Source organism: Manihot esculenta, chromosome 9 (assembly GCF_001659605.2).
Source record: "Manihot esculenta cultivar AM560-2 chromosome 9, M.esculenta_v8, whole genome shotgun sequence".
Lineage (NCBI taxonomy): Eukaryota > Viridiplantae > Streptophyta > Magnoliopsida > Malpighiales > Euphorbiaceae > Manihot > Manihot esculenta.
This window is the reverse complement of record NC_035169.2, coordinates 2,032,006-2,154,009: the sequence shown is the minus strand read 5'-3', so window position 1 is coordinate 2,154,009 and position 122,004 is coordinate 2,032,006. Positions and strand designations below refer to the sequence as shown.

The following is a 122,004-nucleotide window of genomic DNA, read 5'->3' as shown; positions in this document are numbered from 1 at the left end:
AGGGCCCTATCCACCAACTAGTAGATGATGTGCACTCATGAAACTGAGCATTCTTGTGATTTGCTCTTTTATACGCATGCAATGGTTGATGGAATTATCCCTTTTCAACATCATGATTTTTTTAAATAATATCACAATTCATATTCTAATTATGATTAAAAATTTTATGAGAGCATCAATATTCGTAACATTTTCTTTTTTAATAAAAAAATTATTATATAGTTCAAACCGATAATCTCAAGTCATAACATAGTATAATTTTACTTAAATTCTATTTTATTTTAATTAACATATTTTTAAGTTTAGTTAATGATTTTTGAACTAACATATTTAGCTTCCATTTTTCTGAAATAGGTTATTTTGCCAAATATGCTTTTACGTTTTTTGTATGGTGGTGAGAGAGCTTTCCTTTTCAAACTATGCTATATATGGCTGTCATTTTAGCAAACACTATGCATTTAAGTTCTTAGCTCAGATCTCTCTATCAAAGGCCACTCAATTTTGCCTTGGGTAAAACTTTCCCTTTTTTTTTAAAGAGAAATTATATTTCTCCTCTCTTAGAAAAAAAAACCAAACAATAAAAAAAGACAACAAATTTCAATTCTTTTTCTTTTCTCTTCATTTCAAAATTTGAGTTTTGATACATGTGATAAGCTTGATTTTATATATCTTTTTATATTTGAAATTAATTAATTAATACTATAATTTACATGTTTTTAATAATAATAATATACATTATTTTAATTTATTATAAATTAAAAACTATTTTATAAATCCCAATGTTAAAATATTTATTTACGAAAGCCTTTATACATCCAATTTATAATTTAATTGAATGTTATTCAAATATATGAAATATATAAATAATATTCTCATATTGAATAAATTTAATTATTTTAAGTTAATAGGTAAAATTAGAAAAATTGAAAATTTTGGATAACACTATGTTCAACGAGATCAAATAAAAAGAAATATCACCTTATCAAAAGTGAGAAATTTCAACCTTTATTTTATTTGGAAAAGTTGCAAGATCCCTTACGAGGTAGTAGGTTGAGAAAAGAATAAATATTCCTAAGTCCCCTTTTGCTAATGACTGTTCCATGACATGATCCATATCATCAGGCTCACATGTGAAGGCCTAAAAAGGAGTTATACCATGTCTTACAGAAATTCTAAGTTCAATTACTTAATGAAGCTTGCTTTTTTAGTGCATTTCCAAGCTAGAATCATTAAATTATCACAAAGCCTTATAGACTAGTGAAATTATTTTACCATTTCAATTAGCGCTGTGGGATCCTTGAGAAATATGCTTCTTTTTTTTTTTATCAAACTGCATAAGGGACAAATAACTAGTTTTTCAACTTCCATTATAAATCACAATATAGCTTTGTAATTGTTAGGAATAGGAATTTACAGAAGAAATCTAGAGTATATAAGTACAGTAGAATCAGATCCAAATTGTGTTAAGGATATTTTGGAAAAGGCTACTACATCAAATTCAATTAAGTTTCATTATAGGCTCAATACTATCGTCACATCCAGATTTGGATAGGACCCATGACCAATGACCAAATTCGAAGAATGGTGTTAAAGCTAAATGATCTAAAGGTCATGAAGACCCAAGATTCAAGAATTTTCTAACGGGTTGGATTGGTTCAAGATGAGTAAAAAAAAAAGACCTGAAGCCTTGAAAACTCAAAAAAAAAACACGATATTCAAAAAAGAACACAAATCCAGTATACAAAACGAAAGCAAATCACAATTGGGTCAGGCCAGTTGAATTTTAGGAGGAGAGTGTTGAAGGAGTAATAATCTCACAAAATAAATGTAAAGTATATAAGTCAATTGCAGTCCAATTCAAATTGTATAAGGACATTTTTTTAAGAAGGATATCACTGTAGGACTCAACATTCTCACTACATATAGACTCGGACTAAGGCCATCATCAAATTCCAACAGTAATATGAAAAGTTGGATCAGTTATCCGATAAAACAGGAGCAAAACAATTTCAAGTCAAGCCAAGTAATTTAGAAAAAAAAAAAAATAGTAAAACAACTAGTTTGTGGACAGGCTCCTTAATAGAACAGCACAAATAATTACAATCAAAAGTATTTAAAAAAAAGGAAGATTTATAATTTAGTCCCTGAATATTGCCATTATTAACAAGTCAGTCCCTGTATTTTTAGAAATCTATTAAAACATCTTTATGTTTTCTTTCCGTCAACGAAATAGTCCTTTCGTCCTCTTTTCCGTTAAAATTAGATAAAGAAGGAGAGAGAAATTTTTTAAAATCCAATTTTACCCTCAAATAAAATCCTTTATTTAGTCTTTGGATATTATTATTATTAACAAGTTAGTCCTTACATTTTTAAAAATCTATTAAAAAGTTTTTATCTTTTTCCATATCTATTAAAACGTCCTTATCATTTCTTTTTGTCAGTAAAATAGTCCCTATCTTTTCTCATATTTATTAAAATGTCCTTATCGTTTCTTTTCATCAACGAAATAATCATTCCTCATCGTTTCTTTCCGTCAACGAAATCATCCCTCCCTATATTTTTAGAAATCTATTAAAACGTTCTTATCGTTTCTGTTTGTCAACAAAATAGTCCCTATCTTTTCTCACATCTATTAAAATGTCCTTATCGTTTCTTTTTGTCAACGAAATAGTCCCTATCTTTTTTTTCCTCCTCCTCCTCCTCTGACTTCGACTCCGAAAAAGAAGAAAAAGAAGAAGAAGAAGAAGAAGAAGAAGAAGAAGGAGAAGGATAAGGAGGAGAAGAAGAAGAAGAGAAAGAAGGAAAAAAAGAAGAAAAAGAAGAAAAAGAAGAAGAAGGAGAAGAAGAAGAAGAGAAAGAAGAAAAAGAAGAAAAAAAAGAAGAAAAAGAAGAAGAAGAAGAAGAAGAAGAAGGAGAAGAAGGAGAAAAAGAAGAAGAGAAAGAAGAAAAAGAAGAAAAAGAAGAAAAAGAAGAAGAAGGAGGAGAAGAAGAAGAAGAAGAAGAAGAAGAAGCAGAAGAAGAAGCAGAAGCAGAAGGAGAAGCAGAAGCAGAAGAAGAAGCAGAAGAAGGAGGAAGAATTGATGAAGAAGAAAATGAAGGAGGAGGAGGAGAAAAATAATGGGGGGTAATTTAGTCTTTTACTATATTTTTAACGGCAAAAATAGATGGAATGACTATTTTGTTAACGGAGAGAAAAGATAAAGACGTTTTAATAGGTTTCTAAAAATACAGGAACTGACTTGTTAATAATGGCAATACTCAGGAACTAAATTGTAAATCTCCCTAAAAAAATGAAGCTTTATCTTGCTTCTCTATGTTAAATTACACATGCAAGGCATGACAAAACCGATTAATCAAATGTACATGATGTATATGTAAAGATACATCATATGTTATATTAAAATATATATATATCACTTGGAATATTCAATGCCTGTGTTTGTGGAACTTAAAACTGAGATTGCTGGCATTTGTAAGCATAAGAAGCAGGTCCATTTCACATACATTTATCAAATCTGATGGAAGTTATGATTTTATGTTTTCTGGCACTGCCAAACAACTTATGGCAGAACTAAGCATAGCTGATAAGAAGTTGAGCAGCTAGGCATCAAATGGATAAGGATTGTATAGCTACTATGGAAAATCAAAAGCAGTTAGCACACATGTTAAGCTGTTGTTTGATTATTTTAGCATGTGGTTTTCATCAATCACATGGATACTATGTTCAACTCCAATCTAAGAAGAGAATTAAGATATCCAAGTTGTCTTCCTATATTCAGTTTTTTCCATTCCTCTCTCTCTATCCAGTTTTACTTATCCTCTTATTTCTTTTACAGCAAGAAGCTTGTTTCACAGAAACTTAAAACTAAAACAGCACAAGGACATCAAGAACAAATTCCAACGCTTCATTCAGAATTTCAGAGCATCCTTCCTGGAGTGATGGCAGAAGGAACTCATTCCTGGTATCTAAAGAAGTGCTGGATGGAAGGATTAGATTACTACAAAGCAATAATGTCTACAACCAGAAAACTACAAATCTTGGAACTGAAGAACTTGAAGAAAGAGATTACTTCAGTCGGTGATTCTGGAATTGACATACTGCCACTTCTTAATCATGCTCCCTGATCCAACCAAATTTTCAAGAGATGCAGAAAATCTAAAGAAACTGCTACAAATTTGAGCAATTTCTTTAAATGGACAATCTCCTCCTAAAGTGAAGGTCAAACAGGCCAGGACTTCTTTAGAGGTCAAGGCCTCACAGCGACACTAAATGCTCATTTAGGGATGACTTAGGACAGAGCTCCCACATGGGATGAAAACACTAGGAAGCTTACAAGGCTAACTTGATTAATTATTAGTCGAATTTCCTTGCCTAAAAACTATGCAATAATTTTTTTTTAAGTGGCCAAAAGATTTGATATTCAATTTGGCTTCAAGCAGCATACTAGAACATATAAAATGCGGCGACAAGATACACATCCAAACAGTTAAAAGGATAATTAAGATATTCAGTATATGTGCACCCAAATCATAGGCACTTAAAACAAATGAATTACAAAAGCAAGCCTATTACCTTAGCTACATATTTTCAATGTGAAAGCACATGTCAAGAGAATTGTAAATTCCCTACATTTATTGTCCCAGTTCCTTTCATAATATACTTCAGGAGTTCTATTCCATTGTTTGAGTGCCAATCAGAAGTAACTGTAACATGACTTCAAGCAGACTCAATAGACCACTAACTGTGACATTATTGCTGTCAAAATCATTCCCGAGGGAGGAAAAACAAAAAACAGATACTGCACCCTAAAGCAAACTTCACTAGGAAAAAAAAAACCAACTTTGGGTGAACTCATACAGCTTTGAACTAAGTAAACAGGTGCAGCCTCATTCTCCTCAAGTTCAAAATATTCCATCATTAAATTTGTAATCCGGCCTTTTTGAGTTTTCATCATGATGTAACAGTTGAAGAACGCAACTTCTTTGGCGGCGGGTTTCCTCCAGAGATTATCACATACGAATAGAAGCACAACATTGCAGCACTGCAATAAACAAAAGACAAAAAACAAAATAAATTCCAAGTGAACATTAACAATTCTGAAGAATAGGGAATGTCAAAAAACACAAGAAAATACCTGATGACAGCATTTAACCCTGTGGGAATCAGCTTCTTTGTCTGTATATTCACACAGCACTATAATATTAGACATTAAAGATAAATGAAAATAAAATAAAATAAAGAAATAGCAAGCCCATGAAAGTCATCTTGATGAGATCACTAACCAATGAATATGCCTGGAAGTTCTTCCACAAAAGGGCTGCCGAGAGTACTGGAAGAACAGAAAAAGACAGTATGATTAACTCAAAAGTATTGAGATGATTATCTTCCATGCATAACTATAAGATGGTATCATATGTTATAATGTGTCGATCATTTGAAAGTCTCAGAACAAGTATAATGGCAGGACAACCCTGGTGTTAATCCTAATTTGCTCAATCCACAGGATGATATGGACTACAAATAATTCACCAATTCAACATTTAAGTAATTTTTATATGCACTCGAATGTATACACCCAGCAAATAAATAAATGAGATTTGAGCTAAAACCAAGGTAGATCCTACATTTAAATTTAAATTAAGAAAATAAATCCTATAGGATGGGTGTACAAAGTACCCCAAAAAAAACAATCTTATCCCTGTATTGGCAAAAAAGAACCGAGAAATTTCACCCCAACCCCTAACATCTCCCAATTGAATTGAGGAAAAAGAGATAGTGTAACAGTTTCCATCAATTCCAAAGCAATTCATGATTGCCTTCATACCACATCTTGGTATAAGATGCACTATCCTCTCCAGATCAACTAAAAATGTAATGATTACTGTCTTCAGTTTAAGTGAATGATATATTAACATTAATTGTGAAGTTACTTAGAGCACAATGAAAATCTACAACCTTAGTTATGTTTGCCAATTTACTCGGCATGAAAAAAAAAAATTTAATTGTGTATTTTCACTCCCCTTCCCTTTTTATCCAAGAACCTTCCTTGCAAAATCTTGGATTTCACAAAATATGCATGACATGCCATTCATGTAGTTTAATGTAATACAGAAAGCTGACATCTCGAACATTTATGCTACAGTAACGATAAGGATAAAATTCAGTCAAGAAATTAGAGAGAAAATTTATAAGGACTGTCACGCAAACCATAAAAATCACAAATATAGGCCTCTCAATCTCAATCTTCAAATTCTCTGCATTTTTTTTATTTTTGGTGCTAAATTATTGCTTTGGAAAGAAAAAAAAAAAAACAGACACACATATAAATGGCATTTAAGGGAAAAAAAGATATTTATGTTGTTTTTGCAAGGTCAAAAGATCAATTACCAGCTTGCCCTAGCACAAATGGCACACTAGACTTTCCTTGCCTCCATATCTTCAAGCTGAAGACGCTAAGGGCTAGCAAAGCACCGCCAAACAAAACACCTGTGCTTAGGGTTGTAGGATTTCTAGAAAATACAAACCCAAGAAGGCCACCACTTAGAACAAGACCACCTAAGCCAAAGGCCATTCAAAAATTTGCATCAGTAACTTCTATTGTGTTATTAATAAAGAAGGAAATCAATTAAATAAACAAGTGCATCAATTAATAACATATATACACATCAGTATCACATCAAACTAAGGAAAAAAAAAGTAATCAATATCGTTCACAAGTGGCAAAATTAGTTGGATTGTATGCAAAGCTAAAAGCAAATTGGACATTTATATACCTACAAGGCTACAACAGTATTTTTTTCGCATTTTTGTTATTCTATAAAAGATAGCATATTGGTTGGTAACTTCCACAAAGAGAATAGGTCTAATAAAAATCAAGCTTTTACTCGCTTAGGGAAATCAACCTCAGGTCTAATGCAACACACTAATGATAACAATTCAGATATCAAAGGAATCAACTTCATTATCTTGCACTGTATTGGAGTTATGTATCACTTTCCTTCCTTCACATATTGAATCCCTGCCTACTTGTACATTGAAGTTTTCTTGATCTTCCACCAGCATTCTAGGCTGGCTTACATATTTGTAAAATATGCTCAAGGAAAGAGGGCTGAACGGATTGAGGTGGAAGGCATTTATAAAAGGGAGAATTACAATTAGATCCCTGAGTTTTTAGGAAATTCATTAGTTGGTGCCTATAATTCTTATGTTCAACTAAAATGTCCCCATTATTTGTAAATACCACCATAAAATCCTTTTGTTACATTTTCGGCCAGTCAAAAGAATTTACTAACAGTCAACTGAGAGAGACGAAATTTTGATGCCCAAAATACCCCTAGTCCTTTCTTGCTTATCCCTCCCTTTCCTTATCTTTCTTCCCCACATGTATCCTTCCTTACCTTCCTCTGCTCAATCCCCATAATTACCTTTGATATATGGCTTGCTTCTTTCGTTGGTATGTTGTTCCACTTGGATATTGGAATTCTCCTCCAATAAAACCTTGACCCTTTCAGGCGTGGCAATAATGACATGTGGTCTGCCTATTAAGGTCTTGGCCTCAGTCAACACATCCATACACCCAACAACCACAGCGCATTGTAAATGCAAGCAAGACCCCAGCATGAAAATCCCATATGGATCCTATGCCAGCCCGTTTGAGCCAACCCCAACACATCTGACCTGCTTAAAACTTCGAGATGTAGTGGGCTTGGGCAGGAGTTTGTTGAATTTTGGTAACATCTTGCCACCAGAATGTAGAATGTGGATCAAATTTTTTTGTTGGATTTTGGATAATATCTCTTTTGCCCTCAAATGAATCTTTTCAAAGATTGGTAAATGAATTATCTTTTCTTCAAAAAGAAAGTTTAACGCTTTTCTATGTTTTTATTCTTTGCTTAAACCATCAGTTTTGATGTTCATTAACTGTTAGCCAATTCTCTTCCCCTGATTGAAAATCAGCGTATTTTAGAGTATTGTAAGGTTATTATAATATTTAAATGGGGGAAAATATTTTAAAGGGCATTATTGACTTTTTCACCTTGACATGGAATCTGCTAAGGTAATATAACAAAAGGGCTTTATAGTAGCATTTATAAATAATGGTGGACATTTTAATTGGCCTTAAGAATTATACGGACCAACTAATAGATTTCTTAAGAACTCAGAGGCCTAATAGTAATTCTCCCTTTATCAAAAAGCCTACACGTCCTCTAATTCCTGTAAAAGTTTAGATACCTAAAGAAGCCTACAATAGTATTTGGTAAATGCAAAACTAGAGATATATTGCTTACTTACGTCCTACTTCCATTATACAGTGGAGTAAATTAACATGGACTCAAAAACCATTGGTACATGAAACTATATCAAAAGAAAAATTACTCAACTATCCAACATTAATTAGGACAGGATATGGGAAATAATCCTCTGTTTCACTCAGGTTAGGATTATGTACTTGTTAAAAATCTGCTAAAATCCTTTATCACTACTTTCCCATGTCATCCTAAGTCTGCCCCTCATATTCTTTTCTCCTTTCACTTCACAGTAATCAACCTCCCAATCAAATCAAATTATCTCTATCATCCATGCATTTTCATCAAAGTGTCATTTCTATGGTGCATTTATTTCTTATGTCATCCATCCTTAATAATAATACCTTATCCATATTAAGATTCTCATTTTTACTATGCTAATCTCATAAACCTGTCCCATCTCCACAAACACTAATGGTCAAATCATTGCCTAGACTGCCTAGTAAAACTTTTCCTTTTCACCTTAGTTGGTATTTTGCAAGAATTGCACCCATCCACATCATCTATTCTAATTTATTCTCCTTAGTTCCCCATTGCTTTGGATAATAGAACATGAACATATGCTGTACAGAGTGTGTGGGTATTGTTGGACCTCTATCACGCCTAAGCATGTCCCACTTAGATCACTTTCCCTTCCCTATTTTATTTAAACTTACATAAATACTTAGGACTTGTTTGTTTCATGGAATAGAATAAAGTAGGAATAAAATAGCTATTCATGGTAATTGAATTGCTTTTCTTCACTTATAGTTTGAATTTATATCTACTTATTTAGAAAATATTTACTCTACACAATAATTAAATTTAAGGTTGTTATTCCATAGACTGATATTCCGCATTTAAATTTGACTCCAAATATATGAATAACTGTTCAATATGGAATAACTCTTATATTCCCAATTCCATACCATTCCACAAATCAAACAAAGCCTTAGTTTCTTTGGCACTCCTCCATAGATCCAACTTTTGTTACTATGAAGTTAGGTTTTGTTAGAATTGAAGAGACTCTCCTTAAATTAAGAAGAAGATTACTCCTTACTTTGAGCATCACATATCTCCTTAATTCAAGGGATATGTCTTCCTAAATCTAAGGATCTATATCTTTGTCATTTTTATCATAAATATGCACAACGTATTATGTACGAGAAGGTAGAAATTGAGTAAAGATGTGGCCCTTTTAATTATTTTCCTTCTCTTCCATTCCTTCCCTCCCCTTCCTTCTTTTCTTAAAATAAAAACTTAACAATTTCCATCTCTTAAAACTAAGTAATTTGAAATCACACAATAAAGTATATCCTTAGGCAATGTTCAAACAACATAAATACCAAATACAAAAATGGAATTATTCAGGTTGTTCCTAAACGATCAACTCGAGAAAAAATTCTGGCTACCTCTTAAAGTGTCTAAATTTAGATATTTGAGTGCTTTTCAACCATATTCTACAATTCATTATCCTACATCTATTGACTGACCATAATAAGCATTACAAATGTCAAATCTATAGATGAAATCTAATACTTTTTAGATAATTGTGCGTGAACTCCAAAAACGAGGCCCTATAACATCTTTAGCCGGTCCATGATGACAACTTAACAATATATAATTGTCAACTACTTAAGGATGATTATAATTTCTCATTCTCAAATATTTTCCAATGTTTATTATGGTTTATACAATCCAGAAACAAAAAGCATTAAAAAATAAAAGAATATAGGTGCATTTTACTTTGATGTAGGATTATTAGTTACCACAAATCTCCACTGCAAACTATGAAAAGTTAAGCATTCAGGTGCAATAGAGAAAGAGATAGACAGAGAGTGCATAAATCTTTCATTGATATTAATTTCGCATAATCTTACAAGATCAACAATATTCTAAAATTAGACGGTGAATGGAGGAACAAGATTTTTAAAAAAAATTCAAAAATTTTAAACATGGAATCAGTTCTATAGTTCAATAGAAAAAAAATCAAACATTCCATGAACATATAAAAGACTAAATCAAAATTTTAAACAATCTTCTTTAAGAAAAGTATATCACATCAAGGAAAAGATATCCACATATCGAAACTAAAGTTTTAAATCATTTATACTAAAATAAAAGGCTGAACAATTTTACCACCACACCTCTATACATTTTCCATAAAACTTGCTGTTGTCAAATCAGCAGACTTCATTTCTCTAATTGCTATGCATTTCCACAGGAACAAAAACAATCCATGCACTAAAGTGAAATGGCAGCAAAATGCAATTTAATATTCCCGATACATAAATGTCAGAAGTAACAAAAAAAGTAACCCAAGGAACCATCACCTACACAGTTTTTGAATACCAAAATTTTTAAACGTCAAAAATTTTATTTCAGAATGGAATCACTCTCACTCACCATAAGGGATCCCAAAACAGAAGTCATGGATCTTTGCTGCTCCATATGCCTTTCCTGGATCAGTAATTCCTTTTTCTTCTAAATCATGAGGTTTTGCTGGCCCTTCCACGTATGGTTTTGATTCATCAGCTGCATAACTAAGCCTAGTTTTGATCTCTGAATGGGAACTTTCTGTTCCTCGATCTCCTTCAAGACTCCTAGCAATTGATAACTGGAAAACACAAGGCATTACTCGGTCTAGCATCTGAAGTTGATCTATTTAAAGTGATTTTGAAATATAAAATTGAGTAGGGAGTTTCAATTTTAACAATTTACCTTGATGCGGGTAGAAAGGAGAGATGATTGACGATAGAGATGTAAGTTGCAGTTGAATGAAGAGAAGTATGAGAGCTGAGAAACAGCGGGTGCTAATGCTGCCATGATTGAGATTGGTTACACAAGAGCTAGGCCAGTAGGGAATGAGGCCTTGTGTTGACTCTGCAAAAATTGGGATTAATTGAATGCATGTGATAAACAAGGATGGTACCAAGTAGGGTGCCCGGTACCTCCCGACATTAGAAGTACACACACCCCGACTTGTTTTAAAATTGTCTACCCAAACCCGTTTAGAAATTGGATTTCATTAAAGCATCCATCCCAAACCTGTTTACCATTACCTTTACTACCTGAAACTACCCAAACCCGATTAACTCATAATCCCAACAGAAAAAGAAAAAACAGAATTTCATACAAAATCTCACATTAGCATTTAAATAAAATTCAGAAACTCATTTCAATAATCTCACAAAAACAACTCTCGATTCATTCACAATGGTCTTTATTTCAACAAATTCTCTGTAATCTCACAATTATAACCCTCGGAGCAATTAAAAAAGTCTTAGCATTTCCAAAAATTTCAGAAATATCACTACATTTTAATAAAATTCAGAACCCCATTTCAATAATGTCACAAAAACAACTCTCAATCCTTTCACAATAATCTTTATCTCAACAAATTTTCAATACACCTCACAATTACAACCCTAAGCACATTCACATAAATCTTAGCATTTCCACAAATTTTAGAAACCCAATATCAATAGATCTCACAAATCTTAGAAAGGACACATCTGAAACCACATCTCAAAACCCATCCAAACCTGCGGTGACCGAGGACGTAGACTAGAGTGACGAGGACAGCAGCGGCGTAACTTAGGACTAGGAGAAGCAGTGGATGGCTGAAGGACTGGACCAGCAGACGCAGCGACGAGGACTAGAGAGAGCGTCGGAGAAGAGCGAAGAAGCGACCAGTACCAGAGGACGCATCAACAAAGTTGACAGCGTGAAGAGAATAGAGGCGATCGGCGCGAGGCGGGAGGGGTACGGCTGTACCAGAGGAAGCGGCGGAGAGGCGGAAGGGGGGAGGGAATGGGACGGAAGGCTGCGTCTAGAGTTGAGAGAAATGTTCAAGAGTATTTAGTTTTAATTAACAATATGTACTAATTTATGCCATATTTTATGGAAGACTAAGGGTGAGAGGAATCAGCAAAAACTCTATTCTGTTGTGGTTGTTTGAAATCAACAGAAATATGTTGCAACATAGTAATAGGATCATATTGTACCATATAGACAACACTTTATTTCTTTCCTCTCATATATGCCAAAGAGTGAGTATGAGGAGGGTAAATAATAAAGGGCCATCTAATTCCAACTTGAACCTATCCATAGAGTTTCCACAACATAAAACTAGAAAAATCTATTAAGTTAAAATTATAACTACATGATACTAAGTAGCCAGATTGTTGCAGCACGTGGACACCAAAATAAAAGATGCTTTAAGGTTTTAGGTTGTGACCAACAATAGAGATTGTTCGAGCATGTGGACACCAAAATAAAAGATGCTCTAAGGTTTTAGGTTGTGACCAACAATAGGGTACAAAGAGTTGTTCAACACACCATGGCTTACCAAACTAATAGAAATCGGTAGAGCATTATGAAAAAGTCACAAAAGAAAAAATTTCAATTTAGGAGAGATTTGAAAATACTATATTCTCTACTAAATAGCCGGTTATATGCTAGAAAAAGAGGATGGATGAGATACATCATGAGGAAATAAGCAGTGCACAACAACAGATATCCAGAACGGACATTATATAAGACATTATGTGCATAATGCCAACTAGAGTGTTTGGTGTAGGAAGAAAAGTGGTTGAGACTAAAAGAATTATCTTTGTGGCGGGGACAAAAAGAATTATCATTACTCACTAATGATTCTAATAAAAAAACATTATAATTAATTAAATATGTCATCTTGGTGATACGAGTTGAAAATACATCAAGCAAGATAATTTAAAATCATCCAATTGAGGCATCCATGGAACATCAGCAATCATACCATCCCCAATATTTATTTCAGCTAAGAGACTTTGCTAAAGTTATGAACTATAACACCTATAAGAAACTTATCAAAATGAAGATCGTGAGAAGTAAACACCTTTCAAAACTCAAATCCACAAGCGATAGGGATTGTGAAGAAACCTCTAACATTGTTTGTAAACAAGTTAGGTTGAAATTTTCAAAATCTTTAAAACTTAAATTGCCCCAATACTTAGATCGATAATAATGATAATTTGCCAAGAATTAGAAAAATAAAAGAGAGAAGAGATGCTCAATGTACTGGTCCAATTAAGCAAGATGACAGCCTTTATATAGGCTTACAAAGAGCAAAAATATAATCTTAACAGGAAAAAAAAATAGCTGCAACATGACCATGTTCTACAGAACACTATCAACCAAATCCCCATAAAATAGGACTATAACTTTGACTAAGAAACAAAATACTGGAACTAAATAATTTAGTAAAATAATTAACTTATCTAACAATCCCTCCCTTAAACTGAAAACTCAAAAACTCAACAAGTTTCAGTTTAAAGCTTTGCATCTTCTTTGCTGCAAACACCCATCAGATTTCTCAAATTCAAGAAAGAATGTAGCTTGAGAGACTTTGTAAATATGTCAGTAAGCTACTCCTTACTTAGACAGTACTTCAATTCAATTTTTCTTTCATTACACAAATCTCTCAAAAAATAATACTTCACATCAATATGCTTGCTCCTTCCATGAAGTACTGGATTTTTGAACAATTTTATTACTGAACTATTGTCACAGAAAATTGTGGTAGCTCCTTCTTGTTTAAGCTGCAATTCTTCAAGAATTCTCCTTAGCCACATGGCTTGACAAGCACAAGACGTAGCAGCGACAAATTCCGCTTCTGTACTAGACAAAGTGATAATTGGCTGCTTCTTAGAAGACCATGAAACAGGTCCTATTCTAAGCATAAAGATATATCCTGAAGTGCTCCTTCTGCTGTCTTGGTCTCCTGCATAATCACTATCTGTAAAGCCAATTAATTCTGACTTTTCATTGGCTTTAAAAAACAAACCGAAATCCTTCGTCTCTTGCAAGTAACGAAGAATTCTCTTGGCGGCAAGCAAGTGCATTTCAGTTGGACTCTCCATAAATCTGCTAATAAGGCTTACAGCATACATTATATCCGGCCTTGTTCCGGTTAAGTACATGAGGTTGCCAACAATTTGCCTATAAAGAGTGCTATCCACCTTTTTCCCTTCAAAATCTTTGTGAAGCTTTAAACCAAATTCAGTTGGTGTGGATGCAGGATTATAATCCTTCATCTGAAATTTATCCAAAATTTCTCCCACATATTTCTTTTGACAAACAAAAAATCCCATCTTTGATTGCACTACCTCTAAGCCTAGAAAGTAATGCATCTTTCCAAGGTTTGATATCTCAAATTCAGCCATCATAGATTTTTTGAATTTTTTAAACATCCCATTGTCATTTTCGGTAAATATAAGATCGTCTGCTCTTCCAATGTACCGTGCAAAAAAGCTGATTTGACATCCAATTGGAGAATAGGCCAATAATTTTGTGCTGCCACTGCTACCACCAAACGAATTGTATCATGTCGTGCAACTGGAGCAAAACTTTTAGTGTAATCAACCCCATACTCTTGCTTGTATCCCTTCGCCACCAACCGTGCTTTATACTTGTCAACTTCACCATTTTCCTTCAATTTTGTCTTGAAAACCCACTTTACACCAATGGTTTTATTCCCTTTCGGAATGTCACAAAGTTGCCAAGTATCATTTCTTTCAATGGCTTCAATTTCAGCATCCATTGCCTCCCTCCATTTTGATTCTTTGACAGCACTTTCAAATGTTGTATGATCACAATTTGTATACAAGGCAAAGTGAGTGATAGATTCTTCATTGTAATTCACTCCCGTTACCTCATAATCTTTCATCCAAGCATGCCTTTTTCATGTACGGAGAGAAGATTGAGCAGAAACTGCTGTTGTTGCCTCGCTTGTTGGTGACTGAATTTCAGAAGTTATTGAACTCTCTTCATCTCTAGGAACATTATTTTCTGAAATTTCAGTTGGTTTCTCCTCTTTTTCAACTTCATCATCAAGAATAATTGGAGTTGGCTGCTACCCATTCCAATCCCAAATGCTTTCCTCATCAAAAACTACATCTCTGCTAGTCACAATCTAATTTGTCAATGGATTCAACAATTTAAAAGCTTTGGGTGTCTCACTCTGACGCGGAATCCTATGGCACAAGCTTCAAACCTACACGCACAAGTAGATATGGAATCCAAAGATTTGATAAACCCATCTCCTATGGCACCCCAAACTTAGAGAAGCTGAAACACCAATGATCGAAGGATTTAGATAAGAATCTGACAAACGCCACAACGAATAGTTGATAAGTAAGCCAAGATTCCTGGTGCAATTGATGAAAGCAAATCTTCACTCTCACTCAAAGCAATACACGCCAAAGGCATAAGAAGAATTCTGAAATTTTGATTAAAAGCTGCCTCTTACAATTGTTTCTTATCCTTATATAGTAAGGAGAAAAAACAAATAAAACCCTAAGACACTCTTCTTGGACCTGACTTAAACACATAAGGCCCAAGCCCAATCACACACTAAAATAACACATAAGTATTAAAACATAAGCCCAAAACATGGCCCAACACTCTAAAACTTAAAAGATAAAGTATGGCCAGAATACAAGCCCAAACAAAGCTAAAATAAAACAAGTGTTAAATAATAAAAATATAGCAAGCCCATCATAACAAAGCTGAATCTTCACAAAAGCCTTACTTGATCTTCACTTTAGGCTTCCCTTTGTGTAGTTTTAGCCCATAGGTTTGATTAGGCTCCCTAAGCCTATGATTGCAAGTGTTGCACCAAATATGTCCCATATGAGTTGAAGTACGCTCCAAATATATATGGATCATATGAATATGATTTTGAACTCCTTTTAGATCTATTTGAATGACATAAGTTTGCTCCACACCATTGTTAGAAATTTACCCTATTGGATCTGTATCATTACACAAAAAAAAAAGCACTTCTTACTCTTGTCATCAAGTTTTTTTCTTTTTTCATTTGGGATATGTGCATATGCTATGCAACCAAAAATTTTAAAATAATCCACACCCGATTTTCTGCCGCTCCATGCTTCTTCCGGCGTCATATTTTGGACAGCAAAAGTGGGACTTCTGTTCAGTAAATGAACACTCCAAAGTACAGCTTCAGGCCAAAAAGTCTTTGGGATTCCTCCCCTAGCAAGCAAGCATCTCACCATGTTAAGGATGGTTCTGTTATTTCTTTCGGAAACACCGTTTTGCTGCGGTGTATAAGCAGTGGTAAGCTCTTTACGAATCCCTTGACCTGCACAAAAAATTCTCAAATTCTTTTGAGCAGTACTCACCACCACGATCCATGCGAAGAGATTTAATTGCTTTTCCACTTTCTTTCTCAACACGTGCCTTGAAAGAAACTTTTAAAAATTCAAAAAGCTTCAGACTTTGCCTGTAAAAAATAAACTCATGTTTTCCGACTATAATCATCGATGAAGGTAATTAGATATCTTTTACCTCCATTCGAAAATGGTTTTATTGGTCCGCAAATGTCGGAATGAATCAGCTCCAAAACATCTTTTGCTCTCCATGACTTTCCTTGAGGAAATTGAGAACGAGGTTGTTTACCAACAATACATTCTTCACAAATTTTTTGATGGAGCATCGATTCGAGGAAGTCCATTTACCATATTTTTCTGATGAAGAGTTCTTAATCCATTAAAACTCAAATGGCCATAACGAAAATGCCACAACCAGCAAGTATCTTTCACTTCAGCAATAAAACAAGATTGAACACTTTCAACTTTCAAAGGGAACAATCTTTTTGAGTTCATTAGAATAATAGCAATGGCTCCTCTAAAAGGATCATATATCTCACAAGTTCCATTTTGAATAGTGATTATGTAACCCTTTTCTTGTAACTGCCTAGCACTTAACAAATTGCTTTTCAAACTAGGAACATAAAGCACATTAGCAATTTTTTCTACAAAACCATTCTTGGTTCTAATTTTAATGTCATCATTTCCCTTCACATCTACAGAAGATAAATCACCAAAACTTATTGTAGATTGAAAATTTTCATTTAGAGAAGCAAAAGAAGACTTACTTCCACACATGTGATTACTGCAACCGGTATCAACATACCAAATATCGAAGTTGGGTGTATCATTTGTTTGAACAGCCATCAAAAGAGTTTCTCCTTCATCATTTTATGCATAATTTGATTTCTCCCCCTTTTCAGTATCCTTGGGCTGTTTGGTACGACATTCGGAACGATAGTGACCATAATTATGATACTTATAACACTCAATTTTGGATTTGTCATAATGTTGATCATTACCTTTGTTTTGCTCATCACCTTTAGAATTCCTTCTATTGCCTCGACCTCCTCTCCCTCTTCCTCTTCCTCTTCCTCTACCCCTACCTCTTGAATTTGAGGAAGGAATAGAGATAGAAGCTTTCAAAGCTTACTGTTTAATGTTTGAACTTTGGCTAATCTTTTGCTCATGCACCAATAAAGAGCTTTGCAATTTGTCGAGGGACATTGCATCTATATCTTTTGACTCTTCAATAAAGCACACAACATAGTCATACTTCGGTGTTAAAGAGCATAAAATCTTCTCCACAATGGTTACATCATCCATCTTCTCACCGTGGAATCGCATCTTGTTACATATCTCAATGGTTCTAGAGCAATAGCTAGTCATAGATTCACCATCATTCATTTGCAACGTTTCAAAGTCTCTCCTCAAAGCTTGAAGCTAGGCACATTTCACTCTAGTTGTGCCTTGATACTTCTTCTTCATCGAATCCCATATATCTTTGGAAGTTTCTTTATAAAGAATAGTTTCCAATATGGAACGTTCAATAGCTTGAAAGAGATCATTTTTCGCCTTTAAATCTTTCAGCTTTTTCGCTTCAATCTCTGTTTTATGGGCATCCGTCAAAGTTTCACCTGCTGCTGGTGCTCCGATTCCATTTTCGACGATTGTCCAGTATTCTTTTGAACGCAGGAAATTCTCCATCAACATGCTCCAATGATCATAGTGACCATCAAAGCATGGAATTGCTGCCTGCACAAAATTTGTTTCTGTAGCCATGAAACAAATACAGCTACTGCTCTTTTTTTCTTTCTAACCTCACGTGTTTCACTCTTAAGCTCTCTTTTCTCTCTTTTAACCGGGCTCTGATACCACCGATAATTTGCCAAGAATTAGAAAAATAAAAAAGAGAATAGATGCTCAATGTACTGATCCAATTAAGCAAGATGACAGCCTTTATATAGGCTTACAAAGAGCAAAAATATAATCTTAACAGAAAAAAAACAGCTGCAACGTGACCATGTTCTACAGAACATTATCAACCAAATCCCTATAAAATAGGACTATAACTTTGACTAAGAAACAAAATACTGAAACTAAATAATTGCAGTAAAATAATTAACTTATCTAACAAATAATAGTGTCAAGTGATGCAACTAATATTTATAGAATCATCAAACCTACTCCACTAGAAATTTGATAATAGACTATTCAGTTTAGCTAAAAACTATTTAAGTGAACTGAAAATTTACCATAAAGTATGTAGGAATAAAAGATAACTCTAATTGAATTATTGTAGCACTACCAACTTAAGATAATAACTTATATTTTCAAGTCTAAATTTTCAAATAGATTCTATCTTCCATCACTGCCCATGCTTGTTGTCAAGATCGTCCTAATAACAAAGGTAGTCCTAGATATTTATCAAAAGGAAGCAAACTCCATCTTCAAAATGACTACACATAAAAAATCTCAATAAAATTGATCATAGGCTTTATACATGTCCAACTTGGGAGCCATAATATGAAGATGACTATTAGTAGTCTTCAAAAAATGAAAAACCACATGAGGGCTCACAATGTTGTCCAATATTCCGATTAGGATAAAAGCATTTTGATCATCTAGGATGAGTGAATGCATCCATGGTTTGAGTTTGTCGACCATTGTTTTAAAAATGACTTTACAAATAAAATTGCACAAACTAATAGAGTTAAATTAATGAATACCAATAGAATTATGATATTTAAGAATAAGAACAATATTGTTAAAATTGAGCTCTTTCAACAAATACCTAGAAACATAAAAACTACGAAGAAAAGGATATAAAGACAGATCCATTATATCCCAGTTATACTAATAGAACAAATGTGAGAAAACGTCAAATTTGTAAGGGGCATCAATGTAAGAACTTGATCACAACCATATAAGGGTCTTGCTATGTATTAAAAAAAAAACTCTCAAACAGAGAAGTAATATCAGAAATACTTTCTACCCATCTACCCAAAGTCATGTGAGGGTCTAGCTATATAAAAGTCTTGAAAAAAACACTATCACTAAGAGAAGTAATATCAGAAATACTTTCTATCCATCTATCTAAAGTCAATTGCAAATAATATGATTTTATTATCATCGCTTAATAGCAAATAGATGAAAAAATCGTATATTTCTATCCCCTCTATAACCATTAGTTATATGCTCTTAATTATTCAATGATTATGAAATTTTTCATTCCAATTTACTTTATTTCTTATATAATAAATGTAATAGCCCGGAAACCGGTACCCCTCTTGTAACGGCCCCAAACTGCTCGGCACTAGGATCCAGATCGGCTTAAGGCCGCCGGGACCCGTAGTAGGCCTCTATACATCCTGAACTTTAGGTATAATCCCGTGCATGATCAAACTTTACTTGAAAACTTAAGCTTTTATTTCAGAAAACCTTTAAACTTGTCTTCCTTGCCTCTGCTTGACCTATGCATGAAAACATAGAACCTCATACTAGATGGGTCATCAAGCTTGCTTTAAAACCATGCCTGCTTTGGGTCAAGGGATTGAAACCCTTTCTTCCCCCACGGGCCATTCAAAACTCATAACATTTAAAACATTTTCTCAAGATCATGCATAACAAAAAGGGATTTACCAACACTCTAGGCGAAGCACAATTCTATACATCTCATGCTACAACACATGGCATATCTATACTTTTCTTAACTTGGCTCTATCTCTTTATAACATTACTCTTTCTATTCTTTCATATCCCTTATATACATAAGGACCATACATCAAGTCCATCTATCATGTCCATATATCATTATGTCCATAACTATACAAGCCTACAAACATACATAGCATTACACAACATATCTTCTCTTTAGCAACTTCCTTACATAACTATCACTAACTCCATAAACATATACATACAAGCATCTCTTATACATAAACAAAACACAACTAAGCTATTACAACCAAACATGGCAACCCATGCTTGAACCTCTTCTTTCCCCATAGCTTACTCTGATTGAACTCTGGCTTACTTACTCTGGCCCTGCAAAACTGGGGTTAAGGGAAAGGGGTGAGCTACAAGAGCCCAGTGAGTAGAAACAGAGAAAACATGTAATTTTATTATTTCATTTTATCATTATTATTATTATTATTATTATTTCTCTATATTATTTATATTTTATTTTATTCTTTCTTTTTCTTTTTCTTTTTCTTTTTCTTTTTCTTTTTCATGCTTTCATGAAGTGCAACACATCACAACTATAGCACAACAAACATATCATTCCCGCTTGAGTTCACGCTAGCAATCTCTTCCTCTCGCGGGTGATTTTAGAGGGTTCACGAAACGTCCTTCCCCTCAGGGTTAGACATGACCCCAACATTTCCTCTGTCAAAACTTGGCCCCGAAGGAGCTCTCATGGGGCTTTCCTACATGTACTCGCCCGACTGACAAAGACTCAATGACAGACTTGCGGGCTATTGAGGTCGCCTTGGTCCACCCATCTCATCATATACACAGCAAAATTATGCAATGCGTCACCTTCGTGAAACTAATGTAATCATCCTATCACATATAAACATGGTGCATGGGCATGGTGAAACTAGTGCAATCATCCTATTACATAACATGATGTATGAGTATGCTTTAGGCATTTGATTTTCTTAAAATAAAAGATTGGGTTTAGTTCTACTCACCTGAAGCCACTGCTCAACAAACTCAGGGTCAACTAGCATTGAAGCTAGACACCTCTCCTCAGGTCCAATCCTACACAGATGGACTCACATGAGGTACTAAACACATTCTGACAACTCATAAGCAACTACCCAAAAACCCCTCTAAACATCATAGAAACATGCATAGAAAACAGCCATGAAAAGGCTGGACAGGCACTTTCGGCGGCACCTTCGGCGGTCGAACCCTCTCTCCAGAGACGAAACTCGGGTACCTTCGGCGGCACCTTCGGCGGCACCTTCGGCGGCCGAACCCTCTCTCCAGAGACGAAAGTCAGGCACTTTCGGCGGCCGAACATTGCCTTCGGCGGCCGAAAGTCTGCTTTCAAGCCAAAACTCAACTTTCGGGGGTAAGGTTAGGCGGCCAAACCATGCATCCATAGGCATGTTCGGCGGCCGAACCTGAGTTCATCCAGAACTCAGCCTTCGTGCATACCAGCCTCCCAAACCTCACAAAACAACCCCAACCCTCACATACTCTCTCCCAAGCATGCATACACACTCCCACAAGCAAAGAGAGCAAAGAAACTAACTTAAACTCCTCAACACAATATCACATAACATACATTGGGCATAAAACCCACAAAAGCCTAAACATGCATATCTACCCATACTCAAACATTAAAACCTTCATAAAACTTCATAAAAACACTAGGGAAGCAAAGATCTACACTTACCTCTTGAAGATTGAGGGTGGTGTGATCTCTAACTCGGAGGTGTGGAGAATCCAAGCTCCAAAAGCTCCAAGCTCCCAAAACTTCGATCCAAGCTTAAAACTCTTCAAAATAGCCATGGAACTCATGAAAACATGAAGGAGATGAAGAAAGAACATGAAAACGGCCAAGGAAGGACAAAAACTCACCTGAGCTCGGGAATGGGGAGAAAACTCTCCCATTTCCGATCTGAGGGCCCTTTATAGGTGGCCTGGTCAAAGACCTTCGGCAGCCTAACGTGCCCCCTAAACTCATGCATGTTCGGCGGCCGAACTTGACTTTCGGCGGCCGAACCTTGGCTCGTTCAAACAAGACTTTCGGAGGCCAAAGGTGCTCCCGAAGCCTTTCCATGTTCGGCGGCCGAACTTCACTTTCGGCGGCCGAACCTGGCAATTGCCTCCTTGGTCTTTTCTTTTCAAAACTCAATTCATTTTCATTTAAAACCATGAAATCAGTAAAAACATTTTAGAAACACATTTTTCCCTCTAGAAGCCTTTGGCATCTTCAGAACTCCAGATTCCAACGGAGATTCTGCCGGAAGATAGAGATTCCGATGCCGGAATCTAGCCGGGTATTACATTCTTCCCCCCTTACAGAACATTCGTCCCCGAATGTTCCACAAACATACATACATAAAAACATGGCATAAATCATACATGAACAAGCAAGCAAAACAGCAAGCAAAACCTAAAAATCTCTCTCCTGAAAGAGAGACACAGGCACTACTGAAGTAAAACTCCTGGGTCTCCAAAAGAAACACTTTAGCAGTACCCAACCTACTCCTGAACTCCACTGGCTTCCGCTGCGCTACTCTGATCCTTACTCTTCTCTTCTCTTCTCATCTTTACTAACTGGCTCCTTCTCACTGTTAACCCAAAACTAATTCTAACTCTCACAGGTAGTACCCGGATTTCAGATCTATCTTGGAAAACAAACAGCCTCTGCTATCTGTCCCAATAGATCATCCATCCTGCATGGGAATACCTGCTCTTGGTAGTGACCTTGTTTAACTGCTGACAGTCGCTACAAGGGTTCAAGGATCCATCCTTCCTTTCCCTCACAACTCTGGAGCGTTCCAGGGTGAGGTACTGAGTCAGATAAAACCCCTGTCTACCAAGCACTCTACTACTCCTACACTCCTCCTACAACTCTGCAGGTGCCATCCTGTGAGGAAAGAGAGAAACGGTTCTGGTACCAAGTACCACCTCTAAACCAAACTCTACCTCCCTGATCGATGGTAAACCTGATACTAGCCTGGAACCTCTGAACACTCGCTCTATCTATGGCACTAGGGCTGGTTCCTAGACCTGCCTGCTCAGCTCACAAACCCGAGCGAGAACTCTCTACTAACCACTCCTATACACCCTACGAGCTTGACAGCTGACATCAAACTTCTAGGCATCCTACACGGTCCTCTCTGAAGCCTACCTCAGACCCACTCTGCATTTCGATCCCGACCACCTTGCGCTGCAGACGCAAGTCTCACCAGCTCCACAAGTAGAGAACCAATCCATCCCCCGGCTGACATCCAGACACTCAAGTCTAGGACCTCATGCTCGGGTGGAAGGCATCTACCCTCATCGGTCACTGGCCTGAATCTCAGCCACAGATGGATCCTACCCGGGTCTACTATCCAAAGAGAACACTCTACACCCAGAAGCTATCAATTCAACCGTCTGAGGACTCCTAGAGCAACTAACAAGAACACACCAGAGGTACAAAACACACACATCAGAACATGAACAAGTGAGTGTACCTGGCACCACTGTGTCCGATGTGTCTGCTCCTCTCCCTTGATCACTGGTCTGAGCCACATCACCTGCAGCTCGCTGCTGGGACCACACTCTCCTGGGCGTAGTAGGACAATCACGTGCGAAGTGCCCTTCCTGTCCGCACCTGAAGCATGCCGTTGTCCCAACTCGACAAGGCCCTCTGTGCAACCTTCTGCACCTCAAACATCTTGTAGGACCTCGGCCAGAACTCGAACCATCTCCAGCATCTAGCCTAAACCTCTTCCACAACCTACCCTTCCTAGTTCTGCCCCATTGCTTAGGGGTTCCGGCTCTTCCCCACTTCCTGGTGGTGTTCCCCCACCTTTTCTCTCTCTTGGTAGTTGTACTCAGCATGGAGAGATCAACTTCCCCTGAACTTGAACTCTCAGAATCCTTAGACTCTCCCATGCAGTCCTCATCCATATTCACTTGTAGACTAACATCCCTCCTCTGCACCATAACTTCTCTGCTGACTTCTACAGACCTTTCAGGGTCTCTTGCTCTGTCATCTCCACCTGACCTTGCAAGGGGAAAGGGCTCACTTTCCCACTCAGATGGATCTGACTCCATAGAGCTCCTAGCACCTTGCATCTCAGCTTGTCTGAAACACAACAGGCACACAAGCACAAAGGCAAACATAAGAATTACATCACATAGCATGTCATCATATCATATGGTCCATGTGATAAACACATGACCCCTCATGCAACATGTATCATGGATGAACCTGTCACCTACAGCCTACAACATAGCAGAACATGCCATGACCAACTATGCCAAGGGCCACTCTTGGTCGCTCAGCTCATCTCATATCAGTACATATCATGCCATCTCGCGGCTAAGGGACTATCAACATCCTTAATACAACATAAATGCACATGCATCACACATGGCATTATACATCATCAAGCAAGACAGGACTCCTCATCCTATCCTAGTGGACATGATCTTACTCTTAATCTCTCTTAATGTGCTTGCCCTCCTAACATCTAGCACAACCTCTTTCCGATGTCTGAGCATCTTCGCATCAAAACACCGTACTCTTGAGGCAACCTATGCTCTGATACCATCTGTAACAGCCCGGAAACTGGTACCCCTCTTGTAACGGCCCCAAACTGCTCGGCACTAGGATCCAGATCGGCTTAAGGCCGCCGGGACCCGTAGTAAGCCTCTATACATCCTGAACTTTAGGTATAATCCCGTGCATGATCAAACTTTACTTGAAAACTTAAGCTTTTATTTCAGAAAACCTTTAAACTTGTCTTCCTTGCCTCTGCTTGACCTATGCATGAAAACATAGAACCTCATACTAGATGGGTCATCAAGCTTGCTTTAAAACCATGCCTGCTTTGGGTCAAGGGATTGAAACCCTTTCTTCCCCCACGGGCCATTCAAAACTCATAACATTTAAAACATTTTCTCAAGATCATGCATAACAAAAAGGGATTTACCAACACTCTAGGCGAAGCACAATTCTATACATCTCATGCTACAACACATGGCATATCTATACTTTTCTTAACTTGGCTCTATCTCTTTATAACATTACTCTTTCTATTCTTTCATATCCCTTATATACATAAGGACCATACATCAAGTCCATCTATCATGTCCATATATCATTATGTCCATAACTATACAAGCCTACAAACATACATAGCATTACACAACATATCTTCTCTTTAGCAACTTCCTTACATAACTATCACTAACTCCATAAACATATACATACAAGCATCTCTTATACATAAACAAAACACAACTAAGCTATTACAACCAAACATGGCAACCCATGCTTGAACCTCTTCTTTCCCCATAGCTTACTTTGATTGAACTCTGGCTTACTTACTCTGGCCCTGCAAAACTGGGGTTAAGGGAAAGGGGTGAGCTACAAGAGCCCAGTGAGTAGAAACAGAGAAAACATGTAATTTTATTATTTCATTTTATCATTATTATTATTATTATTATTATTATTTCTCTATATTATTTATATTTTATTTTATTCTTTCTTTTTCTTTTTCTTTTTCTTTTTCTTTTTCTTTTTCATGCTTTCATGAAGTGCAACACATCACAACTATAGCACAACAAACAAATCATTCCCGCTTGAGTTCACGCTAGCAATCTCTTCCTCTCGCGGGTGATTTTAGAGGGTTCACGAAACGTCCTTCCCCTCAGGGTTAGACATGACCCCAACATTCCCTCTGTCAAAACTTGGCTCCAAAGGAGCTCTCATGGGGCTTTCCTACATGTACTCGCCCGACTGACAAAGACTCAATGACAGACTTGCGGGCTATTGAGGTCGCCTTGGTCCACCCATCTCATCATATACACAGCAAAATTATGCAATGCGTCACCTTCGTGAAACTAATGTAATCATCCTATCACATATAAACATGGTGCATGGGCATGGTGAAACTAGTGCAATCATCCTATTACATAACATGATGTATGAGTATGCTTTAGGCATTTGATTTTCTTAAAATAAAAGATTGGGTTTAGTTCTACTCACCTGAAGCCACTGCTCAACAAACTCAGGGTCAACTAGCATTGAAGCTAGACACCTCTCCTCAGGTCCAATCCTACACAGATGGACTCACATGAGGTACTAAACACATTCTGACAACTCATAAGCAACTACCCAAAAACCCCTCTAAACATCATAGAAACATGCATAGAAAACAGCCATGAAAAGGCTGGACAGGCACTTTCGGCGGCACCTTCGGCGGTCGAACCCTCTCTCCAGAGACGAAACTCGGGTACCTTCGGCGGCACCTTCGGCGGCACCTTCGGCGGCCGAACCCTCTCTCCAGAGACGAAAGTCAGGCACTTTCGGCGGCCGAACATTGCCTTCGGCGGCCGAAAGTCTGCTTTCAAGCCAAAACTCAACTTTCGGGGGTAAGGTTAGGCGGCCAAACCATGCATCCATAGGCATGTTCGGCGGCCGAACCTGAGTTCATCCAGAACTCAGCCTTCGTGCATACCAGCCTCCCAAACCTCACAAAACAACCCCAACCCTCACATACTCTCTCCCAAGCATGCATACACACTCCCACAAGCAAAGAGAGCAAAGAAACTAACTTAAACTCCTCAACACAACATCACATAACATACATTGGGCATAAAACCCACAAAAGCCTAAACATGCATATCTACCCATACTCAAACATTAAAACCTTCATAAAACTTCATAAAAACACTAGGGAAGCAAAGATCTACACTTACCTCTTGAAGATTGAGGGTGGTGTGATCTCTAACTCGGAGGTGTGGAGAATCCAAGCTCCAAAAGCTCCAAGCTCCCAAAACTTCGATCCAAGCTTAAAACTCTTCAAAATAGCCATGGAACTCATGAAAACATGAAGGAGATGAAGAAAGAACATGAAAACGGCCAAGGAAGGACAAAAACTCACCTGAGCTCGGGAATGGGGAGAAAACTCTCCCATTTCCGATCTGAGGGCCCTTTATAGGTGGCCTGGTCAAAGACCTTCGGCAGCCTAACGTGCCCCCTAAACTCATGCATGTTCGGCGGCCGAACTTGACTTTCGGCGGCCGAACCTTGGCTCGTTCAAACAAGACTTTCGGAGGCCAAAGGCGCTCCCGAAGCCTTTCCATGTTCGGCGGCCAAACTTCACTTTCGGCGGCCGAACCTGGCAATTGCCTCCTTGGTCTTTTCTTTTCAAAACTCAATTCATTTTCATTTAAAACCATGAAATCAGTAAAAACATTTTAGAAACACATTTTTCCCTCTAGAAGCCTTTGGCATCTTCAGAACTCCAGATTCCAACGGAGATTCCGCCGGAAGATAGAGATTCCGATGCCGGAATCTAGCCGGGTATTACATATTTCATAATTCACTCAAGATCCCGGAGTTATGGAGATGATAATTCCAAGAATTAGAGTGGACTGTTAAATATTGTAAGTTGTAAAATTACTTAAATATACATATATAGAAAATATATCCTCACTTGCAATTAATTAAAAATATTTATTTATTAATTTAATTTTTGCATCAAATTGAAGGTGTCACATATTGAAGAAAGGATTGAAACTTATTTAGCTGAAATTGATTTCTTGTGAAAAATATTTCCACAAAACTTATAAAATATTTAATATAGAGTTTTCTTTAGTTTTTTTGTATTTGTTGAATGTATGGATAACGAAGACTTTGTGTTTTGTTTATTTACTTTATATTACTATATATTTTATAGGGAAAATTACTTTTTAGTCCCTGAGGTTTAACGTAATTAACACTTCTGTCCCTCTATTTTGGCGATCCAACACTTAAGTCCCTCACTTTCTCTTCCGTCCAAATTCGTAGTCCTTCCGTCCATTTAAACCGTTTGGTCAAAGAGTCAAAAGTGAGATGTGATGATTTTTTCCAAAAATACCCTTCTTTCAATGTGAAATTCCAGAAGAAGAAGAAGAAGAAGAAGAAGAAGAAGAAGAAGTTGTTGGGTAGGAAGAAGAAGAAGAAGAAGAAAAAGTTGCTGGGTAGGAAGAAGAAGAAGAAGAAGAAGAAGAAGAAGAAGAAGTTATTGGGTAGGAAGAAGAAGAAGAAGAAGAAAAAGTTGCTGGGTAGGAAGAAGAAGAAGAAGAAGAAGAAGAAGAAGAAGAAAAATTTGCTGGGTAGGAAGAAGAAGAAGAAGAAGAAAAAGTTGTTGGGTAGGAAGAAGAAGAAGAAGAAGAAGAAGAAGAAGAAGAAGAAGAAGAAGAAGAAGAAGAAGAAGAAAAATTTGCTGGGTAGGAAGAAGAAGAAGAAGAAGAAAAAGTTGCTGGGTTGTAAAGTTTAGCTAAGATTGAGATGAAAAAAGTAGAGTCTGTTATTTAGATCTGATAAAAGTCATGTATATATACACATCTGGAAAACTAATTCCTAACAAACTGATCTTTCTAGAGTTTTCTTGAATTTCCTGGACTTTCTGGAATAAATTACAACAGGTTATGAAACGGCGCCGTTTTGGCTTTGTCTATACTGTGCCGTTTTGCTTCTGAATTAATTTTGTCTTTGGCTGTGCTTGGTTCTCCTCTGCGACGTCATTTGGGGCAGTACATAATATCTCTTCACGCCCCCCTCAAGATAGAGTTGCCCTAATTTTTAGGGAAACTCATCTTGGAGAGAAGAGTCTGGAACTGCGCCGCTCCCAAGGGTTTTGTGAAGAGATCGGCGATCTGTTGCCGTGAGGGTACGTGCACCGTGGAAATGAGGCCTCTGGTGATCTGCTCGCGGATGATATGGCAGTCGATGTCCAGGTGTGTAATACCCGGCTAGACTCCGGTATCGGAATTCCTACCGTCCGGTGGGATCTCGGATGTCGGAGACCTCTAGAAGGGTAGAATCATGTTTTATAAAAATGTTTTAATGTGTTTTATGATTTTGAGTATGAAATTGAATGAGTTTTTGCATGAAAAGTCCTTGGAGGAAAACCCAGGTTCGGCCGCCGAAAGTCAAGTTCGGCCGCCGAACATGCATGCGTTTTGGAGGCACGTTAGGCCCCCGAAAGCATGAGTGAGGGAAGTCCAGGTTCGGCCGCCGAACCTCATGTTCGGCCGCCGAACATGGCATGCATGCGGAGGCACATTCGGCCCCCGAACGTGGTCTGGCCAGCCACTATAAAAGGGTCCCTTAGCCGAAAACGGGCGAGCTTTTCCCCATTTTCGGCCAAGGTGAGCTCTCCGCCGTCACTCACCCATTTTTGATGTTCTTCCTCTAAATCTTTCAAGATTTTCACTTGTTTTCACTTGGTTTTGAAGATTTAAGCTTTTGAAACAAGTTTTGGAGCTTTGGGAACTCAGGAGCTCATTTTCGTGGATCTCCAAGTTTAGGTCGTCTCCCTCTCGATCTTCAAGAGGTAAGAGCCGATCTTAAGCTCCTTATGTGTTTTAAATAAGTTTTATGCAAGATCTATGAGTAGAAATGCATGTTAGGGTATATGTTGAGTTATGGGTTAATGTTGATGTTTTGAACAATGTGGCTTGCTTGTGTGTGTTTGAAGTGTTGTAGTTGGGGTATATGACTGCTTGAGACCCCTAGGATCTTGTATGCATGTTTTAGTTGAGATTTATGCATGATTTGAGGTTTTGGGAGGCAAGAGGTTCATGTGAACCAAGTTTCTGCCCTTCTAGCAGAAACCAGGTTCGGCCGCCGAAGGGAGTTTCGGCCGCCGAACCCCCTTGTGGAGGCAGCATTCGGCTGCCGAAGCTTGCCCCCGAAAGAAGACTTTCGGATCTGTCTGGGAGGTTCGGCCGCCGAAGGTGCCGCCGAACCTGCCTGACTTTTGGATCTGTCCAGGACTTTCGGCCGCCGAAGGTGCCGCCGAAAGTGCCCTGTTCAGCCATTTCATGCATATCTCTATGTGATTTTTTCAGGATGTTTTAGGGGGTTTTTGGGGAGTAGTTTATAGTTATGTTCAGGTATGTTTGGTCCCTCATTTGAGTCCACCTGTGTAGGTTCGGACCCGAGGAACCGAGGACCCCAGCAGTGAGTTCAGCTGCTTCGGTGTTGTCAGAGTCAGCCAGAGGTGAGTGGAACTAAAACTTAATCTTTTAAATTAAATGCTTTACCATGTTTCATGCATCATGATTATGCAATAGGATGATTGCATTAGTTTTCACGAATATGCCGCATTGCATAAATTATTGTTGATGTGGGTGAATGTCGGATGACCTAGTTAGTCCATGACAGGAAGACCAGGCCCCATGCTACAGGCCTGGCACAGAGTAAGAAAGACCAGGCCCCAGTCTACAGGCCTGGCACAGAGTAAGGAAAGACCAGGATTCCATCCTATGGTCTAGTACGGTTATGGGACTTGAAGACCAGGAGCCAGAGGAGGCCCTGGGAAAATGGTAAGTAATGTATGTTCTGACAGGAAAGACCAGGACCCCATTCTACAGGCCTGGCACAGAGTTAACTTGGACTAATTGGTGACAAGTTCACCCAACCCTTATGTGAATTGTTTGTGTTATGATGCATTTCATAGAGCATAGTATTAAAGTGTTTTAATAGTTCAGCTCACTGGGCTTTTAGCTCACCCCTCTCCCTTTACCCCCAGGCTTGCAGGTACAGGATATAGCAGGAGTCCGGATAGTGTTAAGAAGTCATGTTTATGTAATAGCTAGCAATGGACATGATCAAATTGTAATGTAAAAGTACAGTTTAGTTATGTAATGAGTTTTATGGATGTTAGTGTGTGCTTGACCATAGAATGTTGTATCCCTTTTTATACATGATCTTAGAGATTTTGGTGATGTTTATGTAAACCAGCTCAACACAGGTTATGTTACCCTTTGAGGGCACAGATGAGATCCCACAGAGGGATCAAAGTTATGTTTATATTTATGCACAGGTTGAGTTTGGTTGATGTTTATGAAAAGAAAAGTTTTAAATTTTTATGTATGTTGTTGATCATGTATGGGATTATACAGGTTTACAGGTTGTATGTTTGGCTTGCTACGGGTCCCGGCGGCCTTAAGTCGACCCGGATCCTAGCGCCGGTAGCGGTCCGATTTTCGGGTCGTTACAAGGTGCTTTGTTCGTTCATGAAAAACCGGGTTGGCCGCGATATGCTGAGCCGCTTGGTTGTCGCAGTGAAGCGGTATAGGAAGTTGTGGATCGGCGTGAAACTCTTTCATCAGGTAAGTGATCCATTTGAGCTCGCACACTGTGAGAGCCATGCTTCTGTACTCAGCTTCTGCTGAGGACTTGCTAACCGTGTTCTATTTTTTTGTTTTCCAGGATATTAAGGATGGTCCGAGGAATATGCAGAACCCGGTGAGAGATTTCCGGGTCATCGGACAAGAAGCCCAGTCAGCATCGGAGAAAGCTCGGAGCTTGAGATCGTTCTGAGCTGGGAAAAATAACCCTCTTGTTGGACAACTCTTCAGATAGCGAAGCACGTGAAGTGCGGCGTTCCAGTGCGGTTGACGCGACTGTTGCATGAACTGGCTGAGGTGCTGCGTCGCGTAGGAGATGTCTGGCCTGGTAACTCCGAGGTAGAGTAACCTTCCTATTAACCTCCTGTATTTATCCGGTTCAGTCAAAAGAGGTCCTGTTGTGTTGTCAAGTTTGAGTCCTTGTGGTAGTGGGTTGTCAGAAAATTTGGCTTGCATACAACCTGTGTCTTGTATAATGTCTAATAGATATTTCTTTTGGTGAAGAAATAATCCAGTCTCAGAACGTGCGATCTGTAATCCCAGAAAGTATTTAACATGTCCCAGATCTTTGATTGTGAAAGCTTTATCAAGGTGAGATTTCATTTCTGTTATATCTTTTTCTGATTGACCTGCTATAAGAATATCATCAACGTAAACTAACAATGTTAAAAATCTGCCTTCCTTTGTTCTTGTGAACAGGCAGTGATCAAAGGGTGATTGTTTGAAACCAAATTGGTTTAAGCACTGGGTAAGCTCCTTATTCCACATTCTTCCTGCTTGTTTTAGCCCGTAAATGCTTTTTATGAGTTTGCACACTTGTCCTGGCTGAGTTTTGTCATAGCCTTCCGGGGGGATCATGTATAAATCTTCTTCTATATGACCATGTAGGTATGCATTATTTACGTCAAGTTGATGTATAGGCCAGTTCTTAGCAGTAGCAATTGCCATGAACATTCTTACAGTAACCAATTTGGCTACTGGAGAAAAATTGTCAGTATAATCAATTCCAAGTAATTGATTAAATCCCTTGGCCACTAGCCTGGCTTTGAATCTGTCAACTGAGCCGTCTGGCTTGTATTTTATTCTGAAAACCCATTTGGAAGCAATGGCTCTTTTTCCTTTGGGCAGAGTTGTTAAATACCAAGTATTATTGGTATCTAAGGCTGTTAGTTCATCTTGCATGGCTTGCACCCAATTGCTATCCTCCTTGGCTTGTGAATAGGACTTAGGTTCACAGTTTATAGACACATTTGCCACAAAACTCAAATAATGGGGGGTAAAAATAGGTTCAGAGGTAAAACAGGGGTAGTTATAGGGAGAATTACCTGTGGTGTTGTTGGGGAATGCACCAGGATTGATAGGACATATAGAGGTTGCCACAAAGTCATTTAGCCATCTTGGTCTTGTAGGTAGCCTTGTGCTTCTCCTTGTGTGTGTAGAAGCTCCTTCTTCTGAAATTTCTGGGGCTGGTTCAAGATTGTCAGGAATTTCTCCTTCATCTTCAGTAGATGTTTCTCTTCTGTCTTCAGTTGCAGAATCCTCAGTGTACTGTTCAGTCTCTTCTGTTATTCTTAAAGATTCATGGGGGGGGGTTAATATCTGTATGAGGTGACATTGGCATGGTTGGACTTGAGTCAGGTTCGGATATTGTATTTGGTAATACTGTTTTATGTGGGTCATGGGTGTCAGGTTGTGATCTGAATGGGAATATGTCTTCATGGAAGATCACATCTCTGGAAACAATGATTTTGTTTAGGTCTAGGGCATATATTTTGTAGGCCTTCATTCCTGGAACATATCCAAGGAATACTCCTTTAAAGGCTCTTTCTTCAAATTTTGTCGTGTGGGGTAAAGTATTGGTTGCAAAGCATAGGCATCCAAAGGTTTTGAGAAAGTTTAGATTGGGGTTTTCCTTGTGCAAACTAGCATAAGGTGTTTCCCAATTAAGTACAGGGCTTGGTAATCTGTTGATGATATAGGTGGCAGTGAGTATGGATTCTCCCCAGAATCTTTTTGGTAGTTTTGACTGAAACATTAGAGCTCTTGCAACTTGTAATAGGTGTTTGTGCTTTCTTTCAACTACCCCATTCTGTTGTGGGGTGTATGGGCATGATTTCTGATGAATAATGCCCTTTTCCTTCAGCCACTTGCTACAATCTTGGTTCACAAACTCTGTCCCATTGTCTGATCTTAAGTTCTTGACTGACTTATGAAATTGATTGTTCACCATAGCTATGAATTCTTTTAACACAACAGATACTGATTGTTTTTGCTGTAGTAAATATGTCCATGTAGCTCTAGTGTAATCATCAACTATGGTCAATACATATCTTGCATTTGATACTGAAACTACTGAATATAGGCTCCAGAGATCCACATGAATTAGCTCAAATTGTGATGTAGATGTAATCTTGCTCTTATTAAAACTCAATCTTTGTTGTTTTGCAATAGGGCAAATGGTGCATACATGAGAATCACATTCATTGGCTTTTATTACATTTAGATGCAACAATTTGCTTTTTGATGCATGACCTAATCTTCTGTGCCATACTTCGTAGTTGCTTTGAAGTTGTTGAGATGCCAATGCTGTGCCAATTGTCTTTATTCTGCTGTCTTGATGGCTAAATGATTCTTTATTTAGTCTATACAATCCTTGGTGCATTCTCCCAACAGCCAATGGGTGTTTAGTCACTAGGTCCTGCAAGATGCATTGATTATGGTAGAATTGTACAGATATTTTGTTAGTTTGGGTGATTTGGCTAACAGACAGTAAATTGTATTTAAATGTGGGCATATATAGTACATCTAGCAATTGCATATTCTGGTTTAAAGGCACTGTACCAATTTTGGTGATATTTTTCATACTACCATCGGGTAGGGTCACTACACTAGGTTTATTTAGAGTTCTGTGTTTTGAAAAAAGAGATAGGTCATTGCACATGTGAGCTGTGGCACCTGTATCTATAATCCATTCTCCTATAGTTCTATTTTCATAAACCTTAGAGTAGCAAGAAGATGTCATACCTGCAAACCCAGTATAGTTCACACAATTTGCATCATTGCTGCCGGCTGTGCTCTGGCCATGATTCTTCATGTATTTGATCATCTCCTGCATCAGTGACTCTATGTTCCAATCAACTTTGCCTTGAGTGTAATCATCATTGCTTTCTAGAGGTGTTTCAAACACATGAGCTGCAACATTTTCTTTTCCTTTGTTTTTCTTCAATTTGAGTTCATTGAACCAATCTGGATATCCATTGAGCTTGAAGCATGTTTCCCTCACATGGCCTGTAGTTTTGCAGTAAGAACAGGTTCTGTCATCCTTTTTTTTGAATTGGTTTTTCCATGTTTTGCCTTTGTTGATCCCTGAAGTGTTTGCTGTCATTGCACTGTTCCCAGCTTCATCATTTTGTGTCTCCCTCTGTTTTTCAATTCTCAAAATCATAGAATATGCTTTGTTTACACTAGGCAGTGGCTCCATTATGAGAATTTGATTTCTCACATGGTCATAAGACTCATTTAAGCCCATCAAGAATTGCATTAATTTGTGTTTGCCTTCTATCTCAGCAAATAACTTTGCTACACCACATTCACATACTGGAATTGGCTCTAAACATGCATATTCATCCCATAATTTTTTTAATTTTGTGTAATACATCATAATGTTGTTGTTTGCTTGACTGGCATTGCTGATTTCTTTCATTAATTGGTACATCAGGGGGCCATTACTGTCTCCAAATCTTTCTTTTAATTCTTCCCATAATTCATAAGCATTTGTGGCATATAAAAAAGTCTCAGCCAATTCTTTTGAAAGAGCATTCAAGATCCAGGACATTACCATATTATCTGCTTTCTGCCATTCCTCATAGTTTCTGTCATCTTGATCTGGCATCTTGCATTTGCCATTTATGAATCCTAGTTTGTCCTTTGCTTTCAAAGCAATGACCATTGATCTGCTCCATGTCAGGTAGTTGTTGCCGTTTAATGGAGAGCTGACGAGGATCATGCTGGGAGAATCAGAGTTCAGCAACTTCATCATCTTGTCGTCTTTCTCTTCTTTTCCTGGTGTGTTTCCCTCAGTGATTTCTGCCATTATGCTTGTTGAACAGGCTGTGTGGCTTGAGAAAGTAAGAGTAAATTTTCTCAGATCTAGATCTGAGTTTGTTGAGGTGGTTTACACAGGGCAGTAGCTTGCTCTGATACCATGTAAAGTTTAGCTAAGATTGAGATGAAAAAAGTAGAGTCTGTTATTTAGATCTGATAAAAGTCATGTATATATACACATCTGGAAAACTAATTCCTAACAAATTGATCTTTCTAGAGTTTTCTTGAATTTCCTGGACTTTCTGGAATAAATTACAACAGGTTATGAAACGGCGCCGTTTTGGCTTTGTCTATACTGCGCCGTTTTGCTTCTGAATTAATTTTGTCTTTGGCTGTGCTTGGTTCTCCTCTGCGACGTCGTTTGGGGCAGTACATAATATCTCTTCATGGGTAGGAAGAAGAAGAAGAAGAAGAAGAAAAAGTTGCTGGGTAGGAAGAAGAAGAAAGAAGAAGAAGAAGAAGAAGAAGAAGAAGAAGAAGAAGAAGAAGAAGAAGAAGAAGAAGAAGAAGAAGAAGAAAGAAGAAGAAAAAGAAGAAGAAGAAGAAGAAAAAGTTGCTGGGTAGGAAGAAGAAGAAGAAGAGGATTAATTTTGTCAATTCACGTGTCCCAAACGGCTATTTTGGACGGAAGGACTACGAATTTGGATAGAAAAAAAAGTGAGGGACTTAAGTGTTGGGTCGCCAAAATAGAGGGACAGAAGTGTTAATTACGTTAAACCTCAGGGACTATAAAGTAATTTTCCCTATTTTATATATAACTATTATATGGGATTATGGATTTTTAATATTATTTTATATTTAATATGAGATAATTTAATATAATTAATATTATATAACATTATAAATATGTAGTATTATTTATATTTTAATGTGAGATTTATTAGTTTGATATAATCAATATTAATATTATATATTAATGTTGAAAATATTTAATTGTTTTAATAAAATAAAATAATTATATTATTGAAAATCGAAATCGAATGAAAATTAAAATTGAAAATAGCACGGTACAGAAACTGAAAACATAATGAACCGAACCAGAATCAAATTGAATTTCAATTCTGATTTCGGTTTAAAGTAGGTGCGGAAACCCACCACTTTACATCATTGTTTCCGCGCCTCTGCAAACATTAAATAATAAAATTAATGTTTTGATTTAAACTAAATAGTAGACAATACCATTAAAGACGGTTGTCTAACAGAGCCAACTAAGCACATTGCGGACCGCAAAGAATTTGTAATTTACGTTTTCACCCAAAAAAGTTGTAATTTGGTCTGAGAAACACTAACGTCAACGTCTCTTTCTCTCTTTTTAATTTAATTTTATTGTATTATTATTATTATTATTATTTATTTTATAAATGTTTTCAGATTCCACTGGACAAACACGGAAGAAAAACGGTATAAAAGTCTTCCTTTCGAAGCTTCACACTCTAGTCCTCTCTCTCTGTGTGGCTTTGGTTTCCTTCGAAACCAGCCGAAACCCAGAACAAACCAACACCTCAAGCGGACAAATACTTTGCGTACACGTAAACCAAACCTCACAATCCAAGAAACAGGAGAAGAAAACTTTTAATCCGTTGTAATCCGATCCCCGGCACAATATCGCCATTCATGTCGCCGGCGGCGGTGGATCTTCGGTCTTCGGTTACCTCCAATCCGTCCTCTTTTCAAAACCCTAGTTTTGATTCCTCTTTTCTGAACAGTTGCGTAGATGATCATCAACAAAGCATAAAGTCCCCAATTTTTGTTACTGCTAATGAATCCCGTGATCATGGGGGCCTCGCTCGTAGGAATGGTTTGCGAACAGGGTCCGTGGCGTCTGGCCGAACCCGCCCGAGGATGGTGAAGGTGAGGAAGCAGTTGCATGGGAAGTCGCGAGAGGCATCGGGTGAGTACGGGTTGGGTTTTAACCCTTTTCATTCTATTGGTGAGAGTTCGAGTCGTAGTAATAACGATTGTACCAGTAGTTCCAATGAGGTTTTAGAGAAATGTAAGTCTAACGGGGTTGATTTTTCAAATGTGAGTTTTGTTTTTGGTGCTAGTAGTAGTTCTACATCGAATTTCAGTCCCACCATGAACTTGGATTCTGGGGAGAGAGTATTTAATGCTAATGGAGAAGAAATGAGTTCTAACGTACAGCATGCGAAATCTGAGAATATGGGTTTTGTCTTTAAGGATAAGCAGTGGGACTTCAATGAGAACGAGGGAAACTCAGTTTTAAAAGCAGCTAATGGGAAGGCTGACAGTGAATCTTGTGTGTTTGGAAGTAAGCAGAAGCAATTAAGTGAAAATGAGGGAAAACCAATTTCAAACGGTGATATGGGGAAGCTTCATAATGTTGGTTTTGTGTTTGGTGCAAGTGAGAATAATGTGGAGTTGGAAAAGGAAGAATCAAGAGGGTGCAATTTGGGTTCAGGTTCCTATGAGGTAGGGAAGGTGAGTTCAGGGACTGAAGTTGAGGGTGGGAGGGATAGTTCTGCAAGTTTTAATTTTGGTGCTCAGAGGAGCAATTTAGGGCAAAATTTGAGTTTCGATAAAGGAGAGTCTAGTGGAAGCGCAACAAATCCAGATCCTAACAATGCTGGGTTCATATTTGGTGCTACTGATAGTAATTCCAATAGAAAGATGGGGATTTCTGGTACCGGTTTTGTTTTTAGTGCCAGTTGGTTTAGTTCAAGTGACAAGAACGAATTTGGTGGAAGTCTTCAGGATTTGGTCTCTGATCATGTAGGCAAGAAGAAAGTGGGTGAAACAGCTGATGAGGTTGAAGGTACTGAAGTTAAAATTGCTATTAACAGAACTGGTATTTTGAAGGAGGATTGTGATAAGGTTCCATACGTATTTGGTAGCAGCAGTAAGAAAAGCTCCAATTCCAGTGAATGCATGGCTACTAAGTGCAGTGATGACGTGAAGTCAAGCAGTGGAAATTTTGAAAGCTGTAATGGCCTTGCACAGGCTCAATGTGGTACTTCAGATTCTAGAATTGATGGTAAGAGTAAGCGTGCATCATTTGAAAGTAGTAGTAGCGTAGCAAATGTTTCTATGACAAACCCTGTATTTACTAATATCTCTGATGAGATGAAAAAATTGAATATTGATAGTTTTAAAAATGTTGATGGAGTGGACAGTAAGAAGTTTATGTGCAGAAGCAACAAAATGACTTCGGCCTCTTCTAATGGAATTTCAGTCACTACTCCTGATGAATGGAATTCAGAAGGTCTGACTAATACAGCAGAGTGCACGGATGGTTATCCATTTGAATCAACTGCTAGTAAGGACTGTTTTAATGTAGCTAGTGCTTCCTGTGGAATTTCCAGTTCTGAAACAACTAGATCTCAGATAGGACTAGCAAAGAGTTCTGCTGAAAGCCAGTCACCTTGTAGTTCTCATGGTCAAGTGATCGACAATACACAGTTAAATGGAGCTGCTGCATTGTCTTCATTCTCATCGAATGGTCTTGACGCCCAAGGCAATGCTGAGGCTTCTGAAAAACCTTCTGGGGCTGTTGGAAAGGAAAATGATGAAAGTAGTTATACAAGCACTGCAGATAGATTAGGAGTGTTGTTTACAGAATTCATTACGCCACAATGGGATCCTTCTAGTTTAAAAGAAAGTCTATTTCCTGAATTAAATAGAAAACTTGAATTCAGCGTGAAGGCTAGATCAAAAAAGGACAAAAAGTTGAAGACACTGAGGGGAAAATTGAGGCAGCAATGTCAAAATAAGCAACAACAAGAGCAATATCAAATGGAAAATAGTGCCCAAGAGGCTATAAACTCCCAAGAATGTTACTCACCGATGGATTTTTCTCCTTATGAGGAGATTACGGCTGCTGAGAAATTTTCAAGAGAAAATTCCAGGACATCAAATGATCCCATCCTCCATGACAATAATAGCATGTCTTCTGTCTTGTATTCGACAGTGTCTAACAGTCCCAAAGATAGAGAAGGATTATATTTTGAAAAAGGTGGTGAGCAAAATCTGGAGAGTTCTGCATATAATTCAGAAAGATGTTTTATTGGTGATTCTCCTGCAAAAGCGTTTGTTTTTGAAACGGGAAGCTCTAATTGCTACAGTGAGCCAGTCTGCACTAGCAGTGGTGCTGGTGTTGCTTCCATTAAAGCCTTATCTGGCATAAACACTGAAAGCAACCATCAAATACAATTTGGTTTTGCTTCAGGTTTGGAAGATATAGATGGGAGCAAATTTTCCTTTTCTGCTGCAGACTCTGCACCAAATAGTTCGTCTGCAGCCAAACGGCTACACAGAAAGAAAAACAGGAGAAAAATTCCTTGTGAAACATTTGTAATTGCTGCGAATTCAAACAATAAGGTAGGTTCTTCTTCTGTCCTTTTTCTCTCCATGTTGGCTCCTCTTCAACTATTTTCACTTTTCGTCACTGTGCAGGATCAAGAAGGGGATTTATCTGCTTCCCAGAGAAAATTGAAGAATAATTCTGAAGGAAATGAACAGTTGAAACCACGTTCTATGTCATCAGCTATTGCTGCAATTCAGGAAGCTTGTGAAACATGGCGACTAAGGTGCTTTTTCAACATGAAAGCTGATGGTGTTTGAATTGTTTGTTTCTGTTTGGTCTCCTGCGTTTTATTGATGTATTGAGATACTTTACATTAATAATCAGGCATTGTGAAGGCATCACTTCTTACTACAAGCTGTTGCTTTGATTTGTGTCAGGGGAAATCATGCTTATAGAAGTGGAGATTTGACCAAAGCTGAAGATTTCTATACACGTGGAATAGATTCTGTCCCTTCTAGTGAGAAATCAGGATGCTGTCTCAAGCCTCTTATTATTTGCTACAGCAACCGGGCAGCAACTCGAATGTCTCTTGGAAACTTGAGGGAAGCTTTGAGGGATTGTAAAGCAGCTGCTACCCTAGATCCTGGTTTTCTCAAAGTTCAAGTGAGAGCTGCCAAGTAAGGCCTTTGTTTGAGCTATTTTATCTTATGACTAACACTAGCTCCAGATGTGGCAAAAAAGTTGTGTGTTTTCTTATTTGGTGGATTATTTTAATACCTTTTGACTAGCAAACTAAAGATTTTCTTCTTGTTAAGCAGCTTAAACAAACAAAAATTTGCTTAATTATGTGTCTTTTATTTGTTGGCTTATGTTAAAACCTTTGACAAGTAAACTAAAGATTACTTTTGTTAAGCAGTTAAATGAATCAGAACTTGCTAATTCATTAAGCTTATGCTACTTTTTCTACTTTGCAATTTCTATCCTTTCTTCCCTTATTTAAAAGGGGATTTTGATAAATTTTCTCAGATTTTTATTTGTGTATTCTGGGTTGGGAGAGGGCAGTCAGTAGTATTTTTAGGTGCAAAAGTCAAGGTTGATGTGCTTTCAGAATTAGACTTCTTGGCAAGACATGTTCACCTTGGTGCACTGCACCAAAGATTTACAAAGCGTCTCCTGAAGTGTACACGAAGTAACATGCCTAATGTTTAAAAATTTTGTGTATTAATCCTAATTGTTTCCTCTTACTACTGTATTAGCTGAACAATCTAAAAATTAGTATGAAGAATAAATAAAATAAAATAAAAGAGAAGCCTTGAAGCATAGAAGCAGTAAATGCAATTGTTAAAGACCATCTTCTTAAAATTTCTCACATAATTGTTATATATTGTATGCAGAACAAAATAATGTAAAATGATATGGTTCATTTGTAAATAATTTCTTATTTCTCTGTTTAATTGCTTCGCAAATTATATAGGTATTGGGAAATTTAAATAATCTATGTGTGTGATTTGGACCTACAATTTGTGTGCCATAGCACAAAACTCCCTTCTTTGAACTAATAGCTGAAATACTATAATGGATTTTCTGTAGCTTTCTAACCTCTATGTATCTTATGTAATGGATGCATTGTACTTGAGAAGTTTTGACCTGACTTTGGTCAGATATGCACTTCTGCTTGTGCTCAGACAATCTTAGGTTTGTTCACTTCTAGAAAACTGGAGCAGTTTATTGGAAAAGTTTTCTAAGAAAACTATAAAATGAAGTTTCGTGTTTACAAATGCCTGTTTTTCAAATTGAGAATTGAAAAACTAGTTTCTAGTTTTCCAAAATTAAGATAAGATTTGAGAAAACAACTTAAGTTTTCCTTTATAATAATTGTTCCGTTTTCTAAATGTTTTCCAAATGGAAAACAATTGGTTTATATATAAAAAACATGTTTATAACATTTTAAAAACTGCAGTTACATAATTATTTAGAAATATTTATTTATAATATAAAATTAATCATATATTATAAATAAAAATGAATAATACAAGTTAAAAAATTTTAAGATTAAAACAATAGTTTTTGAATATATCTTTAAATAATTTATTTTTTAATTATGAAAGTTATAAATAAATTTTTTATTTTTTGAATTATAAATTGATTTTTTATTCTTGCAGGTGAATGCCCAAGTTTTCCCTAATTCTATATAGAAAATAAAAACTAGAGTTTTCTTAGAAAATGTACCATGGAAAACAGAAACAGTTTTCTGTTTTCCATGAGTAAACACACCCTTAATGTTCTTCTTTATGAATGAGCAAATCAAGTTGAAGCAAAATAGGAATGACTTTTAAGGTGATATAGGAAATTTGTTTTACTTTTATAATGATATGAGAATCTTTAGGATAAATATCTTTTAGGATGGCTTTAGGAGATGAGTATTGTCCTTTAAATGTAGATGTGCGATGACTCCTATATTGACATTCAGACGGCCTTTTCTCTAGTAATTTCATTTTTTTTACTTGGCAATAACTCCATGAGATGGATGGATACTCATACTACCTAAAGGAAAACAATTAAAAAGTAGGGAGAATTAATATTAGGTCCCTCTTGGGTTTTTAGGAAATTCACTAGCTGGCCCTATTTCAAAATTGCAGAATTTAATGCACCCTGTATTTTAATCTTAGTTAGAGGGACTAAATGGTGTGAATTTTTAAAATTATAGGACTAAATAATATGTATAATTAACATTATAGGGCCTAGGAATATACATATTTAAGGCGGCTAACGAGTTGTTTGATAGGAGGACTGAATATAGTGGCGAAGCCAGGATTTTAATCTAAGGGGTGCAAGCTTTAAACCTCTCTTCGTCCCATAAATATAAAGTTTTTTGTCCATTTTAATTTGTAAATCAGTTATGTTTAAAAATTATAGTTTATTTATTAATTTACTAGTATACTTGTATTTAACATGCATTGAAAAAATAAAAATTCATTTATTTTAAGAATAATTTAGTAATATGAATTATTTATTTTTAATGTAGTAATATAAACAGAGAATATATTATGAAAGACCAAACAGTAATTATTACTTTTAACCATTTTAACTATTTTTTTAATCAATCTAAAAATAGAAGTAGACATATTTTTGTGGGAAAAAAAGTATTTTTTATAAAAAAAAAACTTGTAGCATAACAAGTAATAAAACTATAAGTCAATATAAAATTTTTTAAATATCTTTTAATGTTACTGAAATTTAAAAATATATATTCCCTATGAATTTCTATGCCTTAATAACTCAACATAATAATTTAATTTTTGATCTTATTAATGACATTGTTTTTAATATTTGCGACAAACAATTTTTGACAAACCATTCATATTCAATTTTATTACATAATTAATTATTCACCATTTTCATGGTGGAAAATATTTTTTCAATGGGTACAGGTGTGGTAGATAAGATATATGAGCTTATAAATTAAGAGACATAAAATATGTTTATTTGCCCTTTTCTTTTTTTTTTTTTTTGACCTTTTTTAGGAAAATAGATAACCAGTGAATTTTCTAAAAATCCAGGACTTAATAGTAATTCTCCCTAAAAATTATCATTAAACTTAATAGAAGGGTTGGAATTGTTGACAACATTTGAATCTGGAATATGTAGGTTATGTATGCCTATGTTTTCTCTATATTAAATGATGCAGTATATTTTTTACATGTGATTTTATTTGTCCTAGTTGCTATCTTGCACTGGGGGAAATTGAAAAGGCACAGGTCTACTTTGCTAATTGCTTGGAGTCAGGGGCTGGTGTGTGTTTGGACCGGAAAATCACAATAGAAGCTGCTGATGGCCTACAAAAAGCTCGGGTATGAATTTGTTTCCTGCTATGTTGGTGGATGTACATTCCTTGTTTGTTTTAACTGATGCATGGTTGTCCAAGTACACAGTTCTATTAGTAGTGGATGATGGTTGGTTTGTTGCTTTGTATTAATGCATTCCTGTATATCAAAATTCACACACGTTGTAGACCTATTTGTTTCTCAAAATTAACGAGTCCTTATGCAAACTTATCAAGCATTAAAACCATGATGTGCTTTTTTAGAGATATGAAAACTATTATTGTACCTCACTTAAAGTTTGAATCTGGGCACTCTCATCATATAATTTTAGCACTAGTATATCTGTGTTTGTCCATGCTCTGAGCTCAAGATGTTTTACATGGAGAGTGTGTGTATGAATTAAGATTATTGGAACCATGTAAAAGCTTGAGCTTTTAGGTTGAGTGGTTTCTTGATATACTCTAAAAAATGATTTGTTATTTGTTTTAGCTTGTACAGTTGTTATGTCATGCTTCTCTTGCAGATGGAATCACATTAGGTTTTCACAAATCTTGCTATTCCTCTTGCCTTTTCTTTCTTCCATTTGCATGTGAGAGTAACAACTGAAAAGTTCTGTAACTTATTACTGGTTGCATTTCTTTGCTTGCAGAAAGTAGCGGAGTGTATGAATCGTTCTGCTAAACTTTTTGAACAACAGACATCTGATGCAGCACTTAGTGCTTTAGATGTAATTGCAGAAGCCTTGTCAATTAGCCCATATTCAGAACAATTGCTGGAAATGAAAGCAGAATCTATGTTTATGGTCTGTGCTGTTTTAATACGGGAAATTTTCCCTTTCTTTTTTCTTCTTTTCTTCTTTTGTTCTCTCTTTAAATTAGCAAATCAATTTGAAGACTTAGACTTGATAAACCGGTGTGTTTCATTTGTTTGCTTCTAAGTGTAGGTCTCAGCATAGATGTTTTTTTTTGGGGTCTATCTTGCAGTTACAGAAGTATGAAGAAGTGATTCAGCTGTGTGAGCAGACTCTTTGTGCTGCTGAAAAGAATTTCATTTCGTCAGGTACCGATGACCAGTTTGTAGATAAAGGTGATTCTCAAACCAATAGTCACTCATTTGTGAGGCTGTGGAGGTGGCACTTAATATCAAAATCCTACTTCTATTTGGGAAGGCTTGAAGCTGCTCTTGATTTACTCGAGAAATTGGAGCAAATGGGATCTATAAGTGACAAGTAAATACCTAATTTTGTTGATGTAAAGTGAATTCCCATACATTTCCAGTGAAACTTTGTTTGGGTTCATTTCTTAAAATAGGTTTAGGTTATTGACAGTTTTTTGAATTATTGTAGGTATGCAAGCAAGATACTAGAACCATCACTTTCATTAGCGGTCACTATACGTACTCTCTTTCATCACAAGGTACTGCTTTCAAGTTCAGTTTCTTCCTTAGGTTAGGGCTGTGAAAAATGATTTTTATGATGCATTGCAAGTTCTTGCCTTGGTCATGCATGTTAATACATTAATCAGGAACTGAATAAGTTTGATGGATCAGGCGGTGGTTTCTGTTTTATGTTCATAAATTTTCAGCTATCCAAATTTGCACTCTAACTTGTATATTAAAATCTGAAGGTTTGAGTTTGAAAGTTTTTTCTTCAGCTGACTGGGTGTGCCTTTGATGTCTAACAGTTTAAAACATGCTAAAAAACAGATTAGAGGTTTTACCTGGCTAGTCTTGTAAGTTCAGTAGTGTAAACTATTAGGATTGCAACCAAAATGTTGTAGGAAGATGCATAATGGCAGCCGCTTTGTGGAAAAACACTGTCTCAAGAGTTTCTTTTCTAGACCCTGTTTGGGTGATGCATTACTTGATAAATCTTCTTAACTTCTATTTTTTTTTTATATGAACATTTTGGAGGTTGCATATAGATTATTTGTTTTAACTTTGCTTTGGTAATGGGTTGTTAATGGCTGAGCTTCCCTTCATAGCAATACTGAATGGTTTGTTCAATTGGATTTATTTTCTAGGAATAATGTCATAGTAAGTGATGTACTTTGGATTTTATATTATCATCTACTGTATTTCAAATCCTTATTCTTTTTTTCAGGGGAAAAAAACACTTATTCAAGTACAATATAATCAGAAACTTCAATTGTTATGCATATGGAGAGGATGATATAGCTTGTTGAACATAAAGATCAATGTAATTGGAGCAAAGAGATTTTGCAGAGTAAAAAAAAAAGTTAATATTGGCAATTGAAACTACTGAGCAATGTTTAATTAGAGTCAAAAAGTTTTCTGGCCAAACTAGAACAATTTTTTTACTGCCATTTTTATGTAATGAACCTTAAGAGGATAATAAGATGCTATAATTTTATAATTTCGAAATTTTTTTTTTCTTGAGTTTGTAGACGACAACATCAACAGTGTCTTGAAGCCAAATGGTTTGCATTGGCTATATGGATTATTTTTTGCTATTCTACTAGACACTACACTTGTGTCAATGTTTAAAACTTGAAATCCTTCGATATTATTTCTCTCCACGTCAACTTAGTGCTCCTCCTTCACCTTCTCTAGGCGTTTGATGCTTTGTGTTGGAGATGACTAAACCATCTTAATTGACCCCCTTTTATTTTATCTTTAATATGTTCTACTTGTATTTTCTGACGGATGTGGTTATTTTAATCCTATCTATTACTGTGTTATCAATTATCTAGCATAACATTTGCATTTCAGCATGGTCATGTGGGTATATTGTATCTTTGATGCACAATATTTACTCTCATACAAACGAATCTGGATTCATTTTGATTATTAGTGAACATCATTTGATATTCTTATGAGGGAAAGTACAAATACTCAATCCTAATGTTAGCATATATAATGATTATTGTTTTGGCGTTTGATTCTGTTCTTGGTTTCCTTCGTCAGTTCTCTTTTTTGGAGTAATATATTGTACCTTGGTGAATGCATCATGAAATATTGATAATCTACTTGTTGAATATGTTGATTTTACTTTGAAATTCTTCTCACTTGCAGAATGCTGGGAATGAAGCATTTCGATCAGGAAGGTACTCAGAAGCATTAGAGCATTATGCTGCTGCTATATCCAGCAATGTTGAATCACGTCCTTTTGCAGCTATCTGCTTTTGTAACAGTGCTGCTGCACACCAAGCCTTGGGCCAAATTGCTGATGCCATTGCTGATTGCAGTCTAGCCATAGCCCTTGATGGAAATTACTCAAAGGTTTAAATTCAAAATACATGATTTGTTCTGTGCTAATGTATATGGATTTCAATGAGGAAGAACTAAATGTTTCTTTAGAACGGAAAACAATTTTTTATTAGTAATGTAAATGGATTGCAATACTTTGCCAAAAACAGAAAACAATAATCTTAATTTACTGCAAGGAACATGAGCTGTAGACATCAGTTCATTAAATATCTGGTACATAAACTCAGTTTAAACTCAGTTTACCCTATAATTTCATCAAATTACTAAATTTATGCCTTGGCTGAGATTTTGATTTAGCTGTTGATATTCTTACAAAATAGTATTACTAACTGCTAAGCATGAAGTTTAACCTAATTACAAAATGGTCAGATCCTTGGAGGATGATCCGTTTATTACTTTTTGCCCCCATCCCCTACCCTCTTCTTTCAAAAGTAACAACCATTTGATGCTTGCTTGATTTTTACACCACTGATTTATTGAGCTTCTGGTAAGTATGTAATTTAAAGTAATAATTAGAAAAGAAGAGCTTCATGCTGAGGAAGTATTGTTTGATTATGATCAAATAAGCAAGTGTGGTGTTTCTGCTCAATCCTTTGGATCAGTGGTGATTGGTTCAGAATTAGCCCTTTCTCTGTATCCCTTTCTTTTTGTTTTTAATTTTTCAAAGCTTACCTATCAAGTGTAATGTGCAGAATCAGACATTTGTCTCTTTTTCTTTCTTCTTCTTCTTCTTCAAATGAGGTCACCTTAATGTTCCATCCTCATAAAAGAGTCTTGCCTCTCATCTATGTGGACCTATGCTATTCTATATCCCCTCTTGGGAAGGATTAATTTCTTCAATCCTATCAAGTTTTTTCCTTAATGACATCTACTATCCGGCCTTAGAATTTGGGGTGTGAACTGTACAAGTGTTTTCTACTTTCTACAGTTTGCTTCAGCATTTTTTTTCTGCCATTTATTATTTCTTTTTGGTCATGAACAAGTTTTGAAATTTTTTATATATTTTTTTTTGTGCCTGATTGCTAATTCCTTGCTCAGGCAGTTTCCAGGAGAGCTTCCTTGCATGAGACTATCAGAGATTATGGACAAGCAGCCAGTGATCTTGAAAGACTCATAATTTTACTTGAAAATCCTTCTGATGGAAAAGCTAGACAGACTGGCACACCTGGTAGGTCCACCAGCAGCACAAAAGAATTAAGGCAAGCTAAACGGCGTTTTTCCTTGATGGAGGAAGAAGCTAAGAAAGGAATACCATTGGATTTATACCTTATTTTGTAAGTAATTCACTCTATGGAGCTTTTGACACCTGATATTTTCAATGGACATACCTTTTTTATTTAAGCCTTACCTGCTAGAGGTCCCATCAACTTTATTCTTAGCTTTGCAACCTAATTTTCTTAGTGGATCAGTGGTATCAGTCCATTTATGGGGCTCTTGTTATAATGCTTCCTACTAAATTTAAATCATTAATTCCTTCATGTGTTCTAAACAAAATCCTTTTTCAGCATGATGAATAATCAATATTTTCTGGATTTAATAGAATCCTTATTAATATTACCTATTTGTTTTCAACTTGCCTTTAATGATGATTGACTCAGCATGCGGATCTTCCCACTTACAAATTGCCTTATTTTTTCATCTTCTTGTGAATTTATTAATTTTTCTTTATTTTGTATACAAATAAAAATGTATGAAACAAGCAACATTTTTACTAGGTGAACAATCTTAAATGAGGGGGCTTCTACTTGAAAATAAATGTTACTTTTTTTTTTTCTCTTTTCTATTTATTATGTAATTGTTTGTGTTTTTACTTTCCTGGGTCTAGAATTTGACGATATTTGTGCTTTGTATTATATACATTTTGTTGTTTAGGTGAGATGATGAATATCAGAAGAAAAGTGTGACATTGTTCAGACTAGTACCTTTATTTATTGTTCCTACTTGTTTTGAGCCTGATTGTTAACTATATCTAATTATATCGACAGGGGAGTAAAACAAACTGATACAGCAGCCGAAATAAAAAAGGCATACCGTAAAGCAGCTCTTAGACATCATCCAGACAAGGTTTTAGCTCTATATAGCTGCAGACTTGTATACATCATAACTATTATACTTGTATCTTATCTTATAATTATGTTTTTGTTTTGTAGGCTGGTCAGTTCTTGGCACGAAGTGAAATTGGAGATGAGGGGCGACTTTGGAAGGATATTGTGCAGGAGGTGCACAAGGATGCTGATAGGTTATTTAAAATGATAGGAGAAGCATATGCTGTGCTCTCAGACCCTGCTAAGGTATGTTATCCAAGTGATTTGTACTTGCACTATTTTGCTCTATATCTTGAGCAGTAGTTTTCTTTAATGTGCTATTAACCATGTTTTCTCATCTCCCCTTCTAAGTTTTGAATTTTGCGCACACGTCTTCAGTCCACCACAATTACTGTTGGAATGGTCTGTTCTTTGGTATATGGGTATGCCTAAATCTTCAGGCCTCTATGCTTGTTCAAAATATGCAGTTGAGACTGAGTTTTATTTTGTTCAATTGGCACTAAAATAATTTAAAATAATGCTGACTGGGATAAAAATTTTTTATTCTTAATTTTTTAATCACTGTAAAAAATAATAAAAGGAAGATTTACAATTTAGTCCTTGTGTATTATCATTATTTACTAGTCAGTTCCTGCATTTTTAAAAGACTCACTAAAATGTCCCTGGGTTTTGCCTCAGTTAACAATTTAGTCCAGTCATCCTTTTTTTTTTTTCTATTTCTATTGTTAAAAGAACATAAAAGGACCAGAAAACCCTTATTAATTTATTCTATCTTCTTCCTCAAGTTCACAAACCTCTCCCGATCACACAACTTTTTTCTTAACAGCAGCAACAGCACTGATAGAGTGAGAAGCAATAAACTTAAAAATAAGAGGGAAAAACAGAGTCTGTTGATTCAAATTCAAGCTTGTATTTACACAGCAAAAGCAAGTATAATTTCAGGAGTAAATTCTCCGGTATAGCTCAAGCTATGCTAGTACACTTGCCAGATAACAGAACAATTCTCTCATACCCTACTACAATAGCAAATGTCAAATTTATGCATGAGAATGAAAGATGCGGCTGCCATGATTCTGTAATGGTTGCAAAACGTGAATTCCTTTAACTGCATAACTTCCTCTTTTGTCATTTTCTCCAGATTCTTCTATTCCATTTGGTAGCCCCCTTTCTCTCTTCACCTTCTTTATGTAATAGACCCTTAGGGGTTTTGGGTCCTGGCCTCCTGGTCTGATGGCTTAGCTGGTCTGTTTCTATCATTGCTTCTCTTTGGAAAACAGCCTTGTCCACAAGGCTAAAAAATAAGGAAATTGGTTAACAAAGTCGATATAATCCAACCATGCAGCCTCTTCCTCCAATTTTCCCTTCCATTGAACCAATGTTTTGCAGTGCTGGAACTGAATGTTTGGTGGTCCTTTCGTTTGTAAGATGGCCTTGGGTTCTATCTTATCTTCTTCAACTTCTAATCCATTTGGCAATTCATTTGCTATTGGATGTTGTCCTACCACTTTCTTTAGCGGAGAAACATGGAACACTAGGTGAATTTGTGCATTTTCATGCAGCTTCAGTGATATGCGACCTATCCAACCCGTTGAACAATTATGAAGGGACCAAAATATCAAGCTGCTAGTTTTGGGTGTATGGGCTGATCGGGAGAATGCTGGCGATGCAGACCGATTTTGGGAAACACAGAATTGCCTGCACTATATTCCACTTCCTGCCGCTGTTTATTAGCAGCTCTTGTCATTTGTTGTTGAGCCCTTACTAAATTGTAAGATAACTGTCTAAGTAATTCATCATGAGCGAGCAGTTTTTGAGCAACTGATTCAACCTTAGTTTAGCCTGGTAAGAATTGCTGCAAGGTTGGAGGTCTCCCATATAGACATACCAGCGGCTGTATGGTAGCTGGAATTGTAACAAACTTCCACCCAACACAACCATTTATGCCATTGTTTGGGTTATTTAGATGCAAAACATCTCAAATAAGTCTCAACCCCTTGCTTTACAACTCTTGTCCATCTATTTTAGGCTGATATGCTATGCTCATCTTCAATTGTGTCCCTTGACGGCAAAATAATTCAGTCCAGAATGACTCATAAAAATTGGGTCCCGATCACTTACAGTGGTGCATGGTGACCCATGTAATATGACTTCCCTGATGAACAATTCAGCTATTGATTTTGCCGAGTAAAGATGCCGCTAGCTAAAACAATGAGCATATTTTGTGAAAGAATCAACAACCACCAAGATGGCATCTGTTCCACTAAATCATGGCAATCTAGTAATAAAATCAAGAGATATATCCTCCCAAACTCTAGTTGGAATTGGTAGAGGCCGAATCAAACCCGCCGGGGAGGCTGCCTTGTATTTATGTTTTTGGCATTTCAAGCATTCTGCTACACATTTTTGAACTATTTTCATCAAACCCGACTGATAAAAATTGGAGGTGGGATACTTATAAGTCTGGAAAGCCCCTGAGTGGCCCCTTGGTGGAGAAGAGTGAAATTCAGCCAATATCTTTGGAATGTAAGAAGAGGTTGCAGGAAGGACTAACCTTTTTTTATAAAATAAACAATTTTGGATCAAGGAATAATTGCCATAGGAGTTTGGTTGATCCATTAGATTCTTGATGATTTGTTGGAGATGCTCATATGTTTTCATCTCCTATTCAATAGCACTCTAGTCCATCCATTGAGAATAACCGAAAGCATGTAGCTCTATATTTCCTCTTATGAGAAAGGGCATTCACATTTGATTTACCAATCTTGTACAATATTTTAAAGTTATCACCCATCAGCTTGTCACCCCATGCTTGTGCTGGTGTATGCATCTATTGTTCCAGCAGGCAGCGGAGGCTGCTTTGATCAGTATGCATGATGGACTTCCTGGCCAATAGGTATAGTCTCCCGTCACTCATGTCGAATAGCAAGGACCAAGGCGATCATCTCTTCCTCATAAGTAGATTTGCTTATATTTTTGCTGGATAAAGCTTTGTTGAAAAATGCTATGGGACAACATTCTTGCATCACAATGCCTGCAATCCGGTCCAAAAGCATTACATTCCAGCGCAAAGGGTTTTGAGAAGTTTGGAGTTGCCAACGTAGGTGAGGAAACCAAAGTCTGTTTCAAATGGCAAAAGCCTGCTGAGCCTCTGCGGTCCATTGAAGAGAGGCATGATTCTCCTTTTGCAACAACTGATTCAATGGATTGTCTATGGCATCATGCCCTTTAATAAAGTGCTTGTAGTAGCATGTGAGCCCAAGAAATCCTCTTATTGATCTCAAACTTTTTGGAATAGGGCAATTCACAACAATGGAAACTTTATTAGGATCTGTTGCTACCCCACCATGAGAAATAACATGGCGTAAATATTCAACCATTGTTTTTTTCGAATGTGTTCTTCTGATTCACTCTAAATTGTTCAATCATATGAAGCTGAAGATTAGTCTACAAGTGAGGCAAATGATCAGTCATAGGCTTACTAAAAAATAAGATATCATAAAAAAATACCAAAACAAAATTCCCCATATATGGTCAAAAGAGATTATTCAAGGTACCCTGGAATGTAGTTTTGGGGCATTGGTGTGCCCAAATAGCATGACATGACTACAAATTCATACTGGCTGGAGTGAGTGCAGAAGGAGGTCTTGGGAATCTTTGATTTTGACTCAAATTTGATGATAACCTGATTTTAAATCCAATTTGGAGACTTATATTGTCCCTATGTAATTTGTTCAACATTTTAGAGATAATAAGAATCAGGAATCTGCGAGGGATTGTCACCTTATTCGATGCCCTATAATCAACAAACAACATCTAGCTACCATCTATTTTTTTTTTTTTTTTTTTGGTTTTCACACTAGTAAGATAGGACATGAGAAAGTATTGGAACTTGGACATGTGATTCCGACTGCAAGCATCTCGACCACTATTTCTCTGTTTCATGGTGTCCATACTAATAGGCTTAACATGTATAGCTATTGTTCCAAGAACCAATAGAATCACATGGTATGTAGGTTTGAATGGAGGCAGGGTTATAATATCTCCAAATAAGTCAAAATGTCCATAGAATAAATGGATACATTGTAAATAAATTCTATAAATATATCATATAGTCCTACAAGGACTATTAAAAACACTCTTTCGTCAAAATTGTCATTATTTTACCTTTTTCTATGAACTAGTATAGAGATATATTTTGGTATCAATAACAAACTAATGACAATAGCAAACTAGTTAGCATACTTATCATTGCAATTCTTTTTCTTTTCTTTGAAAAAGTTTGACTTAACTAGATTATAAAGAAAATATATTTGATTTTAAACTCTTATGTCCAAAATAAGCTACCAGTAAAATGACTTGGAATGTGTGGGGTTAAATATGTGGTGCATTGGCAATACTCCCTCGTACATTTTCTACACAAGTCTTGTAACTTGAGGAACTTAGCTTTAAGCCTTGAATGTTGCTTGTAGAACAACTTCTTATCTTCCTTCAACTTTGATTCATCTTTTGTTAGCCTTGAGTGGCTTTTCTGTAACTCCCTTATGGCATTGCCTTTTTTTCTTAATTTTTTTTCTCTCTTATCTATATCACTCTATAACTCTCTTATGGCAATTATATATGTTCTGTGTTTTTTCTTTTAAATGTCAAAATCAAAATTACGAAATAGAGAGGTTAAAGACACAACATGGAATAACTTTTTCTTAATACCTGACTTGATCATTATTGTCAACATTAAGGCATGTAAGTTCACCATAGTGTTTGTCGTGAGATGATTATACGTAGATCCATAAAGCTCAAGTAGTTTAAACTACTAGTCCTATAAGCCAACAATTATATGATAAAACTATCCAAAATCTTGATATATTGTTGAGCATGAGTAGGAATACTATTTAAAAAATTTCATTTTCTAAACCAACTTTATTGAAAACATTAATGGAAGCAATATTCTTGTGATTTGCTGTTTTATTCTCTTTATTAGGTGAATCAAAAGACACTGCAAAATAATTCAGTAACAACTTATATTTGAGACCTATTAGCTTGAACTTAGTTTTTACTGTGAATATTTTGTTTCAAAGTATTATAAAGTTCCTAATATTAACTCTTCTATAAAGTTCACTTCAGTTTTGGTGATTAAACAAACTTTTAACATGAAATTTAGCATATTTGAGACAATTCTAGTCTATGAATCTGCACTCAAAAAATGGACATTCAATCAAATTTGACTAATATTTTGTCATTTTTAGATGGAGGAGATTTAGATTCATCACCCACTTTTATTTTTTTCCGTAACCTTTTCTTTCTTATATTCAGTAAGATTCTCATCTGAAGAGTTAGGGCTAGAAACTAATTGAGACTATGAAGAGTTTGTGTCATTAAAGAGCTCTATAGACCATCTTCCATGATTTCATCTCCTTTTTCTACTCATAAAACATGTAACCTTGTTTTTGTCGACGATTTCATCTCCTTATACTCACAAAATTTGTAACCTTTTCACTCAATGACACCATCGCCTTCTTCCCACTTTCCTTTCTCGTTTGCGTGTATGTCTCTCATTGAAGCTGTTCTTCTCTTTCAACTCTTCATTCTTCACTCAAAATCAATATTTTCATTTGCTTTGCTCTTTCTAACCATCTCTCTCTCTCTCTCTTAGTGCTAGTTTGGCAATGGGTGCTTGATTAATCAAACCCTAGTTTGTTGTTTGGGGCTTTCTCTCACTTACATGGCTAGAGCAAAAACCCTATCCAAGAAATAAAAATGGCTCAAGACTCGCCTGTAACAAGTGGCTCTGACTCTTGTAAAGCTCTTCAGAGGCGCAATAAGTTTTTAAATCTTAGCTCTTCAAAGGAGAGTCTTACTGAATATCAGAAGATTTTGGAGCTCAAGTGAAATCATCTCACTGAATATACATGGAAGATCAGAATGATGATGTTGATGATAGAAATGGTGATGATGTTGGTCGTCCAACTTTGAGGATTTGGAGCAATATGATAATTCGAGGGAATCTGAAGAGAGGGAACGAGCTGAAATTGAGTTGAAGAAAAAAAAAGCCCACAGAAAATGTGTTGATGTCTGCTACTTTGTCAGGTTGAACATTCACTTGCTGCATCCATTGCAGATGAGCATTTAGCTGCTCTGCTTTCTCTCAACTTCAAACCATGGCAGCAGTACTAAAGGGAGAAATCAAAGTGACTGCAAACTGGCCTCTTCATGCCAAAATTCCTCGTCCCTCATCTGATTCTGAGTCTAATGAAAATGTTCCTGCTCCTGTCCAATCCTCAGAGGTTCCTGTACAACCCTCTTCACCTGCTGCACCTGTCGAGTAGCAGAAACGCAAGAAATTGAACAAATAGTTTTTTTTTTTTTTAAATTTTGTCTGTATTACTTTGCTAATTATTTCAGGTTTCTATTACTGTGATTGCATCTTGCTGGACACCTTGCTCCTGTTGCTACTCTCTCTCTCTCTCTCTCTCTATATATATATATATATACATATACACACATGGTTGTCCAAACCAGACCGGTTTAACAGGAAACCGAACTCTGGTCCGGTTTGGTTCAAGTATAAAACCCTCTATTTAACAGAACCGGTATAAACCAGTATGAACCGGCCTAATATTTAGCAAACCAAAACCTGAACGGTTTGGGGTTTTCGAAATCAAACTGTTCTGCAATAATGGTAAAATAAATGGCTTTCATTGGTACCGGGATTCAATCTTGGCACCTCATGATGTATGAGTTGGCATTTGCTGTCTAAACTACCTCAATCTATTGTCATTTTAGAACACCATATATATATATTTCGATAGATCGATAGATAGATAGAAAATTGTCTTTTTTTTTTTAAATTATTAATTATTTATTTTATCAATTAAATTAAACTATACATTATTTTATTTTATTATCTTTTTTTAATAAGGGAATGGGGGACTAGTTTGTTGAATCTAAGATCTTCCAAAGTTCAACTAAATGCCCTTACCAGTTAAACTTGTGAGTGTTTATTTTATTATCTATTGCAGAGTAGAAAAAATATATAAATTTTTGTGTTATATTCATTTATATAATCTCAAAAATTGAAATCTTTTACTCTACTTTATTTTAAATTTCAATATAGTAATATTTTATTTATAATATGAAAAAATTTATTTTCATTACTATATAATTGAATAAAAATTCTAAATGAAATTATTTTTTTGTTATTATAAAATTTTAATTTAAATAGTTCCCATTACATATAGTTGAACATTATTATTTTCATTGAGAAAAGATTATTATTATTTAAAATTTGGAATTATTTTCTAGAAATGTTTGAAAAAATATTTTAATAATTATTTATAAAAATAAAAGTGTTAATTATAATAAAATATTATTATTAATTTTATAGTATTTATTTAATAATATATTGGTTAGACTCTGGATCGATCATGGTTGAACCTCAAACTCGTGATCCTCTGGCCTTACCAGTTTACAGGCTGGATTTAAAAACATGTCCTCTAGCCTTACCAGTTCATTGAAACTCATAACCCTTTGCTCTTACCAGTTCATTGATCGGACTGGATTTAAAGACATACCTGCGTGTGTTCTCCTATTTCCTTTTTGCTGCTGAGAAAAAGGGGAAAAAGTTATTATATTTTGTTTTGACATTTTGATAGCTTGGTATTTTGCAGTTTGATTGATGTTTGACAGTTTTCTTTGGTATTTGATTGATACGCAAGATGCTTCTATGTTTATTCATATTCTTTGCCCATGTATGATCTGTTGTGCCTATGTGTTTTGTGGATTTGACTTTGTTGCTATGGACTATTGAATTTAGGGAGAGTTGTAGAAATTATATTTTGTGAAGCCTATGTAAATAAATTTGTGCATGTTTTGTATACGTGTGCATGCATTCAGGGGGAGTTGATCTTCATTATACATACATTCATATATACTTGTACTCGCACACACTTTTGATTTATTTTTGGAGATTCAATTGAATTTTGTCATCATAAAAAGGTGTAGAATATTGACCCCGTAGCTCAAATGAGCATTGATTTTGAATAGTAGTTAGATTCTAGTTGATTTTTTTATCATCAAAATTAATTTTCATTTTGAGCTATAGACAAGAAGGGAAGGGATGAAAAATAACTAAAAGGGATACAAGTGAAACCAAAGGCAAAGGAAGGTAGTTGGATGCTAGAGACCCTAAATAGTCTTATTGGGTTCTGTCAGTGTGAAAAAAGTTATAGAAAATTTTTGGTTTCTCTATTCTCTCTCTCTCTCTTCCTCTTCCTTTCTCCCTTTTCTTCCATTTGCCAATGCTCCTTTCTTCTATAAAAGAGAGTGGCAATGGGAGCGAGATTGGTTTTGGCTCGAGAAACCAGATGATGTTGAGGCCTGAGGAGTATATGAGTAAACCAAGTGACTTGAGAGCGAGGGTTGTGTAGGTGAAGGTGTGAGGTGCAATTGATGAGGAGTCGATGCTAGGTGCAGGCATGAGGACCAAGGCTGTGAGAAGAGATGAGAGACCGAAGCCATAGAACAGAGATTGAGACTTGAGACTGAGAGTCAAACCAAGAACCTTGAGAGAGGAGTAGAGGGTTAGGGGTTAGGGAGACAGTGAGGTCAGGAATATGCTGTGATCATGAGAACAAGAAAAGAGAGAGGGAATTTAGGGTTGAAAGAGGATCATGGCTTTGTTTGGTTCTGGAATGGGCAACCTCTAAATTGGCAGTTTTCTAAAAGTCTAAAGGACAGCAACATAATATGCACTTAAATTTGGACTAGTTCTGTTGTGTGTTTTTTTCTTTTTTAACAGAAGCGAACACTAATTCAACTGGAAAATTGTAACCAAAAGGTGGAACTATAACAGTTTGGTCCTGTTCAATTGGGATTCAAACTTGAGACCTAATAGTCCTGAGGACAACTTCAGTACTACTGAGCTAAAGTTCATTGGGTTGGTTTATTCTTTTGGTTATAACCACATACTGTTAATCCCTAGTTTGATTTCTGACGATTGTACCACAAAAATAATCTTTGAAATTATAATGACTTTATTCAACTCTTCCCAACTATCAGAATTGCCTATGAATGTCTAGGTCCCAATTATCTGCATCAGTTATATGGGGAACTTGATGGTGGGTAAATTCTTAGGGCTCTTTCTCCATAATAGCTGGCTTTTACCCTCTCTTTGGGTGGAGGGAAAAAAGAAGGGGTGGGTGGGTGTTTGAGAGAAAATGGCATGTGGGGCCCACTTTGTTAGGACAAGAATGTGACGCGTGTCCATTTTCCTCCCTCTCACAAACATTGCATTAGGAGCAAGTTTTTCTGAAGCAATTTTCAGTTGGTATCAAAACTTGCTCCATGCCTGCAGCTCTATCCTGAAATAATTGTTCATAGTGCTGAATAAAAACTTCTTGTAGACACATGGGAGGGCAATATGGTATCTGGGCTAGTATTGATGGAGAAGGCCAACTTAGAAAATCAGTTGTGAGAGCGTGGTGGATTTTTTTGGTTCAATATCCCATATCAGTTGCATGGGCAATTTGATGTGGGTATACAAGAACTTGGACTTGATTATCCTGAGGAACTTATTGGAATCTCTTATATATCCTTACCTTCTTTTTAATCACAAAATTGCATTTCATGTACGAGGTTCAACTCAAAATTACATCTAGTGACAACAGTTCTTTGAATGAGATTTTGTTATCATCTGCAACCTCTAGTTCAGTTCTGAACTGTCAGAGAAGGCAATTCTGTTGTTCTGTGTTTGTCCCTTTTATCGTTAACTCTTTGGGCTTTTTTCTGTTGGTATTTTCACCTTTTTAAATTTGGAATGCTAATTGATTTTTATTTACTGTTTTTCTTTAACACAGCGGGCAAATTATGATCTAGAGGAGGAAATTAGAAAAGCATCAAAGGAAAACAAAGGAAGCCACCCTCCCAGAAGAACTTCAGATGGTTACAGCTATTCATATGGGAGGAGTGGTAACCGTCAGCGAAATTGGCAGGACAACTGGAATACATATGGCCATTCACGTTCTCGATGGTAAGAAGCTCATGGCAGTCCTGGGATTTTGTGCAAATAAACATTATTTGGCATTCAAGTCGCCTTATTTGGATCGATTTGGTCGGATCAACTTTTAGTGGCACAAGTTTTGCAGTGGGTCTAAGTAATTAGTACTGGTAGCAGTCGCCTTGGTCTGTTAACCAACTTTAGCTCCGGAATGGATCAAATAGAAGGGACTGCCATATCTCCAAGAATCATTACTCCTATACATATCTAAAGCATTTTGGGTCTTATACGATATGCAAAGTTGACAACTATATGACTTGCAAAGTTAATGAGGAGATTGTTTGTAAAGTTAGGAGTTGGATGTGGAAGGAGAATGGCCTGTTATCCACTGGACTCAAATTCTTGCATTTCGACATCGTCAGGAACACAGAATATAAAAGAAAATGATTGGAAAGTCCATACATTTGTTATTGATACAATTCGAATGTTTAATTGTCATTAACTGGTAGACTTGCAGCAGCCTGGTTGCTGTGGCACGAAGTGAGAGCATATGATAAAGGAAATAAAGAGTACATACTTTTTTTTTTTTAAATTGAGCCTGTGTTATAATTCATATACTATGATATAAAATTGGTTAACCATGAACAGTACAATCACATTTGTTTTTTAATATTGTTGGTTTACATATTTTCCCCTTTTTCTTCCATCCAGCTCTCTTTTTTGGGTTTTTCTTTTCAGTCTTTTTAGAACATTAAGGTGGCGAAGAACCAAGAACAATGCTGTACTGAACCAGTTCTTATCCCATATGGCTTTAGAAGCTATGCTATGAGCTGCTGAGTTACAGGATCTATAAACATAAATATTGCTGAATTTCTAGAGGAATTGATCCCTCATTTATGGCTTGAATGACTCCCAAAGCATCTCCTGCCACAATTAAATCATCCAAGCCTCTGTTTATTGCAAATATCACTACGTCCCTGCATGCCATTGCCATGCATTCCAAAACTAGCCATGAATAATCCTGCAATTTCAATCTAAACCACATCGTCTCTACCTGCCACTGCACTTGCTCCTCTTCCTTTCTCTCTTCTTATTGACAGCATCATCAAAATTTACTTAGAGATAATGGCTCTAATATCTTGCAATTCATTCTTGAAGACCCGGGCATTTCTACTCTTCCACAAATGCTACGACTGGAAAATCAATAACTGAGTCAAGAATTTGCCATCAGGTAGAATTTCCGCCAAGGATTCTTGGAGCAAGATAATAGCCTGATTTAACTGAATATCTGCCTTGTCTGTTATAATGTCATATCAATTTGTCTTCCCTCTGAAAAAAATGTGAGGAATAGAATGGCAAAAAAAAAAAAAAAAAAAAAAGAATGTCCAGAATGTTTGAACCTCCTCTGCTGCAAAATATCCTCCTCCTAGGAATTGTTCCCACCCAATGAGCGCCATTGTCATGGCCCCGAAACTTTGGAATCCAACCATCATTTTTATGATCAATGACTTCTCTTCATCCTACCTACCAAAGGATGCTCTCTATCCCCATCATAGTCTATTGCTAGAATTAACTACAAGGATGAGCGAAAGAAAATATTTTCTTTGACTACTCGAGAGAGAAGATTGGATACTAAAGGTTTCTCCCTCTTTACTTAGCCAGTAGCCAGTAGAGCCATATTAAAGCCCTCCACCTTCTTTAGCTTTGGGTTCATACATGTTAGATCATGATGTCCAACGAACCTGTTTGCTTATTAAATTGTTGGTCCTACCAAAAGTTAGATAGCATACTAATAATTCTTCTATAAACAGTGGAAAGAAGTTTAGAACATAAACCAACAAAGCTAAGGTTACAGATTTATTTTTTCCATCCTTTGGTAATTATAGACTTACTATTGATCACCATTTTTAAAATTTTAAGACATCGAAAATCAGTTTAGAATGTGATCCAATCTAGCAAAGTCATAAATCCCACATAATACAACACTGTAAAGTATCACCAGGTGAGAAAAAAAACACAGGACTGGTACTGCAAGGTAGAGGCAACAAAAGATCAAACGCATCTTCCAGACGTCTTAAACAGCACCCTGTGTAGTGTGCGTGATCAAGATCAATAAACAATATGTGTGATACTTTTAAACTGTACCAAAAAAATAAAATTAAAAAAAAAATTAAAAACCTGTATTAGGTAACAAATTAGATTTATAAAAAATAGTTATCGATTTTTTTATTGAATAAGAGTGTTTATATATAAATTATAAAGTTACGTTAAAACAACAAATTATTTTTTTTTAAATTTTTATCTATTAATTAGTATTAATTAATTTTATAATTTTATAATTTATTTTAATTATGTACAGAGAGTTCGCACTATAAGATATTGTATTTAATTTTGAAATCTAGAGGTGCTCTGTTGCTCTCTTAGTTGAATAGGTAGAAGCCACGTGATATTTTGCCTTTGTTTCTCTATGAAAATCATTTCACTATTTTGTTTCTCTTTTCTTCTGCTTGCCTTTGTTTTCAACTTGTTATAAGTTTGTTTTCAGCTTGTTATCATATGGCGATGAAACATTATTATAAGCTTGATTTTAGCATCTTGTCACCCTATATACCATTCGATATATACATCTCCTTTTCATTCCGAAAGTGTTTTGGGGAAGTTGGGCTCTCTTGCTCTTTAAGAATTTTTCTTTGGCATGGGGACTTGAAAGTGAGCTTCAAAAGATTAAAGAGAATTTGGAAGTCATCAAACCCGTGCTTTTGGATGCAGAGCAGCAGCTGTCGCAAAATCCTTGGGTAGAGATTTGGCTGGAGAATCTCAAACAAGTCCTATACGATGCAGAAGATGTAGTGGATGATTTTGAATATGAAGCCTTGAGAAGGAAAGTGACTCGGAAGGTACGCCGATTCTTTTCTAGCCCTAATCCACTCGCATTCCACTTTAAAACGGGACACAAAGTAAAGAAAATTAGGGAGAGGATAGATAAAATCGCAGCTCTTAAGTCTAAGTTTGGTCTGACTGAGCGGATTTTTCATAGACATGTGATTCATAAGAAGAGGGAGATGACCCACTCCTTCATAGATGCTTCTAATGTCATTGGGAGGGAAGAAGCTAAATTTACCATCATTGAAATGTTGTTGCAATTTGTTGATGGTGAAAATGTTATTTCCATTATTCCAATTGTTGGAGTTGGAGGTCTTGGGAAGACAACACTTGCTAAATTGGTGTACAATGATCAAAGGGTAGCCACTCATTTTTGAATTGGATCTATGGGTTTGTGTTTCAGATGTCCTTGAATTAGATAAGGTGATTATTGAAATTCTCAAATATGCATGTCTTGGTCAGAAATATGTAGATATGGATATAGACCAACCACAGAGAACTTTGCGAGAGACTTTAAATGGAAGGAAATATTTGATGATCCTAGATAATGTATGGAGCGAGGACCCCAAAAATGGCTTGATCTGAAAAGTCTGCTAATGGGAGGTTCTAATGGTAGTAGAATAGTAGTCACCACTCGTAGCAATCGTGTTGCTGAAATTATGGGCAAAGTATCTCCACACAATTTGAGTCTTCTTCATCACCAATATTGTTTATGTTTGTTTTTTAAATGTGCATTTTAAGTACAAGAAGGAAAACAAAATCCAAATTTTACAAGAATTAGGGGAGAAATAGTGAGAAAATGCAAAGGAGTTCCTCTAGCTCTGTAACTGATGAACGTGAGTGGGAATTTATAAGAGACAATGAGATATGGAAATTAGAGCAGAAGGAAAATGATATATCGCCTGCTAAAATGATATATTGCATGCTTAAGATTAAGCTATGAACATTTACCATCTTACTTGAAAAGATGCTTTGCATATTGTTCCATTTTCTAAGGATTATGAGTTAATAGACATTGATTTGGTATATTTATGGATGGCAAATGGACTTGTTCAATCTTCCAATGAGAATCAAGAGTTTGAAGATGTTGGCTTGCGCTATTTTGAAGTGTTGTGTTCTAGGTGTTTCTTCCTGGATTTTTCTGAATATGGTGGTAACGTTAGATGCAAAATGCATGAACTAATACATGATCTAGCATTATCCATCACACAGAATGAATACTCAATGTTTATCGGCAGCACTCAACAATTTGCCAAGAGTCTTCGACATGTATCTTTTCCTTATCCTGAATCACTTTCCAAAGTTGTTCCTAAATCCTTACAAAACTTGGATTGCATGCGAACCATTTGTTGTATAAATGAAAGAGGAGATGGAATAAGTAGTGAAGTGTTCAGTAGGACATGTTTCTCAAGATTTCAGTACTTGAGAGTCTACCATCAAAAGACTACCTAATTCAATATGTAAGGTACAAAGCTTGCAAGTTCTACTACTATTTGGATGTTGGAACCTTAAAGAGCTGCCCAAAGATATAAAGTGCATGATTAACCTTAGATTGCTCTGGGTAACTACGCATCAAAAGTGTTTCTCAATGGGCGGAATAGGTTGCTTGAAGGCTCTTCGATCTCTTTTCATTACTGAATGTCCGAATCTGGAATATTTGTTTGAATACATGCTAGGTCTCCAAAAGCTCCGAAGATTGGCCGTCTCTAGTTGTAGAAGTTTGATCTCTTTGCCACGAAGTATAAAATGCCTAACAGCATTAGATAGTCTTTGTATTGAAGATTGTAAAAACCTTGATTTGAGAATGAAGGAGAAGACACTCAATTCAGGCTACACAAATTAGAGTTAAGAGAGTTGCCAAAATTAGTGGACTTTCCACAATGGCTTATTCAAGGATTTATTAATTCTTTAAAAGTGTTAGAAGTTGCTTACTGTGACAACCTCAGAGAATTGCCAAATTGCCTACAGAACATGGCGTGCCTTCAAGAGCTCCAATTCATAGATTGTACGAAGCTAAACAATAATCCTTTATGAAAAGTAGGTGAGAGTTAATGTATAATACTATGATCCAAAAATACTTAACAATTTGTGTGTTATTTTTAATATTAAGAGTTACTCTATTTTTAAACCAAGTAGATATATATTCTTTATAACAAATTGAACGTATTAGAACTGATATTATAAGAATAACTAAATTGTATCAAACTGAATTTATTTAATTATTTGTATTCTAATTCAATTTAATTATTTGTATTCTGATCAACATAGTGCTGAAACTGATCGAACTGAAATAATATAAAAAAATAATATTATATATATATTTTTAAATAATTTGTCATATTATAATAAAATTATATAATTTCAATAATATATTTTATATCTTACATATTTTCAAGATGATCTCATCATTTATATTATTAATTATATAAAGAGTACAACTTGTTAGCACTAAAACACCAGTCCAAAGCATTTGTGGTATTTTCGTTAATCTAGACAACAAAACAAAATAATGTTGTAAAAATGCTTTCAGTTTTAAACACATCTAACACTAACAAAATGAATTCCCTCAAAGCAGTAGCTCTCTCAATGCAAAATCAACTTTAACCTTCACATATGCTAAAAAAGATGCTTTTGAATTTAAAAATAAACCATGTTTCTCATAATCAATAATTTCTCAACCTCTGCTCTACTAGATTAACCCACCAAAAAGGATTATCACTACAATTATCTGCGGCAGCAAACAGATTCCAAATAACAAAAAATAACAACAACAAATCCTGCAAACTTTAGGAATAACTTCATCGCGCAGCTTGTGCCTGTGCATGTTCTAAAAGTTGACCGACTAACTTGTAAGTACGCCCCGATATTGCCTTGGTGTGATCTATCAACTGTTCATACCTGAATTGAGGGAAATTTCCTAATTGCATTTTAGTCGTTAAGAAAAATAAAGAAAAGAAATCAACAAACATAGATAGAGTGCAAAAGAATTATAACAAGAGAAGATAAGAGCAAGATAGAAGGCACTGAAAAAGACTAGAAGAACACAAGTGCTATTATTTACAAATCTATCTGTAATCTTACACATTGGGCTGATTAGGCTCCATGATAACAGTTCCTGATTGCGAATCAATCTTAGCATCAAGCTTTGAGTTTCTAATAAGATTTGCAATCCATCTCTCAGCCTCCTCATAATTCAGGTTCAATTTCTCAGCAAGGACTCTGCGATGAACAGTTAATTAATTTCATTTACCAAAATAAAGGAAAGGAACCATAAAATTATTCCAATTCCCTAACCCTTTGTTTGGCATAATTTATTTTACAAGAAAAGAATTCAAATAAATTCTTACAAAATTATGCATGATTTCAACATCTTTTAAATGAAAAGTTTCAAGTTAAAAAGAACTGAATTTCTTTCTTTTCAATCAAGAAAATTAAAATCAAATAAATTACATTTTTATAAAATTCTTCATTCCAAATGGAGAATTGTCAAATGTTTTCATTTGTGAAGTAACACTTCACTAAAAGCATCCAGTATGTACTTACCCCATGTTAATACGTTGATGTATACGGCAATAAGTCTCAAAGATAAATAGGCGAGCATTTTCAAGGAACTCATCTCTCATAGGCACAGTAGAAAAGTTGCTGTCTTCAACTCGTTTTCCAAGGAATGGATCATTTAAAATCACCTATAATGTAGCAACAAGATATATAACATACAAAAATGACTCAGCTCAGAAGAACTAATGATTAAATCTACCAGTAAGACAAGCTACAACCTCGCACACTCCCTCACTCTCAAAGCCCCCCCCCCTGCCGTGCCCCCAATCCACATTAAAAGAATTTGGGAAAAAAATGAGAAGTGAAAAAAAGAAAAGGACCAAACAGGAAAAAAAACTCTTTGCTAAGAAAGCATGCTATGGTAATGTCACCGTGATGCCAACCATGTCGTCTCATTTCCCAGTCCAATTCACATACCCCAACCTTTTTTTATAAAAAAAAGGTAAAATGAGAGAGAGAGGGGGGGGGGGGCGGAGAGAGAGAGAGAGAGAGAGAGAGAGAGAGAGAGAGTACAGGTCATCTGGGAAAAGTGGCCTTTCAGTGAGGACAATAACTTGAATTTTGTTGTTAGCCAAACAATCACATTAGGCAATAGAAAGCTTACCTCCTCACACTCTCTCATCTTCTTTTGTGCCCCATCAAAATCATAATTAACGTACACACATGCTAAAAACTCTGTGATGGGATCTTTATATGATTGCTGCTCTTGCTGAAGCACTTTTATAAAGTCTTTGAATTGTGGTCGTCTCCTTTTGTTGACAATGAATGCAGTCGATAGGTACCTCAAAAGATGGGGAGCATTGGTTTGAATGGCATTGAGATACCTGAAAAAGATTATAGAAAATATATAAGAAATTAAGTATAATAAAAAGCAAAAGATTTAAACAATACATAAAAATAAATATTATGTGGTCTTGCTCAACAACACACTGCTGCATGGTTTGAAGCATAGGACAGCTTAAATTATCTCCACTAATATCTCTTCCACCATAGATGAGGCCAAAAAAAAAAGCTAAGATCCAGTGGAAAAAAAAAATTATCAATTATCATACAACATATCAGAGCAGTAAATTTAGACATGCACGGAATCCATAATTGCATTTTCGGAATATCCATTAAGTACAATGCATGCTGCCGGTCAGATCATATATAGTACAAGCTTGACAATTTATAAAACTACTCTTAAAATGTCAATTGGCCAAGTGGTCAAAAAACCAGAAGACCAGTCAATAAAAAGCTAAAGACACTCAAGAAATTATTTAAGAGATGAATCAAGTCAGAGAAATTCAACAAATGCTAAAACACAGAGAAAAGAAAAAGATAAATCATACTTGTCCTGATTAAACAAATCAATAATCTGTGTTCTTCCATTGTCATGATTGAAAAAGATGAAAAGACTCCAATGCATCAACCATATTCGACTTTGCATCTGATTCAATGGTGACGAGAAACTCTGAAACGTAAAATCACAGCCAGTGAGCATATCAATTCCAAAACAACAAAAATAGTAAATCATGATACGGGGAAAAGTAGATCCAATAAAACCACCTTTGAATCAATTATTTCTTTCAACCTATTAAGTTCTTCAAGAGCAATATCCCAGTTTTGCATCAATATCTCAGCTGCCAACTTCCCCCACAGTGCACTCAGACTCCTTTCACTGTTAGTGCACAAGGCCCTGTACTGATACAGGTAGTCAGCTGCACCAGAGTAGTTTCCACATTCAAACTGAAATTTGGCATACTGATATAGTGCCTCAATCTGCTTTGGACCAATCTGATAATGAAGCATTACCACCATTTCATGAGTGCATTGGAGAGTATGAATAACTATATCTCTTAACCAACAAACCCTTATGCCATTTCATGAGTGCATTCTCAAGAGTAAGATAACTAAATCTCTTAACCAACAAAACCCTCCCAAAAAAAGTAGCAGTAGGAGGGGGTTAGGAAGAAAAGAATTACTTGAAGGTAACGTCCAAGAACTTCTATGATGAAATTATGCAAGAGACTTATCAATAGCAACACCAATGTGCAATCATTGGATGATTTGGATCTAATAATGACTTTGGAATGCATAGAAGCTATATCACTATGACACAAGTTGAAGAAAAAGTGGAATTCAGGTAAAATTAAAAGCTTTCACAATCCACTTGTATTGAAAAATTGAGTCTTTCAATACAGACGCAAGGGAGCTTTTGGATTCAGCAATTTCTTTTGAACTCAACAATAACACCACATCATTTCATCCCAATAAATATGACGCCTGAATTAGCATAACACTTCAATTACAATAATGCCAGTTGCATAACACACTTCAAAAACTCAAACAAGATTAAACCAAAGTAGGTTTAGGAGCAAGAAACAACACTCATACCAATTCTAAATTACATTACAATCACCCATTACTAAAGCATAAATTGAAATTGAAAACCTGGAAGCGGTCATTAAGCATCTGAAGATTGTACTGTTTGTCCGCTCGCAACTCCTGCACAGCGTTCGCATTCTGCAAAAACGCCACAAGAGGGGCCGCCCCCTCCTCTAGGGCCTTCAATCTCGCTACCACTTCCGCTCTCCTCTCAATCATATCTAACAAAAACCCACCCAGACACATCACATAAGCATCATATATAGAGCGCCCAAGGTCAGAAAAGATGAAATTTGTAGTTACCTTGAGGGACGTCTTCAGTGTGGTAGAGGCTCTTGTGGATATCCATGGCGTAATCGACCATGTTAGTTTTGCTCAAGAGCTCGATTTTGGACTTGAAGATCTGATCCTCTGGGTATAGCTGTCGTTCTTGGAGAAACTCCAAGAGAGGGAATACCAGGTGCCTGTCCAGATTCGGTGCAATTCTCGGAGTTAGATCGTAAGTAGCCATTGTTGCTCTGGGGTGGTGCTGATGTTCGTATTTCCTGTGTATTGAAGGTGCGGAAAGGAGAGAGACAGAATTAGGGTTTTTTAGGTAGTCATGGAGTTCGTTGGAGCCAATATAAAAGCCATCCCTTCTAAATTTTAGATAAATTACACGGGAATTTACATATTACAAAACTAACGTCACTCATTAAATTTTTTAATAAAATAGTTCTTAATTAACCACTAAAATTTTTATTTTTTTTAATAAAAAAATATCTTTTTAAGTAGTTAAATTTTTTTAAAAAATTAAAAAAATGGCAACTATGAAAGCATTAGGAAAATTTTTTCTATGTTTTAAGTTTTAAGGTTTTGGGATTTATTTGTATTATTATTTTTTTCTAATTAAATGAGGGTAATTAAGTTTTTTTTTTCATAATAACTAATGGAAGAATAGTGGCTAAATAGAAGACATCCTTGCTAATTAATGGAATTAAATTATAAGAATTTTTTTAATATAATTTTAAAAATACAGTAATATTTTAATTAATTAAATTAAATTTCATGATAATTTACCTAATATAATATATTAATATATGTACCCTTAGATGCGATAGGGATATAATTTGAGAAAATTATAAATTTACAAAGAAAATTATTATTTACTTTTTACACTAAAAAACTCATTAATTTTAATTAATTTTAATCCTTGATAACTAAAATTTTCAAACATCAATTTATATCAAAATTTTATAATAATTTTATATTAAATAATTTCTCTTACTATATAAAATCTTAATTCCTAAATTTCTTAAACGTGAATTTATATTATATATTTTATAATAGTCTCAGATTAAATATTTTTTTAACTATATTAAAATAAGAAATTTTGATACAATTAACAAATTATTTTTTTAAAATTTATATAATTTTTTTAAAATATATTATAATTAATAAATGATAGAGAAAATATTTAATACGATGTTACCATAAAATGTGAAATAATTGTATTTTTAAAGTATTATCCGGTTAATAAAATAGTTATTCTGTTAAAATTTATTATTCGATTATAATAATATAATTTTTTGAATTAAAAGTTAAAATTTGAGAAACTGCATTATTATAATCCACCGTGAATTTTAATAGAATAATTATTTTATTAACAAAATAAAATTTTATGAGCTAATAATTATTTCACATTTTACAGCAATATTGTATTATATAATTTTTTCTGTTATGTTAATATTAGTATAAGTATTTGTGTTTTTTCCATACACCAACCAATTGTAATATATTCAATAAAAATATATAAAAATTTTGGAAGATAATTTATTAATTTGTATCAAAATTACTTATTTTAGTATAATTGAGAAAAAAATTTAATATAAGACTTATAAAATATTTTGATATAAATTAGTTTTTAAGAAATTTAGGAATTAAAGTTTCCAAATTTATATAGTAGAGAAATTATTTAATACAAAATTATTATAAATATCTTGATATAAATTGGTATTTAAGGAATACATTAATTTAAAATTTAAAATTAATTGAATTTGAGAAATCAACTAATAAGTTTTTTTTATACTACATGGACTAGATAGTAATTTTATGAATAAAATTATTGTCGGATTATATACCTTACCATAAATTATATCACATTCTAAAACTCTGAGATAGGAATGGACACCTTTCAGGAATGGGGCACCATTAGTCTTTTTCAGAGTTAGGATAAGTAGTTTCAGGGGAGGTGTTAAATTGATTTCAACGAGTCAATTTAATTCCGAACTATATTTTATAAAATCCACTTGTAGAAGAGCATTTTAAATTATGTTTACACGTTTTACTTTATATTGTATATAAAGTTAAATATATTGAGAACGAGATAAAATAAAATAATAATATTCTAATAATTCAAATTTTAATAAGCAATCCATAAAAAAACTCGAAATAGAGAGTGAGTTGGAGCATGTTACGTTATGAAGGTATTTTGAGGTTTCCCAATGTGCTATCTTGAGTTGCTTACCAAATTCGACGTGCTTATCTAAATGATAAACTCTTAAAATTAAATTGAAATATAGTTAAGACTTTAGCAGGTTAAATAATAGTTTTGGAAAGTTAATAAGTTAAATTAAATCCTAATATTTAAAATAAAGTAAGAATATATCCTAGCCACCATTTGTCTTTCAAATGCACTTAAAAATATGAATAAGCTAAAAACAAAAGTTGTCTTCAAAGTTCCTCCGTAGAAAAACGATGTGAGCTTTCTTCATTTTCCATCAAATTTATGTCAATTTCTCCATGAAATCTAAAACTTTATTCGATCAAATTTGACGAATGTCGAATTCATCAAATTTATGTCAATTTCTTCATGAAATTCAAAACTTTATCCATCAAATTTGATGAGTGGCGAATCCGTTAATTTAAAATTCCGAACTTGTAGATAGGATAAATGAGTATTAATCTCGCATAAACCTTAATCATATTTAATTTAGATGACCAATTTAAAAAATAAGAGTAGTTTAATACAAAAAATGAGAAGAAGAATTTTTTTTTTATAAAAGTAGTTTTGTAACTTAAAAGAAAAATAATAAATAATGCGAAATTTGATAAACAAATAATTAATTAAAACTTTCAGCTGAAGGTAATCGGTATTTTACAGTTAAAAGAAATCCATGTTATTATCTATTATTTGGTTATAGGAGTAAAACACGCCAATCCCACCAATTCTTTCTTATGAATTCGCAAATTAATTCTTAATTAACTAATAAACCCAACACGCATGTAAATTTAATTGGTCAACAGCATGAGAAGAATTTAAACTTGATTAATAAAAACACACAGTTTTATTTAAATCAAATCTACTCATTCTTTGATAGATTAATTGCTACTTGTTATTAACCCAATTAAATAATTACAAATTTAATTAGATTAATTAGCAATATGTAGTTTTCCGAAGAAATTCAATGGATCTCTTGAATTCTCAAGAAAACAACAATGGAGGTGGTGTTTCTCGAATTCAGAAATTAACAGAAAACAGAAATAAAATGAAAATAATTGAAGCACATAACCCCACAACTTGAATAAAACCTCAATTCAAATTAAATTTCAACTGAAAATAATTGTTTAGCCTCGCCATAATAAAATTACAAAAAGAAAAAGAAAAGAAGAAGATGGAGGGCGGCAACAAGAGAGGAGAGGAGAGGAGAGGAGGGAGAAAGGGAAAAAAAAATATGATCCTACATTTAATTCTAGGAGTCTTGTATAGGTACAAAAAGATAAAATTTAAAAATTTAAAATAAATTCTACTATTTTTATCTTATCCCTGTCCTAATCTGATTATATTTGATCCAATTTGAAACTTATGTTATCATTGTTTAGGTGGCAAAATTTGCTGAGGTGGCGCTTTTTGAAACTTCCGCCTTGGGCCACAGGTTCCGGTATAAAAATATTTTAATTCAGTCTTTTTTCATTTATTTTCTCAATTTCTGCTCAAAAATATGTCTCAACTTAAATTCTAAGTAAAATTAAATATTTATATTAAAATTATAGCAAAAATATGAAATTAAATAAAAAAAATTGAGTTTTACAACTTATCAACACCCCTTTCCTAAGACAAACAACTAAAGAAGAGTCATACATCGGAAGATTTCAAGTTCTAAAAGTTAGGATTCCAAGTTGTCTTAATTTGGAAGTCAAAGGAAATTGAAAAAAGTATATATAGGAAACTCCATCTTTTCATGTATTAATTTGACTAGTTTTAATGTTCTTCAATCGGTTGCTAAAATCGAAATTAACATAGATGAAAGAACTTCAAAGGAAAAGGAAGTGGCAAACGAGTAAAAATGGTGAACTAAATAACTTTGTTGAAAAGATTTGGTCTAATGGTGTTTTCAATTTTTCATTGATTTTTCTTTGATTATATTTAGAGTTTGATTTTAGAGGCTGGAAATATTATTCTGAATGTTTAAATGAGTTAAATGAATGATGGAATGAATTATGGAAGGTTTAAAAAAAATAGGTAAGCATAGAGATTTTGATTTAAACTTAGGTAAATTGAAACTCTAATTTGACAATCTATATTTAGAAGGTTGTAATTTATTATGTATTTGTTCAAATGAAGTACAACATGAACCAAAAAAAAGTTACGATAAAAGAATAAAACCTTGATGAGGAAATCGATATATGATTTTAGATTTAAAATAATGAAAAATATAAATCCTAAAGTTTAGCAGGATTAGTACATCTGAAACAATCTGTATTACTTGTGTTATAACTAAAGTTTTACTTACTGAAATTAAACAAATTAGTGCCAAATAAACCCTAAAAAATGACATAACATTTTGTAGAAGAAAAAAAAATCCAATTCTTGTATGCGTTTTTATGAAAATCAAATTCTTTTAACGAGTTAAATACCAACATTAAATTTGGAGTAGTAAGTACTTGTTTGAGTAGCTTGTAAAGAAAATTTCATATTTTAGTCTAGAGTGATTAAAATTAGGTTTACTATGTCTTGTTGGAAAATTAAGATAAAAATATAAAATTTTTATAAGGAAAAATAAGTCTTCTTATATTTATAAGATACTTGAAAATTTAAGACAAAATCAAGCAGAATGCAGCCTAATTGACAACAAATTGCAAAGAGTTAACATGCTCGCTTTTTTGGTAAAGATTACACACATGCTAGCTTTATACCCGTGCTGACTTATTAATCCAAATTTCTGTACACTAGGAGGTAAATATAAATGACCTTTATATGTCTTCTTGGAACTCAAAATTTTTATTCTGAATTTATTTGATGTACCATTGAAAATGCCAAGGCATTAGAACGGTGTATTAAATTTTTATGTTACTAATAGAATACCTTATACATGAAGTTGCAAAGGTTCTAATATAGATATTTTGATACGTTTGCTTAATTGACATGAAATGACACAGAATCATACATATACATATTCAGTTAATCTGACACATGATATTAAATATTATTAGCACTAGTAAACTCAGTAAGAACCGAAGTTGGTATAAGAATATAACATGTTATATATAAAATTTCACAATACTAAAAGCTATGGGTTCAATTGGTAAACTTTGAAAAAAAATAGAGGTAAATTTAAAATTTATTTGTATTTTTATGATAAATTACTTAAATGCCCTTAGAAATATATATATATATATATATATATATATAACAATATTTCCTTTTTTTCTGAAGAAATATATTTCTCTTCAAAAGATTTCCTGTTCTTTCCTTTCTCATCATTTCCCCTGTACAATTTCTCTTTATTTCCCTTGCATTATCTAAGTGCCCAAACAAAGAGTACAACTTGTTAGCACTAAAACACCAGTCCAAAGCATTTGTGGTATTTTCGTTAATCTAGACAACAAAACAAAACAATGTTGTAACAATGCTTTCAGTTTTAAACACATCTAACCAATAATTTACACTAACAAAATGAATTCCCTCAAAGCAGTAGCTCTCTCAACGCAAAATCAACTTTAACCTTCACATATGCTAAAAAAGATGCTTTGGAATTTAAAAATAAACCATGTTTCTCATAATCAATAATTTCTCAACCTCTGTTCTACTAGATTAACCCACCAAAAAAGGATTATCACTACAATTATCTGCAGCAGCAAACAGATTCCAAATAACAAAAAATGACAACAATAAATCCTGCGAACTTCAGGAATAACTTCATCGTGCAGCTTGTGCCTGTGCATGTTCTAAAAGTTGACCGACTAACTTGTAAGTACGCCCCGATATTGCCTTGGTGTGATCTATCAACTGTTCATACCTGAATTGAGGGAAATTTCCAAAACATAGATAGAGTACAAAAGAATTATAACAGGAGAAAATAAGAGCAAGATAGAAGGCACTGAAAAAGACTAGAAGAAAACAAGTGCTATTATTTACAAATCTATCTGTAATCTTACACATTGGGCTGATTAGGCTCCATGATAACAGTTCCTGATTGCGAATCAATCTTTGCGTCAAGCTTTGAGTTTCTAATAAGATTTACAATCCATCTCTCAGCCTCCTCATAATTCAGGTTCAATTTCTCAGCAAGGACTCTGCGATGAACAGTTAATTAATTCATTTAGCAAAATAAAGGAAAGGAACCATAAAATTGTCCCAATTCCCTAACCCTTTGTTTGGCATGATTTGCAAGAAAAAATTCAAATAAATCTTTACAAAATCATGCATGATTTCAACTTCTTTTGAATGAAAATTTTCAAGTTAAAAAGAACTGAATTTCTTTCTTTTCAATCAAGACAATTAAAATCAATTAAATTGAATAAAATTCTTCATTCCAAATGGAGAATTGTCAAATGTTTTCATTTGTGAAGCAACAATTCACTAAAAGCATCCAGTATGCACTTACCCCATGTTAATACGTTGATGTATACGGCAATAAGTCTCAAAGATAAATAGGCGAGCATTTTCAAGGAACTCATCTCTCATAGGCACAGTAGAAAAGTTGCTGTCTTCAACTCGTTTTCCAAGGAATGGATCATTTAAAATCACCTATAACGTAGCAACAAGATATATAACATACAAAAATGACTCAGCTCAGAAGAACTACCGATTACATCTACCAGTAACACAAGCTACAACCTTGCACACACCCTCACCCTCAAAGCCCCCCCTGCCCTGCCCCCAATCCACATTAAAAGAATTTGGGAAAAAAATGAGAAGTGAAAAAAAGAAGACCAAACAGGAAAAAAAAACAAAAAAAGCTCTTTGCTAAGAAAGCATGCTATTGCAATGTCACCGTGATGCCAACCATGTCGTCTCATTTCCCAGTCCCATTCACATCCCCCAACCTTTTTTTAGGAAAAAAAAAAAAGGAAAACGAGAGAGAGAGAGAGAGAGAGAGAGAGAGAGAGAGTAAAGGTCATCTGGGAAAATTTGCAGCCTTTCAGAGAGGATAATAACTTAAATGTTTTTGTTAGCCAAACAATCACATTAGGGTATAGAAAGCTTACCTCTTCACACTCTCTCATCTTCTTTTGTGCCCCATCAAAATCATAATTAACGTACACACATGCTAAAAACTCTGTGATGGGATCTTTATATGATTGCTGCTCTTGCTGTAGCACTTTTATAAAGTCTTTGAATTGGGGTCGTCTCCTTTTGTTGACAATAAATGCAGTTGATAGGTACCTCAAAAGATGGGGAGCATTGGTTTGAATGGCATTGAGATACCTGAAAAAGATTATAGAAAAAATATAAGAAATTAAGTATAATAAACAGCAAAAGGTTTAAATGATACATAAAATTAAATATTATGTGGTCTTGCTCAACATCACACTGCTGCATGGTTTGAAGCATAGGACAGCTTAAATAATCTCCACTAATATCTCTTCCACCATAGATAAGGCAAAAAAAATAAAAAACAGCTAAGATCCAGCAAAAAATATTTGAAAAATTTATCAATTATCATACAACATACCAGAGCAGTAAAGTTAGACATGCACAGAATTTATAATTGCATTTTTTCCTCTCTTATAAGGGGAATATCCATTAAGTACACTGTGTGGTGCCAGTCAGATCATATTCAAGAAATGGACTATTGCCCACTAGCAAAAAGACACTCAAGAAATGGTTTAAGAGATGAATCAAGTCAGAGAAATTCAACACATACTAAAACACAGAGAAAAGAAAAGGATAACTCATACTTGTCCAGATTAAACAAATCAATAATCTGTGTTCTTCCATTGTCATGATTGAAAAAGATGAAAAGACTCCAATGCATCAACCATATTCGACTTTGCATCTGATTCAATGGTGACGAGAAACTCTGAAACGTAAAATCACAGCCAGTAAGCATATCTATTCTAAAACAACAAAAATATTACATCATGAAACGGGGAAAAGTAGATACAATAAAACCACCTTTGAATCAATTATTTCTTTCAACCTATTAAGTTCTTCAAGAGCAATATCCCAGTTTTGCATCAATATCTCAGCTGCCAACTTCCCCCACAGTGCACTCAGACTCCTTTCACTGTTAGTGCACAAGGCCCTGTATTGATACAGGTAGTCAGCTGCACCAGAGTAGTTTCCACATTCAAACTGAAATTTGGCATACTGATATAGTGCCTCAATCTGCTTTGGACCAATCTGATAATGAAGCATTACCACCATTTCATGAGTGCATTCTGGAGAGTAAGAATAACTATATATCTTAACCAACAAACCCTAACGCCATTTCATGAGTGCATTCTCAAGAGTAAGATAACCAAATCTCTTAACCAACAAACCCCTCCCAAAAAAAGTAGCAGTAGGAGGGGGGATTTAGGAAGAAAAGAATTACTTGAAGGTAACATCCAATAACTTCTGTGATGAAATTATGCAAGAGACTTATCAATAGCAGCACCAATGTGCAATCATTGGATGATTTGGATCCGATAATGACTTTGGACTGCATAGAAGCTATATCACTATGACACAAGTTGAAGAAAAAGTGGAATTCAGCTAAAATTAAAAGCCTTCACAATCCAGTTATATTGAAAAATTGTGTCTTTCAATACAGAAGCAAGGGAGCTTTTGGATTCAGCAATTTCTTTTGAACTCAACAATAACACCACATCATTTCATCCCAATAAATATGACGCCTGAATTAGCATAACACTTCAATTAAAATAATGCCAGTTGCATAGCACACTTCAAAAACTCAAACAAGATTAAACCAAAGTAGGTTTAGGAGCAAGAAACGACACCCATACCAATTCTACATTACATTACAATCACCCATTACTAAAGCATAAATTGCAATTGCAAACCTGGAAGCGGTCATTAAGCATCTGAAGATTGTACTGTTTGTCCGCTCGCAACTCCTGCACGGCGTTCGCATTCTGCAAAAACGCCACAAGAGGGGCCGCCCCCTCCTCTAGGGCCTTCAATCTCGCTACGACTTCCGCTCTCCTCTCAATCATATCTAACAAAAACCCACCCAAACACATCACATAAGCATCACATATAGAGCGCCCAAGGTCAGAAAAGATAAATTTGTAGTTACCTTGAGGGACGTCTTCAGTGTGGTAGAGGCTCTTGTGGATATCCATGGCGTAATCGACCATGTTAGTTTTGCTCAAGAGCTCGATTTTGGACTTGAAGATCTGATCCTCTGGGTATAGCTGTCGTTCTTGGAGAAACTCCAAGAGAGGGAACACCAGGTGCCTGTCCAGATTCGGTGCAATTCTCGGAGTTAGATCGTAAGTAGCCATTGTTGCTCTGGGGTGGTGCTGATGTTCGTATTTCCTGCGAATTGAAGGTGGGGAAAGGAGACAGATAGAATTAGGGTTTTTTAGGCAGTCATGGAGTTGGTTGGAGCCAATATAAAAGCCATCCCTTCTAAATTAATTAGTCTCTAATGTTAATTTTTATCTAATAAAATATTTCTCATTGACAAGAAAGTTTTATATTTTTTAATGATTGAAATACCATGTTAAGCTACTAATATTTTTTTAATTAAAAGTTATTTTTATTTATTATTTTAATAATAAAAAATTGATAAATTATTATTTTAATTTTTAAAATGAGTGAATTAATGATTTTGATCTATTACTATTATTTATTTATTATCATTATAAATAAATTTAATTTTTAAAATATAAAAATTGATAACTGTGAGAATAAAATTTTTTATACAATATCAATTTAATCAGACTTTAATTATAATATGTAAGTATAACATTAATTTTTAATTTTAATTAAATATAAAAAATTTTATATATAAAAATTAATTTAGACGAACTCCTAAACATTAAAAATTAATTTTTAAGTTTTAATTAAAAATAAAAATTAATATTTAATTTTTAAATCTGTGTCATTTTTATACTTACGTAATCTAAAATTAATTTTTTAGATAAATTAAAATTATTCATTATTAATTTTTATATAAAATTTTTATATTTTAAAAATTAAAATTATTCACTATAATAACAAGTAAAAAAAATAATGGATAAAACTCATAAATTCATTAATTTTTAAAAATTAAAATAATAATTTCTTAATTTTTATTATTAAAATAATAAATAAAAATAATATTTTATTAAAAAATATTGACCACCTAAAAAATTAATTTAGCCATTAAAAAATATAAAACATCTAAAGTCAATGATTAACTAACAGCAATTTGTACATTTTATTAATGAAAAAATTATTTTTGATTAATTTATTATTAAAAAATTAATAAGAGATTACTCTATAAATTTTAACAAATTTAGAGAAATTCATATAAATTACTCATTTATTAATTCATGTCTCAAGTTTAGCAAAATGAATTTAATTTATTTCTCACTAATTCAATCTCATAAATTTTTAAAATTAAATAATTATTATTTTAAAATTATATAACTAAATAATTTTTTCTTTTGAAACCGTAAAGGCAGATATAATATCTCATTTATTCTATATATTAATAATAGTTTAAATATATTAAAAAAAACTATTTTTTTTATTTGCAATCTCGTAGATTGTATTTTGTGGCCCTAACAGATAATAGTATGTGGTGAGTATTCGGTCAGTTCGATTTAAAATCAAATCGAATTGAATAAACTAAAAACTGAAATTTTAGTATTTATAAAAATCGAACCGACCGATTTTGATCAGAAACCGAATCGAATCGGTCTGATCCGATTCAATTCAGTTCGGTTTGATCAATTTCAATTTTTAATAATTTTTTTATTTTTTATATTTTATTTTTAATATTTTAAAATTTAATTAAAATATTTTAATTTTAATATAATTTAATTTCTCTACATTATTGAAAAAATATATTATTACCACTAATCGATTCGATTCGATTTTTTCGATTTTGTTCTAATCAAAATCGAACCGAATCGAAATAAACGAAATTTTTGAAATTAAAAACTAAACTAAAATATATAAAAAATCAAATTAAATTTTTAATTCAATTCAATCGATTTTTTTTATTTGAACCGAATACTACTCGTCCATACATAGTACTAAGATAAAACTTAAGGAAACGTCCGGAAGATACTAGCAACCAAGCCTATCAAAAAAACCCATACAGTAACCAAACTACTTGGCCCAAAAAAAACCATAATACAACCAAACTACCCAGCCCACCACCGGAAGGTCAGCAAGATTTTAACTGTTCCAGCGGCAAACACCCTGACGAACCAAACATGCCACTACCATGGAGAAAGAAATCACAGCCCAAGTAGCACACTGCATCACTCATAAAGATCACCATCAATAATCCAAACCATGTTGCAAGAACTCCAAACTGGAGAATTCAATCCACCCTAGCAAAGACAGTTGAATCCTCTTAATATTTAGTAACCACATACCTGGAAACACTTTTCTCTGTAGCAGTCGGAATTTATCACTCAAATATCCATGAAATTCTTTTTTATGGGCGAACAAATTTTCCATGACAGATTAGGATTTTATTTTTTCTCTAACTTTATCACGGAACCTATATATTTTATTGCTTGATAAAGAGCAAAGGAATGAGTTACCATCCTAATAATCGTAGATAACAAAAAAAATGATATAGTAAGAAATTAAATTAATTATGTAAAGAAATATTTTTTAATTAAATAAAGAAATTAATAAAAAGTCAAGAGATATTTTCTTTAATTTAGTAAGAAATTAACTCTAATATGGAACAAATAATCACAAACATGGCAAATAATAAAACTAAATGAGTAAGAAATTAACTCTAATACAGAAGAAATAATTACAAACATGTTGAGGGAAAAAATTATACAAATATGATATGAAAAAAAGAAAGTAAAATAAAATATGGTAAAAGATAAATTTAAATGTAAAAAAAATAAATTAAATAAGATAAGAATAATTAAGAGAGCTATAGCAGTTAAATAATCCATTCAAATTAAAATTAAATAATGGTAAATAAATTTTATTTTTATTTTTTATTTTTGTAAATACAAATTATTCTCTGGAAGCTTGGTTAATAAATGAAGGGATTGTTAAGGTCCAGAGATCGGATGGTTATATTTGTTTTCTCTATGTTTAAGTAAAAGAAAGTATTAGCTTCTTTGCTTTCTTGATTGCACTAAATTGATTCCGCTCATATGTTTCCCTTTTATTCTCTCTTTGTGTGTCTTCAATCTTGTACTTCCATTTATTATATGAGAAATATTTTTTTTTTCTAAGAAATAGTAAATCAAATATTTTATTTAATTTTTGAAATAAACAAGCAAAACTTAGAGGAGATATAATAATTAATAAATTTATTTTATATAATATAGATTAAATAATAAAATTTTTAACGATTAAAATTAATTAATAAATTTTTTAAAATTTTAAAAATATTTTAATATATTTTTTAAAATTAAAAAATTAATTAATGATGGATTACGTAATAAAATTTTCTCATAATAATAAAAAAATATATAGAAATATAGATGGGTTAAGAGAACAGCATTGCTTTGGAAGCTATAAAAGGTGGATCTCACTCTAGCAATGCCCAACTCCATACATAAAATGAAGAAGAGCTCCAGCCTCAACCTTCTCCTTCTTGCTTTTCTCACTGTCTTCTTTAGTTCTCTCTTCCCCATTTCCATTGCTTTTGATTCCGAAACTGGTATGCCACTCTCTTTCCTTTTTTCTTTTTTAAATTTATTCTCTTGTATTTTTATTTTTGCAATTTATTATTATTAATTCTGATCCATTAATTTTTACAAAGATGTTGACAGCGCATATATATATATTTCTCCTCAGACTCGTATTTAGATTGAGGGGGGAGCACTTATTACTCCCTCACAGACTAAAATTTGATAAATTGAAAGAGATTAATCGGGATGGCTGGCAAGTTTTGGTTGAGATTTTCCAAGTCATCACCAAAATCGAACTAAATAAAATAAATTAAAAATTAAAATTTTAGTATTTATAAAAATTAAATTAAATTTATTTTAAATAAAAATTGATTTGAATCGAATCAATCTGATTCGTTTTAATTTGATCGGTTAAACTTTTTAATGAATTTTTATTTTTTTACACCTTATTTTTATTTTTAGTATTTTAAAATTTAATTGAAATATTTCAGTTTTATTTCAATCTCTCTATATTATAAAAAAATAATATATTATTATCATTAATTGGTACGATTTAATTTTTTTTATTAAAATTAAATCGAACCGAGATAACCAAAATTTTTAAAATTAAAAATCGAATCAAAATTTTAAATTAATTCGATTCGATTAGATTTTTAATTTAAATCGAATACCGATCACTTCGACTCATTCATAATATTTATTTATTTTTATTTAATAAAATTTTAATAATAATTAATGAGTTATATAATAAAAAAATAATTTTTTTATTCTTTTATAGATATTTAGGAACACAGTAATATCACATTAAACTTAAAGCTTGACTAAAATTTTTTTTTTGAAATGGAAATTGGAGACCGGAGGAGTAGAACATGATACCTCTTACTATTAGGCTAAACTTCCGAGTGCGTATGACTAAAACTTCCTCATATGCATTTATTATTAGGTTAAGTCTGTGAGTGCGCGTCACTAAAATTTTTATTTTTTTTTTTAATTTATAAATTAAATTTGTGAAAAAGTTTTAATGTAAACAGTAGAAATCATTATTAATTAAAAAAGATAATTATTTTCTTTGCAATTCTATAATTTTTATTAAGATATTATTATTTTATTAAATATTTTAACTTCATATTTTAAAATTTTTCTTATTACATATTTCCATAGACTTTCTCATAATATATTGCAAATCTTACAAATAAAAGTATAATAAGCCTTTTTTCTATATAGCATTATGGGGAGATTTAGGTCTTTATTTACTTTAAGAAAGTAAAGTAGTCGTGAAAAAGGAAGATGGTCTCTTTTGCTTTATCTTTTTGCTCCCTCTATGTATTTCCAAAAGTCATATTTTATTAATGGGATGTAATTATTTCTATTTAAAATTTAATAAAAATCATAACTTAATTTTTATTTTTTAAATAATAAATAATTTTAATGTTGTTCAATAGAAATTACTTTTATGATACTGTTCGATGATAACAGCTTGTTATTTGAAAAATTTATTAAAATATTTTTGATATTTTAAAAAATTTATTAGTTAGTCTTTTCGTTAATTTTAGTCGTTAAGTATTATAAAAAAATCTAAAATACTCCGATATGGAGAGATTAATTAGTAAATTTTTTAATAATTTGAGTGATCAATTAATAATTTTTTTAAATTATAGAAAGTAAATAGTAAAATATTTAGTAATAAAATCAATAGAGAAACTAATTAGTAGACTTTTTAAAAATATTATGAATATTTTAATATATTTTTTAAAATTAAATCACTAAATAGCGAATTTTTCCATATTATAGGGACTACATAGTATTTTTTTATTTTATTATTGGTAATGATATTTTTAGGATTATATTTATTCCTCTTTTCTTTAATCAAGTGGAAATCATTGATTTAACATAAATTTTTTATGAAATTAAATCTCAGGGTGTTAGATTCTAAAAATAAATAAACGAATCCATTAATTACATTATATCTCATAAATTAAAAAATAATTTTACAATAAATTATTATATTATAATAGTAAATTTTAATATAATGACTACTTTATTAATAAAATAAAATTTTTAAAATTAAATTATTTCACAATAAAATAAAATAACATACTATTTTCACTAAGGTTCAATTTTTGCTAATTTTTTTGATTAAAATCGAATCGAACTGAAAAAATAAAAATTAAACTAAAATTTTAAATTAATTTGATTCGATCAATTTTTTCGATTTAAATCAAATGTTGCTCACCCATGCTAACAAACCTTCAAAATTAATGTGGATGAAACAGATAATGAATTAGCATTCACATACAATGAAGGAACAGGCAAAGGACCAAAGAAATGGGGTCTTATAAACAAGAAATGGGAAGCATGTAATAATGGAAAAATGCAATCACCCATCAATATTCTTAAGGATGAAGTTGAAGTTTTGCCAAGTTTAGGAAAATTAAAAAGGGACTATAAAGCAGCTCCTGCTACTGTGCAAAATAGGGGACATGATATCACTGTAAGTACCTTTAATTACTTTCAATATTTTGTAAAATTAAAAAAAAAACTTTTTTTAATATTAATTTGATGAACATGTTTGGCAGGTGAGATGGAAAGAAGATGCAGGGAAAATTAAGATCAATGGGACTGTTTTCAAACTAGTCCAGTGTCATTGGCACTCACCATCTGAACACATCATTAATGGTTCAAGGTTAATTTTGTTAATTTTCTAGATTTTCAATTTAACTAAGATTGGAAAATAAATTTTCCTTTGTAATAAAATTTTTTTCTTGAACTTTTTTTCAAATAAAAACTATTTTTCGATGATTTAGTTCGATTCAATTTGATTGATTTAATTTTAATAGATCTCATTTTTAATATTTTAAAATTTAATTAAAATATTTAATTTTGATTATGGTCTAATATTTATATTATAAAAAATAATATATTATTATCGTTAATTGGTTTAATTCAATTTTTTTAATTTTTTTTAATTAAAATTAAATTAAATTAAATTAATTAAAAATTTTAAAATTAAAAATTAAATTGAATTTAAATAAATAAAATATTGAATTAAAATTTTAAATTAATTTAATTTATCCAAATTTTTTAATTTAAATAGAATATTGCTGACGTTGACCACTGTTATAAAAGCTGTCTAGTAACGAGTATAAGTGTTTTTGTAGATATGAGGTAGAGCTTCACATGGTTCATTTAAGCTCTGAAGGAGGGAAAGCTGTGGTGGGAATACTTTACAAATATGGGACGCCTGATTCCTTCCTTTCAAAGGTAATATTGGAATTTATCTATACTCGTAAGATATTTTTTTTTAATTGAAAAAAAATGGAAAAAACCAACTTCACAAAATAAATAAAAAGATTGGAATTTAAAATTTTATTCGCTTGCTATGTGATAACTTATGAAATATCAACCCACTAAAATTAAAACAGGTGTTTACGGTCTGATCATATTTAAAATTAATAAACTAATATGATTTAGAGAATAAATGTGAGTTGACAGTACGATGAGTCAGTAGCACAATGGTCGATTTCTCTAATTCCCTTTAAAATTTTTAATATGCGTGATGTATATCAAGTTGATACGAAGTAAATGAATCGATAGGATATGAACTAACTAGTTGTTTATTTATTAGTTGACTTTCAACTATTAATGAGTTTACAGACATATATTTCATAGGATATCCTCATTCAACCTAACTGGATATAAATCAAAGAACACGAGTACGATTGAGATATAAATATCCTTAAACTAACTATATAAGTTACACTTAATTTCTTCTGAGGATTTTTAGCTGAAACTCTTTATTGAACCTTAACTTTTCCGAACCGACAATCAGCTTTATTAATTTTCAACTATTCATTTCGATTTATTGATTTTCTCGTAACATTGAACTTTTATTCACGCGTTTATATCCTATTGAATTCATTAAATCTCTAACTATTGTGCTTTATAAGTAAAGAAAAAAGTTAAATTATCTTGTTCCGCGTTTGTAAGATTCTTTAATATATACATGCAAATGCAAAATTGCAACTCTAATTCCATAATTAATTATTAATTTAAATAATTGCTTGCAGATACTTCATCACATAAAATCAGTGGGGAAGGAAGAGAGAGATTTGGGGATGGTTAATCCAGGAGAAATTAAATTTGGGAGCAGAAAATATTTTAGGTATATTGGTTCTCTTACAGTACCTCCTTGCACGGAAGGAGTGATTTGGACAATTGGCAAGAAGGTATTTTTATTTATATTATTTGTTTTTTTTAGTGTAATTGGTTTTAAATAATTTTTCAATACCATTAATGCTGAAGTTTTACCAACAAAAATATTAAATGAACATCTTTGCTTTCATATGCATAAATAGGTAAGAACTGCTTCAAGGGAGCAAGTTAAAGCACTAAGAGATGCTGTTCATGATGTAAGTGATTTTAAATTATTATTTGCAGTTTTTTTTTTTAAATCATGAATAATTTATAAAAAATTGATTTTTTATTATTATTTAAAATAAAAAATTAATTTTTTATTTCAAATAAAGGATAAATGTGATAAAATAAATCAAATCCAACGAATAATTTGATTTTATGTTAGTTTATGTTCTTTAATTATGTGAATTTGTGTTTCTTTCGCAGGGCTTTAAGGCAAATGCAAGGCCAATTCAGCCATTAGATGGTAGATCAATTTACTTGTACTCTCACCACAAGATCTGATCTTCTGCTTCAAGTTCTTTACATTACAACTGCAAGAGAGCGTTCTTGGCCTCAGAGAGTTTGAAAAATTTTACAATACAATTATTTTATATTTAATAATTTTATTATAATTATTAATTATATTGAGTTTTATTTAAATTTCACTATAATCCATAATTATTAAGACCGTCAATCTTACTCCTTACTTTCTATAAAGATAGATTTATTTTTTTTTATTCATTCCAAATTATAGATCATTTTCCTTTTTTAAATTAGTTATTTATTAATTAATTTTATAATATACTTCTATATAATATGAATTGAAAATAAACTTTCTTAATTTTAAGAATAATTTAATGATGTAATAATATATAAGTGGAGGATATATTAAGAAAGATAATCAAAAATTTATTGCTTTTAACTATATTAATTATATGTTTTTAATCTATATAAAAAAAAGTAAATAGCATATTTTTTTTTTAGACGGAAGAGTAAATGCTTCATTAAAGGTTAATTAATTCAAACAATTTAAATATTTTGATCGATTTATATTTATATTCTAAAATTTTAATTTTAAATAATTAAATTTATGAGTCTAAATTAATTTTATCAAAATTTAAAATTACTATCTTGTCATCTTATTTGTCTTTTTTATTATTTTTTAATTTATTAATTAAAATAATTTAAATATTTTTATGAATCTATATTTAAAATTTTAACTTTTTAATTTATTGAACAAAATAATTCAAATCTTTTAAAAATTTATAATCCAATTAAAATTTAAGAATGATATCATAATTATTTAAACGATTAAAATATAATAATTAATTAAATTTATTATGTTAAGTCTAAAGATTTTAATTAATCCATTTTCATAATTGATATTATTCTCGTTTTGCTTTAATTAGATGTATAATCATAATTGATACTATTCTCATCCTGCTTTAATTAAACATATAATTGTTTAATTTAATGATATTTGCATACAATCCTACTCATTTGGTTCGGTCTCTCCGAGTCCAGCGAGTGGATGCATGTTCTTGGACTTCCCCGCTTGAAAGAGACTTTTCATTATCTCCCATTTTCGGTCTAACTTGCCAAATAGGCCTAATAACTAGTCAACAAGAAGGTTGACTTCTTAAAAATATGGATTGATTAACCTGTAGTCAGTGACGAACTAACAGGGATTTTTGCCCTCATAATTTTCTCTTTTTTCTTTTTTCAAATGAGAATAAATTAAATGTGAATTCATTTTTAGTACACGGTTATATGTAGCTTCCTTATTCTTAAAAAAAAATAATAATGAATTTTTTTATGATCTAGTTAAATAAAATTTAATAAATTTAAATTATAAATTAAAATTATATTTTTACTAAATCAATTTAATATAATTATAATAAATTTAAATTTATTAAATATATACCCCTCCATCCCATAAGAATATTTCACGCCTACCTCACATTTTGATCCATTGGTGGGTTAAATCCTTGGATCAGGAAACATCAATAATATATGGTAATTAGTAAATTCAAAGCAAAAGAAATAACATATATACTTTTCCTCACTTGCTAAAATTTTAAATTTCCTTTTTTCTTTAATACATTTTCTGGAAGGTTACATTGGTTAACTGAAACAAAGAAGACGTGAGAATGAACAAGGAGTGGCAGGGTGCAAACCTTGCTCCATACAGAACTTACAGAAAGCAGAAACTACACAAGTCTGTCTACTCAGATGCAGGAATAAACTGCTCCTTTCAGAAGGCTGTCGACCCATCAATTTGGATTAACATTTATGGCTGCTGGAACTGTTTCCTCCAAAGTTTTCAACAAGCTTACGTCCCTTTTGGGTGCTTCGGCTTCCATCTGAAATCCTATAATACCCAAAACAAACATCAAGTCCATTTTCATCGAGAGTGACTGACGTATTGGACCAGTAGACTGCAAATTCTCAATATGATATCACAATTACTCCTGCTACGAGGTAGTATAATAGTAACAGAACCCCTTAGCATTTTGTTACAGTTTCGAGATTTTTATACAACAGACTGAACCATACCATTTTGTAGCATCCCATTGGAAGGAGGTGATTTGTTTTCTACTTCAGTGTCATAAGATTCCACAAACTCCTGAAATTGAACTTCGAAACTAGAGAAATCTTCACCAGCATCAAATTCAAATGCATCTGGCAGTAAATTAGCTACATCAGTACTGCCATCAAAGCCGGCATCATCCTCTGCATTGTCATAGAAGCCTTCCTCATCCTGATGTTGGCTCAGCCAGTAATCCCTGTACCACGTAGAAGTTGTGACCAGTTGCCACCATTCCGGGGAGAAATCCTCCACTTGGCGATAGGCAGCAGGGACAAAGAGAGGGGCATCAGGGTTTAATGTCGACCTTCCACCGGAAACTAGTGCCATCTGTCTCGACCGATTCTTGTTTTACCTTTTTAATCTGCACACAGAAATGATTACATCAGAAACCATTCACTATGTATTTCTTTTTCCATAATTAGGATTCACCACAAAATCTGTAAGGACCTTTTCTCTAACATTACAATAAAGATATATGTTCTTTTTTTCCTCAACTAATAAATCATCTATAATTCCGTTCGAACACTGAAGGATAGATAGCTATAATTTACCCATAACACTACAACGGCTAAACACATTATAGGCTCAGATAATCTTTATCAATCACAGACCCAAATCAAAATATGAAAGGAAGACTGAGATGCATTGATTTTACACAGTTTTCTTAATCCATCACAGAACCAAATAAAACACCATGTAAATATCTTTTCCAATATTACAAAAGATCAATTCATACGATACCAAATATACAAAACAAAAATAGTTTAGAAGTTAAACAAAACACCATGTCAATAATCTTTTCAAATATTACAAAAGATCAAGTCATACGATACCAAATATACAAAACAAGAATAGTTTAGAAGTTAACAAAACAGATCTTGATAATTTTGAATCCATTATAAGAATTCTTTCCAATTGTTTCTACATGATAAGGTTACATCAAAGCAAAATGGTCCTATCATCGAAAAATAGCACTCAATCAAATTAGTAATAGTGATCTCCATAGCCATGTCAATAATCAAACAGAGTTTCATCAAATAGCGTAAAGCTGTTATAACAGTAATTGCCGGAACAGGAGAAAAAGAAACATAATCGCACAATGAAATCTCATACAGACACCAGATCATAAACATAAACCAATCAAGACGAGCAAGCTCAGTTGCATAGCTAAGAAAATCAAAGAAACAAAACTAAACAAAAGAAAATTAAGAAAGGAGAGAATTCAATCACGTCTTATTTAACCTCCATAACATTATCAGAGACAAAATTTCACTTCATTTTCCTCCATCTTCTCAAACTTTCTCAGCAACCAAACAACAACAAGAACTATTTTCCAAGAACTCGATTCAAATCAAACAGTCAAACGGATGCCAAACAACAACCAAAAAAAAAGTGAGAGAAACCAGAAAAGCAAAACGGCATCGTTGCATAACGAAGAAGGTTCGGATTTGAACTTTGATACCTTTAATACGTAAGCGTATTGCGGTGATTACGGAGCGTTGATTGGGACCAGTGAGCGAGCGATACGTACGCGAAATGAGACAGGAGCATATTTATAGGGAGGAGGTTCGGAGGCAAGGCGGTTCGGGACTTACGAGGCTGAGGTTCGAAAAGAGCCAAAGCAGCCCCTTGATTTGAAGGAAATTCAACTGTACGGCCTGCGGGTTCGTGCAGCCGGTGTCCGGTCAGATACGCGTTCTTATCTTAAAGCTAGAGACTAGAACTTTTATTTTTTAACATTATATTATTAAATTAAATTTAAAGCCTGTGAAGTGATAAGGATATGATCTGCTGTGATGTGATGTATTGTCTTGGTGAGTCAAGGCCTAATGATGAGATATTTATGCACGACAATATCGTGAGGAATATAATACTATTTCAGGTGAATGGTGTAAAAAAAATGTTAAATATAAATATATTAAAAGGTTAAATTAAAAAATTATATTAATTAAATTTCAATTAAATTTATTTTTCAAAAGAGTATGAAATTATATTTATTTACTGATAAATTAAAAAAAAACGTTTTATTTGAAAATTTTGAAAATAAAAATGAACTATTTAATTTTATAAAATTTTTACACGTTATATTTTATAATTAAATAAACTATAGTTAATTTATTCAATAATAATTATCTATTGTTACCCTTATGATAGTACTCTTTAAAGTAAGGGCTGGAATATAAACGGATCCGTTGGTTAATCAAGTGGGGTCCATCCATGTGAGATAGAATTGACTTTTCCATTAAATTTTGGATTAATCACCGCAAATACGAGGGACCTATAATTTTATAGTAAACGGCCAGGATGGTAGAATCCAGATGATGACACACCCAAATAATGTGGTCCCGCATTAGGTGAGCCGACCCCGATTGTCTGCGTTAGGCACATGCTTTGTTGGTCGGTAAGGCAAAAAATATATGATGACGGTGACACGTTGCATTTGCTTATCCAGTAAAGCAAAAGCCTTAATCATACATTTAATAGTAATAACACAGGATGCAAAATATTTATTATATTAATTATTTTTTTATTAATTATTAATTTTTATATTTTTCATTAAAACAAATGGAAAATGTTAAAAAAACAAAAGGAATGTCGCTGGCATTTCTTGTTAATACATCTAATTACTACCCTTTTATCTATAGTGAATAAAAATAATTTTTTATTAATTAGATATTTAATATTAAAAGTTTAGTTTGTTGATTTTTTGGACTCAATTAAATTTAATTAAAATTTTTAATGAATTTAGAAAAAAATATTAAAAAAATAAATATCTCTAACAAACGTATGGGTGAAATAAGTGTATATAAATATATTATTTTCATTTATAAGCTTTTAAATAGTCATCCTATAAAGTTAATTTTAATATTCTATTTATTATAAAATTATATTTCCCCCATTTTATTATCTCATGGATTTTATTGACCAGATTATCCCATAGAAATAAAAGTAAATAAAAACAAATGGGAGTATCTCATAGAAATAAAAACTTTATTGACCCAGTACTAAGTAAAATTCTAACGATTATTCTCTTAAATTAAATGCTCTAGACTATCAATTTATCGTTAATTTGGAACACGCTTCTAAAACTTCTTACAATTTCAAGAAAAACATCCATTTTGAATGGTTTAGTCATGATACAACCAATTGCTCGTGTAGTACAATGCACCAGCTCCACGGCACCTATTTTAGTAAGCTTTTTTAAGAAATGAAAACGCACATCTATATACTTAATCTATTCATGCATTATTGGATTTTTTGAAAGCTTGATGGCAAAACTACTATCACAACAAATAATAGTTGTTTTGTCTTGTTTTGGATTCAGCTTTCCCAAAACCCGTTTCAACCAGATAGCTTAGCATGTACATGAAACGGCTGTAATAAATTCAGTCTTATAGTAGATAGACTTACCACTGGTTGTTTCACTACTCCTGAGCTCAAAAGAAACAAATAGCCTGAAGTACTTTTTCTGTCTTTCAAATCTTCTGCATAATCACTGTTTGTATAAGCAATCGGTTCATAATCTCCTTGCTTCTTGTAAAAAATCCCAAATTCAATTATTTCTTTCAAATATCTCAATACCTTTTTGTAGTTTGTAAATGAACTTGAGTAGGATTTTCCATTACCACAAACATTATATCTGGTTGAGTTGTTATGAAATACATGAGACTACCCACAATTTGCTTATAGTAAGTCTTGTCCACCTTAAATCCACCTTCATCTTTCACAAGCTTCAAACCAGGGTCAATGGGATTATGAATAGAATTACTTTTATCCATCCCAAACTTTCGCAAAATCTCCAAAGGCATATTTTCATTTTAGCTTTGTAAAATTTCTAGACCAAGAAAATATCTCATTTTTTTAAGGTCTGTCATATTAAACTCATGTTTCATATAATCTTTAAAATATGCAATTATTAATTTATCATTTCTGATAAAAATAAGATCATCAACAAACAAATTGACAATCAATACTTTACCATCCTTCTTTATTTTAACGAATAAGTATATTCATAATCACACTTATTAAAACCTTCTTTTAGAAAGTACGCTTTTATACGACTGTACTAGGCTCGCAATGCTTGTTTAAGCTCATAAAGTGCCTTTTGTGGTATATAACCTTCTACTCTTCTCCTTTCTACATATAACCACAAAGTTGTTCCATGAATACATTTTCATTCAACTCACCATGTAAAAATGCAGATTTTACATCTAACTACTACATAGACACCCCTTTTTGAGCTGCAATGGCTATTACAAGTCGAATCGTCTCCATGCGTGCCACATGAGCAAATACTTCATTGTAATCCATCCTATGTTGTTGGGCATATCCTTTCATTTCCAACCTAGCTTTATGTTTATTTGCTTTACCATTTTCATCAAATTTAGTCTTATGAACCTACTTAACTCCAATTATTTTTTCCCCTTTTGACAAATCCATCAATTCCCATGTACCATTTTCTTTATAAAGCACTTCCATCTTCACATCCATAGCCTGTCTCCATTTTTCATTTTTTTTTTATGGTATCTTCAAAATGAATAGGATTAGAATCAATATTTGCAAACATGATGATATTAGTCTTTTTGTCAAAAAGCCTTTCACCTATTTCGTAATCTCTCATCCAAAGTGGTGGGACCCTAGTCCTTCCTTGATTGGAATCACAAAATTGATTGAAAGGTAAAGAATCAGAAGAAAACGAATTAGGAGACATATTTACCTCTGCATCATTAAGATCAGGTTCAATTTCTTTGCTAATATTGACCATAAGATCTAGTTCCTCTTCAATATCTTCCTCCTCTTCATTGTCTCCCTATTCTAAATCACACACAATGGCTTCTTCATGCTTTAAATCCCACTTGTCTTCTTCAAATACGACATCCCTACTTATAATGATCCATTGTGAAATTGGATCATAAAGGCGATAAGCCTTTGATTCTTCGCTAACTCCTAGCCAAACACAACACAAGCTCTTGCTATCCAACTTGGTTCTTCTATTATTAGGAACATGAACATGAGAAACACAACAAAAAAAAATCTAAAGTACTCAATTAAGGGTTTAACTCCATTCCATAGCAGGACTTTGATTCAAGACATGTGCTGTCTAATTAACAGTTTCTGATTAAAAAGTTTTGGAATTTTATTCTCTAAAAGCATACTGCAAACCATATTCATAATAGTTCTACTCTTTCGCTCTGCAAGTCCGTTATGTTGTAGCGTATATGCAACTATCAATTACCTTTTTATACCATTTTCTTCACAAAAATTAATGAATTTTTGTAATGCAAATTTCCCTCCTCTATCTGTGCGAAGGACTTTAATAAAAGAATTTGTTTCTTTTTCAACATTTGCCTTAAATCTTTTAAAAATAATAAAATCTTTTGACTTTTCTATTGAAAAATAAACCCATAATTTTCTGTTGAAGTCATCAATGGAAATGAGTAAATACCTCTTATTGCTATTAGAAATAGGCTTGATTGGTCCACAAATATCAGCGTGGATTAATTATAAAATTTGTAAAGCTCTCCAAGTGCTTTTCTTTAGAAATGGGCCATGTTGCTATTTACCCACCAGACAGTCTTTACATAGTTTAAACGGAGACTTGATCTGAGTTAAACCATGCACCATGTCTTTTTGCTAAAGAAGTTGTAAGCCTTTAAAGCTTAGGTGTCCACAACAACAATGCTAGAGTTGCATTATATGTCTGTAATTGTGCTAAAACAAGCAAATGTTATAGATTGAGATAGAGTGTTTAAAATAAACATTTGATTAGAAGACATTGTTATATCCATAATTAAGCCTTTGTCGGGATGGTACACCTAGCTTGCATTTATTATGCTGAAATAAAATGGCAAGACCTTTTTCTTGTAGCTACCCAATACTTAGCAAATTGTTCTTCTGCTCCGTACATAAAATACATCTATGATTATTTGTAATATTTCATGCATTAGCAGCCTTAGATTGCCTTGCCTTTAACAATCAAAGCTAGAATTGTCTTCCAGCTTCACAGAATCTCTAAAACTTTCATCAAAGTTGAAGAAATATGCCATCTTTTCACACATATGATTATTGCAACCTTAGTCAAGAAACCATGTATCTTCATTTTTTGCAATACTTATCTTTGCATATGCCATTAACAACATCTCTTCTTGGGTTCTTAGCAAAATTTTCCTCCTTTTCCTTTTGTGAACACTCCCATTCAAAATGCTCAAGTTTATGACAATGATAGCATTCTACTGTTGATTTATCAAAATTTAGTCTACCTCTACCTCTTCCATGACCTTGTCCATTACCTCAAGCTCTTCCTCCGGATTGATCTTCATGAGAAATCTTTAAGGTTTGCTCTTCTTCAATCTGAGAGATCATGTGTTGTTTATGTACAAGCAAATTGCTTTGCAACTTATCAATAGTCAATGTTCTTGTATCCTTGGAATCTTCAATTAAACAAACAACATAATTAAACTTGAGAGTCATAGGTTTCATAAATTTTTTCGACAACCACATCTCCTTTGTCTTCATCATTTGCTTTCATCTTATTAGCAATGGCAAGAGTCCAGGCAATATATTCATTCGCAGTTTCTCCTGCTTTCATATGGAGAATTTAAAACTCTTTACGAAGAGCTTGCAACTGTGCCCACTTAACTTGTGTAGTACCCTTTAAGGAGTCCCATATATCCTTTGTTATATCCTAGTTGAGAATTGTCTCCAAGATTGACCGATCTAATGCTTGAAATAGAAAATTTTTTGCTTTTAGGTCTTTCAATTTTTGGTCATCAATGTTCTTCTTCTGTGCGTCTTCAGAATCACAACTTTCGCTTTTATTGGAATTTCATTCTCTATTAGATTTCAATACTCCTTTGAGCGTAGGAAGTTTTCCATGAGCATTACCCAATGATCATAGTGCCCATCCAACTTCAATATTGTTGGTTGAACAAAGAAAGATTATGTTGTCATGTTTAAAACAATAAAAAAAAAAATTCAAGAAGACTGCTACTTCTAATCCGGTGATGAGGCTCTGATACCAAATATTAAAATAAAAAAGACTTAAGAAAAGAGGAAGAAATATGAGAGAAATCTGATGTGTGTTATTGACTTGAAGAAACTTAGCTATATATATATAGTCTTACATAACAAAAAAGGTAAAAATAAGTTATAGAGCCCAACAAATTCTAGAAACGTGAACAAACAAATAAAAACAAATGAGAGTATCCCATAGAAATAGGGATTTTATTGACTAAGTACTAAATAAAAATCCTAACAAAAGCTTCCTACTAGCAAGATAGCCACCTGCAAGACTGCATATGTTCTCCAATCTAAAACAGGCTCTAAAATGAAATCCAAGTAAGCAATAATAGAACGCACATCAGTAGAAGGAAAGACGATAATGCTCTCGGCGATCTCGCGTCTAGGAGTGCATGGATCACTGGACATAGTGGTGGTAACTGCGAGATGTCATTAGCGACAACATGCAAGACCTCCTTGGAATAAAAATATAGATCCTCACCTAGAAAAACATATCGCGAAGAAAGCTCCCTCAACAACAAAACCTCGGTGATCTGACAAAAAACACAACATAAAACAAAACTCTACACCGACAAGGCAATGGAAAAACCATCATTGAGGGAAAAACAAAACCAAAAGAAAACAAACAAAAAATACACTCGATTACCTTTTCTCTTTCATTATGAGGTTATTTATCTATTTATTTCTTAGTATCGTTTGAAGAATAATATGTTATCAAAATCATTAGTGTTATATTATTTATTTAAATATTCTTATAATGTTGTGAAGGAAGTGCCTCACATGATTAGAAATATAGGTCCACATTTTTTTTTTTGAAATAGGGGGTTGAGGGAGTCAAACCTTAGACCACTCAAGGCTATAAGGATGCACTTTCCACCAGACTAAGTCTCGGAGTGCTAGGTCCACATTTATTTATTAATAATGTAATTATTACAATTAATAAAATTTATATAACTTTTATTAAATAATAATTAATATTCAATACTTTCTCATAAATCATATACTTATCCATCCCACTTATCTTATTTAGACTTCAATATCAAGTGAAACATTATTAATATTTTTTTCTTTTTTAACATTACAATCAAAATAAATTAATTTTTATAAAATATATTTTTTACAGAAATATTTTTCAGAAATTATTTTTTATAAAATAAATTTTTTAAGAAAAAATTACTATTTAGTCTTTATGATATGAAAAAACTCACTAATTGATCCCTCAATTTTGAAAAATGCCTTAAAATGTCTCTAACATTTTAAAGAGTCTACTAGTTAATCATTCTATTAGTTTTAATCGTTAAATATTATAAAAAAGTCGAAGAGATTAATTAATAAACTTTTTAAAAATTTAAAGGATCAACTAATAAATTTTTTATAATTATAAAGATTAAGTAATAAAATATTTAAAGACAAATTTAATAGAAAGACTAAGTAGTAGAATTTTTTAAAATATTAAAAATATTTTAATATATTTTTTAAAATTAGAAAACTAATTAAGGAATTTTCTCCTATTATGAAAATTAAGTAGCAATTTTTTTTAATAAAACAAAATAGACAATGCAAAGATAATTAAGATGCACAACAGTATAGAAGAAATACGGGGTCTCCTCTCAAGCTGTAAGATTTATAACATCTTCTTAAAGTATAAATAATCCAATTGTGTCTAAAGATTTTTTTAATTAATTAAGGTTTTAAATTTTTTAATTACTATTTATCAGAAAATATTTGTTATAAATTATTGTAATTAATAATAAATATAAATTTTAATTCCATAGGAATATTAAATTTAAAATTTTGCTCTACTATTTCCATAATTAATGGTAAAAATAACGTTAATATTAAATTTGATAAAATTATTATTCCTAAAAAAATTTAGATACCACAATGCAAACATATAGAGAAAAATTAGAAGTTAAGAGTTAAATTTATTGGTATTGGTATTAAAATTATGTCAATTTATTTATCACACAATAATAATCGTATTATGTTACGAATTGATTATCTAATTTAATTTGATACATTTTATTATTTATATTACGTATTATATTTGATTTTTATAAATATTAAAATTTTAATTCTTGATTTATTTAATTCGATTCGATTTTAAATCGAATCGACCGAATGCTCACTTCTAAAATTTAGAACACATGTCTATTTAGGAGGTATATAGTCCTGTGGCAGCATCGTCTGTAGGTCATCTCAAAGTAGCTAGTTAATATTTTGCTTGGAATAGGAAAATTCATGTCTTAATCTATGTAGCCAAAAACTGATATAGAGGTCCGTGGTTTCTTCTTAATACTTCTCTTTCCCACCTTTTCTTATTTAATTATCTACCTTTTTCTTAATAGTCTTAATACCCATTTAACAAACCAAATGCTTGGATATTTTTCAATCTCAAATTCATACTCTATCAATAAAAATCTCAAAATTAGAGCAAAATTCAAGTAAGAGATCCATTTTAAAAATCATAAAACATCAAACAGAATATTCAAATTTGTCAAAACTATTATACCCAAATTAGACCAGACAATATATTAATAAATTTTTTACACTTGCAAAATAAATATAAATATTATAAAAATAACTACATTAGTTTTATTTTATTAACAATCATGTCTTAGAGTTTGTATATTGTTAATTTTGTGTATTTTAATAATAAATACATTATATAATATATAATTTTATCAGTCATTTTATTTTATATATAAGTATCAACAAATAAATATAGTTTACTAAATCTTTCGAATATTTCAATTACAAGCAATCAACTATTTGTTATCAGTTATGAACATTAGTTATAAATCGTCAATTATCAGCTATTAGTTGTATCCAACAGTTAAATCAAATAAATTTTTAATCTATTTGGAGTTATTTAGGTTATTTCACTTTTTAATGGTAATTAATTAAGTATATATTTGAATTGAAATATGAAATTTGATATTTTCTTAATTTCAAAGGTGAAGAGTGCATGAACTTTTTCGAGTTGACGAGATGGTATAGTTTCGACTCCTACTATGACTAAGGGAAGTGGGTAGTTCTTTTAGAGAGAAGAGATTTTTTTTTTTTTTTTTATCAATCTATATAGTTTTAGAGAAAAATTTAATTTGTTGTCACCATACTCATAGGCATATATATATAAATTTTTTTTATATAATTAGCTCATATTAAAAATTAAACTCGAAGTCTTATGGTATTGAAAACGACTTCAAAGTTAATAAGTTAAAGTCTTTTTTTTTTTAAAGCAAAACTACTTATTGTATTAATAAAATTTCATCAAATAAAAAGATATATAATTTCAAACAGAGAAACAATTATACATGATAGATTCTCTATGAGCAGTTAGAATAGTATTACGACGAACCCATCTAACAGAAATATTAGTTCTAGAGTCTAACAAAAATTTATAATTATTCAAAATCAAATTTCTGTATAAGATAATTTGGCAAAAATGCTCTTCAAGTGCCCATCTAAATTCCTGCATAAGATAATTTGGCAAAGATATTCCCCATTCTTTCTCATCTTTCGAGCATAAATCATTAAAGTCTCCCGAACAAAACCACGGAAGAGAGCTTCTACGAGATAAAGCTCGAATAAGGTTCCAAGACTGACGTCGTCGTTACAATTTCGAAAATCCATAATAATTAGTAAACCTTCTTTGAATATTATCTTTCGAATCAATAAAATTTGAAAAAAAGTCAACCACAGAAATAAATCCATGACTCTTTCACATTAATGAAAGGTTTCTTCCCAATTCTTGTCTATTTATTGAGAAGCAACCATCAAAATATAAAAAATTACAAAAAAATTGCATATAAGAACTAAGAGCTTTTGTTACCATTAAAAATAAAATGTCCAGCTTGTAACTAGAAATCAAATCCTTCAATGCAATAACTGTCCAAGAGTTGCCGCCATAAATCTACCAAAGAGGTCTGCATATTCTGAAAATTGATTGGATTGTATGTGAGAAATATCCCCACCATACAGAAATCATAAGTGACGATCGAAATATTTCTGAAACTCTTAATAGAGATAATAACATCTTCTTTTTCATTGATAGTCAATTGACGCGGATCGTCCTCCATAGGAAAGGGGAAGGGAAAAGAAGAAATTAGGTTTAAGGAAGAGTAAAATGTGAGAGTATCGAGTCACAAAGGGATCACAGAGTGAAATTTGTATCCAATCGTAAACTTGTGCCAATAAGTTAAAGTCTATTCGTATAAATATTTTTTTTTTTTATTTTACTTTTTATACAAGGATAAACCACTAAATGAGTTGGCACGAAAATTTCCTAGTAAACAGGGTTTAAAGTCTCCTTTCCATCCTCTAAATACCTACCAAAAAAAAGTGGAGCTGGGCTTGATAATTTTAGAGACTTCGTACTGACCAAGGCTTATGGGCTTGGTTATTAATTTGGTATAATTAGTACGGATCTGGCCCCTACAACTGCTGCGCCAAAACGCATCGTTTTTCTTCTTTCGTACACTTGCCCTTCTCTTAGAAGCTCTTGTCGACGTCAGCAGTTGTAGCCTCCACAGCAAGCCTGTTCCAGCAATGGCAGCGATTTTTCTGCTGGTAACTTCTCTCAGCTATAAATAATTTGTTCATGCTTTTCTTTATAATTTGTCCATCCGAAGTGTCAGTTCCTATATCTTCTACGGAGCTAGGGTTTTGTTGTGAACAGTTTGTTTGAATCTGAATTGCGACTGCAGAAGCAATTTCGAGTCTGCAGTGAATTAAAGATGATTGTGGAGGATTATTTCGAGGCCATTTGCTAGGAATCTACTGGAATTATGAGGTGAATCTAACCAAAAGGGAAGAAAAATGAGAACGAAGTGTAGGATTTGGTGGCCAAAGTACCTTGCTTCAAGTGAACTCTCTTCTAGTCATTTCTTGTTTGGTTGGTTCATCTCTTGCTCTTCAGCTTCTATTGATATCGTGGTAGCTTTCACTTGCAATGACGTCTCGTTTTTCCATTGGCAATCTGGTATCAAGGTATAAGCCTTTACTTGAAATGTGAGATTATTGTCAATAATAGAGCCCTTAATTTATTTTGTTAGCCATATGGGGATGAGAGAGTGGCGATTTATGGATGCAAATATTTGTATCTGCTCTCTGCATTGGAATTTTGCATAGTTAATAATTGAAGTATGCCTTATATTTTACTTTGTTGTGTTTTTACTCATTTGCCAATCTATGGTTTCAACTTTGAGGATTGTAGTATCTGGGTTTTAGTTTGTCGTGTTCCTAGTTATGATCGAGTTTGGACTGATTTTGTACATAATTTTTGCTTATTAGTGTCTTTGTTATAAGCAAATATATGCCAGAATGTTTTTGACCTAATTATAATGTCATTATGTACTTGTTCGAATTTAAATTAGCTATATGAAAGATTTCGATTTGTTGAGTCTATCTTATGGTTTGGATTATTGTTTTGGACAGGAGATCCTCTGTGATACAAATGAGAACATGCCTATATTGCTACAGGAGAAATCAATGTTTTCTTTGCTAGGTCAGGGTGCTGCATACCTCGGTGGGGATGGAAAATTATTGAATGTTGGGCTGGAAGAAGATAATTGGAGAAAGCCCTCCAAGAATAGCATCTTGTCAACAGCAAACAGGCAGGATGTATTCATAGAAAATTATGGAGGGAGGAGCTGCACATGCCATAAAATTGACGAATTAGTTGAACAAAGTTGTGAAGCTTCTGCTGAAGGCAGTTGCTGGATCAATCTGGTTTATGATTCTGGTGAACAATATGGTAGAGATATTTGTTGGCTTCCAAAATTGCATCACATTCACTGGAATGGGCAAGTAGTACCGCAATTCAATGTACACGTATGTAAGTCATAATTATTTGTATGCTGCATGGTTTCATCTCAGTCATATTTATTAGTGCTATTTAATCTTCTACCATTTTTTGATGTTTGACCAAATATAGGTGATAGTTTATGAAACTCCTGTGTATGGTATGCACCATTTCTCACTAAGTTCTTGGATTTCTTCTGAGCAAGTGAAGGGTCCTCTGAAGAAACCCGAGTGGGTTGATGAACTTGACAGGAGCCAGCCTCTATTTGACTTGGTAGTGTAGTTCCTTAGGTTCTTCTTTTGCTATGAGACTATTTGCATACTCCTTAAGTTGACATTTTTTTTTTCTGGTGCAGGATACAATCATTTTGGCAATCAACAGTGCTGCTGCTGCTAAAGCAGTGATTGAGAAACGCATGAACTCTAAGAGATCTTATGCTGGTTTTTCCATTATTCACGTGTATTATCAACTAACTCTCTTGTTTAGCCTTATTGTGCCTTTCTCGGCAATTCTTGATGCCCTTTCTTGTGCCGTTTCAGGTGTCTTGCTTTCATGTGGCATGTATTGGCTATTTCTGTGGCGTCAATTTCCACTCTATTCTATATCACTATTCAGTTGTTGTATAGGTTTTCAAGTTTTGGATCCAAAACACAGGTGTTCATCTCATTAGCAGGGATATTCAGCACTACGTGGACAAATAGCCGAATCCGTTTTTGTCAGATCTTATATTGGCCTATTTTTCTTCAAGACAATGGCCTTAGGTGACTGGAGAATTTTTTTTTTTCACATATTAAGTTTTTCCATTTTAGAAAAAGCTTTCTTTTTTCTTTTTGTTTTTTTTTACTGAAATTGGAATATCCTTGTATCTTCTTTACTAGAATTTTAATGGACTTTTCTATTTAATGAGAACAAAAGAATTTTTTTTTTTGGAATTTACAGTTTACTTCATTCAAATAGAGATTTCAAGCCTTGGTTTAAATGCTGACTGCATATCCATTTCCTGCTTGACTTGCATGGGGAGTTAATCGCGTAATCTATTTAAGCTTTTTTGTCATCTTTTTGCCCATTTGTGATATTGTTTATACTCTTCTTCTGGTTTGCCGAGTTTTTCTCAAAGTTACTAATTTCTTCCTAGCATTCTTATTCTTGATTTTATTTTTTAAATTTTATTTAGGTATCGATCATGTGTGGAATATGCAGAGAAAGCTGCATTACTTAGGCATTCTATGTGGTCAAGTTTTGCTGTTGATCTGCTTTTTGGAAACTTGCTAGGCCTGCTGCTGTTATATAATGCTGACTCTGCTTGCTTATGGGTTTCAACCTTTGCCAGTGACATTACGAATGAATTGTTACGTTCAGGTTGTGTGTGGTTGATGGGAGTGCCAGCAGGTTTCAAATTGAATACAGAGCTTGCCGGAGTTCTTGGCATGGTTTCTCTTAACGTGATACAAATTTGGTCTACCCTCTGGATCTTTGTCGGTTTCCTTTTTATTTATTTCATCAAAGGACTTGCTCTACTGGGAATTCTTTTTGGGGCTACTATTCTCGCTGCTTTGATCATAGACATGGTTGCACTGGCAACATTACATGTGTCATCACTTCACTTTGCAATGTCCCTCTTGTATTCACAGCAGATCCAGGCATTAGCTGCTCTGTGGCGACTTTTCAGGTAAACCTTTGTCCTTTGTGTATTTGGGAGAATTGGTGGGCATAGATGAGTCGGTGGGTTCAGGTGCACTGCGGAGCAAATGCTGTAATTTTTTTAGTTATATTAGATTGAGGTCCTTGAATTTAGAATTAGATGGTGATTAGGTTTACTATATAAATTGATATTATGCAAGAAAGATTAGAGTGCACTTTATTGTTTTTCTTTTTTGTCTTTTTTATTTTACATAGGCCAAAAGTCCAATTTATCTGCTCAACTATAGGAGGGAGTGAGGTCCAGCTCTGATCTTTAGTTGGATTCAATTAAGGCCTCCAACTCCATGAAATTTATCAGTTGATCCCTAAATCCCCAACTGAGGTCGTGTGTAGTGCTCATGATAACATATATTAAACAAATGTGAAAACATTGAGGGGAAAAAGCCAAAGCAACAATGAGTTCAATAGAATGTTATTAAATTCGGAACAGCCTGTTTGGTTGACCTATAACTGGACATCAAAGTGGTCTGGGATCATAATTGAACAGGATAAGGAACCAGCCTGCTAAAAAATTGTGCCCAGTCAATTGTTTCTTTCATTGACCTGTGTGACCTGCTGGGTTGACGCAGTCAATGAGAGCTGCCACATTAAATTTATTTTTGAGTGCTGGTAGGCAGATTTGAACCCAAGGTCTTATGGAAGGCCTTTAAAGGCCAAGTCAATTGTGGGTAAAAAAAAAAAAAAGTCCAAGTCAATTGAGCTAAATTGTTATATTGTTAAAGGCATCATGTTTTGAATTTTTAAGACGTCTTAATTTCTATGTGAAGAAATCATGTGAAGGTTTGATTATTTTATTTGGAAATCATTCGCTATTACACTTTTTCAAAGTTCCTTCCAATTTGTAACAAGAACTTGACCTACTTTATGATGAAAGAATGCTGTTGGCTAAGGCTACTGATGGTTGAGGTTTGGAAGAAGGGTGAATGAGTCTCTATACAAGAAAGATTATGGTGAAGTGATGAAAGAAATGTAGATTTTTTGATTTGGTTGGTGGTAAAATGAAATAACCTATATATATTTTTGGACCTCTGATTACATGCTAGATGTTTACACAATCTAATCAGGAAACTTTTATTGCAAATTAATTTAACCTTTATTGCAAATTAATATAATCTTGTTCTTTCTTTAGTTCAAGTTGTTCACTGAGTTGTCTATCTGTTGACAGGGGTCGGAAGTGGAATCCTCTTCGCCAGAGATTAGATAGCTATAACTACACTGTAAAGCAGCACGTAGTTGGATCCCTTCTGTTTACACCCCTTTTACTGTTGTTGCCAACAACTTCTGTTTTCTATATTTTCTTCACCATTTTGAACACGGCCATCACCTTTATTTGTGTGTTGATTGAAATTACCATATCAATGATTCATGGTACACCTTATATTAAAATTTTACTTAGGTTGTTGAGGCAGAGAAGGTTTCCCTCTGGGATATGGTTTGAAATTGTATCTTGTCATGGTAGTTATCAGGAGTTTTCATGTCTTCATGGAGTCGGTTCATCTTCTGAGAATTCACAGCAAAAGGATGCAGGCAAAGAGAGATCTGGTTTTCTGGTCTCAATTCTCCATAGCAACTTCTTGAACATAGGTGAGGCCTCAAGCAATTGTTCATCAATTTTTGTGCTTTCAACTGCGTACGGATAGGACTGGGAATTATCTTTTTAGTTGCGTGTGTGGAGTGATTAAACAAAGCCATGCAAGTCTCAGGCTAAACTGTGGATATTTTAGTTATTCTTTTGAAGATGGCATCTATACTGTTATTGTTCACCCCCTTGCTGATGTGAATTGATTGACCCTGACTGGTGAGCATCAATCCAATGTATGTTGAATTGATACATCAGTTCCTTCCTGTTGGGTCCATCCAGGTCTAGTAGGACCTGACTGGTTTAAAAACTCAAATTAATCCTCTATCCTCCTGTTTCTTATTGAAGGATCTTAACATAGCCTCCCACGAGAATCAATGAAATTAACACTTTTGTTTATTTATAGCAATCAAACAGATTCATGCATGAAATCTTCCTCTACCTTATTTCTGGCTTTAATCTTCAATTTTGAGTTCCAATTGTGTTGGACACAGAACTGTGGCTCACTTGGTTGTATGATTTATTCGATTCTCAATTCACAATATTTGGATTTCAAGTCATAATTCAAATCTCAGACAAATATGGGCATCACTATTTTGTTAGTTAGTATGACATGTCCAGTGTCTGGAACAAAGCTCTGAGAGAATTCGGTAATCTGTAACAAGATAATGAATATGCTTTTGGAATCCTCACTCTGTTTTTCATTTTGGGGCATCATAATTTTCCTGTATCGTTTAAGAGAAAGTTAGACTTACCTTCTTTGGGGGAACTAGAGAACTCACACATGACTATATTAATGAATTGCTACGGATTGTCGGTTATGATGAGGAACTAAACAATTTCTATTGTTTCCCATTTTCTTTCAATATTTCCCCTCTGAGTATATCGAACCCTGAAGATTTTGCATAGCCCTCGAGTTTCTTTAGCTTGCCCACTAATCGATAGTCTAGTGAAATTGTCAAGTAGCTGCCTTTTTTTTTTCTATGACAACTTCAATTGATCTTAGCGTGCCTTGCATTTGATTACAAGTGTTGGGGACAAATTATATATTGTATGAAAGGAAATTTCATGAATCAAAAATATATTTGGTAACTTGTTCTCATCATTGTGTTTTGATTCATTGATTTTTGGCCAACTGTAACGAGATATATATCACAGGACAAGTAGTCTTGCCTCACTACAAGAAGATTTTCTCTGGGGTTTCTGGTTTCGTCACCACATCAGCTTATGGAGCTCTTACCGGTAAAAAGTGAGTTATCTTTTTGTGCACTGCCTTTATTTGTCGTAGTGTGTGGTCCCTGGGATTTTAGATTTATCTCTCCCACGCACATTTTACTTATCATTTTCAGAACTGCATCTACTTTGGGGACTGGCCTGCCTTCAGCAATGCCATGGATGGTTATCCCAAGCAGAGAATATTGGTGCCTCTGTTACAATGCGATTCTTGCATGCATGTCCCAACCTGACTCACACCCATTGATTTAATTCTTCCGAACTCTTTTTTTTTTTTTTAAATTACATATTTTTTACTGCATCAGAAAGTTCTACAGACCTATCTCTCATGGCAGATGAGTTCTGATGGGTTGTTATTGGTCTACGCAGATGTTTTCAGGCTGTAAACACCTTGGCTTGTCTATTTGATTGTTTGTTGAACCAGCCAAAATTTTCTTGTAGCCAAAACAGAATTAGAGAACCCTTCTTTCGATCTTGCCTTTTTTGCCACCCATTTCAGTAGCAGAATTAGAAATTACCATGGAAAAAAAATTACAGTAGGCATTTTTTAGCTCTTTATGAATTTATTACCTGAATTGTAGGCAAAGATTAGATGAATTATACAGTGGCTCATCTTGGAAGGCTGGCTTTACCTTGTAGTATCTGCAAATTACCAATTGTTTGTCTGATTCTGAATTGTTTTAAAGGAAAAGAGGAGTAAATTTTGAATTTACTTTATTAATTTTTAATTTCAGTTAATTAAATCTTGAATTTTAAGAGGTGAAGTCTCAACAACCAAAACTTTGGATTCTTCAAACTGTATTCTTACTTTTTGTTACAAAATTCTTGCATAGTATCTCGCTGAGTTGTAATTACTTCAACCTGTAGTTTTTTTTTTTCTCTTTTGAAGGTGTTGCTCATATTTTTCTAGGTTTTGTTAGAAGTCGAAAAAACATTACAAGCCAAATAATTATAATTTGTTTGTGATTAAATAAGAGATGCTTTTTTAATATGCTTGTTGAAACAGATATTTCTTCTTTGGCGCTTCATATTCACTTGGTAACTCGTAGAAGTGGTTTGATAATTTGATATTTACAAGTGAAAATTATTATTTAGTCATTAGTTTCACATTTTTAAAAAATATATTAAAATATCTTTTAAATTGTAAAAAATTTACTATTTAGTTCCTCTCAATTTTAATCACTATGTATTTACTATCTAAACTATGTATTTATTATCTAGTTTATATAGTAAGAAAATTTATCAGTAGTCAGGTCTTGTAATTTTAAAAAATATATTAAAATATTTTTAAAATTTAAAAGAAATTTTACTAACTAATTTTTTTATAGATTTTTTAAAATATTCATTGATTAAAATTAATAAAAAAATTAATTAGTTGATTTTTAAAAAATTTTTAATGTATTTTTCAAATTGATAAGTTTCTTTTAAAGATTAATTTTAAAATTTAATGTATTTTTATTAATTGATCATTAATTAGCGATTTATAGTAAAAGGATTCAGATAATTATTATGATATTTTGTATAAAATAAAATTTTAGTATTTAAAATTTTAAAAATAAATTTAATTAAATTTTTATAAAATTTTTAATTTTAAACGAAGGTAAAAGTACACGTGCTTATAGCGTGGTACCCTCATTCCTAGCTTAGGCACCGGAAAAAGATCATTATAGACTATGTAGTTTTGTTGTCTTTGAAACTTTAATTTGGATTTCTGCTCTTCATCTTCTTTTGGGAGTAATTATTCTATCTTTTCCCGATTGTGTTTAAGTTGTTACTATTTTTGTGCTCCATCATTGGAAAGGGAGGACCTTCTCACATTAGGACTTGTTTATCATGTATACACAAAAATATTTTATTATTTTTTTAATATTTAGTGCTTTCAAAAAAATTAATTAATGAACACAATTTTAATTAAAAATAAAATATAATTATATTTTAAAAAATATTTACTCCTTTAAAAAAATCATTTTTTTACTAACATTATTACCACTATTATATATAAATTTATTAATATTATTTATTTTTATAAATAAGAAATAAGTTATTTTACATTTTCCATACTTAAGTAGTTTCTGCGGACAAATACAGCATACCATGAAATTTCAAATCTTTTCAAAAAAGAGAAAATTAATTTTATGTTTTTAAATATATCAAAATTAACACATAATTTATTATAATTTTTAAAACTCAACACAGTATGATTCCTCAGGTCTATTCATCAAAATAGTAATTTTTTAAAAGTTTAATAAAGTTTTTTTTAAAAAAAAATTTCATAAAATTAAGATACAAAATTTAAACACTTTTCTTCTAAGAAAATCTAGGGGCATAAGTGTTAAAAAATAAACGTACAGAAAATATTTTTTTTAGAAAATATTTTTTTATATAATTAAAAAAATATTAAGTCATTTTTATAAGAATGATTTTTTTAAAAAAAAATTATTTTCTAAACTTTAAAAATCTTATTACTAATATATATATATTAATTAATTACTACATTTTATTTTTTAAATTATAATTAAATAATAAAAAATAAGTTATATTATTAAAAAATATTTTTTTCACTAAGAATATTTTCTAAATAAAAGTAAATTTTAGCAAATAAACAGAAGCAAAATATTTGCATCTATTAATTAAAAAAATTGGAAGAAGATATTTATGGTAAAAATTACTATAAAGAAATTATTTTTCATCATATAACACATAAAATGACGCTCCTAATTCTATGTCTATAATTAATACGATAAAAATTCCACACAGAAACACTAACCCAATAAATTTATCCAGTTTCCCTAGAAACAAACAGAAAGCAAAGTTCACGAGAGCAAACTAACATAACCAACTAAACCCTTAATGGTCCAGATGGGCGGCCAACACAGAATCATGTCCTTTCTCTTCCCTTTCGTTTTCCTCTCTCTCTCTTACATTCCCAAAGAATACAAAATTACAAAAAGAAGAAGAAAGAAAACAAAAAGCACAGAGTCACGGGAATGAGAATATGATATATTATTATTGACTGATACAGGGAAGGGAAGAGAAAAAGGTGTCTACGCTGCCTTAGCCTCCTCTTCAAGACAGCTGAGTTTGTGGTGTTTATAGCATACTTCATGTCTCACTTCTGTTTTGTTAGTTGTTTTATTTTTGTTTCTTCTGTGGATGATAGGTGTGATGACTGTAATAGCTACTTACCAACATGTGACTGCACATGTGAGGTGCCTTTCTATACCTATCATCATCTTCCCCATTTTCACATGGATTACAATATCACCCAAAAGGACAAATTTGTTTCTAAACGTAAAAAAAAATGATAAATTTTATTTTTCCTCATAAATTATTACTAAAAAATTTAAAAAATCTAAATAAATTATTTGAAATTTGGTATTTTTAGCCATAGTTATATAGTTTAGGAGCAGATTTTCGATTTAAATTTGTCCTTCAATTATTATTAAAAGGACAATTCAAATATAATCTCTTCAAAAAATACCAACAAAATCGTTTTCACTTAATAGTATTAGAGTTATGTGTCTGAAATTGAACAGGTCCATTACTGAGCAAAATGCTCTCTTCTAAGTTTTTAAAAATATTTCATAGGCAGAGTTCGAATTGGAAACTTTGATCAAGAGAGAAAAAGGGAAATCTCACCATTTGGAATATAAGTTTTTGAGTTTAAACCTATTGATGAAACAACTTAGGAAAGTGGTAAAAAAGAATCTTTGGGAGTTTGGATAATTTGAAGAAGATGAGGTTGTCTTTCTCTCACTCTTTTTTTGTACGTAGTAAACTGGCTATTGCTCTTCATCATGACACGTCTTGCTTCATGAAGAATTCTCTATCTGCTTATCTCCTTATTGTATTGCTCCATATCTGCTATGCTAATTCATAAACTGGGGTTTGCCCTATTTCCCTGGTTAGCCTAATTAATTCACTGACGAAGTTTATTTACTTTTCATCTTATTGATTAAAAAACCCATCAAATTTTAGCTACAATATCATGGTTATCAAAATGGCTATAAATACCCTTCACTGCCTTGTCAACCGTACATTCTCTCTCTCTCTCTCTCTCAGACACACACAGAGCTTCTTATCTCTCTGCTGTTGCTTCCAAGTATACGCAATTATGAGGAAAGCAAGCATTGCCATTTTCGCTCTTTGTTTGATGCTTCTTTTTGTAGCAGAGAACAACGTAAGTTGGCAATTATCTTTTGTTCTCTCTTCTCTTACAGGAACTATATTCCTATTAATATCAACTTATCAGCTGCCAAAAGTTTTCTGGAAATTATAATCAAACCCTCTTTAATTACAAAGAAAGGTCTATTGTCCTCTTCTCATTGCTGATGTCTTTCTGCAGGCTTCCATTTCTGAGGCTCCAACTCCTGAGCCACAACCCAACAGCAATCTTCCCACAGTGAGATTCTTTTTATTTTTATATTTTGTAAATATATAAAACAACAGTTTGCTAATTAATACAATGATTTTGATTTATTCATTTGCTGTTTTATTCAGTATGGCACCACTCAAGGAAGCCTTCATCCTCAAGGTAATTAATTAACAACCATCCAGAAACATTACAATAAATTTAAAATTTAAATATTATTATCAGTTTTTTGGAAAAATAGATAATTAATTATGTTAATGAAAAATGTGAAATAATAATGGAGTTTGGTTGGGGATGGATGGATGCAGAGTGTGCACCGCGTTGCACCACAAGATGCTCAAAGACACAATACAGGAAACCATGCATGTTCTTCTGCCAGAAGTGCTGTGCTAAGTGCTTGTGTGTGCCTTCTGGAACTTATGGAAACAAGCAATCCTGCCCTTGCTACAATAACTGGAAGACCAAAAGAGGAGGTCCCAAATGCCCCTAGACCCATAAGTTATTCAATACAATCCCATAATAATCATTAGATATTAACTATTAATTATAATGAAATTTACGTAACAATTTGATCATTTCACCATGATCGATAGCTATAAAATCATTATATTTTCCATAATCAATGATCGATAGATATAAATTGTCGTACGTATAATAGTTTTATTATGATCAATAGCTATTAAATCATTATATTCTTCCTAATCGATGATCGATAGCTATAAAATTATTGTATCGTATTGTAAAATTTGTTTCGGTTATGAGTTTCATGTATATGGTATTTAATTAAGATTATGAATTGCTTCTTTATTTATTCTGCAGCTCAATGCTTCTTTAGAGAAAAACTAAAATTCTATGTTCAAAATGCTGACAAGGATTCAATGCTTTTGTTATGGGCAATAAATCCTATTGAAGAAAAATCACAAACAACTTGACAAATCTAAATGTAAAAGCTAAAAGAAACTAATCTAACATCAAATCTGTATTATTTGAAACAAACATGAAAATACTATAACAAAATTGGAACTTAAGAGAACCAAGCTCGAATTAGATAATTTTTTCTCATGTCCAAACAAGTTCAAAATGAGTTTTTTTGTTTGATTAAATTCAGAACTTTTAATTTAAGCTTAAAATTAAAAAATATGTATATTTGATAAAAATGCTCCTAAAAAATGTATTAAATCAATTTTATATTGTAATTAATAGATATATATTTTTTTTATTTTTAAAATTTAACTATTTTTAAATCTATTTTAAATAAACTACCCTCTTTTTCTTAGCTTCTTATGCTTTGCAATTTCTAGAGACTGCTGAGAATAACTTCATTGATGAATGGAAAAAATCAGGGAGAAGAGTTTCTCAGAGTTGGTTAATTTGCTGTTGTAAATACATCAGGTCAGGCCAATCAACGCAATTGGGACTTTGTTTGAGGGCTTCCATTAATTTCTCTTGGAAGAGATTGGAGCGAGGAAAAGGGTATTTTGGAGATAAAAAAAATTTTTTTTTTTCATTTACGAACATAATCTTGTGAATAAGTTCATTTGAGTAAATCTGAAAAATCTCATATTCTATTTCGTCAATTTTTAAATTTTATTTTAAAAAAAATTAATTTTTTTTAATTTACTACAATTATAATCAAAATTGTTAAATTAAAAAAAATTAATTATAAATTAAAATATAATTTCTAAGATTTTATAGCTCATTTTTGCTTTCTATTGTTTTTATCTTTCTAGGCTTTCAATTCTAGACAGTTTTGACCCTATTTTAGTGGATTTGTACTTGTCTTTCTTGTCTTGGGCCTCAAAAGAGCTAATATCTTGGGCCATATAAACTACGACGCCCAGGCAATGGAGGTAAACTCATACTGCCTCAAACTTTATATAAAGAAATAATTATAAAATTAAAATATTAATATAAAATAATTTATGAAATGGCGTCAGCAAACACGAAATACTAAATTGATTTAGTCAAACAATATGAATATTACGTTGTTGTATGTTGACTGTTGCAAGTGAAGCTTCAAAAAATGTGCTGACTTGTTTGATTTCGTGTCATAACTCGCCACCATTTCGTTAGTCACGAGGCCAAGAGAAAGCTGCTCATATATTTTATACAGAGAATATTAGTACTATAAAAATATTGATAAATTTATTTTAAAAAATATATTAAAATATATTTAACATTTTTTATTAATTAATTTTAATTTTTAAATATTATAAAAATTGTTTTTAAAATACTTTTAATATAAATAAATTAATTAATAAATTTTTTAAAATGATAAAGTTTAAATAATAAAATATTACATAAAATTTTATTAATATATACTCGATATTAATTTTTTTTAAAATAAAAATTAACAATTAGAATATGAAATGTTTTAAATTTATTTATCAGATTAAATCTATTAATGTATATTGTATGTTAGGAATAATTATTAATTATCGATTTTTAACTGTATTTAATAATTAAAATAAAAAATTTTAAATGTCGAAAGGTTAGATTGTCAGAGAATATAAATTATCTAAAATTAAAATATTTACAATAAAATAAAATTAAGGCAAATATTTATTTATTTTTTTAAAATCAATTGGTGAAAAAAAAAATAGTAGAAGGAGAATTAAAATACGACATACTTGTTTTACTCATCAGTTTTTTTCTTAAACATAAAAGATTTTGTTGGGTTGCAGGTAAGTATATTTCCTTTCCAAAGAGATTTTACCTTATTCTATTTTAAAAAAAAAATAATTTATTACTAAATTATAATTTAATAATACTATTTTTTTTTTACCATGCAACACTATTAAATTCGATTTCAGAATTCAGACTATAAGATTTCAAAATTTAAATAATAAAATAAATGTAAAAATTAAAAAACAATAGGGTATCCGTTTTAAAAAAATAATAATAAATTTTGTAGTATTCTGTTCATATCGAAATAATGGATGGAATCTAATCAATTTAAAATTTTAATTTAATTTATTTTTAATTAATATGATTTAATTTTTACTTTAAAAAGTTTTCTATTACATTAATTGGACTTTCCTAATAAAAGCAGCTTTGGATGGACGCTGATGCCAGGGCGGCTTGGCAAGCGTGGCCTATGGCCAAACGTGGAAAATAGAACGTGATGGCTAATGTCATTTGAAAGGGACTAATTGGCTATTTCTAGCCGTTAATCTTAAATTCAAAATCAAATTCTAATTCATCCATCAAATTATATATATGATACCCAATTTGTCTGGCTTACATTAGAGATTCATCAAATTGAAAACTATTCATCCGTAGTTACTATTTTCAGGCGTAAACGAATAGAGCCAAATTGAGTTTTGAAGATTTTAAATTTAGTTTATTAAAAATTTTTCTGAGTTTGAGTCTGAGTCGAATTCGAGTTTTAATCATTTTCATCTTTGAGCTGAGTATTAAAAAGTTTCAACTTGACTCGTTTAGTAAACGAGTTTAGACGAATCGAGTTTTTATCAAATTTAGTCGAGTTTTTATTAAATTTAGTCTCAAATAGTTTACGAATAGTTTAATTTATCTACATCTATAATGAGTTTTAGTTTAAAATTAATAAGTTTAAAATTAAAATAATTTTAATTAAATAATATATCTACAAATTAACTCGTAAACTTATAAAAATAAATTTTTAAATCTTAATAATTCAAATATATGCAAGTTTAAGAGTGTAACTAAACTATATAAAGCTAAATTTTAGAAAATTTAAATTTGACTCATGAAAATATATGCAAGATTTGAATTTATTTCTCTTATGATAATAATTTCAGCTTACTTAACGGGATTGTTCACGAACCTATTCGCAAGCCTACTCATGAATTCAGAAATGAATTGAGCTCACAAGTTTTAACAAATTTAATATTATGGAGCTCAAACTTGACTCGTTTATCAAATAAGGCTAAAAATTAAGCTCGAACTTGATTTGTTTATAAATCAAGTTGAGCTCAGTCAAACTTTTAATGAACCGAATCTCGAATTGGTTCATTTACACCCCTACTCCTTTTATTCCCTTCAATAAATTTTTGAATTTCTTCTATATTTTCTAAAATTTTATCAAAAAATAAACCCTTTTATTCGAATAGTAATTTATTTTATAAATCAAATAGTAAAAAACAAGAGAGTGTATACCATATATCTTATTTACAAAACGTTATCACTATCAATGACTTGAAGAGCTACATGTTGGTATTATGAGAAAATAATAATAGTAACAATATAAACTTCTTAAATACCACTTTCAGAGAAAGGAACAGAAAATCAAAAAGAAAAAGAAAAGAAAAGAAAAATCTGCAAATTCCTTATACAAACTAAACCAAGATATGCACAAACATATCAAACAGGGTTTAATATGAAGGATTTGACCCATGCACAAGCTTGCTTCAGTCTCTGGATGATCTTTCTTTCTTTCTTCCTTCCTTCTTGACTCCTGCAGCTTATATATATAATAAATCAAGAGCTTTTGGTTATGTTAATGGCAGCAGAAGCCTTGTGGGGATGGTTGTTGGTGTAAAGAACGAGGCTTAAGCTGGTGGGATTTTTAAGATCTTTAGAGATATCTGGCTTCTGAATCTGCAGGGAAACAGCAGATTTCTGAGCAGTATCTGCATGAACTGATGATTGTGGACGAGGGTAGAAGAAATCAGTAGGGAAGAAGTAGTATTGTTGAAGACCAGCCATGGAAGCTCTGTCTGGAGGTGGAGAAATTTAGTTACAAGGACAAGAACTAATTAAATCAAGAGAGCTGTAATGAAGGTTCTGAGCTTTCTTGGTTGGAGGATGTAGTGCTTCCTACTTCACAGTTATATAGGAAAAATTATTGCATAGAGAAGGGAAGAGAGTCAAGAGACGGCTTTAATTGATTTTCTTTTATCAATTTTTTATATTTGAAATGAAAGAGTTTAATTTTTTAATTTAAAAAATTATTTAAAGTAATTAAAATTACGCATATTCGAATATGCATATCTTTTCTAGACTAAATAAAGAAATTAATTAATAATGTTAAAATTAATTTTGGAACTCGGATTAAAATTTAATTAAAATTAAATAAAAAAATAAATTTAAAAATAAGATAACGAAAGAAAGCACCACACTTAATTAATTTATATTGGGTCTCCCTAATAAAGCAGCTTGTGATGGACTCTGATGCTGGGGCGGCTTGGCATGCACGGCCAATGGCCAAACGAACGTCGACATATACACGTGATAGCTAAGTCATTTGAAAGGGACTAATTGGCTATTTCCAGCAATTGTTCTCAAATCAAAAACAGATTCTAATTAATCCATCAATTTGTGTATGATGGATATTCAATTTGCGATTATTGAATTATTAGCTATAAGCAGAAACCCATCCCTGAATGGTTTTGTTGGAAACTATGCTAAACCAAGCGGGCCACCCAATATCCACTTATTCACCTTCGACATACTTTTGCAAATTTTACAACCTAAAACCCCTGCTTCTTGACTCATCCAACCTGCCTCCACAGTAACTCAATTCTCCATTCTTCTTGTGATAGCTGTTCTTGTACTCTGATGGCTGCCCTTTTCATTCTTGAGCCGCAATCGAACCCACCCAGGTTCTGATGACAGTAACCATTAGTAAGCAAATTAGAAAAATAACTATTTTTTAGAAAAATCACAGTAACCATTAGTAAGCCGCAAATCCTTAATTGCAGAGTTGATCTTAAATATAATGTAATCATAGTTCTCATATCAGTTATCTATCAGTTGATGATTACTAAATACTTGATGCTAAATCAGACATTATCTAAATATATAATTAAATTAATTCGATGAATTTTGAATTTTAATTTTAAAAACTAAATAAATAATAATATTTTTAAAAGTTATTAATTTAATCCAAAATGAATTAAACTCTTCAAATTTTTGACATGAAATATTTTTTTTAATAATAATATAATGAGTAAATAAAATAAATTCATAACTTGAAATGATCTGATTTTAGAGGGAAAAAAAGAACGAAAGTCTTGAGATGATCCACCATTTAAATTAAAATAATTGCAATCCATTCAATGAATTGCTCAACCTAGATACATGAATAACTATATTATTATGAGCTATTCAAAATTTTCGTACATAAAAATTTTATCCAATTCAGTTTATTTTTTAAATGAATTAAATTTAAAATTAATTTAATTAAATTTAAATTTAATAATATTTGACTCATAAAATATTATGAGCAGACTCACAAACATATAAATAAAATCATTCTAAAATTATAAATAAATTTAATAATATATTTATTTAAAAGCTAAGTTTGAAAATAAAATAATTTATAATTTGTTCAAATATTTATATTAATTTTATATTTTAACAGTACAATTATTAGAAAAATCCCCAATATAATTATAAGAAAAATCCCTAAGTTCTCTACTATAAAAGAAAAGCTTGCTATTTAGTTGGATAAAGGAAAATTGCCGATTAAGAAACTAAACCAAGGAGAACCTCTAATACAATGCATAAACAAGAAGAACAAACTCTGACTAATTAATTAACAAAGATATATAATTAAGAAAAGTCTCTATTCATGTGGGATTGAATTCTCGATTGCAATGAATTCTAATTGCTGGTAAAATCCCAGTAATTACTTGCAATGTTATGCAAGACAGCGTTGTGTTTAATCTGGCTTTTAACGATTATGGAAGGAGAAGAAGAAGGAACTGTTGAAATTGAAGAAGAGAGTTAAGGAAGACTTCTGCTGTTCTCTTTCTCTTGCACGTTGCTGTGCTGTTTCTTGCCATCTTGTCTTTCCGTCTGCATGTGAACAACTGCTGACTTGCTGCTGCTGCTGCTGGTGGTGGTGGATGATAGTGGAAGAGGGTAGTAGAAATCTGTAGGGAAGAAGTAGTACTGAAGGCCAGCCATGGATTGTATTGATGATATTGCTTTGCTCTTGGAATCCCTGATCAACTGATTATTAATGAGGTTTCTTTGCCTGATCAACTGATCAACGGATTTCTTACTTCTAGAACTTTCTCATCCGATATTAATCAATGGTAAAGATCATTCAAATATTTAATCCTATTTAAAAAGATTAAGAAAAATAACAAATTATCGCGGATACAAAAAATCAATTCAAATATATTAAAATAAAATAAAATTCAAACTATATAAGACTCCTAATATAAAATTTATTGTTCATACATAAGAATTAAACAGTTGAATTTAAAGAATAGAAAACAAAAGAAAAAGATAAAAGGAAAAACCATGGTACCCACTAGTCTCCGAGATGTCACAAGTTCCTGGCAATCCTGAAAACCCGACTAGCTAGCAGAGCCAGTTTGGAACTTCGCAAAGACTAAGTGCTTCAGCCATCCGCAGAACAGCAACAAGGTTTTGGAACGAACGGAGAGATGCAAAATGGCTGTCGAGATTTGAGAATCTAAAACAAAAGAAAACTTATCTACAATGCATAAACAATAACAAACTTAACTAATTAATTTAAGTAATTAAGAAATTATAATTCCATATACAATTGGGATGGAATCCATTGCAATGGTGGAGCAGAGATTTATATAGTTTCTAATTACTGCCAAAATCCCAGTAATTACTTGCGATGTTTTCCAAAACAGTATTGTGTTTAATCTGGCTTTTGACGATTATGGAAGGAGAAGAAGGAACTGTTGAAATTGAAGAAGAGAGTTGAGGAAGACTTCTGCTTTTCTCTTTCTCTTGCATGTCGTTGGTCTGTTTCTTGCCATCCTCTCTTTGCGTCTGCATGTGAACAACTGCTGGCTTGCTGGTGGTGGTGGTGGTAGACGATGGTGGACGAGGATAGTAGAAATCTGTAGGGAAGAAGTAGTATTGAAGGCCAGCCATGGATTCTCTATTTGTCTGCTCCTTGGCTCACTGATCAACTGATTAAAATTAGGTTTTCTCTGCCTTTTTGTTGTATTTATAGAGAGAGGGAAGCCATAGCCATTGCTTGGGCTTCAAGTATGTTTCTTGTTTACAGAGAGGAAGTAGTTTTGCAGTAGGATTTGGATTTCAAGTATTTTACTTTGACTTTTATGATTTTGTTGACTTCTCTGCCTGCTGTCTTCCAGAAGAAAAAACAAAAAGGAAGCTTCTTTCTTGGTTACGATACTTGCTATTCTTTAAGAAGTTTCTTTCTTCTAGAATTTGTTTATGACTAAATGTTCATTTTTAAAACTTTATATTTTATTATTAGGAATATTTAATCTAAACTAATTCACAAATTTTAATTTTAATTCGACTTAGCACAAAAAATAAAATTTTTTAAACTGAATTTCTTGATATCAATTTACATAAAAAAAGCAAAAAAAATTAATTTCATGATTTTTCAGCTTCAATTCTTAATTTAGGTTTTATTTGGTTCAAAATAATATATTTTTAGAAAGTATATTTCTAAAAATTTACTTCAAGCATGTATTTAGTGCAAATTAATTTTACAAAAGGTAAGTTTCCTCTAAATTATAATTAAAAAATAATATTATTTATTTATTATCTGAAATGTATTTACTGCAAATTAATTTTCCAAAGGTAAGTTTCCTCTAAATTATAATTAAAAAATAATAATATTTATTTATAATCTAATTTCAAATATAATAAATTAAATGATAAAATAATAAAATTTATTAATTTAATTAGAAAAATGTAACTTATATATAATATGATTTTAAAAATAATAAATTGAAAAAAATTAATTAAAATTAATTTAAAAAATAGAATAATTTAGAGAAAACTCCTTAAAGTTTAACAAAAATATATAAGTTTAATTATCATTTAACAAAATAATCATTCCATTAATAAAAAATATAAATTGCTTAGTTAGATTTTATATTTTATAATGATCAATGTCTTTCTCAGTGGTCAATTCTTTTAATAATAAAAGTTATTTTTATCTTTTATTTTAATAATAAAAAAATTAAGAAATAATTATTTTAAATTTTAAAAATTAGTGAATTTGTGGATTTTATTCATTATTTTTCTTATTTGTTAGTGTGATTGAAAATGAGTTAAAAAGATAGGGACATAAATAAACTGAGGCGATAGGATATGAGTTTTGAAAATTTTAAATTTAGTTTGTTAAAGTTTTTTTGAGTTTAAGTTCAACTCCATCTGTACTCGTTTCAAACTCAAATTGATTATTAATAAATTCAAATTTAATTCATAATAAATGAGTTTAGATGAGTCGAATGTTTATTGAATTTAGTCTTGAATAGTTTATAAATAATTTAATTTATTTATATATATAATGTGTATTATTTTAATTAATACGTTTAAAACTAAATAATTTTAGTTATATATATATATATATATATATATAAATTAGTTCGTAAATTTATAAAAATGAGCTCTTAAATCTTAACGATCCAAATATATAGAAGTTTTAAAAGTGTAATTAAATTAAATAGAGTTAAACTTTAAAAAATTTAGGTTTGCCTTATAAAAGTATATGCAGTGTTTGATTTTATTTATCTTATTATATTAATATCAGCCTGTTTAACGAGACTGCTTAACTAAACTATTCAAGAGTCTGTTCGCGAGCTTGCTTTAAACTAAAAGATGAGTCGGACTCACGAATCTTAACAAGTCAAATACTATAGAGTTTAAACTTGACTCATTTACTAAATGAGCCTACAAATTAAGTTCGAGTTTGACTTGTTTAGAAATCAAGTTGAGCTCGGTCGAGCTTTTATCGAGTCAAATCTCGAATAGCTCATAAACGGTTTGCTTCATTTATATCCCTATTAAAAGATAATTAGTAAATCTGCAAAAGAAGAAGGTGAGGTGGTTGGTACATATGGAAAGTTAATCCGACGCTTAAATCAGTAATTTGTACAAAAGGACGAGTGTAAGAAAATAGCTTGAATTTAAGAATGAGTATGTATTAATATTTACCTTAAACTTTATATATATTTTGCATTTATACCGTAAGAATATCGAGTTGTTAGTAAATCTTTTGAAAATTCTATTGATATTGGTTAGTTGATAAAAGATACTATGATTATAGGTGTAATAGAAATCTACTGAATTCTATAATCTAATGATAACTTATGTAATGAGAGGCTCGATCGGCATTCAGGAGAAGGTGAGTCTTGTGTCGTTCTAGCATCGATCGTTACGATGTGATTTTTTTTTTTCCTTTCGAGTAAGACTTTCGTAATCGAGTGCCATAACTCAGTGAGACCTTATCACGTGACTCACTCATATGTAATGACTCATGACATATTTTGGATGAATATTAAATTATATCATTTATTATTATAATAAATAATTTTAATTTTTAAAATATAAAATTAAAATTCTGTAAGTATAAAAATTAAATTTTATATTCTATATAAGTATAAATATTACAGATTTAATTATTAAAGATGAATTTTTATACTTAATCAAAAATTAAAAATTGATTTTTATACTTACATATTATAGTTGGAGTCTATATAAATTGATTTTTATAAATATAAAAATTTTTGTATTTATAAAATATTAATTTTTATATTTTAAAATTAAAATTATTTATAATGATAATAAATAAAAAATAATAGAAAAAGTCCACAAGTTCATCAATTTTTTAAAATTAAAATAGTAATTTCTCAATTTTTTATTATTAAAATAAAGAACAAAAGAACTTTTTATTAAAAAAGAAAATATTGGCTACTCAGAGGAATATTTTAGTAGTTAAAAAACATAAAATCTGTAGTCAATGGTCAACAAACAGTAATTTGTATCTCTTATTAATAGAAGAAATATTTTGTTAGATTAAAATCAAATTTAGAAATTAATTTGTTACCAAAATTTTAATGATGACTACTGTATGAATTTTGTCAAATCTTAGAAGTTTATTTAAATTATAAAAATAAAAGTATAATTTACTAAGTTCAACGTACTAAGTTAGTTTTGACCGGCAGGTCATGCTACAATGTTAGCTCGATTTTATTTGCTATTTCCACTAACATGATAGTTATTATTCAGTATTTCAAATAGTTTTCAATAAAATTTAATAGTCTACTCTAAAATTTTTGATGGGATGAAAAAGAAAAATTTATTAGGTAAATTGACATAAATCATATCCATTAAAATTTTAGAACGGATTAAGATTTAAAAATTTTGAAAATTTTAACCTTACGTGTTTAGCAAAATAGTATTGAAGATTTCTCCATAATTCGTCTCATTTATAGTTAAAAATTTTAAAAGGGTTATATTTTTCATAATTTTTTTTGTTGCCATAAGAGTTTTTATATAAAGAGTTCTTTTAATTTTTTAATACTTTTTAAATACTTTACTTTTAATACTGAAAAATTAGATAAGTGTAATTCATTAAATTTTAGTATTATTAAAAATTAAATTCCTTCAAAATTTATGGATCAATAATAATTAAATTTTATAGGATATTTATTACCACTGAATTGATAGTAGCATCAGTTGATGAATTTGCACTACTTTTTATAATAAAGTTTAATGCGAGTTGCAGTTATGTAATGCAATTATCATTTGTAGATAAAAAAAAAAAAGTTGGTTTCTAGAATAAGAAAAGCATAATGCTTCACTTCCTAGTAAATTTGTCTTGTTGTCTAAGAGTGCAAAAAGAAAAAGAAAAGGGCTTTTTTAATACTTCTTTGAAAAGTTACACTTATTTTGTCATTTTACTCCCAATTGAATGAGACTTTTCAGCCCAAAAATTAAGAAACTTGATTTTTTAATTTCCTTTCTAAATTGAGTTCAAATTAAAATATCTCAATTAATTTAAAAAATAATAAAAAGAAACTAAATTAAACTTCTCGAATAAGCATAAGAGTGAAATTACACAATAATCCATTAGTTTGTGGATTTTCAATGTCTACTGTTAACTTCACAAACTGAGAAATTTAAGAAGCTTAACAAAGGAAAACTTTGATTACAATGCCTAAACAACATAACAAACTTAACTAATAATTAAAAAACTAAGGTATATTAGTTTCTAATTACTGCCAAAATCCCAGTAATTACTTGCGATGTTATCCAAGACAGTTTTGTGTTTACTCTGGCCCTTGACGATTGTGGAAGGAGCAGAAGGGAGTGCTGAAATTGAACAAGAGAGCTGAGGAAGGCTTCTGCTATTCTCTTTCTCTTGCATGGCGTTGGGTTTTTTCTTATCATCTTCTTTTTGCGTCTGCATGGGGACAACGGCTGGCTTGGTGGTGGTGGTGGTGGTTGATGGTGGTGGACGAGGGTAGTAGAAATCTGTAGGAAAGAAGTGGTATTGAAGGCCAGCCATGGATTTTCTTATTAGATGGTAAGTGTTTGCTCTTGGGATATAAAGGTGGTGAATTCTATGCATTTGTATTTATAGAGAGCCATTGCTTGGGCTTTAAGTTCGTTTCTTGTTTAGGAAGAGGAATTCTTTTTCTATTAGGGTTTGGATTTCAAATATTTTACTTGTGATTTTTATGCCTATGCTTTTGTCGACTCATCCATCTGCAGCCTCTCGTCTGCTATTATTAAAGAAGTTTCTTTCTTCTAGAATTTGATTGATTTCTTTTTTGAATATTCTAGAATTTTATTTAATAGTTAATATAGTTATTTTTATATTTATACTTCAAACTCTGCTTATTTCATAAAAAGTATTTTTAAGGAAAATTTTTTCTATACATTTTTGTGTATAAGATATTTTGAAAAATTAGTAAATAAAAAATATTTTTTTATCAAAGAAAAAAAATTAAATCGTTCTAAAAAAAATATTTTTTAATTATATATTTATTTATCATTGTTAAATTCAACCACGTTACCTTTTGTGTCAAATACATTATTTCCCTTTCAATAATGAGAAAATTGTGGAAACTGATTTTTGAATTAAATTTAACATTTTCTGAAATTTTTATTAATAAATATTAAAAATAAAAAATAATAATATTTTTAATTTAATTTTTAACATTATTTAAAAAAATTTTA

The 122,004-nt window shown here is 32.7% G+C and overlaps 9 protein-coding genes and 1 long non-coding RNA gene across 17 annotated transcripts; 6 read left to right on the top strand and 4 right to left on the bottom strand.

Moving 5' to 3' along the window:
- Positions 1-4,472: 4,472 nt before the first annotated feature.
- On the bottom strand, positions 4,473-12,289 carry LOC110623443 (protein FATTY ACID EXPORT 1, chloroplastic). The gene is made up of 7 exons (XM_021768389.2): positions 11,832-12,289; positions 11,008-11,169; positions 10,693-10,903; positions 6,389-6,556; positions 5,284-5,330; positions 5,136-5,176; positions 4,473-5,042 (listed from the first exon to the last, which is right to left on the bottom strand). Exons 2-7 carry the CDS (start codon positions 11,110-11,112, stop codon positions 4,952-4,954), a joined length of 663 nt encoding a protein of 220 aa, XP_021624081.1. The 5' UTR covers positions 11,113-11,169; positions 11,832-12,289; the 3' UTR covers positions 4,473-4,951.
- Positions 12,290-31,175: 18,886 nt separating this feature from the next.
- Positions 31,176-31,854, top strand: LOC122724494. Its single transcript, XR_006351915.1, has 3 exons — positions 31,176-31,286; positions 31,387-31,643; positions 31,809-31,854. It is a non-coding gene; the product is annotated as an uncharacterized LOC122724494 (long non-coding RNA).
- Positions 31,855-36,788: 4,934 nt separating this feature from the next.
- Positions 36,789-59,345, top strand: LOC110621866. Of its 3 annotated transcripts, none has more exons than XM_021766141.2 (12): positions 36,790-39,743; positions 39,819-39,952; positions 40,107-40,346; positions 43,391-43,520; positions 44,143-44,295; positions 44,477-44,721; positions 44,839-44,908; positions 46,527-46,733; positions 47,760-47,995; positions 48,707-48,785; positions 48,872-49,012; positions 50,326-55,604. In XM_021766141.2, exons 1-12 carry the CDS (start codon positions 37,023-37,025, stop codon positions 50,332-50,334), a joined length of 4,365 nt encoding a protein of 1,454 aa, XP_021621833.1. In that variant the 5' UTR covers positions 36,790-37,022; the 3' UTR covers positions 50,335-55,604. The 3 variants fall into 3 exon arrangements, with proteins under 3 accessions (XP_021621834.1, XP_021621833.1, XP_021621832.1); XM_021766140.2 differs by lacking the exon at positions 50,326-55,604 and adding an exon at positions 58,618-59,345 and having other exon boundaries at positions 36,791-39,743; XM_021766142.2 differs by lacking the exons at positions 48,707-48,785; positions 48,872-49,012; positions 50,326-55,604 and having other exon boundaries at positions 36,789-39,743; positions 47,764-47,980.
- Positions 59,346-61,313: 1,968 nt separating this feature from the next.
- Positions 61,314-63,092, top strand: LOC110622652 (putative disease resistance protein RGA3). Its single transcript, XM_021767242.1, has 4 exons — positions 61,314-61,354; positions 61,468-61,952; positions 62,044-62,189; positions 62,637-63,092. The coding sequence occupies exons 1-4, from the start codon at positions 61,314-61,316 to the stop codon at positions 63,090-63,092; spliced, it is 1,128 nt and encodes a 375-aa protein (XP_021622934.1).
- Positions 63,093-64,254: 1,162 nt separating this feature from the next.
- Positions 64,255-68,192, bottom strand: LOC110622619 (eukaryotic translation initiation factor 3 subunit E). Its single transcript, XM_043960419.1, has 8 exons — positions 67,869-68,192; positions 67,632-67,786; positions 66,747-66,974; positions 66,530-66,651; positions 65,803-66,022; positions 65,184-65,326; positions 64,722-64,859; positions 64,255-64,538 (listed from the first exon to the last, which is right to left on the bottom strand). Exons 1-8 carry the CDS (start codon positions 68,074-68,076, stop codon positions 64,439-64,441), a joined length of 1,314 nt encoding a protein of 437 aa, XP_043816354.1. The 5' UTR covers positions 68,077-68,192; the 3' UTR covers positions 64,255-64,438.
- Positions 68,193-73,558: 5,366 nt separating this feature from the next.
- On the bottom strand, positions 73,559-77,393 carry LOC110622618 (eukaryotic translation initiation factor 3 subunit E). Its single transcript, XM_021767189.2, has 8 exons — positions 77,072-77,393; positions 76,836-76,990; positions 75,946-76,173; positions 75,729-75,850; positions 75,036-75,255; positions 74,432-74,574; positions 73,983-74,120; positions 73,559-73,843 (listed from the first exon to the last, which is right to left on the bottom strand). The coding sequence occupies exons 1-8, from the start codon at positions 77,277-77,279 to the stop codon at positions 73,744-73,746; spliced, it is 1,314 nt and encodes a 437-aa protein (XP_021622881.1). The 5' UTR covers positions 77,280-77,393; the 3' UTR covers positions 73,559-73,743.
- A 3,137-nt stretch (positions 77,394-80,530) lies between these two features.
- LOC110623630 (alpha carbonic anhydrase 4) lies at positions 80,531-85,477 on the top strand. The gene is made up of 7 exons (XM_021768632.2): positions 80,531-80,632; positions 82,877-83,094; positions 83,180-83,286; positions 83,762-83,864; positions 84,671-84,829; positions 84,959-85,012; positions 85,224-85,477. Exons 1-7 carry the CDS (start codon positions 80,533-80,535, stop codon positions 85,299-85,301), a joined length of 819 nt encoding a protein of 272 aa, XP_021624324.2. The 5' UTR covers positions 80,531-80,532; the 3' UTR covers positions 85,302-85,477.
- Positions 85,478-86,849: 1,372 nt separating this feature from the next.
- On the bottom strand, positions 86,850-88,987 carry LOC110621996 (protein EARLY RESPONSIVE TO DEHYDRATION 15). 3 transcript variants are annotated; one of them, XM_021766327.2, is made up of 3 exons: positions 88,832-88,987; positions 87,336-87,730; positions 86,850-87,150 (listed from the first exon to the last, which is right to left on the bottom strand). In XM_021766327.2, the coding sequence occupies exons 2-3, from the start codon at positions 87,694-87,696 to the stop codon at positions 87,053-87,055; spliced, it is 459 nt and encodes a 152-aa protein (XP_021622019.1). In that variant the 5' UTR covers positions 87,697-87,730; positions 88,832-88,987; the 3' UTR covers positions 86,850-87,052. The 3 variants fall into 3 exon arrangements, with proteins under 3 accessions (XP_021622019.1, XP_021622021.1, XP_021622020.1); XM_021766329.2 differs by lacking the exon at positions 88,832-88,987 and adding an exon at positions 88,612-88,825; XM_021766328.2 differs by lacking the exon at positions 88,832-88,987 and adding an exon at positions 88,600-88,824.
- A 9,854-nt stretch (positions 88,988-98,841) lies between these two features.
- Positions 98,842-105,429, top strand: LOC110622916. 4 transcript variants are annotated; one of them, XM_021767644.2, is made up of 10 exons: positions 98,842-98,961; positions 99,099-99,381; positions 99,829-100,224; positions 100,328-100,468; positions 100,551-100,654; positions 100,735-100,956; positions 101,370-101,864; positions 103,062-103,480; positions 104,634-104,724; positions 104,825-105,429. In XM_021767644.2, the coding sequence occupies exons 2-10, from the start codon at positions 99,211-99,213 to the stop codon at positions 104,958-104,960; spliced, it is 2,175 nt and encodes a 724-aa protein (XP_021623336.1). In that variant the 5' UTR covers positions 98,842-98,961; positions 99,099-99,210; the 3' UTR covers positions 104,961-105,429. The 4 variants fall into 4 exon arrangements, with proteins under 4 accessions (XP_021623336.1, XP_043815958.1, XP_043815959.1 ...); XM_043960023.1 differs by having other exon boundaries at positions 98,903-99,381; positions 105,078-105,429; XM_043960024.1 differs by having other exon boundaries at positions 98,903-99,381; positions 104,621-104,724.
- A 3,169-nt stretch (positions 105,430-108,598) lies between these two features.
- LOC110623534 (protein GAST1) lies at positions 108,599-109,796 on the top strand. The gene is made up of 4 exons (XM_021768518.2): positions 108,599-108,888; positions 109,054-109,110; positions 109,209-109,242; positions 109,389-109,796. Exons 1-4 carry the CDS (start codon positions 108,697-108,699, stop codon positions 109,568-109,570), a joined length of 465 nt encoding a protein of 154 aa, XP_021624210.2. The 5' UTR covers positions 108,599-108,696; the 3' UTR covers positions 109,571-109,796.
- The last annotated feature ends 12,208 nt before the right edge of the window (positions 109,797-122,004 follow it).

Bases quoted from the DNA above. Each gene is read 5' to 3' on its own strand.
- LOC110621866 (XM_021766140.2), top strand. From the start codon at position 37,023: ATGTCGCCGGCGGCGGTGGATCTTCGGTCTTCGGTTACCTCCAATCCG. The intron at 39,744-39,818 runs GTAGGTTCTTCT...GTCACTGTGCAG, and splicing joins CTGCGAATTCAAACAATAAG to GATCAAGAAGGGGATTTATC. The intron at 49,013-58,617 runs GTATGTTATCCA...TCTTTAACACAG, and splicing joins TGCTCTCAGACCCTGCTAAG to CGGGCAAATTATGATCTAGA.
- LOC110622916 (XM_021767644.2), top strand. From the start codon at position 99,211: ATGAGAACGAAGTGTAGGATTTGGTGGCCAAAGTACCTTGCTTCAAGT. The intron at 100,957-101,369 runs GTGACTGGAGAA...AATTTTATTTAG, and splicing joins CTTCAAGACAATGGCCTTAG to GTATCGATCATGTGTGGAAT. The intron at 101,865-103,061 runs GTAAACCTTTGT...ATCTGTTGACAG, and splicing joins GCTCTGTGGCGACTTTTCAG to GGGTCGGAAGTGGAATCCTC.
- LOC110623443 (XM_021768389.2), bottom strand. From the start codon at position 11,112: ATGGCAGCATTAGCACCCGCTGTTTCTCAGCTCTCATACTTCTCTTCA. The intron at 10,904-11,007 runs GTAAATTGTTAA...TGTGTTTTCCAG, and splicing joins TCCTTTCTACCCGCATCAAG to TTATCAATTGCTAGGAGTCT. The intron at 5,177-5,283 runs GTTAGTGATCTC...GTGAATATACAG, and splicing joins ACTTCCAGGCATATTCATTG to ACAAAGAAGCTGATTCCCAC.
- LOC110622652 (XM_021767242.1), top strand. From the start codon at position 61,314: ATGGCGATGAAACATTATTATAAGCTTGATTTTAGCATCTT. The intron at 61,355-61,467 runs GTCACCCTATAT...GGGACTTGAAAG, and splicing joins AAGCTTGATTTTAGCATCTT to TGAGCTTCAAAAGATTAAAG. The intron at 61,953-62,043 runs GTCTTGGGAAGA...TTTGTGTTTCAG, and splicing joins TCCAATTGTTGGAGTTGGAG to ATGTCCTTGAATTAGATAAG.
- LOC110623534 (XM_021768518.2), top strand. From the start codon at position 108,697: ATGGTTATCAAAATGGCTATAAATACCCTTCACTGCCTTGTCAACCGT. The intron at 108,889-109,053 runs GTAAGTTGGCAA...GTCTTTCTGCAG, and splicing joins TTTTTGTAGCAGAGAACAAC to GCTTCCATTTCTGAGGCTCC. The intron at 109,243-109,388 runs GTAATTAATTAA...GGATGGATGCAG, and splicing joins AGGAAGCCTTCATCCTCAAG to AGTGTGCACCGCGTTGCACC.
- LOC110622619 (XM_043960419.1), bottom strand. From the start codon at position 68,076: ATGGCTACTTACGATCTAACTCCGAGAATTGCACCGAATCTGGACAGG. The intron at 66,023-66,529 runs GTATGATTTATC...AATCTTTTTCAG, and splicing joins GATTTGTTTAATCAGGACAA to GTATCTCAATGCCATTCAAA. The intron at 64,860-65,183 runs GTAAGTACATAC...TGTTCATCGCAG, and splicing joins CATCAACGTATTAACATGGG to AGTCCTTGCTGAGAAATTGA.
- LOC110622618 (XM_021767189.2), bottom strand. From the start codon at position 77,279: ATGGCTACTTACGATCTAACTCCGAGAATTGCACCGAATCTGGACAGG. The intron at 76,991-77,071 runs GTAACTACAAAT...GGTTTTTGTTAG, and splicing joins CACTGAAGACGTCCCTCAAG to ATATGATTGAGAGGAGAGCG. The intron at 74,121-74,431 runs GTAAGTGCATAC...TGTTCATCGCAG, and splicing joins CATCAACGTATTAACATGGG to AGTCCTTGCTGAGAAATTGA.
- LOC110623630 (XM_021768632.2), top strand. From the start codon at position 80,533: ATGAAGAAGAGCTCCAGCCTCAACCTTCTCCTTCTTGCTTTTCTCACT. The intron at 80,633-82,876 runs GTATGCCACTCT...TGGATGAAACAG, and splicing joins TGCTTTTGATTCCGAAACTG to ATAATGAATTAGCATTCACA. The intron at 85,013-85,223 runs GTAAGTGATTTT...TTTCTTTCGCAG, and splicing joins TAAGAGATGCTGTTCATGAT to GGCTTTAAGGCAAATGCAAG.
- LOC110621996 (XM_021766327.2), bottom strand. From the start codon at position 87,696: ATGGCACTAGTTTCCGGTGGAAGGTCGACATTAAACCCTGATGCCCCT. The intron at 87,151-87,335 runs GTATGGTTCAGT...TGGGTATTATAG, and splicing joins CAATGGGATGCTACAAAATG to GATTTCAGATGGAAGCCGAA.